At 52.6% G+C, this 140,702-nt stretch overlaps 3 protein-coding genes across 12 annotated transcripts; all 3 read right to left on the bottom strand.

The window, feature by feature from the left end:
* Nucleotides 1–140: 140 nt before the first annotated feature.
* On the bottom strand, nt 141–18,481 carry ATP13A2 (ATPase cation transporting 13A2). 10 transcript variants are annotated; one of them, XM_046662708.1, is made up of 29 exons: nt 18,232–18,481; nt 12,828–12,922; nt 12,528–12,710; nt 12,151–12,209; nt 11,918–12,032; nt 11,571–11,650; nt 10,271–10,348; nt 10,006–10,075; nt 9,020–9,154; nt 8,864–8,930; nt 8,658–8,789; nt 7,910–8,065; nt 7,285–7,395; nt 7,154–7,200; nt 6,879–7,067; nt 5,460–5,683; nt 4,902–5,064; nt 4,658–4,817; nt 4,430–4,550; nt 4,165–4,289; nt 3,305–3,465; nt 3,064–3,180; nt 2,871–2,950; nt 2,399–2,551; nt 2,214–2,310; nt 1,165–1,388; nt 929–1,080; nt 648–817; nt 141–556 (listed from the first exon to the last, which is right to left on the bottom strand). In XM_046662708.1, exons 1-29 carry the CDS (start codon nt 18,239–18,241, stop codon nt 425–427), a joined length of 3,606 nt encoding a protein of 1,201 aa, XP_046518664.1. In that variant the 5' UTR covers nt 18,242–18,481; the 3' UTR covers nt 141–424. The 10 variants fall into 10 exon arrangements, with proteins under 10 accessions (XP_046518664.1, XP_046518670.1, XP_046518666.1 ...); XM_046662714.1 differs by having other exon boundaries at nt 4,902–4,997; nt 5,477–5,683; XM_046662710.1 differs by having other exon boundaries at nt 9,020–9,127.
* Nucleotides 18,482–24,483: 6,002 nt separating this feature from the next.
* SDHB (succinate dehydrogenase complex iron sulfur subunit B) lies at nt 24,484–58,571 on the bottom strand. Its single transcript, XM_046661735.1, has 8 exons — nt 58,415–58,571; nt 47,384–47,511; nt 35,734–35,819; nt 33,662–33,798; nt 32,952–33,068; nt 30,074–30,175; nt 28,685–28,807; nt 24,484–24,714 (listed from the first exon to the last, which is right to left on the bottom strand). The coding sequence occupies exons 1-8, from the start codon at nt 58,484–58,486 to the stop codon at nt 24,637–24,639; spliced, it is 843 nt and encodes a 280-aa protein (XP_046517691.1). The 5' UTR covers nt 58,487–58,571; the 3' UTR covers nt 24,484–24,636.
* Nucleotides 58,572–70,462: 11,891 nt separating this feature from the next.
* PADI2 (peptidyl arginine deiminase 2) lies at nt 70,463–113,667 on the bottom strand. Its single transcript, XM_046660042.1, has 16 exons — nt 113,503–113,667; nt 101,043–101,226; nt 99,998–100,070; nt 93,573–93,634; nt 91,272–91,389; nt 90,722–90,847; nt 85,488–85,666; nt 84,491–84,594; nt 83,613–83,724; nt 82,956–83,063; nt 80,060–80,211; nt 78,060–78,204; nt 77,213–77,306; nt 75,406–75,491; nt 73,556–73,684; nt 70,463–72,941 (listed from the first exon to the last, which is right to left on the bottom strand). The coding sequence occupies exons 1-16, from the start codon at nt 113,592–113,594 to the stop codon at nt 72,708–72,710; spliced, it is 1,998 nt and encodes a 665-aa protein (XP_046515998.1). The 5' UTR covers nt 113,595–113,667; the 3' UTR covers nt 70,463–72,707.
* Nucleotides 113,668–140,702: the final 27,035 nt, after the last annotated feature.

Genomic DNA, 140,702 nt, shown 5'->3' with positions numbered 1-140,702 from the left:
GTCGGATGAGGAAACGGAGGCCGGGGGGAGTTGTGCAGCGTGATCTGAGAAGTCAGGGGGTGCCGGGAGCAGACACATGCCAGGGGCTGCCAGCCAGGCACCCGGGTCCGTGGTGCCAGGTAGGAGACAGGCGCGTTGGAGCCAGGAAAATATCATGACTTTATTAGCTACACTGACAGCAGCGCTGAGGGGGTTGGTGGCTGCCGTCGCTGTGTGGGATGGTCCGAGGTGGGGGACCACACTAGTTAGCATTTCCCCAGGTGGGGGCAGGGAAGGCTGGGCCGGGCAGATGTGGGACAGGAGTGTGACAACCGCCAACCTCGGGGCTGCAGGAGTGACGGCGGTGGTGTCTCTGGAGACGGGTCCCAGTCGGTGGCTCAGAGGCAGGGAGATCCAGCATCCAGCATGCCGGATGGGGCCTGCATTACCTCCCGGGCCCGGGCGGCGGCCACGGCTGCTCAGCCAGCTCCCGCTCCAGCTGCTTGAAGCGCTTCTTGGAGGCCCGTTTGGGCCGGAGCCGCAGCAGGCAGCCCGGGAGGCACTGGTCCAGCACGCTCTGCAGAGGACAGGGAGGGTGCGAAGGGACAGCTGTGGCCGAGGCCCACCCCCAGAGCCCCCCTCCAGTCCCGACCTGGGGCGAGCCCCACCTCCAGCATGAAGGCCCCCACGAAGTTGAAGGCGACCAGGGCCAGCAGCAGCAGCTTGAAGCAGGTGTCGGCAATGTCCCTCAGTGCCAGCGGCCCCTGCAGGAGGCCGGGGACCAGGAGGAGGCCCACCAGGATGGAGCTCAAGAGCGCCAGGGCCACCAGGAAGGGCACTGGGGGCGGAGGACTCCGTCAGGCCAGGGAGCCCCTGAACACACACACACACGTGCCGCACCAGCCCCCAGCCTCCCTCCACCCGCACCAGCCCCACTACGCGGCAGCACCGTTGGTGTAGATCGGCCGGCGGAAGGGCGCCCCCTTGGACACGGCCGCGGCCAGGATGAGGTACTGGAAGCTGGACAGAGAGAAGACCACTGTGTTCTCATAGTTGGGCAGGTTGTCCGGCGCGGGCACTGTCCTGTTCAGTGGCACGAACCTGGGGGCACGGGGATCGGGGGTCAGGGAACGAGCGTGGAGAGGACGGGGCGGGCTGGGATTTGGGGGTGTGCTTCCTCCTCACCAGGGCTGGGCTACGGTCAGGAAGTAGCCCCCCAGCTGCACACTGGCCACCAGGGCCACCTGCAGCAGCAGGCTGCCCAGCACGGGCACGCTGAGAAGTGCCCCCGGCGGCCGCGCCCGCCCCAGCTCCAGCGCTGGCCCTGTACGGCTCATGAGCACTGCCACCGTGGTGGTGATGACCAGGTCGATGGTCAGGAACTGCAGGTCGCCCAGGTTGGTGTTGATCTGCAGGCAGGGGGCAGAGGGCAGAGGGGAACCTGAGATGTGGCTTAGCCCAGCCCCAGCCCCAGGGCAGCCCCTCGTCTGACAGGGGAGGTACCAGTCCTGCCTGTTAGGGTCCGATGGGGAAGGTATCCTTGCCCTCCAAGCTGATGGTGGGGGCAGCAGCCTCCTGCCCCTGGGGAAGCCCCAGTCTGAGGGAAGAGACACTGCACTGCCTTCAGGGAGCCCCTCTCCCACTCTGAGCTGACCCTGGGAGCCCAAAATCTGCTGGGGCAGCTTCCCTGTACCCGCAGGGCACCCCCAGCCTGAAGGGGAGGCATAGGTTCTGCCGTGTGGAGCCCTCAGTTACAGGGGACACACAGCTCCTGCCCTCAGGAAACACCTGGATTCACAGGGACAAGATCTGCACTGCCCCACAGCGTTGTCTGCGTTCAGCAGGGGCGAGAAGCACATGCTCAGAGCAGGCAGGGGAGACGCCCTCTGAGTAGGATGTGGGAGGCCAGCCAAGGCCCGGGAAGGCAAGTGGGGAAGTGGGTGGACCCGTGGGAGCGGGGCACAGGCCTGGGCTCTATCCCACTCATGCCACCACCTCCTTCACCCCCACCCAGGCTCTGCCTCAGTCTCCCCTGCAGACAGGGAGCTCCCGAAGGACAGCTGCTCCCGTTTCTGAGGACCTACTGTGCACCAGGCTCTGTGCTCAGCACGTGGCAGAGCAGGCTTTGAGGCCGCACCAGCTATTCCTGAACCTGCCGGGTCCCTAGCCACACTGCTGGATGCCCTTGCCCTGGCCGGGCACGGGGCCTGCTCTCCGCCCCTGCAGACACTCACCGTGTAGAGAAGCAGGACGGAGATGAACTGGGTCAGGCTGTACAGGGCCATGTACTTGAAGACGCTGAAGGACGTGTCGAGCGAACAGCGGCCCTCCCTGGAGAGCAGGCTTGGGGTGTCAGGGGGCCCAGACTGGCTGACGGGCCCTGCTGAATCCCTGCCCGCCAGCCCGCTGCCCATCTCACCTGATGACCATGGGCACACACTCGATGCTGGCCACACTGGAGGTGAAGGACGAGACCACGGAGGCCTCGGCCTGGGAGAGTGAGATGCCCACGTCGGCCGCCTTCAGGGCCCCACAGTCGTTGGCACCATCCCCACACATGCCCACGCAGTACCTGACAGAGAGGGATGGGCGGGCGTGGCCTGTGCTCACACGCTGGCGCTGAGCCTGCGAGGCACCTCCCCATCTGTGAAATGACCCCGCCTGCCTCACGGGCCTGCTGGCAGAACCAGGGATGGCCAGATCCCCACTGCCCACAGAGTGCCTGGTACGCATGGTGGCTGAGTGGGTGCAATGACTACTTTGAGCCTGACAGATCTAGAGAGGCTGCTGGGGTTCCCTGTGAGGCTGACAGCTCTCTAATACCTGAGGTGGGAGGCAGGGCCTTAGGGACCAGCTTGTCCCCCACAGGCCGCTCACCCACATGCACTTACTGAAGCTTCTGCAGCTCGCACACCAGCTCTGTCTTCTGCTCAGGGGCCATTCGGGCAAAGACGGTGCCCTGGACCAGGACCTGGGAGCACAGGGGAGGAGCTGAGGCGGCCACAGGGTGGGGCTGGGAGAGCCAAGAGGGAGCAGAGCAGGCGGAGGCAGGGGCTGACCAGGGAGGCTTGGGGACAGCCCTACCTTGGGCAGCAGCCTGGGGAAGTGCTTCATAAGGACACCAAAGGTGGACCCGCTGAGGGCCAGGTGGCTGGATCGGGGGTCTGGCTCCACGATGTAGCTTGCGGCCTGGTCAGGATCCTGGGGGCCCGGGAAGCTCGGCTCAGCTCCCCCTGCCCACCCTGGAAAGCTGGGGCCTGGGTCAGGGGACATGGGGGTGGGGTCACCAGTGGGGTGTGTGGCTGGAACTCTGGGTCAGCCTCACCTTAGCCCCATTCTCGGCTGTGGAGGGTTCCACTGGTAGGAGCTCGAGGGAGGCGGGCTGGCCTCGCTCAGGGGGGTTGGCGTGGACAATGACCAGACGCTCCTGGGGGCCCACCATGCCACAGCCCCGGGCCACAGTGACCGCTGTCTGCAGGTTGTCCCCTGGGGAGGTTGGGGCAAGGTCAGGGTCCAGCTGCTATCCAAGGGGGCCATCCTCCCCTGACACTTATAGACGGGAAACTGAGGCTGGACAGAATCCACCCGCCATGACTGGCTAAGTGAGCTCAGGCAGGTTATCAACATCTCTGAACCTCGGCTTTCCTGTTCACAAAATTAGGCATTGAAGGTCTTAGGAGAAACGGGCCTGGGTTTGAGTTCCACACGTGCTGCTCAGTGCTGTGAGACATCAATGCAAAGCATGTGGGGGGGAGGGCCGGGAGGACAAGGACACCTCCTGACCTCCTCCATGTCACCCTGGCTAGAATCTTTCTTTTCTTGCTCCATGAAATTGTCACAACTTTTGAGGCTGACATAATTGCCCCTATTCCTCAAAGGTGGAAACTGGAACTTAGGGAGGTCACCCAGCAGGTGAGTCGCTGAGCTGGTACCCAGGCTGTCCGATGCCACTGAGGGCTCTTTGGAAGTGACTGTACGCCTCCGAGTCTCGCCTTCCTCATCTGTCAAACGAGGCGACCAGTACCACTTGGGAGGCATGGTGTGGAGATCCGTGAATGTCTGAAGAGGACCTGGCCTGAAGCAGGGGCCCAAGGAGAGGCCCCAGGAAGGGCTGCTGGGTATCCTTCTCTCTGCCCTGGACGGTTTGCCCAGATTCTGCCCTCCCAACCCAGGCCCTGCTGGCACCTGTCACCATGACGGTGCGGATGCGGGTCCTCCGCAGAGCCTGGATAACAGGTGTCGTCTGTGGCTTGAGCAGGTTCCTCATGACCAGCAGCCCCAGAAGGCTCAGATCCTGCTCCACGGTATCCCTGGCGGGTGGGCAGAACGAGGTCAGAGGTCAGGCAGTGGCCAGGGCATCTTCCCCGGGCTCTGCCTGCATGAGGGCCTCCGTCTGCCCATGCCTGGGCCTGCGGCTCAGCCTCTGGGTGGGGACAGTGGACGGGCCCACCTCGTCAGTTGCTGAGCTGCTTCCAGGCTGGGTGCGATGGGCAGTGGCTTGCTAGCGAGGGCCACCACGCGGTAGCCGGCAGCTGTGTAGCTCTGCAGCATCTGGGCGAAGTCGGTGGGCACTGCCAGGGAGAGGCAGGTGTCAGTGGGATGAGGTGGGGGCAGGGGCTGGGTTCCCACCCCATTCTGTGCCAGTGCTGACCAGCAGACTCTGGGGCCCCCCCTTCACCTGTGGCGGGGTTGCAGAGGCCCGCCACCAGCTCCGGGGAGCCTTTGACGTAGGCCTCGGGCTGAGCGGCCCCCGGCCAGGCCACTACCACGTTCATGCGCTGCAGGGCTGACGAGAAGGGAAAGCGGCCGAGGATGCTGAGCGGCACTGGGGGCTCCTCCTGCAGGTTAGAGGGGCAGCTGAGGGGCTGGCCTGTGAAGCCCACTCCTCCCACCCCACACCCCCAGGCACACCTTAAGCTCACCGTGCCCTGCAGCTGGGGCTCCCGAAGCGGGGGTCTCATTACCGCCAAGACCTGGGTCCCAGACACCGAGTCTGCAGCTGGCCCCTCCTCCAGGACCTGGGAGGCAGGCAAAGAAGGTTGGCCTCCGAGGGGCTGGTGCCGGCTGGGCCTGGGGCAGCCAATCCTTGGCCCATGGAGAGAGGCAGCAGGAGAGACTCAAGTGAGACTCATGGAAGACTTCGTTCCTGGGAGACCAGATCGAACAAAAGGCCAGAACACGGGCTTTGGAGTCGGGTGGACCCAAGATCAAACTCTGGCTTTGCCACTTACAAGCTGCGTGGGCAAGTTAGTCCACCTCCCGCAGCCTGTTTCCTCCCTGTGAAGCAGGTTTTAAGCTTCCTTCCTGGGCTATGGGGAGGAGAACGTGAGGCCAGGGATGTGCAGCCGAGTGCTGGCACACAGTAGATGCTCAGCACGTGGCCCTGGCCAACGTTATTGCTGACGGTGGGCATGACAGAAACCACCCTGGACATCCTAGGATGAAGTCAGGGCCCTGCTGCCCAGAGGCAGGCGGCTGACCTGCTCGGCCTCCTCACCCAGCCAGTAGATTCCACCATCTTGAGGTCCATGGGGTCGCCCACTGGGGTGTCCTGGAGCCGGCTGAGGGCATGGCAGGTGGCCAGTGCTCGGAGCAGGGGGCCCGTGGGCAGGCGGTGGGGCTCTGGGACCAGGGGCAGGAACGCCTGCCCCTTCAGGGGCACCACCCCCATCACATCCAAGCTGTCCTCAGTGAGGGTGCCTGTCTGCAGGGGACAAGGGGGCGGGCCAGGGATGAGTCCGGGGTGAGCCGCGCCCTGCTGAGTTGGGTGCACACACGTCAGGCCAGGCGGGTCCCCTGGGAACCCCAGGAGCCAGAGCTGGAGTCAGAAGAGGCCCTCTCTTGCCTCCAGACCCTCGCACATGTGGGTCCCCCTGCCAGGGTCGCCCTCCCCAACCCCCACTCTTCCTTTGGCTGGCATCACTTTCGCCAGGAAGTGTTCTCCTTTAACCCTACAGCTGGGCCAGGTGGTCCTGGCTTTGGGCTCCCACCCTCGGCCTCTTTGCTTCCCCTCCATTTGTTCACTGTGGCACCAGGAAGACGGCCTGGCCACGCACAGTGCTCAGTGTACTTACTGAATGACTGAGTGAATGAATGCAGGAGTGAACGAACGCCTGCATTTCCCACACTGTATCCCAACCGCCCAGTTACACACCCGGCTCCTTTGCTGGCCTGGGAGCTCTCTGAATCTGATCACGCCCCACCCTTTCAGTTAAAAAACTCTCCGTGGCCCCCAGTGCCCTCAGAGTAATGTCCACACTCCTCACCAGAGCCCGCCAGCCTCTGCCCGATCAGGGCCCTGTGCGGCTCGTCCTGCCCCTCCTCCCCACTGCTCCCCAGGCCCCAGGCACACAGTCTGCTCCTCCAAGGAGCCACAAGCCACGCTGCTTGTTCCCCTCCACCCCGCTGGCCCTCCCCACGTCTCAGTGTGGCCCACCGCTCCCTGACGTCACCCAGGGACCTGCTCAGAGGGGCCTTCCAGGACTGCCCTCCCTCTAAGAGGGGACCCCCACGAACCATCTGTCATGTATCCCACTAGCTTCCTTCCTAAAACCCATCGCCACCTGTGGCTCTCTGTGCTCCCCAGGTCTTACATTCTGGTCAGGGGACATCTCTGTGTGGGGCACTACTGTGTTAAGAGCAGCACTGGGCACACAGTAGGCCCTCAGTGGTTCTCAAACAAATGAATAAATGATTTAAGACATCTCATCTCCCAGACCATGAACTTGACACGGACGGGAGCTGGTGGGGGGTTCCTCTGACTCTTTCCACTCCAGGACGGGACCTGGCACCCAGCAGGCCCTCGATCAACACTGCTGAATCAAGAATGCAGGTGTGGAGGCCTGGCCATGGTGCCCCTGCCCCCCAGCCCTGAGCCAGCCACACCCTGTGGTCCCCACCTTGTCGAAACACACCAGCCGGAGCTTGCCACCCAGGTTGATGCGCAGCGGGTGGATGCAGAAGATGCCCTGGCTCCGTAGCCGGCTCTGGGCGTACAGCGTGCACACAGTCATGGCGGCCGGCAGGGCGGGCGGCACCACCACTGTCACCAGGTCCAGAGCCCGGATCACAATCTCATGCAGAGGCACCTGGCAGGAGGCCCCATGAATGCCAAGGCCAGGCTGGGTGGGCCCTGGACCTCCCTGGCGGCCTCCACCCGGCCCCCAAGGCTTACCTGGTTGCGGTGTAGGATGAAGATGCTGTAGATGGTGCCGAAGAAAGCTGAGGGGACAGCAAGGGACTCAGCGGGATTTGGCATGGGGCCCCAGGAGCCACTGGCAGAGTGGAGTGCAGGGCGACACTCACCCAGGACAGAGAGGGCAGCCAGAAACTTCATGCTGTGTTTGTAGAACTTGAAGTTGATGGGCCGGGGATGCAAGATGGAGCTCACCAGGCCCCCCTTAGCCGTGCAGAACCCTGGGAGGAGATGGGGAAACTGAGGCAGGGGAAGCCAAGGGTCAGGATGGTCTCCCCAAGCCCTACCCCACCCGCACCTCTGGAGTTGTAAGACATCATGCTCCCGGGGTTAGCAATCGCCAGTTTGGGGTCATGCAAGATGGCCTCTAGGCCTTGCCCAGCCCTCATTGGGTTTGGTAAAAACTGAATTAGTGGATAGCATCTGCAAATTGGGTGCTTTCACTTAAAATCCAGATATGTGGCTTTTGCTGAAAAAGTCAGATCTGGTGACCCTGGGTCCCATTCCCATGTGGCAAGAACCTGCTGGAGTTGTGCAGTGCTGCTCCCTCCCAAGGGGTGGGCTCCTTCCTGCTCGCCCCATCCCTGCCCCCTCCAGCCTACCCCGGTCTGGGGTGGGACTCGCCCAAAGTCTCACAGCGGGGCAAGGCAGAGATGGCCCCGCCCGGCCCCACCCCGCATCCCCTTTCCTCTAGGTGCTGGGCACAGCACCCCTCCCCGCTTCCCCGACTCCCACCTGTCCGGGTCACCACCGCCAGGACTTGGGGTCCTACAAAGGCGCGGGCCTGCAAGACGAGGGTCCCGCAGAAGAGTGTGTGCCGCCGGTGGGTCTCTGGGCAGTAGGGCCCCGGCCCCTCCGGCAGGGCCGTCTTCAGCACTGGAACGCTCTCCCCTGGGAGGGACGCGGTGTGAGGCCCACAGGGGCCTCCGTGCCACTCCCTCCCACCAACAAAACCAAGCGTTCTGCACAGACTTGTTTCATAAGGTCTCATTTAATTCTTGTAACCATATGTGAGAGCTCAGTGCCCGCGTTTGACAGAGAGGGACACCGAGGCTCAGAGGGAGCAGAAGACACAAAGACACAGTGAGACAATCCTGGAGGGACGTGTGCCAGCCAGCTACCAGGAACCGTCTCTCAGGGGAGCCAGACAGAGTGTGTGTGTGCACGCATGCGCACAGTAGGGGGCACTGGGGAAGACCTCCTCCTTCGGAATTATCTTCTAACAAGCTCTGTTACTTTTACAATTCAAAGCAATGAAGGTACTGACACCAGGGGGCTTAACCTCCGCGCAGCCCTGAGCAGGCCGCCTGGCAGAGGAGCATCTCCTACTGAGTCTGAGGGGTGGAGGATTAGCAAGCGCTGAAGCCAGGAGTGTTACCTGAGAGAAAGGAAAAGAAAACTCCAACTCAAAGTGCTGGTGCAAGCCAGGCAGAGCGGGTGGGCGGCAGGGAGGCAAGCGCAGGGGGCTGCGGGCGGGGCTGACCTGTCAGGGAGCTCTCGTTGACCATGCACTCGCCAGCCACCAGGGCGGCATCGCAGGGCACCAGCCCGCCCTCCCGGGGCAGCACCAGGCAGTCTCCAGGCACCAGCTCGCTGGAGTCGACCCACTCCTCCTCTGCGGGCAAGGGGAGCCTCAGCATGGCCCGGCCTGGCCACCGCCCCCCGCCTCCCTCCCTTCGCGGCTCTCACCTCCCCCAGGCCGGCACACGCACACCCGCACGGACAGCTTGACCATGTCCCTCAGGGTCTGGCTTTGCTGTGGGCAGGGGGACAAGCGGGCAGTGGGTGGACGGAGGCCCCCTCGGGGACTTCCCTGCCCTGCCCCGTCCACTTCCCACCACCTACCTTTCTGGTCTTGTACAGCGACAGACAGATGGAGACGGTGGAGATGAGGAGGATGCACAGGGCGTACCAGTAGTAGTGGTCGGCCAGCCACAGCCCGATGCTGAAGGCCTGGAAGCCATAGTAGGGGGTCAGTGCCTGCGGGGGAGGGGCGGGAGGCAGCATCAGGGCCGTGTGCCCAGGGCAGCCCAGCCACAGGCCAGGCCTCCCGTGCCCACAGGAGCAGAGGGCCCGGCAGCCGCCAAAGGACTAAAGCCAGGCCTTTCTCCTGGTCATCCCATCCAGACGTCCCTTGAGCCGCCAGCCTCTTGGCTCTGAAGAGACAGGGGCACGTCAGGGCCTCCTAAGCTCTTCACCTGAGTGTCAGACAATGATGATGACGATCCACAAGGTGGATGCTACCATCAGCTCCATTTTACAGGCGAAGAAACTGAGGCACAGAAGCGTTAAGTCACTTGCCTAAAACCACACAGCTCCCAAGAGGCGGACTGGCCTCCAAGACCTCTCCCTTCATGGGCGTCTGCCCCGGCTCAGAGGCCTGGGGTGTGGGCCATGTGCTCTAGATGTCACTGCCCCGGTCACTGGCTTCACCTCGTCCCTGTGTGACCTTGGGCGTGCCACGTCCCCCCTCTGAAGCTCGGGTTCCTCGTGCGTGAACAGTATCCCTACTCACGGGGCTATCTGCAGAATGAAAGTATGTAATGCACAGAAAGGACCCGGCCTCTGGAGCTTGGCTCCAGGCCCGCAGTGGGAGCCCAGGCCGCGTGGGTGTGCCACTTGGCCTCCAATCCCCAGCCCAGCCTGGACCAGAACCTTCAACTCCACCCCCTCAGATGACTGGGCTGGGTCTGAGATGACGCTCCACTACGGAGAACAGGACAGCTGGTCCAGTCTGCCACTGTAGAGTGGCCCAGAAAAGGCAAGCCCCTGGCCAAGGTCACACAGCCCACCCAGGCCAGAGCTGGGGTGAGGCCCAGGGACAGCCCTACCTCATCCACCAGCAGCTGCGGATAGGACTTGACTGGTACGCTGATCACGTTGGGGCCGTAGATGGTCTTCCTGTAAGAGGAGTGACAGAGCCATCAGGGGGAGGGGGTTGTGACAGCTGGACTCTCAGGGGTGACAGAGCTCCCCACTTTACAGCTGGGGAAACTGAGGCCCAGAGAAGGCAGGTGACTGGAAGAAGGCCACTCCTGGAGGGGCAAGATGGGGGTCCCCAGCTCCCAGGACATCTCGGTCCAGGGCGGCACCCACCTCACGGTTTGGTCATGGGGGCCGAGGCCGGAGCGGGAGTGGTGGATGTCATCACAGGTGCGGCCGTGGTCCAGCAGGCTGGGGAGGGCGGGGCCGCATGTGGGTGACGAGGCCTGAGCTCTGGTTCCCTCACCCCTTCTGGGCCACTTCCGCTACTGAGCTCCCGGGAGAAAGCAGGACCCTCACTGACTCTGGGCTTAACTTTCTCCTTTTGTTCCTCTGACTGGGCTCCAAACCAGTTATTTTACGGAGGAAGGAGAACAATGAGTGATGATAATATTCACAGTGACAACAGCAGCTATTATCTAGTGACTCCGAGTGCTGTTTACAATGGTGATGCCTCAGGGAAGTCACCTAACCTGTCTGTGCCCGTTTCCTCATCTGCAGAATCGGGGTGGGGACAGCCCCTGCCTTGCAGGACTCAGTGGATGGAAGGAGACAGGCCCACAAAGTGCATGGCGGTGCCCAGCACCCACTAAGCCACAAACAAGTCAGCGACTTTTTGCCCTTCTTACGCAGCCGAGGCTGCTGGTGCCACCCCCACGGCCCCTTGGCACTCATCTGTGCACGATGCCACAGCTTACGGCCAACACCTGGCTCTAGCAGGGGGCTTCTCCTGGCTGGGTGAGCGCGCTCTGCCCAAGAGCCAGGAAGGCCGGCAGCGCGGAAGCTCGAGTCCCCGGGAGCAGCCCGCAACCAACAGTGGTAGGCAGGTATGGACAGGTGCCCTGGCCTCCGCACTCCCTGGTGAGGGCGCCCCAAGGTGCGGGCTCTACAATTGCTCAGGGAGATCCCCAAGGGGGCTGAGCGCCAGGTGCCCTGACACCCCCACTGGCTGCCTTCCTCTCCCTGCCTCACTTCCCCAGTGTTTCCTGGGACCACCTTCCACACCATCTCCCCTTGAATCCTTGTCTTGGGGTCTGCTTCTTGGGGCTCAAACTAAAATGTGTCATGAGCTCATATTTATGAAACGCTTAGCAGGTGGCAGGGCAGGGACAGGACCCCAAAAAGATGGTCCGAGGCCAGAGCCTATGGTCTGATTCACAGCGGCGTTACCACTCGGCCAGAGCTGTGCTGAGCCTGACACGAAGCTTGGACACTTCACCCTCAAAATAAGCCGGGGAGGCAGGGATTCCCTTCCTATTTACAGAGACCCCGCGGCCCGGAGAGGCTCAGTGGCTTGCCCACAGGCACAGGGGGCTGAGGCACAGAGCTGAGAGGGGAGCCCGGTGGGGCCACCCCTTCCGCCCGCCCCAGCACCGGCGGGAGGTGGGGTGACGGCGCCGGCCCGGACCCCTACCTGACTTGGCAGAAGGCCTGCTGGGTCTCGATCCAGACGTAGCGGCGGCCCTGAAACAGGTAGTAACGCAGCATCCGCTGCTGGGGGAGAGGAGAGGCTGGGCTGGAGGCCGCCCGGCAGGGGCAGGGACGGCAGGGGAGGGTGGGGCAGGCAGGGCCAGGGCCGGGGCCCAGGGATGGAGGCGGGAGAGGCTGGGAAGTGTAAAGGTCACCCAGCACCCCGGACGGTGGGGACAAGAGAACCAAATGTGCCTGGAGCATATGGGGTCCACCCCCTCGTGGTACAGAGTGTGAAACTGAGGCCCAGAGAGGGGCAAGGACCTGTCCAGAACCCAGCCGTCCACTCACCGCCTCTTCGTTCCTGTGGAGCTGGGCGGTGTCCTTCCATGCGCCCTCTGGTACTGCCCCCACAGCCGCCTGGCTCCGGCTGTCCTCTGCCTGGGCCTGGGGGGGCAGCTCCAGGCTGGGGAGGGTGTGGGGGTTACTGTGGAGCTCTGGGAGCTGCCCCAGTATCAGAGCCTTCGTGGGAGGGGGTCCGGGGGAGCAGGGGCTTCTGGGAAGGGACGATGGGGCTGCCTCACCTGTCTTCACTGATGGCCTCCGTCTGCACCTGGACAGTGTAGAGCTGCCAAGAACTATCCTGGAAGACAGAGGTGTGGACTCAGTCCTGGAAGAGACCCTGCCCCTCCCCGGCCCCTCCCCACAGCCAGGTAGCCCCTGCTGGAGGAGGCAGGGATCCAGGAAACAAGTGACTGCCCTCAGGAAGCACCTCGCCTGCCCCTTTGGCCCACTGCTCAGATGGGAAAGCTGAGGTCCAGAGAGGAGAACGACCCGCGTAAGGTTCCACAGAAGGTCAGCGGCCAGGCCAGGCTGAGCACCCAGGCGTCCTCCACCCCGAACCCTGGCCCACCGCACCCCTGTCCAGCTCCAGGCTGCCCCGGCTGGGCCCGGCCCTCACCTCTTTGTCTCTTATTTCGATGACGAGTGTTTCCGCGCGGGCCAGGTTGCATGGCTGGAGCCGCAGCCGCACCCCCCACACGGGCTTCCAGCGGAACAGCAGCAAAGGGATCCCCGCCATCATCCAGACCACGGCGTGATAGCCAATGACCCTCCACGGACTGCCACAGTAGCCGCTGAGCCTCTGTGGACGCAGGCAAGGGGCCGGGTGGGCGAGGGGCAGGGAGGGAGGAGGGACCGAGGGCGGGGCGGCCGGGTACCAGTCCCACCTGGAGTGTCCCCGCCCCTCCCTGCCACGCACCACGGATGAAACTGAGGAGCTGAGGGGATCGACAGACGTCTCTATCGTCAGGGTCCCATAGCCGGCCGGCGTGTTGCCCACGAGAGGGCTGCTGTCTGCAGACAAGGGGAGAAAGCCCATTCGCGGGGCTCCTCCTTCTCCCCTTTCTTTGAGTGTAACAAGCATCGCCATTCACAAGCTGGTCTGACAAACCCGGTAAGGCGAGTCCTCCCGGCTCTGTGACCCGGTGGTCCTGTCGCCTCTCACTCAGGGTCTTGTTTCCTTGTGCATCTGGCCATTTCTGGCTGGGTCTGGGCCCAGAATTGGGGGACAGCCCGGTGAGCACCCGAAGCTTCTAAAACACCCACACATCCAGCCAGTGGATTCCTGTGTCCCACATCTCCATCCGGGCCCCACCTGAGGGCAGGGGTCCCGGCTGCTCCTTCTCGTTCAATGCCCCTGCCCAGCACAGGCCTGGCAGTGAGGAGATGCTGAGAAGCCGAGTCTGGACTCAGAGAGGTTGGGCCCGTCCTGAGGGCAGCCAGCAAAGGGGCAGCCCCCCTCCAAAGGTGAAATGGGGGGGACCCAGCCACTGAGAGTGGGCCGGAGAGGAGGGGTGAGCCGAGCACACCCCCAGGCCTGAAGAGCGAGGTGGCTCCTGTCTGGGCCTGGCTGAACAGTTCACAGGCTTCCTTATTTAACCCTCTGTGAGGAAGGGCCTGCTATCACCCCCATTTTACAGATAGGTAAACTGAGGCTCAGGGAATAGCTCCGGGCAGCCCCGCTGTAGCAGTTCTTTATTCTCTTGCCTCCCCCACTAGAGGGCCGTGGCCCAGCGGGGCAGGCAGGCAGAGGCGTGCTGGGGCCCTGGAGGGTCGGGGCTCCCTGCTCCCGCCCTGCGCAGCCTCTGTTGGGCTTCCTCTAACTGTGGTCCTGGGCTTCTTGGAGCATCTGTCAGACATGAAGATGCGGCCCTTCCCCAGACCTGCCGGAGCAATGGCGGCTGGGCATCTGCATGCTTCACAAGAGCCTCTGGAAAATGTGATTAAGGGGACGGGACAGCCGGGCAGGTGTGGGGCGGGCTGCTGACGTTCTGGGCCCGCTCCCCTTCCCTGAGCAGAGCCCCAGAGCCCGGCAGAGGTCTGACCTAAAAGCTTCCACCCAAAAAGCCCAGGGTGTCCCAGGCAGCGGCCACTGTCACAACATCCCCAGCCCCTTGGCTGCTCTGTCCCCAAACACTTGGGCTTCTAGAGCTTCCCGAGCCCAAGAGCAACCATAATAGTCAACGCTTCCCGAGGGCTCACTATGTGTGGGCTCTGCTCCTGGCCCTTTTTACATGGCCAACACAATAACTCTGCCACGTAAGCACAATCATTATCCCCTTTTTATAGGAGCAAATGAGGCTCAGAGAGGTTAAGTAACTTGCCCAAGATCACACAGCAAGTACATGGCAATGCCAGGATGCAGGCCCAGGCAGGCTGACTCCAGGGTGGATTTTAATCCCTCTGCTACACCACCTGGGAACACCTTGAGGACAGCCATGTGTCCCCATCAGACCAGGCAGAGTCTGTCCTCTCCTATACCAGCGCCTCCATCTCCTCTCATGACGATGGGGATAATAATCACTATGGTAATGATCACAATAAGAGCAGCCAGCATCCATTAAGCACTTCCCAGTGACGAGAGTCACTGGAAGCCTCTCCCCGAATCAGCTCACTTAACCTTCTAGCAACATGAGGAGAGCACTCTCAGGAAGGAACTGAGGATGAGAGGCGCAAAGACGCCCCAGGAAATGGGGAGCCAGGACGTCGGAGGCCAGATCCTGTGCTTCGGGGGCTCTTGTGGGCCCTTGCAGAGAACAGGGCGCTTGCCCTGCACCTCCAGAGGCCTCCTCAGCTGGGTGACTGAGCCCCACCCACAGCCAATCCCTCCGGCCACACCACCAGCCACTCGCCACTTGGCTGACTCAGAAAACAAACAGAAGAGGCACGAGCTCCAGGAAGAGCCCCCAACCATTGGGGACCGGCTCACAGCCAGAGGGGCAGGAGGCTGGGGGGCCTTCTTCCCTGGGGCTCAGGAGACCCCAGCTCTCTGGGGCAGCCCCGGGCAACTCCTCTGGCTCCTGGCCTGGGGGGCAGAGGAGCAGGCACTCATGACTTCGCAGGTCCTCGGCCACCTACAAGCCATAGCCCTTGCTCGTCCCTCTTGAAAAGGCTGCAGCCCCAGTTGCTACTGGAGTCCCACCTGTCTTTTTTGCCAGAGGCCCTTGCCTGCCGCGAGACAGGGTCCAGGGCGGCTAGTTTCTCCTGCCATGCGGCTGTTCTCGGGACGTCTCGGAGGCGGAAGTTTATAGGGCATTTTATAAGGCAGACAGAGGCCAGGCGCCCTTCAAAGGCTTTACATCCACCAAGGCACTGCCTCCTCACAACAACCCTATGAAGCAGGTACTTTTATCTCTATTTTACAGATTAGGAAACTGAGGCCCAGAGAAGTGAAGGCAGTTGCCCAAAGGCCACAGAGCCAGCAAGCGGTGGGATGTGGACCCAGGCAGTCTGGCTCCAGGGTCCACGCTCTAACCATGGCCACACCACCACCACCATCGTCATTGTCGTCTCCATCAGTAATTGTGCTCCCGGCTCTCTTACAACCACGCCGGGTTTTATAAGCCGAGTGCCTTGGCCTCTCTGGGCTTCCATGTCCATCTTAGGATCATAACACTGAAGCAGCTGGCACATGGGGTGTTTGAAGTGTCTGAAGCGTGGGTAGGGCCTGGCTCCCCAGCCAAGGAGGTATGGCTCTGCTCTGAGCCATTCCTCAGGCTCCCTTCTCTTTTCCCATCACCCAGTCTGAAAACCCACAGCTGTGTCACTGTCCCGTGTGCTCTCAAGGGCTTCTCCCCGCACCTTAGACCCTCAGGCCAACAGCTCGGCCGGGGATGCAAAGACGCCTGCAGCGTGCCGGGCAGCCCTGAGACCCCCAAGTGGCTCACTTTTGCTGGTGCTGATCTGATTTCACCCTGCGACAATCTTGCAACTTCTCTACTTCACAAATGAGAAAACAGCCTCGGAGCGGCAGTCTGCCCACCAACTTGTCTCGAAGCTAGAGGGGGCCTGTCTTGCTCCAAAGTCCTCTCTGCCACCTCACCCATATCCAGTGATACCCATCATGACATCGGGCCCGCATGAGGCATCGCCCATCCTGCTCACGGTTCGTGGCACGTGGCTGCAGCTCAGGAACTACTTATGGAATGAATGAACGCCCGCACATCTCGCGGACATAACAGGGCCTGGAAGCCACGGTGCTAGGAGTCTCAGTGTCCATCGCCTGCCTCTGGGTTAGTCAGCTGGCAGGTGCAGAGGAGCGAGCCTCTTCTTGAAGGGCCCTGCCAGAGCACCTTGTGCCACCCTCGCTTTCTCGCTTCCCCCAGGATCTCACACTGTTCCCTCTGGGAGGTTCTTCCTTGTGCCTCTCACACACCTGTCATTTCACACATCAACCTTGGGAAGAAAGAAGGGAGAGGAGCAGGAGGAGGAAGTCGCAGCTGCGGAAAAGTCTAGTCTCCTGGCAGGATCAAGCCCAGGGCCCCTCCTGCAGGACACCTGTCAAAACGCTGCGATCTGCTGGTTTCGCTCTCTGCACATCTCGGCCTTCTCAGGGACGGCACAGGAAGGCCAGGCAGTGTCTCATCTCTCTGGGTACCACCGCTCAGGCCAGCCCAGCGCAGGCACACGCGGGCCGTGTGGCATGAGAATACTTCCACGATGAGTGTACTCCTCTTCTGAATGGAAGCGACTGCTCTTCACGCACAACCCTCTGAGGGAGTGACTACTATTATCCCCATTCTACAGTCAGGGAAACTGAGGAACAAAGCTCTGAAGTGCCCCACCCAGGACACTTCATACAGCTTGAAAGGGAGAAGCTGGACATGAGTGGGTCTGAAGGAACACATTCCTCTTGGTTCATCTTCATGGCCACCCCATGATAAGTATGAACTAGGATCCCCATTTAAAAGAAGGCGCAGGGGCTGGCCCCGTGGCCGAGTGGTTAAGTTCACACGCTCCGCTGCAGGCGGCCCAGGGTTTCGTTGGTTCGAATCCTGGGCGCGGACATGGCACTGCTCATCAAACCATGCTGAGGCAGCATCCCACATGCCACAACTAGAAGGACCCACAATGATGAATATACAAGTATGTACTGGGGGGCTTTGGGGAGAAAAAGGAAGAAAATAAAATCTTTAAAAAAAAAAAAGGAGGGGCCAACAGGTTAACGTGTCCGAAATCACACAGCTATCAGTGGCCGAGACTACGAGACTAGACCTGAACCCAGCCTGACTCCTGCCCCGGGGGCAATGCTGCCAGCCGTGCAGAGCAGGGGGCTGGAGTCAAAGCCATCTGAGAACGTCTCGTTTCCTGCGGAAGCCCCGGTTTCCTGCTGGTGGCCGGGCAGCAGCCCAGGGCAGTGTGTCCTCCTCCTTCGCAGTGGTTCCCTGTGGCCAGGGGCTCTTCTCCTCTGCCCGGCTAGCAGGGTCAGGGGCAATCTTCCAGCAGCACCCCGCTCTTTGGCTCTTTGGAGAGTCTGGGGCCATCTTTCCTCAGCCTTTCCCCTCCCTCACCCTGAGTGCATTCCAGACTTTGGGGGGTGGGGAGCGAGGGGGCAGCTGGGGAAGGAGAGACCTGAACTGAGGGGTCTGCAGCTGAGAGAGGATGCTCAAGCCATGGTGGGCCCTTTGCTAAAGCCTGGGGTGTGAGTGACCTGCACAGAGATGAGATCCTTCTGGAGAGGCATGGTCTATTGGCCCCACTGGCATGGGTAGGATTTAGATCTCTAAGAAGGATGAGCCTGGGACCCTGGGGTGGGCAACATGGAGTGTGTGGTCCTTGGACCTGGGTGCTGACAGGCTTCCTCGGGGGGCTGAGGCAGGGGATTGGGAGTGGCGTGTTGTCCCCAGGACACTCTGACCCAGGGACTCAGGAGCCCTGGCTTCTCCCACCGCATTCATTCATTCGGCCAAGACGAATACTGCCCAGAGGCCCCGGATGCGGTGGCCTCCAAGCCTCTTCCCCGACCTGGGCATCCGTCCCTGCGCAAGGGAGTCCAGCGGGAGTGGGGCATCTCCCCAGCGCCCCGCCACCGCGGGCCCCCAATTACCCTCTTGCACAAGCGCCGGTGGTTCCTCTCCCAGGGCTGCAGGAAGGCGGGGTGGGGACGGCTCTGCGCGGCGCCAGCCCCGGGCTCCGGGCCTCTCTGGGACGGGCCCGGGGGCCGACTCCTCGTGACGGGGGAGGGGGCAGGGGCGGGGATCCCCCCGGGGGCCACTCCTCTGGCCCGCGACCCCGCGGTGAGGGCGTCGCTCCCACGGCAGGTGCGACGACGGGCGGCCCGGGGTCCGCACCTGGTTCCCGGTCGGCCCGGGCTGCGCACTCACCTGCGCTCATGCCGGCTCCTCGCGCTCATCGCCGGCCCCGGCGCTGCGGCCCGTGGCCCGGGCCCGGGCGTCGCGATGCCCCGCGGCGGGGGCGCGAGGCGGGAGGCCGGGGGCGCGGGACGCGGGGCGCGGGGCGCGAGGCGGGGACGCGGGGCGGGAGACCGGGGGCACCTGCAGGACCCGGCAGCTGGCGCGCCGGGGAAGGTGCCGCAGTCGGGCTCTGAGCGCCGCCAAGCCCCGCCCGACCACTGCGGCCCCACGTCCGCCCGCCGCGCCGCGCCGCGCCGCGCAGGCTGCTGGGACTTGTAGTCCGAGCCCGCGTCCGCTCCGCACGCGCAGGGCCGGGGCGCTCAGAGACGGACCGCAGGGTCCCCAGACAGACACGCTGACACAAAGGGGGACGCTCAGGGAATCCGACAGGATGACCCTCAGACACGTGAACACACAGACACACACTCAAAGACAGTAACCCTCAGACACACAAACACGAGTACACAGCACCCCTCGCACCCCAGACGGATTCACACAGAGAGGTGACACTTAGAGATACAGGCACAACAGCCACAGACACACACGTAGATACACCTGCAGCGAGGCCAGAGTCCTAAGACACAGTCACAACACAGAGTCACGCACAGAGGTGACACTTAGAGACAACACACACATACACAGTGGTGCGACACTCAGAAACATAGATATAACAACTCCCCACTACACGCTCCACACGTGGAGTCAGCCCCAGCTGCATACCATAGTGGTTAAGGACTATGCATACTAGTTTAAGCTGGCCTCCATCTGTTCCAGCCTATGTGACCTCGGACGAGTCACTTAACCTCTCTGGGCCTCGTTTCCTAACCTATAGGATAGTGATGACATTAGCTTCATAGAGTTCTTGTGAGGCTCACATGAGAAAAAGCATGTAAAGCACTTGGGACAGTGCCTGACACTTTTCCATAAATGCCCAAGAAGGAAGACACACCTGCCCAGAGACCCACATGGTCAGAGAAGCCGCACAGAGATACGTGTGGACACGGGGAGTCTCTGTGGTGATGCACAGGAGGCCTCCCAAATGCCAGAGAAATAGCAGAGGTGTAACCCAGACCCCAGAAGCCTCACAGCATGACTGCAGACACAGCTGGGACGCATGCAGGCCCCTGGGAAGGCACTGGAGACCTCATGCTTGTATGCAGCATCATCACACTGCCCCATAGTGACAGGCACAGACACGGTGTCCCCTGACCCTGGGGTTGGTGGCCTCTGGACTACGGACCTCCAAAGGTGGCGGGTGAATTAGAGACCCCAGGCTCCAGGGCAAACCAGGAAAGGATCATGTTAGGGCCGAGGATAGGGCTGGGCCCGGGCATCGTCACTTATCCAGTATGAATTTATGGAGTGTCGGGCACTGCAACACTGCTCGGCATTGAAGAGGCTGCATCCTCTGAGCCATCTGGGAGGGAGCACCTGCCCCCCGGCCCATCGCCTTGGTGGGGCAGGAGGCCAGGGGAAGCTTCCTTCCAAACCACAGAGGATGTGGGAGGCCCTGCCATCTGCCTGGGGTTACCTTTGGGGAAGTGGATGTCGAGTGTGGTCATCTGGGTGGTCTGTGGGCTGGGCTGCAGTCACCTGTGGGCCAGCACAGATGGAAGAGCTTCCGTTCCGGGGCTGCCGCTCCTTTGGGGGCCCACGGGAAGGACATAATACTCCTGGCAAAAGGCTTGAGAAGTCACTAGTTTGGACTGGTTTATTCTAGAGCACAGCTTCACTTCTCAATTTCTCTAGTTTCCCCAGATTTTTGAAACAAAAGGGGATTTTCTTATCTAGTGACAAACCGCATGACAAGATTATGGCTGGCTAGACACATAAAGTCAAGTTTCAGCAATTTGTCTCCTGGTTTCCCGGGCAAGGAGGAGGAGGGGCGGGAAGAGACTGTGAGTGACGGGAGCCAGTCCACGGTACTTCCTCCCTGCACCGAGCAGTCAGCGTGATGTGAGAGAGGAGAAATGAGCACGACTGGCCCTGTGCAGAAAGATCATCCTCTGAACAGGAGGCCTCTAACTCTGGCCAGTCATGTCAGAAATATGCCAAGTTGTCGAGTCCAGAGGGCTGGGAAGTAATCACCTTTGTAGTCCACACAGCATCCTTTTCACAGAGTAGGTATTTGAGACAAATCAGTTAAATTGAATTTATGCCCTACTGCAAATGCCCTACTGCAGGCTAGATGTTCACATTTATTGAAAATTAATATACGTTTTTATTTATTTAGAAAAATTTTTCAGCTTTATTGAGGTATAATTGACAAATAAAATTGTAAGACATTTAAAGTATGTGACGTGATAATTTGATATACTATACATCGTGAAAGGATTCCTGCCATTGAGTTAACTCATCCATCACCTCATATATTTACTTTTCGTGTGTGTGTGTGTGAACTCACATTTCTTCTTCTTTTTTTTTTTTTTCTTTTTGAGGAAGATTAGCCCTGAGCTAACTACTGCCAGTCAGTCCTCCTCTTTTTGCTGAGGAAGACTGGCCCTGAGCTAACATCGTGCCCATCTTCCTCTACTTTATATGTGGGATGCCTACCACAGCATGGCTTGCCAAGCGGTGCCATGCCCACACCCAGGATCCGAACTCGCGAACCCTGGGCCGCTGAAGCGGAATGTGCGCACTTAACCGCTGTGCCACCGGGCCGGCCTCCATATTTATTCTTATTTAGACTTCAACCACCATTCTAAGAGGTGAATGCTGTTAATTCCCATTTTACAGATAGGAAAACAGAGGCACAGAGGTTCAACAACCTGTCCAAAGACAAGGTAAGAAGAAATGGCTGGCTTTAGTGCTAGAGAAACTCGGAGCGTTCCGTAGCATTATTTTTGTGAATGAAGGCGCATCGTCTGGACACCATCAGGGCATAGAAATAGCATAAAGGACAAAATCCTGTCTTTTCTTTGGCCGAATCTGCCGTTTTATTAGAAAAATCTTTGTGCCTGTTGTAATAGAACATTTGCCTGCAATCCAATGAAAGATGAAATAAGCAGTAAATTAAACTACCACTTGATAACATATTCCAATTTAGCTCGAGTTAAATGGAGTAAGTGGCCTGCAGTTGCAAACTTGATGTCTGATGAAGCTGATCCGTGGTGGCCCCTCCCCAGCGCATCCTGCCTCTTATCAGTGGCTGGGGTGGCAGAACTCATCTTCACAAGCCATTGAGCTACTCATGAGAAAAACCCACCTCTCCCTACAGGTCTAGAGATTAGGAGCAAGGTCGAATTGCCCATGAATCCAAGGAACGTGCCCTCCGCTGGGCTGGCAGAAATCTGTTCGGTGTGAACAGGCAGGGAAGGCAGCTTCTGCCTTACTGCCCTCCAAATACATGGTGTGGGATCTGCCTGAGGTTTTTCAGTTCTCACTTCCAAATTGCAGGCTTTAACGCCCGAGGACTGGGAACTGTGTGGTCTTACCGAGGTGGTCAAGAATTCTGTGCTGCCTTACTTAAGGGCAAATGCCTTGCTCTCTAAATTTCTAATAATTCAATATTTATTCCCTTTTTCTTGGTGACCTTGCTCCTAGGTGGCAGGGAACAAATCTTGTTCATCTTCACCCCCAGCACCTCACTTCCCACTGTGCTGGAGATGAATGCTTTTGTTTTTGTTTTTAAAGATTGGCACCTGAGGGGTTGGCCCCGTGGCGCAGCAGTTAACTGTGCACATTCCGCTTCAGCGGCCCAGGGTTCGCCGGTTCGGATCCTGGGTGCAGACATGGCAGCACTTGGCAAGCCATGCTGTGGTAGGCGTCCCACATATAAAAAAAAAGTAGAGGAAGATGGGCATGGATGTTAGCTCAGGGTCAGTCTTACTCAGCAAAAAGAGGAGGATTGGCAGCAGAGGTTAACTCAGGGCTAATCTTCCAAAAAAAAAAAAAAAAGATTGGCACCTGAGCTAACAACTGTTGCCAACTGTTGTCCTTCTTTTTTTTTTTCTGCTTTTTCTCCCCAAATGCCCCCAGTACATAGTTGTATATTTTAGTTGTGGGTCCTTCTAGTTGTGAAATGAGTGTTTTTGAATCGCCCCTTTTAAAGCCAGAAAGGTTCATTAAGGTTCTTTCCCGGTGAGTCAGACATTTTCCTTAGCTGCCTGCCTCCAGATGTAAGACGCCTTTGTTTTCTGGATAATCTCACGACTACAACTTAAAAAGCATCCTTGGAATATTCCTAAGAGTGAAACGCGTCCATCCGAATGTGAATTAGCAGGGGAAATGGTGAAGTAAGCCACAGAGCATCTACCCTGCAGAGCACTTAACCAGTGATTAAAAAGCTAAGCTAGAAAACGAATTTCACACACGTATCTATTATTCACGATAGCTAAAACGTGGAAGCAACCCAACTGTCCATCAATGGGTGAATGGATAAGCCAAATGTGGTAGATGCATACAATGGAATATTACTCAGTCTTTAAAAAGAGAATTTTGACACATGCTACAACATGGATGAGACTTGAGCACTTTATGCTAAGTGGAAATGTGTCACAAAAAGACAAATACTGTATGATTCCACTTATGTGAGGTGGAGTAATCAGTGTCACAGAAACAGAAAGTAGAATTGTGGTTGCCAGGGATTGAGGGAGGGGGAATGGGAAGTTAGTGTTCAATGGGGACAGAGTTTCAGTTTTGCAAGATGAAGAGTTCCCTTTTTCCTCCCCAAAGCCCCAGTACACAGTTGCATATTCTAGCCGTAGGTCCTTCTTGTTCTTCTATGTGAACCACTGCAACATGGCTACTGACAGACGGACGGGTGTTGTGGTTCTGCACCTGGGAACCAAAGCCCGGCCATTGAAGCGGAGTGTGCCAAACTTTAACCACTAGGCCACCAGGGCTGTCTCAAGATGAAGAATTCTGGAAATGGATGGTGGTGATGGGTGCACAACGATGGGAATGTACTTAATATCACTGAACTGTACATTTAAAAATAGCTAAGATGGTAAATTTTACGTATTGTATCACAATTAAAAAATGGAAAATAGCTGATAACAATTATATCATACGCAAATTGATACTGAACGTCTTAATCTCAAATTTGTGTGCCCGAGTGCAGTAAACCAAACAGTGAGACATCGGTGCTGGGAGATGGAAAAAGGTTTATTCATTTTGGTCAAGATGAGAAGGTGGGAGCATGGGTTCTCTCAAATTCGCCTTAACAAGAGAAGGAAGCAGGGGCTTCTACAGAGCTAAGGGGTGTGGAGGAGTTTTGGAGAAACAAAGGGGTAATTCATGTTTCTTTCACTCTCAATAGGCCCGGGGCAGTCTGACTTCTGGGTCAACAGCAGCTGGGGGCTGGTTATCTGGTGATTCCTGAAGGCATTCTCTTTCTTCTGTAAAACAAGCTCATAAATCCTCGTGACACTTGAGTTACCCCTCAGGTTAAACAGGAAAACAGCAAACTGACCAGATTAAGCTCTTTTGGTAACAAGGTCAAAAGGTAATCTTACTGAATGTTTACAGTAACCCTCAGGTATCCAGCTTCATATTTTTGAAGGGAAAGTTTCATGTATGCCAGACATTTGTAATGACATAAAGTTCTGGAAGGAGATGTGTACACTGGCAACAGGGGATGTAGGCCTTGCGGAGTTGGGGGGGGGGTTCCACGTTTTACTGGACATGCTTTGCTCTGTTCGTTTTTGCAATGGGAGTCACTACTTTTGTGATAAGCGTCAGAGCCAAGGCTGCAGTGGTGGGAACGCATGCTTGCCATGGGAGGTCTCTTGAGGTCATTTGGGGAACGAACTAGAGTTCACAGCTGACCCAGGTCACTGTTCTGTCCTGAAGGAATCTCAAACCTTGCCTAAATGAGATAGAAAAAGACTTACCAAGATTTGGTTTTAAATAATTCTAAACTGAAAGCTGGGGAAACTGGGGTGCTATATGATACTAGGGGCTGGTGTTTAGTGGGCATTCTCACACCACATGGGTGAGGTAGGCACAATCACGACTCCCCCTCTACAGATGGGCAGATGGAGCAGAAAGAGGAAAAGAGCTTGCCCGAGGTCCAAAAGGTGGTGGATGGCAAAGCTGGGAACAAGCCCCAGCCAGGTCCCACATGACACCAATTGCATGCCTGTACCCACTGTACCTGCCCCCCCCCCCCCCCCCCCCCCCCGGGGCTCAGTTCTGGAGCCCTGGCCCCCTTCAAGGACAAGGACTCCTCCTTTCGGCACCTTCACATTCCTCTGCAGCAAATAAAAGGCACAGGCTTGCTTTTTTGATAAAGTAGAATAACATTTATTTACTTCTTAAAATTTTTATTATACATGCTGTGTTCATGGAAAATCAAGACCTTTGAAGGAACTCAAATTAGATACAAATTATGTTCAGCTGAGCGGGTTGCAGTCGTGTTTAGCATGGAAGCAGTTAAGCTGAAGCTTTCTTCTCCTTATAGGTTGCCATCATTTTCTTGATTTCAGCAATAGCTTTCCCCGGATTCAGCCCCTTGAAAAAAGAGAAGAGAAGCAATTCCAAATGGTAAGTGAAACTGAAGAGAAGAACCCATGACCTCGGGTGACACTCCTCCCCCAGCTTGTACAGTGTCAAAGCAAGGTGAACGCGGATCAAATCCCTTAAATCCCAGGGGCTGGGGCTAAGAGCTCTCTTCTGTCTCCACTTTAGGCGTTTTAAAACCGGCCAGCTCTCTCTGGCAAGAGCCCTGCAGCACTGACTTCCTGCCGGTGCGGCTCCCTGGAGCAGGCTAACGAGCCCAGGGCAGAGGCGCGAGTGCCTGCTGTCTACACGCCCACAGACAGCAGGGAAGAGCATCTCTTCTCTGACCTCAGCCAGCGTCAAAACAGCCAGACATCCCTCGTCCTTTACACACGACCGTCAACGCACACAAGCCCTCGAGGTAAGCGGAAGAAATGACCTCTCTGCTCACCTGCATAAGCACCATGAGCCCGACCGGCCAGTGACATGGGGGGCGGCTGCAGGTGGGCCCTACAGCTGTAACATCTGTTCTGCAGGAGGCACAATAACTACTCAGTGAACACCAGCCTCACAGAAGTAGGGACACAGGCAAGTATTTGGGAAAATTAGACAAGGACTCATCTGAGGTTAGTGAAGGGTCCCCCCATTTTAGCAGGACAACTCTAACCCTGAAATTAAAGTGTGTGGAAAGAAAAGGAGATCTTCAGAGAGAGACAAAGAGAGAGAGAAGACACTCTTTAAAGACTGACATGGAACGATCTCCACAATGTATTACGTGAAAAAAGACAGACGACGTGGCATGAAAAAGGTAGAAGATGGGGCCAGCCCAGTGGTGCAGTGGTTAAGTGCGCACATTCCGCTTCTCGGCGGCCCGGGGTTCGCTGGTTCGGATCCCGGGTGCGGACATGGCACCGCTTGCCAAAAGCCATGCTGTGGTAGGCATCCCACATATAAAGTAGAGGAAGATGGGCATGGATGTTAGCTCGGGGCCAGTCTTCCTCAGCAAAAAGAGGAGGATTGGCAGTAGTTAGCTCAGGGCTAATCTTCCTCAAAAAAAAAAAAAATAAGTAAAAGAAAAAGGTAGAAGAGCCCACGTACGCATAAAACATCTCTGGGGGCACACCAAAATAAACTCAAAATGGATCAAAGACCTAAAGATTAGGCCTGAGACAATAAGTCTTTTGGAAGAGAATATAGGCAGTACACTCTTTGACATCAGTTTCAAAAGAATCTTTTCGGACACTGTAACTCCTCAGTTGAGGGAAACAATAGAAAGAATAAACAAATGGGACTTCATCAGACTAAAGAGCTTCTTCAAGGCAAGGGAAAACAGAATTGAAACAAAAAAACAGCTCACTAATTGGGAAAAAATATTTACAAGCCACTTATCCGACAAAGGGTTAATCTCCATAATATACAAAGAACTCACACTGCTTAACAACAAAAAAACAAACAACCCGATCAAAAAATGGGCAGAGGACATGAACAGACATTTCTCAAAAGAAGATATGAATATGGCCAATAGACACATGAAAAGATGTTCATCATCGCTAATCATCAGGGAAATGCAAATCAAAACTACACTAAGATATCACCTTACCCCCGTTAGATTGGCAAAAACATCCAAAACCAAGAACGACAAATGTTGGAGAGGTTGTGGAGAAAGAGGAACCCTCATACACTGTTGGTGGGAATGCAAACTGGTACAGCCACTATGGAAAACAGTATGGAGATTTCTCAAAAAGTTAAAAATAGAAATACCCTATGACCCAGCCATCCCATTACTGGGTATCTATCCTAAGAACCTGATATCAGATATCTCAAGAGTCCGTTGCACCCCTATGTTCATCGCAGCATTATTTACAATAGCCAAGACGTGGAACCAGCCTACATGCCCAGAAACTGATGATTGGATAAAGAAGATGTGGTATATATACACAATGGAATACTACTCAGCCATAAAAAAAGACGAAATTGGCCCATTCACAACAATGTGGATGGACCTCGAGGGCATTATGTTAAGCGAAATAAGTCAGTCAGAGAAAGACGAACTCTATATGACTCCACTCATAGGTGGAAATTAGTATATTGAGAAGGAGATCTGATCGGTGGTTACCAGGGAAAAGGGGGGGTGGGGGGAGGGTACGGAGGGGGAAGTGGTGTACCCACAACATGACTAACAAAAATGTACAACTGAAATTTCACAAGCTTGTAATCCATCATAACATTAATAAAAAAAAAAAAAAAACATCTCTGGGGGGCACACAAGAAACCGGTAACACCACTGCTTCCAGGGAGGCAGCTGGAGATGGGGGAGGAGGAAGACCCTTCTCAGTACATCCTTCTGAATATGGAACCATGGATCACCCACCCACCCTGGTTTATTAAAAGGGGTTTAGACTTACATGGTCTGTACGCAGGAGTGAACCTAATTGAGGTGCAGGAGGAGCACTGGACTGGGAGGCAGGTGGCCTGCCTCTAGCCCTGCCCCTGGCCTGAGAGTGACCTTGGCAAGTTGCCCCCCCCACCCCGGGCTCAGCTTCCCCATCCATAAAACGGGTGGCACTTGATGATTTTCAAGGCCCCTTCCAGCTCAAACGATCTTGGCCTATGTCTAGTCTCACAGCTCACGTCCCTCCCTGCTTTACCAAAGGGGAGGGCGGGACACAGAGAACCTCCGTTCTTGGTGGTCTTGCCTGTGTGCTGCCCTCTGCACACCTCAGAATGTGCTGTGGAGCTTCTGAACACACAAGCCAGGCCCCGGCCTTGGAGAGGCTCTCTCTGACAGCCTCCAATAGGCCCTGCACCGTTTGCTTTTCTAATAATGGAATTTAATAATTTCTAATAGAGGGTGCCATTTACTGAGTGCCTACTGTGTGCCAGGCACTGTTCTAAGCCTGTTAGCTGCATAACTTGGCTCAGAAGTCGCAGAGGTCACTGGGGCTGAGCCTGGGGGGAAACTGAGCAGTGGGAGGCAGGAGCATGTGCTCTCCCTGCCCTGGTGGGGACACCCACCAGGCCCGACAGCAGATCCTGATGCTGATACCACATGAGAAGCACTGTGGCAGAGGGTGGGGCCCCTGGAAACAGCAGGTTTCTAGGCAAGAAATAAGGCCATTACCCAGCCTGGGCTTCACAGTTTTTAAGATCTGCTGCCTTTTCTTTTTTTTTTGATTACCAACTGGGTATCCTAGAGTTTTCATCTTGCCGCCTGCTTACTCACTGCACCTTTAAAGTGAAATTGCTCTGCCCACAGTTCTCTGCTCAAAGGGCAGCCATGTTCGGAACCACGCAGCGCCGGCTGCTCCCTGCCCGCTGACTGGGCCAGGGGTGGCGCCTGAGCAGAGGGCAGCCAAGCCGCAGCTGGCCATCCACCTCTGACGTGGGCTGCCATGGAAAGCTGAGCTGGGCCAGTGAGATTCCCTCTGAGGAAGTGGAGCAAAGAAATGCGGAGAGAAGACAGGCAGCCGGCTGAAGCCGAAGGCCAGGGTGAGCCCGGGAGGCAGGCAGTCCGAGTGGGAAGAGGGAGTGAAAGCTAGGGAGGCTGGGGCTCTGAGGCGGACAACAGACGCACAGAGAGAAAGAGGAGGCTGGGCGCTGGAGAACAGAGCAGACTGGCAGCACAATGTGACATGGAGACACTGTGACACTGCGACAGAATCTGCCAGAATTCTGACGGTTTTCTTCTTGTGGTTCCTAGGAAGTCAGCCGGAACCCAGGTTCCTGTTCCTGGATTCCTGTGGCATCCTCGACTCGCAATGCCCGTGTGTACCCTACAAGTAAACTTCCCCTGAGGGGCGTGAGTGAGTCTGTTCATTGCAATTAAGCACAAACGAGCCCTGAGGCTCACACTGAGATGGCAGGCACATTCTGGGCTCTATTTCGAATGACCAGGTTTGCTCTCCGCCAGCTGCCTCTTATGGGCACACACCACTTCTGACATGTAGGTTGAGGCAGAGCTGAGGCCGCCAGCCCTGCGTACCTTGGGACAGGTCTTCGTGCAGTTCATGATGGTGTGGCAGCGGTAGAGAGAGAAGGGGTCCTGCAGCTTGGCCAGGCGCTCCTCTGTGAAGTCGTCCCTGGAGTCGATCATCCAGCGATAGGCCTGGGAGACAGGGACTGATTAGCTGGGCTGTCGACTTAGTCGCCCGAGCAGCGCTCCGGCTCAAGTCAAGCCCCCAGGAGCGCAGAGGGGAGCGCTCTCCGCCTCGAGGCCTGTCTGCCGCGTTATTTCCTGCCATCTTTCGAGGGAGGAGTCTCACCTCGGATCCCCACAAACCTTTGAGCCACACCGCACCTGGTACTCTGGGACTTCATTATATACCATCAGGCATCATCTTCTAAGTATTTCAAGTTGCTCATCAGCTTCCTACTCAGATTATGAATTAGTGAAGGCAGGGACTGTATCATAAGACTCTGTCTATCTATCTTCACAGCACCTACCCACTGCCTGTGAGTAATCCGATGACTTAACACACCTGTCTAGAGAGAGCATTTGTTCCACTTACTGATTCTTGTAACAGCACACCCACCCCAGAAGCCTCAGGTCAGCCCGCTGCACACTGATGAGGCTCCCATCACTGGGCCTGCTCTGGCAGTGCTACCAGAGGACTTCTAGGTTCCCAACAGCTCAGATCATTGGCACAAGAGCCAACTAGGAACGTATCTTATTATTCAGTCATGAATGTGGCTACGAATCAATACTGCTAAATGGCCACACAACCACGTAACTTCTCTTTTTGTGGGAAACTGAGAAATGCGAAGTAGTTTTTTCAGTTGGTCAGTCTGTGAAAAGCACTGACCACAAATCTAAGAAGTGCAAGCTTCCTGGGAACGACGATGGAGACGGTCTTTGCTGTGAACCGGACACGGGGTGAGAGGCGATGCAAAGCAATGCTGCTTTCTTGTTAAGCAGCTCCTAAAGCCAGTCCTCCAGGCTTCCGTTAGCCTGGAGACAACTTCCAGCCCTACAGCTGTGTGGCTGCCCCTCAACGAAACTTCCCTCTCCCCTGCCTGCACATTAAGAATCCTGTGGAGGGCCTCCTGACAAATGCGGCGTGGGGAGAGGGGGCGAGTGGTAAGAGCCAGCTGCACAGGGGACAGTCTGGAGCATCTGCAAGGCCTGGTCTGCCAAAAAGCATGGCCCGCTCCTGGTGCCCTCACCACACTGAAACGAAGGCATTCTGCAGATGAAGCCCCAGATTTATCGAAAGCCAAGTGAAGACAATACAACCAATTACCCTGTTAGTGATGGATGCCCACAAAGAAAAACATCGCCCTCAGAATGTCTGGTTTCTGACAACGCACTGTCTGCTCGGATTCCTGGAGGCTGGAGTTCCAGCTCCCCTTAAAGCAGCCGCAGAGCCCTTACCTGCATCAGAACCGCAGGGCCCAAATACTTGTCCCCGTTCCACCAGTAGCTAGGGCAGCTGGTGCTGCAGCAGGCACAGAGGATGCACTCGTAGAGCCCGTCCTGGGGGGAAAGGGCAGTCAGGGCGCGGGATGGAAGGGACTGTCGTGGCCTTAGCCGATCAAATGTGATGTTTGGGGTCGGTATGTGAACAAAGCACCTACTTGTATGTGAGTTTTTTGGGCAAAATCCTAGGGGTGGTTTGGAGAGATTTATCAGATTCACAAAAACTATCTTGGAATTGACATGTAAACATCTGCTGGATTAGAGCCCAGAGTTCTTGAGTTCAAGTACAACGCACTTATCCTTTAATAAACAACAGCCTCTCACGTATCCAAAACAAAAACAGTAACATGAGGAAACCTTACCACCCAGAATGCTGCCTGGGAGAGATTAAAAAGGCCCTGGGTGTCTGGGCCTCTTGGCGTGCACCCCAGCTTCTGCCCTGGCTCAGCAGAGCTCTCAGGTTTTCGACAGGAACATCGATATCATCCTAAGTAACAGCCACCCTGCACTGAGCACTGCGTGCTTTACCAGCTTTACCTCATGGGAGCACCGGAGTGATCGACAATCCTATGGGCTGAGTACTATTAGGTTCCTTTTTATAGGGAAGGAACTGAGGCTCAGAGAGTGTGGGTCGTTTGTCCAGGGTCACAGAGCTGCAAGTAGCAGAGCTGGGACGGGCCCAGCCTGACTCTGGAATCCCTGCTCTTTAACACTTGCCACACTGACTCAGTCTGCTCACCCAGTTCTAACAAACGGGACTTTCTCATTTTGGGAGCAGAAACTCATAAAAAGCAGCAAAACAGAGGGGCACACTGACATCTGAAGTGACAGCTGATAACAGATGACACAGAGTTGATGGGCATGATCGAAACCATGAGTCTTCAACAAAATCTCTATTCTGTTCAGGCGGCTGGTGGGAGGGTAAACTGGCCCCACTGGTCTAGAAAGCACAAGGCCACGGGATTAAGAGCCTCAATGGGTCATATTCTTTAGTCCACTTACAGAAAAATCTGTAACAAGAAATTAAGTAGAATTTTTTGGATACAACTTGAACAATAAAGATGTTTATCTAGCCTTATTTGTAATAGTAGAAAACCGGAAACAATCTCATTGTTCAACAATAATGGAATGGTTAAATAATACACAGTGCGAACACCTGCAGGAGGAGAAAGCAAAGCGTAAGATACTTATAAAGAATTTTTAAGAACATTGGAAAATGCTCACAATAACATAAGTGAAAAAAGCAGGATACAAAAGCATATTTACATTTTGATCCCAGCTACACAAAAACGTCCTGTCACATATAAAAGAAAAACAAAGGTAGTTGTCAACAGAGGTTATTTTAGGGTGGTGGAATTACAGATTATTTAAAAAATAGTTCTCTGCCTTTTCCAATTTCCTACAATGAGCATTATGGCCTTAAAATCATGAAAAAAAGTTATAAATTAAAAGTTTTAAATTAAAATTTAAGGAGGTGAAAAATGCTAACCAAATGTTTGGCATTTAAATGAGCAAATTTTGATTATCTAGAAAACACACTCAGGGGACCCTTCACTCCCTGAGAAGCCCACATCAAGGAGACCTCTACTGGCTGCAAGCGCCCCTCCTGCCCGAGGAAGGTGAGATGACGGCTTGGGCCAGTGTGGCCATTCCAGTCTGGACCCTAGCATGCGTCAGACTCCCTGGGAGTTAGAAATGGGGGCAGAGCTATGTCCTGAGAAACTCCTGAAAGAGAAGTCAGCTGCTCACTCTGACTTAGAAGTCGCTGCATTGACCCTCATGGTCTCCGTGATGACAGAGCTGGGCATTCTGACTAGACTCTCCTTTCTTAACATTTCATGGGGAAAAGGAGACAGGCTAAATATTCCCTAAGACCTAAAAGGTCGAATTCATTTAGTCATTCACATGACTACTATTTATGGATAAAGTAACAATGCCAGGGTCTAGGGACCCAGAAAGGAGGAAGCCGCAGCCCCTGCCCTTGAGGTGTGCTCGGTCTGCTAAGGGACGGGCACGTAAATGATGCTCTGAGGATAAGTGCTGTCCTGGAGGAACACAGGAGGTGGTGACCATGAGACAGCACGTCCTTGACCTCGTGCAGGCACGCTGTTGGGCCGCATATCTATTTGGTCCCCATCCCACCTCATTCTTCCTCTCTACAAGGACACTGAGTGTGCAGGGAGGGAGCATTCAAATCAGAGACTTCTTAGAAGAGGTAAAAACAGTGCAAAAGAAGGAGACTAAAACCTGGTAACTCCTTCACTTTCAAAGACTTTATAGCTGGCGCACAGGAATAGCAACTCTGACAGTGAGAAGGCCCGTGGCAACCCACAGCGATCACCAGACACACGGTGCTGGGAAACAGCAAGGTCCTAGTCCCAGCTTTGCCTTTTACTACTTCGTCCCCATCTGTAGAAGAGGCTGGTGGTAGCAGGATTGCAAATGGCCAGCATGGGTTTTATTTGCCCACAGTATTAAACAGCAAATCTGACTGAGCTGTCAACTTTTAAAGACTGGGCTATGTGCATACTGGTTTCCTTTGGAAAAGAGAAACATCTGGCAATACCACACAATCTGCCCCTCCAGGCAGGGCAGGGCACTCCAGCTCCTCCGTCCACTCTGCGCCCTTCATGAGTTCACGCGGCCCACCCGGCCCTGAGAGGAGGAGTGTCCGGGCCTCAGACAGATGCTTTTGAAGTTCCTTTCCAGAGTACACTAGACGGTCTGCGTGATCTCACCCTGCTACCCACCCCCACCCCCCAAGCCACACTTCCCAGCAAACATCTTTGCAACGAAATTCCTCAAATCAAGACAACAAATGAGAACTAATGACCAGTTTCTCACGCTCCTCTATGGACTGTAGATACTGCTGCTTGCCTCCCTGGGATTCATCCTTCTTCTTCAAATAAGGCTCGATGGATTTGTATTGAGCATAGAAGTTGCTCAAATCCTGAGATTAAGAGGAAGAAGAAAAAGAAGAAAAGGGTCAGATTCCACCATCATCCCTTGACTTTCTTCTTTACTCCGTCTCTTAGACACTGCCACTCTGGGACAGACAGACATCAGACTCTCTTCCTTTGGCACAGATATGTGCAAAGCTTACGAAAGGAGAAACAGTCACAGTGTTAAGCGTGGTTAGGAAATCTCTCCTCCGCTCACTTGGTTAACTTTCCAATCCCACTCACCCTTGAAAACACTGTCGGTGAAGGTGGTCAAATACAGCGGGACAGAAATTAAAGTAAAATGCCTAACTGTTGCCTTGCCATTGGTATTTTCCACATGAATTCTTTCTAGTTATGGCCAAATTCTTCACTGCTGGGACTGTTCCAACCCTGAAGCTCTGTGCCCTGTTATTCCCAAACAATCTTCACCAAATGAGCTGCTGGAGGATCTTCCAGGCGTGTTTATCTTCTGCCATTCAAACTGCTTAATTAAACTCACACAGGAGAAAAGCCTGCCCTAAAGAACTCAGAGCGTCACACGCACACACCTTCCCCTCCCTGGGAAAAAAAATTAAGGGGAGACAGAGACGCACAAACTCACAGGAACCAGGTCCTTGATCACATACATATGCGGGAGAGGGTAGATTTTTGAGACTTTGCTGAGGTTGGTGTCAATCCGCCGGGTGCACGCTAGAGTGTTGCCTCCATTGATATTCATTGCACAGGAGCCGCAGATGCCTGAGGGAGACACGGGCAACACTTCCTCACCCGGATGCAGGCGGTCCAGCTTCACGTTCCTCTCCTGGGCTGTCGTCACTCTCCCACCAGGGGCCGCACTGCCGTGAACACACCTGTGGCAGAGCTGCCCGTCGCCCCTTTGCCTTTTCCTCCTGCTTTCTGCCTAGAACGCAGATCTGACAGCTGTAGTTCCAAAAACCATTGTGTGACCAGGAGGCAACCTGAGGTTGGAAGCTCCATGCTAAGGATGGCAGTGGAGCCTGGGGTGCTGTTGGCCTCAGGGGTTCCCACAGCAGTCCGAGCTCCACACTTCAAGTATTTTGAGAGAAAAATCAGCCTCTGTTTTTTTTAAAGCCACTGTTATTTGAACTCAAACTCTAACAGATACATCACCCAAAAACAAATCAGCATTGTCTCGGTCACCTTCAGGCTGAGGCCTGGCTACAGATCATGTTCTACCATCTCCAGGAAACAAGCAGCACAATGGCTGCCCTGGTGACAAGAAACCCACAGAAGCTGCCTGAGGACTGACTTTCCAAGGAGAAAAACGAACTACTGTGAAACCAAATCAAGCAAAAATAAGGTGCTGATCAAGGACCTGAATCGAGAACTTTCTTAGCCTGGAGTCACTTCCTGTGTATGGAAATTTCCTAGGTATTTCAGAGTTTAAAAATGACTATGCACTCTAGACCCCTGGTACCACTCCGATGAAGCTGGTTTTTTTTTGAAGATTATCAGGTCAGCGAAATGTGATTACTTGTGAAACTTGCACTGGGTAATCACTTTTATAAGACTATGCTCTCTTCCTTTCCTGTAGATCTTTGAGTTTAAGAAAACACAAAGATCTGTCTTCAGCAAATACTCCTAAAGTTCCCCAGGAGATTAAATATTATCAATATATTTATGTATGCCTGACATCCAACCAGAGCAGTACTCTTTTATAAGAAATGGTATACAATTAAAAATAAAAATAAGTCTAATGAATCTTCTCTTAAAAAGGCTCCCCTGGAAATTCTCTTATCAAACAGTAAGGGAATAAAAATGAGTGTCAGTATCATTCTGCTTCATTTTTTCAGTCCAGATGGGCCACACCTTATGTTCCTAGCTCTGAAAGAGTTTTACGGGGAAAGGTTACCGAAAAGCACGCCTATTTCCTGTGAGGCCACGACCTGTGTGGGGAAGGCTGGTGTTTAATTACAGCACAACATTCCCTGAAGAGCAGGACTCAGCCACACTATCCTATCACCTGTCAGCATTTGCTGCATCAAATCCAATCCTGTAAGATTAGCTGAATCAACCAGATGTCTTAGAAGGAGGACTTCAAATGCTTGAAGTGTACAGCAGAACAAAGATGAAAGGCAATGGGCCAGTATCTCGCTGAAGCAGAGCATGTGAACTTAACCACTATGTCACCGGGCCAGCCCTAAAGTAAAAAATATTGCTCTGCACACACACTGCCTGCAATCAGCTCATGTGGCACCAGCACCACACTGGGAAACTGTTCCCATCCAGAACCTTCCTACTGGGCGCCTCCTCTGTGCACATGTAATACTGGGAGCTGGAGGGAGCACATCCCCCGTGTTGGACAAGTGTTAAGTGTGCACAAGCACCAGCTAGAAACTCTCTAGTGCCTCCCTAATAAACGAGCTCAGCATCCGCAGAGGTGGCCGGCGAGCACATCCGTGCGAGTCCTTGAAGGCTGCAGCACCAGACGCAGCAAGCACGTAACAGAAGCAAACTCAGAAACCAGAACTCGTGCCACAGTTCGAATTTCTGACACATTTACCCAAGAAAAGGAAGTGTGTGCAAAGCAAGGTCACCTGGCAGAGGGCTGCCACTGTCCTCCAGGTATCTCTACCAGTTTTGGCCAAACCAGGCTTCTTCTGGGAAATGGAACATGAGTGTCCAGGACGCAAAAGGGAAGGAAATGCTTACCTTCTCTGCATGATCTTCGGAAGGTCAAGGTAGAATCAATTTCATTCTTAATCTTGATTAAAGCATCCAACACCATAGGACCACATCTGACCAAAAAAACCACAAAACTCAGCTGTATTTACATGACACTCAATCTCCCTGCACTTCATCACACGATCTGAGACATCTGCACGTATCAGCCAGAGGCTCTTGCCTCCATTTGGCCTTCTCAGGCCACATTCAGAATTCTTCCCTATTTTTATTTTCACACACACTTACACATTTCAAGTACCACACAGTGCTATTTTTTTTTTTTAATTTTATTTTTCCTTTTTCTCCCCAAAGCCCCCCAGTACATAGTTGTGTATTTTTAGTTGTGGGTCCTTTCCCTTGCGGCATGTGGGATGCCGCCTCAGCGTGGCTTGATGAGCGGTGCCATGTCCGCGCCCAGGATCCGAACTGGCAAAACCCTGGGCCACCAAAGCGGAGCAAGTGAACTTAACCACCCGGCCATGGGGCCAGCCGCGCACAGTGCTATTTTGATGATCATAGTGCACACGGATTTCTAGGGAACTGAGAGCTAAAGAAGCAGAGAAGCACTTAGGGTAGGAAACAACTTTCACATACTGGGCGTGTCTGTTTTTTTCTTCTTAAAGCTCCCTGCAAAGTTTTCCTAAATAATTTATTTCAAATTTTAGTTTCATTTTTAGGATCTACACAACAAGTAGCTTTAAATGGATAATTAATAATAATAAAACATAACCATAACAGAAAATGTTGTACAGAGAATAAAAGAAAATAAACGACCCATAGTCCAAAGCCCCGAGAGCTCTGGGCCCATGGGGGAAGGGCAGCAGCTCTGGGCTTGGAGCCTGGACTGCAGGCCTGGCGTCCGAGAGCCTGGTCGGAAGCCTCGCTCGGACACTTACCAGCTTATAGGCAATTCATGTAACCAGCTACCCATATATAAAGCACAGAGCAACAACTACATCTCACAGGACTGCTGCAGTGAACAAACAGACTGGAAAATGAAACTCAGAGCAGCGTCTGCCAAAGACACTTTGTTTAAACTTTATCATCATGCAGAGACCATGATGCTAAGGAAATGGCTTACTCTCTCTGAGTCTCAGTTTCTTTATCTGTAAAATGGAATTAATATTTATATCACAGGATTATTACAAAGATTAAATAAAGGGGCCAGCCTGGAGGCATACTGGTTAAGTTCATGCACTCTGCTTTGGCAATCTGGGGTTCATAGGGTCAGATCCCAGGTGTGGACATAGCACTGCTCGTCAAGCCATGCTGTGGTAGCATCTCACATAAAATAAAGTAAGACTGGCAACAGATGTTAGCTCAGGGACAATACCCCCCCACAAACAAATAGATAAAAAAGAGATTAAACAAAAACTTGTGATTTTCATAGTACCTGGACATAGATAAATGCTCAACAAATCTATTTCCTGGTTGCCACCCCACTCTCATTCCTCTCGGTATTTTTCTATGCACAGCATCTAAAAAATATGCCCCACCATTTCCTTTAGCATTATCTGTATTTCTTTTGTTTCCAGCTTTATTGAGATATAATTGATAAATAACATTGTGTAAATTTAAGGTGTATGATGTGACACTTTGATATATGTATGTACTGTGAAACGATCACCACAATAAGGTCAGTTAACACATCTGCATTACTTGTATTTCTTTCTTTCTTTCTTTTTTTTTCGCTGAGGAAGATTGGCCCTGAGCTATCATTCGATGCCAATCTTCCTCTTTTTTCTTTTTCTTTTTTTTGTGATGAAGATTCGCCCTGAGCTAACATCTGTGCTAATCTTCCTCTATTCTGTATGTGGGATGCCTCCACAGCATGGCTGAGTGGCATAGATCTGCACCTGGGATCTGAACCCATGAACCTGGGCTGCCGAAGCAGAGCACATAGAACTTTAACCACCTGGCCATGGGGCCAGCTCCCTCTTTTTTCCTTTCTGTATGTGAGAGGCTGCCACAGGATGGCTGCTAACAGACAAGTGGAGTATGTTGGTGCTTGGGATCCAAACCTGGGCCATCGAAGCAGAGTGTGCCAAACTTAACCACTAGGCCACTGGGGCTGGCATTACCTGTATTTTCATTCAGCAACATGCAAACACCCTTTTCACTGTACCTTTGCAAACACTGGGAACTTTAACCTTAAAGATCTCTTCTATTCTGAGAATGGAGACGTGTTATTATTGTTAGTGTTTTACTTTGAGATCTTTGAATACTACAGTGATTGAGTATTTGGCATAAATTCTCCGGTTTTTCTTCACCCATCAATCATTTATTGAAAGTGTGCTCTCCGCCAGGTTCCCTTCTAGGTGCTGGAGATGCACCAGAGAAGAAAACAGAAGAAAACTCCTGCCTGCCTGGAGCCCTCATTCTGGTGGACCAATTCTATCGTCTCAGTCTGTCTATGTTCTTTGTCTCTTTTACTCAAGTCTTGGGAATTTTTTTTTTAAAGATCTGACTCTATCTTGTAAAGGAAAAACAACTGCTTTTCTCTACTCTATTACTACTCACTGCTAATACTCCATTTCTGATACTTCTCCTCACCAAGCGTGTGGGGTTTTTCCCACACCAAGCAATTCTGCAACACCAGCTGGGTGTCCCACAAGGTAACAACTCTGACATTAGCTACCTGGAGGCAGCGCCAGATCCCACAGGTTAAGGGCTCAGTCCACAAGACTGCCCTCCTTCCCTCTGATGGCAACTGCAAGTTCAGGTTGTCACCTGTGCTTCTGTCTAACTATACATCAGAGGTTCTCGTGACTCCCTTCTTGGGTTCGATAATTTGCTACTGTGGCTCACAGAACTCAGAAAACAGTTTACTTCCTAGATGACTGGTTTACTATAAAAGGAGACAACTCTGGAACAGCCAAACGGAAGAGATGCACAGGGGAAGGTGTGTGGGAGGGGAGCAGAGCTTCCACGCCCTCTCCAGGTGGGCCGCCCTCCCAGCACCTCCACGACTTTACCAACAGGACTCAACACTAACCCAACTCTTAATCCAGTGCTTCAGGGATTTTGATGGAGGCTTCATTACCTAGGCGCAACTGGTTACATCTGTGGCCAGTGGTAAGTGATTCAACCTCCAGCCCCCCTCCCCTCCCAGGGGGTCCGGGGCTGGGGCTGAAAGTTTCCCCTAGCAACCAGCCCCCATCCAGTGGTTATCCAGGGGCGTTCCCCAAACCACCTCATTAACATAAACTCAGGTGTGGTTGACAGGGGCTTGTTATGAATCACAAAAGACAATCATTTCACCTTTATTATTTATCCTGAGCTATTCCAGGAACTGGGAACAAAATCAAAATATTATAACAAAAGATGACCCAATAGCTCTTATAATTTAGGATTACAGGGGTTTCAGAGAGCCAGAAACCCTGGACAAGACCAAAATATTTATCACAATTATCACAGTGTGAACAAATAATTGGGACCCATCTCCCCGGTCCAGCAGGCGAAACTAGCAAGCCGGCTGCAAAGGCTGAGTCTGTACAAAACCCATGCTGTACTGTGAAGCGGCCTTGCAGGGCATCTCAAGCCTGTATCAGAACGACCCTGCAACCCCTCACCTCGGCACCAAAGATGCCGGCGGGAAAGGATCTGCAACAAGACGAGATAAAGGGGCCCTGGCTCTCATATCCTCTAGCTACATTTTTAGGCTGAAGGGATAGTTAGCAACCCTGGTACTTGCCTCCCTCCACCCACAGATAACACCGACATTCCAGGAGATATAACCAAGAAATTCTTATTGTACAATCGAGAGAAAAACCAGATGTCCCCTGTCACAGACGAACAGAACCCCTTTGTCGTATACAACTGCTGATGAGTAAGCCCCTTCCAGCATGCACACTGCTTTGTAAAAAGGTCAATAAACTGTACTCTTATCTGCAGACGTCAGAGCAGTTCCTTCAGGACATTCTGGTGAACTGTTTCTGAGGCTCGAGTCCTCACTCTTGATTCTGTTTTTTTTGAGGAAGATTAGCCCTGAGCTAACATCTGCTGCCAATCCTCCTCTTTTTGCTGAGGAAGACTGGCCCTGAGCTAACATCCGTGCCCATCTTCCTCTACTTTATATGTGGGGCGCCTACCACAGCATGGCTTCATGAGCAGTGCCATGTCCACACCTGGGATCCAAACCGGTGGACCCTGGGCTGCTGCAGCGGAACGTGTGCACTTAACCGCTGCACCACTGGGCCAGCCCCACTGGTGGTTCTTGAATAAACTCTTTCAGTTAACTTTTATCAAGATTCTTTACTTCAGTTGACAACAGTATCACACATCTATCATATCTGTTGCTAATCCTGCTCTGGCCCCCACCTCCCGTGCTCAACCAGCAGTTGGCTATGTGACCTCTAATTCTGAAGTCACATATTTTAAGACACACGTAAAATTGAAGTGTTTACATTGTTACAGCTGACCCCTATTTCCTTATGATGCTATCACTTTTAAGTCTAAAAGGACCATTGCCCTTCCTGAGGTTTGATGTTTTAAATTTTCTCCTAGTTGTTACATTTTCAATTCCCCCCAAATTGCAAAAATTGCTAATCAATTGCCCCAAATCACTGACTGACTAAACCTTCTTTTGCTTCTTTTTTATGATACTTCCCTCCCCTTCCCCTTCTACTATTTATGATACTAGAATTTTATACAGAATGAAGTCTATTTTAGAACGATTTTTTTATTCTAATGATCTGTCCATTCTTGTCCTGGTATGTTTTAAATTACAATTCTCTTTATTCATTTTTCAAGTTACAAAAGCTAATATTTGCATCTTATCAAAATTTCAAACATAAAGTTAAAAAGCCAAAGCCCTCCCTTTTAACTCTCATGCTAAATTTCATAATAGGTAGTACTATTAAGAGTTTGGTATAAATTTAAAAAAATTAAAAAAAAAAGGAATATACTAAAACTTATGGGATGCAGCCAAAGCAGTTCTAAAAGGGAAGTTCATAGCAATAAACACATCAAGAAGAAAGAAAGATCCCAAATAATCTACCCCCATGCCTTAAGGAACTAGAAAAAGATGAACAAATTGAGCCCAAAGTTAGCAGATGGAAGGAAATAATAACCATTAGAGGAGAAATAAATGAAATAGAGACCAGGAAAACAACAGAAAAGATTAACCAAACTAGGAGTTGGTTCTTTGAAAAGATAAACAAAATTGACAAATCTTTAGCTGGACCAACCAAGAAAAAAAGAGAGGACCAAAATCAACAAAATTATAAATGAAAAAGGAGACATTACAACTGATGCCACACAAATACAAAGGATCATAAGAGAGTACTATGAACAACTATACGCCAACAAACTGTACAACGTAAAAAAAAAAAAGGGAAAAATTCTTAGAAAGATACAAACTACCAAAACTGAAACAGGAAGAAAAAGAAAGTCTGAATAGAACAATTACTATTAAGGAGATTAAATCAGCAATCAAAAAATCTGCCAACAAAGAAAAGCCCAGGACAAGAGGGCTAAACTGATGAATATTATCCAACATTTAAAAAAAAATTAATGCCAATCCTTCTCAAACTCTTCCAAAAAATCAAAGAGGACGAGACATTCCCAAACTCATTTTACGAGGCAGCATTACCCTGATAACAAAGCCAGAAAAGGACACTAGCAGAAAAGAAAACCATATACCAATATCCCTGATGAATACAGACGTAAAAATTCTCAATAAAATGCTAAGTAAACCAAATTCAGCAGCACATTAAAAGGATCATTCACCATGATCAAGTGGGATTTATACCTGGGATGCCAGGATGTTTCAATATATGCAAACCAATCAATGTGATACATCACATTAACAGAATGGAAGAAAAATCATATGATCATCTCAATAGAGAAAAAGCATCTGAGAAAATTCAACATCTGTTCATGATAAAAATTCTATTTTTTTTTTTTTTTTTGAGGAAGATTAGCCCTGAGCTAACATCTTTTGCCAATCCTCCTCTTTTTGCTGAGGAAGACTGGCCCTGAGCTAACATCCATGCCCATCTTCCTCCACTTTATATGTGGGACGCCTACCACAGCGTGGCTTGCCATGTGCTGCCATGTCTGCACCCGGGCTCTGAACCGGCAAACCCTGGGCTGCTGAGAAGCGGAACATGAGAATTTAACCGCTGTGCCACCAGGCCAGCCCATTGATAAAAATTCTTAACAAATTAGGTATAGAAGGAACATACCTCAACAAAATAAAAGCCATATATGACAAGTGCACAGCTAACATTACACTCAATGGTGAAAGGCTGAAAGCTTCTCCTTAAGATTAGGAATAAGACAAGGGTGTCCACTCTCACCACTCCTAATCAACATAATACTGCAAGTCCTAGCCAGAGTAATCAGGCAAGAAAAAGAAACAAAAGGCATCAGAATTAGAAAGGAAGTAAAATGGTCTTTATTTGCAGATGATATGATTTTATATATAGAAAATCCTCAAGACTCCACCAAAAAACTGTTAGATTTAATTAAATTGTACAGCTGCAAGATACAAAATTAATATGCAAAAATCAGTAGTGTTTCTATACACTAACAACAAATTACCTGAAAAAGAAATAAAGAAAATGATTTCATGTACAACAGCATCAAAAATAATAAAATACTTAGGAATAAACTTAAGCAAGGAGGCAAAAGATCTCTAGTCTGACAACTAAGACACTGATAAAAGAAAATGAAGAAGACACAAATAAATGGAAATATATCCCTTGTTCATGGATTAGAAGAATTAATATTGTTAAAATGTCAATACTACCCAAAGTCATCTATAGATTCAATGTAATCCCTATCAAGATTCCAAAGGCATTTTTACAGAAGTAGAAAAAACAATCCTAAAATTTACATGGAACTATAAATGATCCTGAACAGCCAAAGGAATCCTGAGAAAGAAGACCAAACTGAGAGGCATCACATTTCCTGATTTCAAGCTATACTATACTATACTACACAAGCTATGCTATAGAGCCATCCTACACACTACATACTACATAGTATGGCTCTATACAAGCTATACTATAAAGCTGTAGTCATCAAAACAGTATGGCACTGGCACAAAAACAGACAAGTAGATAATGGAACAGAATTGAGAACCCAGAAACAAAACCAAGCATATACAGTCAACTAATATTTGACCAGAATATTCAATGGAGAAAAGACAGTCTCTTTAATAAACAGTGCTGGGAAAACTAGATATTCACATGTAAAAGAATGAAATAGACTCATATCTTACACCACTCACAGAAATTAACTCAAAATGGATTAAAGACTTAAATATAAGACCTGAAACGAAACTCCTAGAAGGAAAAATAGGAAAAAAGCTCCTTGACACAGGTCTTGGCAATGATTCTTTGGATATGACACCTAAAGCACAAGCAACAAAATAAAAAATAAACAAGCGGGGCTGTGTCAAATTAAAAAGATTCTGCACAGCAAAAGAAACAATCAATAAAGTGAAAAGACAACCTAGGGAATGGGAAAAAATATTTGTAGACCATATATCTGATAAGGGGTTAATATCCAAAATATATAAAGAACTTGTACAACTCAACAGCAAAAAAACAAATAATCCAATTAAAAAATGGGCAAAAGACCTGAATAGACATTTTGTTACGAATGGCCAATAGGTACATGAAAAGACGCTCAACATCACTAATCATCAGGGAAATGTAAATCAAAACCACAACATCAGCTTACGCTTGTTAGAATGGCCATCACCAAAATGACAAGAGAGAACAAAAGCCAGCAAGGATGTGGAGAAGAGGCAACCCTTAAGCATTGCTGGTGGGATAGTAAGCTGGTACAGCCACTATGGAAAATAGTACGGAGGATCCTCAAAAAATTGAAAATAGAACATATGATCCAGCAATTTCACTTCTGGGAATGTAGCCAAAGGAAATGAAAACACTATCTGGAAAAGATATCTGCATCCCCATGTTCATCGCAGCATAATTCACAATAGCCAAGACACGGAAACAACCTGAGCGCCTGTCAGTGGATAAATGGATAATGAAATTGTGGTACATAGATGTGATATATACATACAATGGAATATTATTCAGCCATTAAAAAATGAGGAAATCCTGCCATTTAAGGCAACACGGATGGACCTTGAGGGCATTATGCTAAGAGAAATGTCAGACAGAGAAAGACAAATACTGTATGATCTCACTTATATGTGGATTCTAAAAAAACCACAGTCATAGAAAAAGAGATCAGATTTGTGGTTACCAGAGGCAGCAGGTGGGGGAAGAGGGAATTGGAGGAAGGTAGTCAAAGGGATGAACTTCCAGTTATAAGCTAAATAAGATCAATAAGTACTAGGGATGTAACGCATGGCATGATGGCTACTGTTAACACTGCTGTATGGCACACATGAAAGCTGTTAAGAGAGCAAATCCTAAGAGTCCTCATCACAAGGAAAAAAAATTGTTTCTTCTTTTGTTTTTCTTTTTATTGTGTCTATATGAGATGATGGATGCTTAACTAAACTGATTTCAGTAATCATTTCACAATATACCTAAGTCAAACCACTATGCTGTACACCTTAAATTTACAGAATCTACTTTGTAGTGAGCAAGAGAGAAATGAAATACTCACAATCAAGTGTAGAGCGATACTCCCCGGAAGAACACATACAGCAGACGCCTACACGAGCGTCAGAGGTCAGGGAAGGCCCCATTGATGATATTTAAGCCGAGGCTTGATGAACAGGGACGAAGGGGAACGAGAAGGGGTGTTATAAGCTGAGAGCACATGTGCAGAGGCCTGGATGGGGGAGGTGCGTGTGTGAGGACCTGAGAGGGTCCAGGACGAGGCGGGGTGGCCTGAGTAAGGAAGGAGGAGTGGCAGATGTGAGGAAGTTGAGAAAGATTTCTAAGTTTGATTTTACCCCAAGATCAATGAGAAGCTAACAAATTCTTTTTGCTCAGACATCCTATCTCATTATGAGCATATTTTTCTTTATCTACGAGCAGAGTTATACCAACTGTTTAAAATGATCGTCTGCTAATTCCAACAACTGGTTTGCTTCAAGGCCAGCCTCCACTGATGGTCTTTTCACTTGAGCAGGGGCCACGCGTCGTCGTTTCTTTGTATGATTAGTGATTTCGGATTGCATGCTGGACCACAGGAATTAACATGTTGTAGAAGTTTCGGATTGTATGATGTTTCTCTGAAGAGTGTTGACTTTCGCTTTTTTTTTAAAGCAACAACTAGTATGGCTAAACTCAAAACATGGGTAGGGTTCATTAACAGAATTTGGGGCTCTCCCTCTGTACTTGTTTCCAGGATTTCCCCCTTATTTTCTGGTTTCTGTGGTAGCCCTCAAATGCATCCTCTTGTTACTCAAGCTAATACGACTAGAGTTTTTTATCAAGTTTTAGCCGCTATACTCCGAAATCAATTGAGGCCTGCTCTCAGGCAAAAACTTGCAAAAACAGTTCATTCACCCAGTAACATTGCATTCTTCCAAGTGCCGGCTCCCTTCCAGGGTCTGCCTGGTTTGGTCACTCTCCTGTGCCTTCAGGTCTTTCCTTCTCATGTTTTGTCCAGTTTTATAGCTGTTATTTGTGGGACGTTTAGTCTGATGAAAGTCACTCTGCCAGTACTGGAAGTGAACGCAATCACTGTTTAATTTTTTTTATCATTAAAAAATAGATGAATTTAACTTTTCCAGTTTTAGTCATATTCTGTAAGTTTTTTTTTTAAGTCCAGTCCACGTTCCGTCAGAGGAACATCAAGCTCTACTTCCTTTTTCGTTTTTTAGATTGGCACTGAGCTAACGTGTTGCCAATCTTTTTTTTTTTTGTCCTTCTTCTTCTTCTTCTCCCCAAAGCCGCCCAGTGCATAGTTGTACATTCCAGTCACAAGTCCTTCTGGTTGTGCCGTGTGGGACGCTGCCTCAGCATGGCCTGATGAGCCGTGCCATGTCCACGTCCAGGATCTGAACCAGCGAAACCCTGGGCTGCCAAAGCGAAGTGCCTGAACCACTCGGCTACGGGGCCAGCCCTGCATTCTGTAAGTTTTGATTTGCAATGTTTTTATTTTCTAAGTATCTGACAATATTTTTATTTACTCCTTGATCAAATAGTTATTTATCTTTTTTTTTTCAAGGAAGATTAGCCCTGTGCTAACATCTGCTGCCAATCCTCCTCTTTTTGCTGAGGAAGACTGGCCCTGAGCTAAGATCCATGCCCACCTTCCTCTACTTTACATCTGAGACGCCTGCCACAGGATGGCTTGCCAAGCAGTGCCATGTCTGCACCCAGGATCCAAACCGGTGAACTCTGGGCCGCCAAAGCAGAACGTGCACACTTAACTGCTGTGCCACAGGGCCGGCCCCTCAAATAGTTATTTAAAAGAGTGTTTTTAAATTTCCAAGTAGTTAGGGTTTTTTGTTTTTAATATGAATGTTTAGTTTTATTGTTATGGTCAGAAAATGTAGCCTGTACAATTTCCTTTTCTTTGAATTTTATTAATAATTTTTGGTTGCTGAGTATTTGACAGTTTTGTCTATTTGAGAACAAGGTAATATATTAACTAAGTTTATTCCATTAATAGACTTTATGTGTTGATAGAGTCAAAAAAAATTTAGAGTATTAATAGTTTTCAAACTTCTTTTTGGTGCCATGGAAGTTTTTGTTCAAAAGAAATAAAATACTCATTCATTTACAAATAATACAAATTGGACAACAGAACAGTTCTGCTCACACTGAGGAGGGCAGGTGTGGAGCAGTGAGAAGGCAGAGCCGAGCTGACTAGGTTCTTCTTTCCCCCGACCACGCGTGGGGAGCCCTGAGAGTGGAAGCTGACGAAAGAAGAGCGGTTCAGAGCTGTGATGGGAGGCACTCAACCTGCCGGTGGCTGGCTTTGAAGATGGGGACTAGAAAGCAAGGAATGCAGCAGCCTCTAGGGGCTGGGAATGGCTCTCAGGTTATAGTCGGCAAGAAAATCGGGACCTCAGTCTTAGAACCACAAGGAACAGAATTCTGCTATCAGCCCAAAGGAAGAGAAAATGGATTCTCTCTTAGTCTCCAGAAAGGAACCCAGCCTGCTGATACCTTGATTTTCGTCTGGTAAGACCTTTACCAGACTTCTAACCTACAGAACTATAAGATGACAAATCTATGTTGTTTTAAGCCACTAAGTTTGTGGCAATTTTTTACGACAGAAATAGAAAACTAACACATCTGTACAGATTATTGTCAATATTTTCACTATATCCCTATGTTGTACTACCACCATTCCAGCCCAGTTTATGGGATTTACCATTGTTACAGAACACGTAGGTCCAGATACATAAAATGAACATAAAAACACTCAGTACTTTAAACTGTGCTCATGATAAATAACTTCAAATACCACGCATAAAGCCAACTCTACCAGTATTCCTGGAAATCTGTTATACTTTGATTTGGGGGAAGGAAAGGAATTTAACAAAAGTTATTTTTCTTGGTATTATCTTTTTGAACCAGGTACCTGTCTCATTCTTGTTTCTTGTGTTAAAAAGAGATGATAAATTCCAGAGCCATTGGATGATCTCAGGTTTTAAACCTTCCAAGGACGTGAAAAGCATGTCCCTGGATCCTATCAAGAGCTCACCTTCACTTACCAAATACCCAGCTTTCACAGAGATACTCACTTATTCAAATCAATTTCATAAGTTTGCATATGAGGTTTATCTCCAGTCTTGTCTGGATCCCATCGGTAGATGGCGAATTTCTTGATTCGGGGAGCTGTGGCCGCAGCTGTCTGGGCCCCTCGGCAGGCCTGAAATGTAAGTTCACAAGAAGGAAAAACATTATTAAAAATGCAAGATAAATCCTTGTATTTAGCTGGCACTATGAACTACAGTACTGGATAGAAACCCACGCATTACTGACACACAGTCTTCTTGGGAAAGGCAGCCATCCGCTATCCAACAAACACCAAGCACTTATGCCAGACATGGTGCTGGGGGCTGGAGAAAGGCCACTTAAAACAGACAGAGTGGGCCGGCCCCGTGGCCGAGTGGTTAAGTTCACGCGCTCTGCTTTGGCGGCCCAGGGTTTCACGGGTTCAGATCCTGGGTGCAGACATGGCACTGCTCATCAGGCCATGCTGAGGCGGCGTCCCACATAGCACAACCAGAGGCACTCAACTAGAATATTCAGCTATGTACTGGGGGGCTTTGAGGGAAGAAGAAGAAAAAAAGAAGACTGACAACAGATGTTACCTCAGGTGCCAATCTTTAAAAAAACAAAACAAAATAGAGCCTTTGCCCTCATAGAACCTACTTTGTAGTGAGCAAGAGAGAAGTTAAATATTCACAATCAAGTATAAAGAGTGATACTCCCGGGAAGAACACATACAGCAGAGGCCTACACGAGCGTCAGAGCTCAGGGAAGGCCCCATTGATGATATTTAAGCCGAGGCTTGATGAACAGGGACGAAGGGGAACGAGAAGGGGTGTTATAAGCTGAGAGCACATGTGCAGAGGCCTGGATGGGGGAGGTGCGTGTGTGAGGACCTGAGAGGGTCCAGGATGAGGCGGGGTGGCCTGAGTAAGGAAGGAGGAGTGGCAGATGTGAGGAAGTTGAGAAAGATTTCTAAGTTTGATTTTACCCCAAGATCAATGAGAAGCTAACAAATTTTTTTATCGTGTGGATGACAATCATTTTTATTCCTGAGAAGCGTATCACTGGTTATGCCAGGAAAATTGTCAGATGACCTCTGGGGACACCGGGGAGAAAGCCAGCGCAGTTGTCAAAACGAGATGCTGTTGTTTTTAGATGAGGCGTCTTAGTCAGTTTGGGCCTCTATAACAAAATACCAAAGACTGGGCGATTTGAACAAACACCTATTCCTCACAGTTCTGGAGGCTGGGAAGTCCAAGATGAAGGTGGCGGCAGATTCGGCGTCTCGTGAGGACCCTCTTCCTGGTTTCAGACGGCTGCCTTCTTGCTGTGTCCTCACGTGGCTGAGAGATCTCAGGCCTCTTCCTCTTTTGGTGAGGGCATTGATCCCACCACAAGGGCCCTGCTCTCACACCTCATCTAACCCTGATCTCCTCGCAAAGGTCCCATCTTCAAAGACCACCCCACTGGGGATCAGAGTCTCCACCTATGAATTCGGGGGACACGAACATTCAGTCCACTACAGCAGGACACATGACAAAGAACGCTCTATCTTAAAACAAACCAGTTTGGGGAACTAACAAACAGCTGAGTCCTGCTCTCCACAATCCTATTATATCTCTCGGGCACTTACAGTCTCTGCCAGTGGGTTTCACAGTCAGCCGAGGGACCCCGGAGTGCCGCCTCAAGAGCTGCTGGGAGAGGGTCAAGTTAAGGGGCTGGGCCTCTGATTTCCCTCCCTCCTTCAACCAGAACAGCTTCCCCAAAAGTATTTGTATTTGCAAAAAGGGTGCTGTTGTCAAAAAAAAAAAGTTTTATATTAAAATTCATACTCATTGTAAAGCCACTGCTTATTGTTGCTGGGCACTGTATTAAATGCTTTATATTAATTACCCCACTGAATCTTCATTTTAAAGATGAGAAAAACAAGGCTCAGAGATCAAGTGATGGGCTCACCAGCACAGGGCTGATGAGTGGAGCCAGGCTCGGAACCCAGGGCTGGCTGTCTGACTCCAGACCCATGTTCCTAAACACTGTACATTCCCATTTACTTGTGAATACTCTCACGTCTCTTCTTGGTGCTGTCTTCTCCTCATGTCTAAACTCCTTGAGGATGTGTGTATTACTAGTCAGGGTTCACAGAGAACAGAGCCAACTGTGTACATACATATACATACATACACAAACATAAACGGATATGCATATACATAGATATAAAAAGAGACTTATTATGTGATTATGCAAGATAACAAATCCCAGGACCTGTAGTCAGCAAGCTGGAGCCCCAGGAGAGCCAATGATGTAAATCAAGCCCAAGCCCAGAGGCCTGTGAACCAGGAGAGCCAATAACGTCGTTCCAGTCCAAAGGCCAACAGGCTCAAGACCCAAGAAGAGCTGATGTTTCAGATCAAGTCCAAACGGAGGAAAAAACCAATGTCCCAGTTCGAATGCAATCAGGCAGAAGGAACTGCCTCATCTGGAAGAGGGTTAGCCTTTTCTTCTTCTTTCTTTTTTTGAGGAAGATTAGCCCTGAGCTAACATCTGCTGCCAATCCTCCTCTTTTTGCTGAGGAAGACTGGCTCTGAGCTGACATCCGCACCCATCTTCCTCTACTTTATATGTGGGATGCCTACCACAGCATGGCTTGCCAAGCAGTGCCATGTCCGCACCCAGGACCCGAACCAGCGAACCCTGGGCTGCCAAAGCAGAATGTGTGCACTTAACCACTGTGCCACCGGCCCGGCCCCAGTCTTTGCTTCTATTCAGGTCTTCAACTGATTGGATAAGGCTCACCCACATCAGGGAGGGCTATCTGCATTACTCAGTCTATTAATTTAAATGTTGAACTCATCCAAAAACACCCTCACAGAAACACCCAGAATAATGTTTGACTAACTATCTGGGCAACCTGTGGCCCAGACAAGTTGACACAGAAAATTAACCATCATGGTGTAGAAGAGGTTTATTTTACATCTCCCAGCATACCTGGTCCAGGCCTCTGCACACAGCAGTTTAATCCCGGGTTAGGAAAGATTGAAGAAAAGAGCAAAAACTGAGTAGTAGACGAATGTAAAAATGTGGTTTATTTTAAATGTACCTTAAAAGGCTGAATAGTACGATCTATGTCAAGCCATTAACAAATAAAACAACAACACCCCTCCGTATATGACATGTACTTATAATGTTAAGTCAATAGCTAAGTGTCTCCATTCCATAGTCCTTGAGGCCCTTTTCCACTGGGCGGATGAAACAAGGTGGAGACCACAGCAAGTCCTGCTGAGCTTCTACGACGGTGATGGGGAGGGGAGGGCCTTGTCAGTCCAAACAGCAATTCTAAGTTGAACCCTTAATTTGTATATAGAAAAATTCAGACTATATTCCAGGCCAGCTAATTAAACTGGTAAGGAAAGTAAAAACTCTGAAGATTAGTTGAGTAATTACAAGAAATGCAATGGTGTTTGCTACTTGCAGCAAAAAATGCCCAAAACAGAGTGAAGCTGGAAATATAAATATCAGCTCTCAGTATTAAAGAAGAAAATATATGAAGAAAATGAGGGGCTGGCTGTGAGGCCGAGTGGTTAAGTCAGCGCGCTGCACTTCGGCGGCCTAGGGTTTCGCTGGTTTGGATCCCGGGCACGGCCCTAGCACTGCTCATCAGGCCACGCTGAGGCGGCGTCCCACATGGCACACCTAGAGGGACTCACAGCTAGAATATACAACTATGTCCTGGGGGCTTTGGGAGGAAGAAGAAGGAAAAAAAGAAGACTGGCAACAGATGTTAGCTCAGGAGCTGATCTTAAAAAAAAAAAAAAAAATGAAAGTGAAGGTGAAGATGAAAGTGGTATTTTCTTATCACCAGGCTGGCTAAGATCATCAATAAAAGGAAGGCCACTTCTGCAAGTGAACATTTTCCACTAGGGGCTCCATTTTGTAAAACGACAGGAACATTTGGCTAACGCCAGCCACCTTGTGGTAACCGGGAGGAAGTGAAAAGAAACGGTCCCTGAAGACACCAGCTCCGGCAGCTTTTGCTGGCTTAGTGCCCCCACTCACCTTTTTTTGTTTCTGTCAGATTTAATGAGGTGTAATTCATTACAATAAAATCCACCAATGTTAAGTGTATAATTTGATGAGTTTTGATGAAGCGGTATAACTACTGCCACAATTATGACAGGAGACATCCATCCAGAAAGTTCTCTAGTGTTCCTTTACAACCAGTGCCCTCTCCCTACCCCTTGCACCTGATCTATCACACGGATTTGCCTTTTATAGAATCTCATATAAATGCAACCAGATAGTACATCCTGTGTCTAGCTTCTTTCATTCAATATCATGCTTCTGAGATTCATTCATGTTCTTGCGCATATCCAGAATTGTTGCTTTTTAAAAAAAATTAACTTTTCATTTTGAAATAATTGTAGAATCCCATGCATTTTTAGAAACAGTACTGAGATTCCATGTACCGTTTACTCAGTTTCCTCCAATGGTACCATCACACAAAACCATAGTGCGACATCACAACCAGAGCACTAACGCTGACGTCAGTCAGGGTACAGAACATTCCCACCACCAGATCCCGGGTTGCTCTTGTACAGCCACACCCACATCCCTCACGCCCCCTCCCCCATCTCTTGACCCTAAGCAACCACTAGTCTATTTCTAGGATTTTGTCACTTCAAGAATGTTACATAAGTGTAATCGTCTTGTGTGTAACTTTTGGGATTGGCCTTTCTCACGCGGCACGCTGCTCTGGAGATTCAGCCAAGATGCCGTGAGCCTCAACAGTCGTCTCTTTCGTCACTGAGGAGCGGTCCACGGTACGATGCACCAGTTTGGTCAGCCATCACCCACCAAAGGATGTCTGGGTTGTATAAAGTTGTAATGAACACGTGTGGGCAGGTTTCTGTGCGAACGCAAGTCTCCATGTTCCGGTATAAAGGCCCAGGAGTGTACTGTTGGGCTGTATGGCAGATGCATGTTTAGTTTCTTTAAGAAGCTGTCAAACTGTTTTCAGAGCGGGCGGTCACCATGCCCGAAGCAGACGGTAAGGGGAGAGGGGCAAAACGCCTTTTAAAAAAGGTAACTCCTGCCAATTTTAAAAATCAAAACATTAGTAACATTTGGACTTTAAACAGAACCCGGGACTTTGGGGCTGTCAGCTATAACTCCATGGTTCTAAAGCTTCATTTAATAACACCGTCAGTGGGCAACAGGCATCCAGCTCGATCACGCTCGGTCTCGCTCCTGCAAAGGCCTGTCGAAGATGACCACGGTCACCCGCAGCGGGTCCTCCCTTCAACGCCTCTTCCTCATACTTAACATCTGCTTCACAGCCACTCTACCAAGATACAAAGGTCTAGACCTGACCACGCGGATCTTCCCAAAGGCGTTAGGTTTATCTAGAAATCATTAGGCGAGTCTGATATGAGAGATGTGAGACAAATGCAAGGCAAGGACGCACCACAAGAGTACCATAAGGCAATAACACCCCAACATTAGTTTTGGGGTACCCCAAAGTGTCATCGAATTTTTTTTTCAAAACAGCTAATTTAAATTCATTTTGAGCTAAAAATATATTTTATGTAACACTTGGTGGGGTAATGGGAGCTAACAGGAATGAAGAGAGAAGATAGTGAGATCAAAACAAGCAGAGGGTGTGGTTCTAAAAGTGATGGAGATTTGCTCATCTTGAGGACTGTTTAGAGTTGACCCATAGGATTATGGTAGCTGTGATATAAAAAAAAATCCCCTGAATAGAGAAATCTAAAAAGGTGTCATGTAGGTGTTCATAGAAGTAATAACATAACAGCTTTCATGGAGACAGGAACTAGCCTAAGGAGACAGGGCCATCTGCAAGGCCCCTGGCCTAACCAGATGGGGCCCCTAACCAATCGGCAACCTTGGAGAATCAGATAGAGCCCAACAAGTTCCACACTCCACAGCCTGTGGACTCTCCTGGGCTCACGCATGCACCATAGCACCTAGGAGTCCACTGAAGGTGACCCTAGCCCCATTAGCATAGTAAAAATCACACCCGGGGTGGAGAGCTAGCACGCTAATGATCCATGCACTGCATGTAGTAGCATGCTACACGACAGCGCAGGCGCAAGCACCACCCCACCTCTACATGCCCTGAGAAGGCCCTCCTCCCCAGCCTTTGCCTAATAAAAGCCCCACAATCCTGCTCCCTAAGGAGCTGGTCACCTGCCCCTTTCCTTTCCACACCGACTCCCTTGTGCCTCTCCTGTGCACAAGTGAACAAACTTTTACTTTTCTACTGTCATTTGTTGTCTCTCTTGATTGCTATCCTAGGGGACAATAAGAACACAACATACTGGTAACACATTCACTGAGCCCTTACGCGTGCCAGATGTTGCGCTAAATTACCGTTAACCTTTACAAGATCTCTCGTAAAGATTCTCGTAAAGAAAGTTTTATTATTCTCAGTTAAAAAATAAGAATAAGATCATATAACAAAAAAGCCGGGATTCAAACACAGGTCATTTGACTCCAAAGCCCAACCTTTCAGCCACTATAGCAGTGGTGAAATTGCAAATCCAAAATGGAACAGCACACAAGAATAATTTCTTTTCCCAAACAGATCCAAGGAAAAACAGGAGTTATTCCTCTACTCATCCAATCAGCACGCTCTTAGGTGGTAGTTGGCCCAGATGTGCTCATTCACTCGTCTGTTCAATAAATAACTATGGAGTGCCTTACTATGTTCCAGGGACTGTTCTAGGCCTTGGGGATCAAGGCCAAACAGACATACGTTCCAGTCCTCGTGGAGCTTACACAGTGACTGGAGGGGACACACCTAAATAAAATCTACAGGGCTGGCCCAATGGCGCAGTGGTTAAGTTCACACGTTCTGCTTTGGCAGCCCGGGGTTTGCAGGTTCAGATCCCAGGTGCAGACCCAGGCACGGCTTGTCAAGCCATGCTGTGGCAGGTGTACCACATATGAAGTATAGGAAGATGGGCATGGGTGTCAGCTCAGGGCCCATCTTCCTCAGCAAAAACAGGAGGATTGGCGGCAGATGTTAGCTCAGGGCTAATCTTCCTCAAAATAAATAAATAAGTAAATGAAATAAAATCTATGGTATGTCAGGTGGTGATAAGTCCGGGGGTGGGCGGGTCCTGGCCACAATTCTACAATTCTAACTGGGTTGGCCAGGGAAGACTTCACTGAAAAGCTGACAGCTGAGCAAAGACCTGAAGGAGGTGAGTGAGCAAGCCATACAATATCTAGGGGAAGAGCAAATCAGCAGAGGCGACACTGAGCACAAAGATCCTGAGGTGGGAACGTGTGTGGGGAACAATGAGGTGGCCAGTGCAGTTGAGAATGGAGTAAACGAGGACAGGAACAGAGAGGAAATCAGGAAGTTAACGGGAGACCAGATCACATAGGGCCTTGCAAGGATTTTTGCTTTTACCCTGAGCATGATGGGAAACTATCAGAAGGTCTTGAGCAGAGGAGTGTCAGTCAGACAAGTTTTGCAAGGATCATTTTGGCTCCTGTTGTGAGAATCACCTGTCGAGGTGCAAAGATGAACGCAAGAAAACCAGCTAAGAAGTAACTGCAATGATCAGCTAAGAGATGATGGCCTGAACTGGCTGGTGGCTGGAGAAGTGGTTGGTTTCCGAATATATTTTCAGCGGGAACTGACAGGATGTGCTCACAAACTGGATGTGAGAGTGAGCCAAAGAACAAGGATGACTCCAAAGTTTTTGGCCCAAGCCACATAAAGGATGGAGTTGCCATCAACTGACACGGGAGGAGTTGAGTGTGTGGCGGGAGGAGCGTCAGGATTTTGGTTCTGGGGAAGCAAAGTTTATGACATATTATTAGACACCCACGTGGAGATTTTGAGACTGTAACTGGGTGGCCATCTGAACCTGGAGATCTGGAGCAAGGTCGAGGCTGGAGACATAAATTTAGGAGTTATCAGCATATACCGGTAAGTGGTGTCTAAAGCCCAAGGGAGTGTCTATAAAAAAGAGGCCTAAGGACTGAGCCCCAGTGTTTAGAGCTTGGGGCAAAGAGGTGAAGTCAGCAGAGGAGACAGAAAGAACACCCAACGTGTGAGGAGGAAGATCCGAAGACTGGATGTCCTGGAAGCCAGATGCAAAACGTATCTTGAGGGGGGAGTGAACAACAGTGACAAATGCTTCAGAGAGAAAAGCACATATCATGAGAACTGAGAAATGACTGCTGGGTTTAACAAAGCTAAGGTCACCGTGACCTCGAGCAGTTTCAGTGAAGTGGTGAGGGAGAAAAGCCTGACTGTAGGAGGTTCAAGAGAAAATGGCAGGAGATGAATTTTGGACAGTGAGTTTAGACATCTCTTGAGAAGTTTTTCCATAAAGATGAGCAGCAAAACGGAGTGGTAGCGGGACATGGCTTTTTTTTTTAAGATGGGAGAAATTATAGCCTGCTTGTGTGCTGCCGCTGCTGCTGGTGTAACAGAGAAGGAAAAACTGACACCTCGGGGGACAGGAGAGAACTACTGGAGAGCTCTCTCTGAATAAGCGATGGGATGGATGTAGGGCATGAATGAAGGGGCAGCCGCAGGAGTGTCACCAATTCCCCCTCAGGAACAGGAAGAAAAGGAGAATATACAGGCAGAAGCAGGCAGGTGGGCAAAAACTTGAGGTTTTTTCTTGTTGCCTGTCCATCAATCTATACTACAAACCCAGGATGGAAGAGGGTCCTTCAAAAGCATTTCTGCCTCCATGAGTCAAGGCTGGGCGTACCTTTCTAGGAAATCTTGGAAAAGATTACCTTCATAGTTTGTAATTTAAGGAAAGGAGCCAGATAATCGACAACTGGACTGAACTGGACTGAGGAGGATGAGAAGGGAGAATTCTGGATCATGCTAAAGGCTGCTTGTTATTCTTCTAGGAAAGCTTCCTTAAAGAGGCTTGTAGCTAGATAGAGCAGCTATAGATCTGGAGGCAGGAGAGAAAGGTGTCGAAACGGAGAGAAGGAAGACAAGGAGGTCTGTAGAAACCTGGGTAAAATGGAAGGTGAAGGCTTGTTTCTGAAATGTGAGCGGCACTGTTTCAAATCTAAGCACTACCTCTTAGTGGCTGTGTGTTCTTAGGCAAATTACTTAACTTCTCTGATTCTATTTCTTCTTTTGTAAAGTGGTAGGGAGTATTAAAAACTACCTCATAAGATTACCTGGAGGGTCAAGTTTCTAGAACAGCCCAGAAAATAATTTCTGCTTTTCAATACTGGCAACATTATCAGTTCTTGTATTATTCTGATTGGCTCCTGCAATCAGATACACAATTGAAAGTAGGCGGAACTTGCCCTAAAGGAGGTCATAGTCTAGATGAAGAAATAAGGTAACACAAACAACAGTTAATATCTTATATTAAATACTTAGAGGCGGAACTGTGGTTCAGTGGTGCAAACTAATGCACAAAAGGAATTCAGAAGAGACATGGCACCGTGTCCCAGGGTCCTTGGCTCCTGAATGTCACCCACAGGTACTTCCCCAAGCTTGTGCCCTGACTCTCTGGAGGCAGCTTTTGTGGGTGTGACTCTACAAGGGGGGTGGGTGGGAGGGCCTCTCCAATGTCTCTGTCCTCAGGAGGCCGTGCAGTGGCCTCACATGGACTTACAACACTGACCTATGGAACCAGCGTCCTCTATGATTCACTCCTGGAAACGGGACCGAGCTTTGGAACTCACTCTCACTGCTGGGGCTCTCACAACTTCACTGCCTGCTCAGCAACTATAAAAGGAAGTGGCAAACGAGGTCATTAACGATCGTCGTCATTAACGATCGTCGTCGATGGAATGCTCAGAGGCCGCCAGCCCGAGGCAGTCTTCCCCCCATTCCCCTTTCAGAAAGACTACAGAGAACAGGCCATGTGTACTGTGTTACGCAGCCAGAGCAGGTACTGAAAAGGAGAGAGATTCTCACCTAAGTGCAAGAAGGGGAGAGGAACTAATATTTCTTCTACACCTACCATGGGCCCAGACGTGCGCTAGGAAGTTTTCACACATTATGTTAAAAAGGGTTTAGGTCCTGGATCTACCAGTTCTCACCTACGACATCTTGAGCAAGTAAAAAATTTTCTTTCTGGGGCCTCAGTTTTCAAATCTCTGAAAAGGAGATAAGAATTCCTGTTCGCCCACCTTGCAGGGGTTGGTGAGGAGTCCCGAGGAAACACTGGAAAGAGATTTGTAAATCCTTAGTCCCTTACGTATGCAATGGCAATTTCCCTTCCCCTTTTAGACGTTCCCACTTAGAATGCACATCAGAAGTGTGTACTCTCCTGACAACACAGGGCATGTGCGGAAACCCAGCAGTGCACCCTGAATAACGCAAACAAGCGCGGCGCCGGGCTCTGGCCCTCTGTGATTCATGACAACACTCTGTGGGGTCGGTATTAGTACACGCCCTTTACAGACGGGGACACTGAGGGGACGACGCTGCTTTAAGGAGTCCAGGCTTTCCCGCAGCCCCCGAGCAGGGGAAGGGTCCCGATCCTTCGGGGCCGAGAGGATTTCCCTCCATCCCTCCCGTCCCCTGCCCTGTCCCCAACAATTCACTTGCGCTTTCCTTACTGATCTCGGTCCAGCCCCTCTTACGGAGTCTCACCCTTGCACCCCGGAGGAGGGACCCCGCTTCCCAGTTCCCACCCTTCAGACTCCTGCACGCCTGTCTTTTCCACAGAAGTGACAGTTTAGTGGTGGCAGAAAAAGGGCTTGCAGTCCAGACGTTTGGATTAGAATTCTGCTTCCACCTGTCAGGCACTAGCTTGCCACGTGACCTTGGGCAATTCAAGTCCCCTCTGTTTTTTTTTCTTATCTCTAAAATATCGCCTCCACCCTGACCAATTCCCAGGCTGCGGAAAGGCGCAGAAGGATAACGGACAGGGACGCTCCAGACCAATCCAGAGCACTGCGCAGGCGGGAGCGGGCGCTCCCCTCGCAGAGGCCTTGCCTCAGGTTCCCTCAGCCCCCTCCACGGCCCCCTCGGCTCCGGGCCGTCTCCGTGACTTCCACGCCTGCCCTCTCCCTCCGGCGCCGGAGATCACCTGCAGGCACGCTCCGCCAAGGGCTGTGGCCGGGAACCTGCGCCTCAAGGAGACTCCGACCGCCGCCGCCATCTTGGCTCTTGACGTCGAGCCCCACCCCTTAACCCCGAGGTCGCTCTCCGCCGGCGTCCCACCGAGCACCGCGGCGGCGAGCCCGCGTCCACCGCGGCCGCGCTAGCCGCGCAGGAGCCACCGAGTGTCTTCCGGCTTCCCGAGTGGGCGGAGGAAGGCGGAGCGAGCCAACACGAGCGTGCGCAGTTGCGAGGGATCGGCGCATGCCCAGTTGGCCACCCGCGGTCCTAAGGTGACCTTCCCAGAAGGGGGCGGAGTCCGAGAGGAAAGGGGGTGGGACTAAGTACACGGGGGGCGGAGCCACCCTATTTGAATCCCGGGCCAATTTTAACCCCTTTCTTCCTGAAAATTTGTCAATCATATCCCTGAACTCTGTCGCTTATGGCTTTAATCAGACATTTCTGTCAGTCACAGTGAGATTTGCTCGAGACAGTTCAGGTTCAAGCACTGAGAGCCCCGCGTCCCGAGAAACCCCTCAGTCCCGGGCAAATCGGAGGGGATTTGAAAGCAAATGTGTCATTCATCCATTCATCCATTCATTCATTCAAAATATGTATGGAGCACCCACTATGTGCCCGGCGCGGGGAGGCTACAGCAAGCGAGCGGCGCGGGGTTACTGCCCTCACTGGACTTCCTCTAGTGGGCAGTAACGGGACAGTAGCAGGAAGGTAGGCTCTGTCCTGTAAGTGGGGGTAACAGGGGAACCCAGCCCTAGGGGCCTTAGTTAGCCAGTTAACCTCAAAACCATTTCCTGAACACCTACTATGTGCCAAACATTATGATCCATCATCTTACTTAATCCCCAGGACAGTCTTGTGAGAGAGAATTGTGTGTGTGTGTGTGTCTGTGTTTAAGCTTCCATTTTACTCATCTCAGCTGCTTTTTTCAGACCCCTCCTCGGGTCATCTCAGAGCCTGGCTCCCTTGGTGGGTGGGGGAGGCTGGATTATCTTGGGCAGGCCATGGCCCCCATCCTCCACGTCCCTTGGTCTCTTCAACCACCTCAGGCGTTTAGGAAGGTGGTTAACTTTGCAGGTACCTGTGTTTCTCAGGAACGATGCATCTGCTTCTCTGCCCACTTGTTTTTGAGATGGGAAGGGCCCTTTTTCATAGTCTTTGGTTTCCACACTCACAGCTCGTTTAGATGCTACTGGGGAAATTAAGGTGGCCAGATGAGTTGGTTGGATGGGGCTAAGTTGCTGGAGTCCTGGGCTGGAACCCGGCTGCACTGCTGTGTGGCCGCATTAAAGGAGGCGTAGCCAGGCCGCGGGAAACAACCTGGACCCCTGGGTCTGACCTTGAATCTTCTCCTCCAGGCTGTGCGACCTCGGACAGGTCCTCCCCCATCTCCAGCCTATAGTTTCCTGGCCTGTATCATAGGGCATTGGGCCAGCTGATTTGATCCTGTGATTCAAGTGGCTGCCTTGGGGGGGTCTGTTTTGGGGGTAACTGGTGACAGGGCTGAGGTCACCTTGACTTTCCACTGGAGCTGAGCCAGCACTGCAAGAGGGCTCCTCCGAGTCTGCTCCAAGGGCCTCCTGGGCCAAATTGGATGAAATCATGGGAAGACAATTGCTCCCCTCTCACTCCTCCTGGCCGAATTGTCTTCTGACATAAGGAAGACTGTGCTCTCCCCACAAACAACATGTTTCAAGAGAACCGGTCCTCTTGGCGTTTTCAGGGTTCTTTCATCTCCAAGGCAGGTGCCCCTCCTGGATCAGTGACTCCCCTTTTACTGCACCCTGGTCACCTTGGAAAAAGCAGTCTGAGGCCAGCAGAAGTGAGACCTTGATTTATGAAGGGCTCTCAGTGCCAATGGGGCCACGTGCCCTGCAGTCACATCATTCCTGAGCTTCATGGGGATTTGAGGAGCTCAAAGTTATGGAGGAATAAATTCCTGGGCGGCTGCACCTCCGCCGTGAACTTTGGGATTCCAGAAAGGCACAGCTGCAGAAGGACTCGGAGATTTTCGGGTCCTGCTCCTGACGTATCTTCCCAAGGTGTCCTGGTGATAAGGCCCGAGGTTTGTTTGTTTGTTTCCATTTGTCTAGTGTGAAGTGTTGCTTTCCACCAGACGGTCTGCTGGACGCTTTATATTTGTGCTGAGTCTCATCACTTACAAATGTGTTTATGTAAACACCTTGTTTGGTCTTCGTAACGACTCTTTTGAGTTGCAATAATGATTCCCATTTTATGGACTTTCTTAGTCTTTGGATAATGAGAAAGCTGAGCAATCTTGAATGAGAATCTTGCTCTAGAATCTTGCTCTTTCGTCCCCAAGGGTTGGAAATCAAGCCTAGAATTAAAAATTAAATCCAAAAAGCACTGTATTGTACCAACTATCATTTGTACAATCAACTATATTACTGGTATCTTGTGCCTGGTGCCCGCCCCCCTCCCCCTTGGCATCCCCCACCCCCACCAGCCAGAGAGCTAAGGGGGGTTGGAGTTAGGGGGAAATATCAGATGATTTTATTGCCTGGGAAATTTATTTGCCTCTGAGAAAACCCCTGCCTCACCCCAATTGATCCCTGCAGTGGGACTCAGGGGCCTTCTTATCCCAAATTCAGAAGTTCATTTGCCTTTGTCCAGTGGGCCATTGCTCTCTTCATCTCTCTGGCTGACTCTCTCCTAGTCCAGCTGTCTCCTGAGCATCTCCATCTGGGTGTCCCAGTGGCCTCTAAAACTCATCCTGCCCCGATTGTACATCTCACGGGAGGAGTTTACAGCTCTCCTCTTTTAGGCGCCACCGTCTACCCAATCTCCCAGCCAGAAACCTGGTGTACTCCTTGACTTTCCTCCTGCACCACAGCCAGTCATCCACCAGCTCCCAGCACAGCCTCCAAGGCCTCCAGGGCCGGCCCCCCCACCGGCCCCTCCCGTCTCACCTCTGTCTGTGAGAAAACCTGCTCTGTTCCTCGCCTCTCTGCCTTCACTCTCTTCCATGTCTTGGATCCGGAGTATCCTTTCCTCCTTTCTCACATGGCCAATTCCTCAGCATTTAAGATTCAGCTCCTCCTTTCTCCTCCCTTAGGAGGTCACCCCTTGACCACCCCCATCGAAACATGCTCTGCGTCTGCCCTCAATGCACACAACACCTGGCTTAACAATAACCCATTTATATGTTTGTCTTTCCAGACTGTGGGCATTTTCAGGGCATGGCCCATTCATTTTATTTTCTTTGTCGAAATTATTGCTACCTGCGAGTTTCTTTTTAAATTCTTTACAAATATGTTTATTTTCTGAACCTCCCACACCAGAGGTCAAGAACTATGTCTGTTTTGTTTGCTGTTGTGTGCCCCAGAGCCTGGCACAGTGACCAGCACACAGTAGGTGGCCAACACATGCTTAAAGAATGAACACATTCATTTTTGTTTCCAAGGTGCATGGCTTGGGACCCAGCACATAGTAGAGATGTAGTCACTGTTGTTAATGTAGTTAAAAATGAAGGATGAGCGGTCCCTGTTCCTTGTAGAAGGTGAAAAGAGAGACTGGGGGTGGGGGTGGGTTAGGGCAGGAGGGAGCCCAGTGCAGACGCAGGCAGCTTCCATGTCCAGGTCATGACCAGGGCAAGGTGAGTGCACAGAACTGAAGAGGGGCAAAAAACTCAGTCATTAAGAGAAAGAATATTTTAATGCTATATTTTTTAAAAAAGCAAAAAAATCCATTGCCGGAGTCCAGCTCCAGCAGAGTCCAGGTTCCTGAGGGAGAGACGGAGTCGGCGCAGTGAGGGAGGGGGCGTGAGACTCGAGTCGGTGCAATCAAGTCTGTCTTTACTGTGCACAAGTGTCGTTTTTATATTTTTCAGGATTAGTACAGAAATAGCTCTACAAATATTCTCAGAGAGATAAGGAAGTACAAAGCAAGTCTGTCTTTACTGGTTTTTACAGCGTTTTTATATCGTTTTTAGCAGGGGATAAATACGGCAGTACAGATGTTCTTGCAGAGTAAACCACAAAGCATTCATTGATAAGTCTAATCTTACAGGGAACAGAGTTAACTTTTAGGGGGGCAGAAGTTAACTATCTTTTCCTGCACAAAAGCGACTTCAGCAATTAAGAAAAGACTTCTATAATGTTTTGCCAAACACATGCAGGGGAATAATATATTTTTCAATAACTAATATATGGGGGAAAATTCTAATTAACTACAGAGGAAGAAGTATGTCTATGCTTATCAGGGAAACTGGAGGAAAAGCAAAACATCAACCAGAAGGAGGCAGCTGCTTTGATCCAGATATTCTCTTTAGTACGAACCCCTCATTAGGGAGGAAAGTTCTCCCACTGTCTATGTGCGTCAGGGGGAACTAGCCCCTTGCGATATCCTGGGTGCAGGTGGTCCATATATTTTTCTCAGTACCAACCCCGCGGGGGGAGCACGCTCTTTTCTCTAAAGCGGCCATCTTGAAAAATTACAGCCTGAGTAGGAAAATGGGGTATAAGACAAAGGGAAGAAAAACAAGTTTTTAAAGTTCAGCATAGCTTGGGAGAAGGCCGGCTTTTCATTTTCTTGCGGAGGGGCGCCCTGCACCCCTCGGCTCTTCTTGATCGGCTGGACCCTGTCAAACAGCCGATCAAATGCTGCCTCGGCCCCCGGCAATCCATGATGAATCAAATATCAAAATCTTGAGTAAAGACAGTATTCTCCAAGAAAAGCCAGAGGACTGAGTCAGTCAAGGGAACTGAAAGCGAGTCCCCTGGTTCCTTTTTGTCCTGGCGAAGACCAGAAACTATGCTTCCTTGTTTATTTTTTGATTCTCCATCTTATCTTCATCTTGCCAACCCCTGTTTGTTTCCCCAGCGTTATTAGCATTAAAGAACTTTTGGGATACACCCAGGGGGTTGGCCGCTTTTTCAGGGAGCAGAGTGAAGGAAGGAGGGAGCCTGGGTGGGCAGGAATGGAGGAGGAAGGGCTGGTGGTGATCACAGTGCAGAGCTCCACGTGGTCCAGCTCTCCAACCTACAGAGAGTGGGTGGCAGGAGGGGGAAAGCAGGAGACCCTCCGTGAGGCTGGGGCTGAGTCGGGGCAGGAGACAAAGCCGCCTTCCCTCCCTTCAGCTGCAGGAGTCCCTTCTGTGGATGGATGCAAGCAGGCCCGCCACCCCCCCACCACTGCGAGATTTGCAAATAGCTGGGCTTGAGATTTGCAAATAGCTGGGCTCCTCCAAGTATATCCCGGCTCTCTGGCTGGGGGCGTTTTCCTCTAGGGAGCAGCGCAATTCAGCACTTCGGGGCTCTCGGGAGAAGAGGAGGTGAAAACAGTTTCTCAGAATTGGAACAGACATGGTTGGCAAATCACATTGCTGTCCAGCCACCTGGCCCAGATGTCCTCCGGCCCCTGCCCCGCCCGACCCTGCGTGTGCTTGCTCTCAGAGAAGCCCTCCTCCCTCTGCTAGGGCACTCGGTGGGTGGTCATCTTCACTATTGTTCAAGATGCTGATGACAGTGATGACGGGGCTGTTGCTGCTGCTGCTGATTGCAGCTGCCACCTCTGGAGGACTTCCTGCAGACCAGGCCCTCCGCAGGGCATTGGGGGTACGTTCTCTCTATCTAACGATTACAGCAATCCACAAGGCAGGGATTTTTGTGTTTCATTTATAGTTGAGGCAACTGAGCCTCAGAGAGGGTCAACAACTCACCCTAAGTCGCACAGCTAGGAGGTCAGCGTCTTAGGGAGATGGCTGGGCTGTGGGCATGCCCCCAAGGCTCACGGGAAGGCAGCGCTTGCAGCCACTCTGGTCTACCTGCAGAGGGTGCTCCTGCCTCACGGAACTGCCCAGGGCTCCCAACAGCCCTTTTCAGCCAGCTCTTAGACAGGGCTTATCTAAACCCTCTTCCCCCCAAACCCCACCATATAATTAGACTTCTCAAAATACTCTCTCTGAGTGGGATGGAGACAATCATATGCTACAGGCTTCTCCAGTTTCATGAGCAGCCCCTATGGAACTCCCGGAGCAAAAGTCACGAGCCACCCACACTCCAGACGGGGTGCATTTCACACAGCTGAAGTCAGCTCAGCTGCTGGGACTTAGCAAGGGCCCCAAGGCCCTCTGGGGACTGTCACGTTGCTGGGCTCTATAGCACCACACACGCACACAAAATTAGAACTCACCCACCCTGCTAACTGCTCTCTCACTCCCATCTGCCTGCCACATCACCAGCATACCCTCAAATTAGCAGTTACTTTGGCCCACTGGCTGTGTGTGGGTGTGTGCTTTGTAAACACGTACGTGATAAAACTCCCTTTCCAGCTGAATCTGAATTTTGAGCACCCCTTTCTATCAGAGACAGCCATGTCCATGAAATGTAAAAAAGGGATAGTGGTAAATTTTCCTTTGTCGTGGCTAAGTATCAGCTCACTGGAAACGAAACTAGTCAGAGGGATGCAGGACGTTAAAAGCAAGTCGACCTAGAGAGGCATGGAGGTGGAGTGGTTAAGTGTGCAGGCCTTTGGGCATTCAAATCCTGTTATATCAGCCATTTACTGTGTGACCTTGAACAAGTTACTTAACTTCTCTGTGCGTTAATTTCCTATTATGTAAAATGGAGAGAGAGAATCATAGGCACCTGCAGAGAGGACGAGAAAATGTCTTAGTATCTGTGAGGAGCTATAAACCTCAAACTGGTGGCAGGAAGCCCAGCTGGGGGAAGAAACGAGGTAAAAGAGAGCTGTGAATTATAAAGGGGAAGAGATTACGCTAACCAGAATGGGAAGACTTCAGCATAAGATGCCAAGAGTTTTAGGCAGCTTAAAAAAATTATTTAAAAATGTATGTGTAATTAAATTCTCACTATGTAAAAATTTCGAGCAACATAGACAAAGATTAAATCCCCTTGGTCACACTTTCTTTCCCAGAAGTGATTACTATTGTTGGTTTCACGGGATGGCTTCCAGGTCTTTTTCTTTGCATGTATTTACATATGTATGTTACTTCGGAAATCCGTGACTTCACTTGACGCTCTTTTTTTTTTTTAAATACCAACATCAAGTGCTGTATCTTGGCGCTCTTTCCATGTCAGGACACGTAGATCTATTTCATCTTATATACTGGAAAATATTTCAATGTAGGGATGTACCGTGGTCTGATTATTACTCAGGCAGTTTCTTAAAAATGTTTTTCCTATTAGCTTAATAGCAAGAAAGAAATAGAAGTTCCTGTCCTCTTTCTAAGATGCAGGAGGTGACTGCAGCTGCCCCCAACCTTCAGGGCGCTCCCATCGCTCAAGCCCTGGTGTTTCGCTCAAAGCTTGGTGTTTCAGTCTCTATCTTGGCCTCTTTCTCTGATCACCACTTCTCAAACACGCCACACACGCTTATATCCCTTCGCATCTCCATTCAGCCTGGCAGCCCTTCTCTGCTCAGTCTTTCGATCCTACAGTCATTCAACGGTTACTCCTCCCAGCCCAAATGCACACCAAGGCCCCCCTTGGTCACCCTCCCGGCTGGAAATAACTGTGTGTGTGTCTGTATGCATGCACGATTCCACAGCTTTTTGTACCTTATTCCTTCCCCCGTTCAGCAGATATTTATCCAGTGCCTCCTGCCTCAGTCTGCCCCTGTGCTCGCCTGTCTGTCCCCCTGTCTCAGTGTCAGTTCCTTGAAGGATGAGGCCGGGTCTCAGGCATAGGGTTTTCCAGGGAGGACAGACATCCTGGTTTGTCCAGCATGGTTCCAATTTTCACCCGTTATCCTGGTGCAATTGTCGGTAATGCCCTCTTTCACTCTGGTTTAGATGAAAAATTGTCTGATCACTTTAGTTTTACACACAGTAGAAGCCAATCATAAATGTTAATGGAAAAAAAGAATGAATGGGTGGATGAATGAATATAATGTGCTTTTCATGATTTAGAGATGCCCTCTAACTCTGAGCTGAAGTCTAGAGAGCACATGCTGTGTTATGTAGAGGTCATTTCATTCTGGGCTGTGCTGCCTTTGAAGGGCTTATATAGGAATCCTAGAATCTCCAGACATCTTGCTTGCAGGTAGTGGGGCTTTCTTTTTTCTTTTCTTTTTTGCTGAGGAAGATTTGCCCTGAGCTCACATCTGTACCAACTTCCTCCACTTGGCATGTGGGTCGCTGCCACAGCATGGCTGACCAGTGGTGTAGGTCAGCTCTCGGGATCCGAACTCGTGAACCCAGGCCGCAGAAGTGGAGAGCACCAAAGTCAACCACTACGCCAGAGGGCCAGAGGGGTTTTCTTGTAAGAGTCTAACAGGACATCTAGTATGCTAAAAAATGACTGGCGCAATGGCAACATTTATGAATAAAAGAATGATGACTCATTGAACTTGGGTTGGGAAGTAGTTTCTAGATGAAGTAGTCAAGAGCAGGGCTTCAGCTGGTGGGCTCTGGAGTCAGACCACCCGGCTGTGAATCCCGGTTCTGCTACTTCCTGCTGTGTGACCTTGAGCAAGTTACTTCCTCTCTGAACCTCAGTTTCCTCGTCTATAAAGTGGGGATAATAACCTCGCAGCTTCGTTGAGAGAATAAGAGGATGAATGTAAAATATCAGGTCGAACCATACAAAATCGTGTCTATCTGACCATTTTGATCTTCAGAATGGCATCTCATATAGTTCAACCTGGCAGATGCCAGGCATATAATCAGTGTTTAAGAAAAGGTGGCTATTCTTCCCTCACATCTGGTGGGGCTAATATTTCTGCCTCCACTGCCTAGCTGAACAGAAGAATCATTCTTTCATTCAAAACATATTTGCCGAGCACTGACTGTGTGCCGGGAGCTGCCATCAGGAGGAAGATGAAACATTCCTGTCAAAGGTTGAACATATCTCTTCAACACATCAGTAGTGATGAGCAAATAAGAAGTAATAGGATATATCGGAATATATGAGGAAGCCATTTGGTTTAAAACTAATTCAGACTGAACTCGTTTTTCTAGAAAGTCCTGACGTGGCCTGTTGGGCATGCATTGTACACCTGCTTTAAACATTTACAACATCCCAAAGCAAAGAATGATGTCCTTAAAGATAGGGATGCTATCTCCTCCCATTTCGGCATTTCTTTAAGAATAAGTGTGTCTTCCCAGAAACTAAGGATTAATTACCCAACTGCTGTGTTCCCCTTGTGACCACTGATGTACTGCGCCAGCAAAGCATCTCGTGATTGCAGTAAAGAGATATTCCTGTCATATGTGATGTGTGTTCCTGGTTCCGAGATGGTATAGAACCAGTCTGGACAGCCCGTTTCTTCAGAGAACATCCTTCCTTGGTGAGGGTCACTTCTGGGCTATAGTTCTCAAAGCTGGGTCGCATAGTAAACTCATCCCGCTTTTGATTTTTAGATGGATTATAGATTATTTGCATTGACAGTAGCACGTGAATAGGGCCCTGGAATGCCGGTGAGAGACTGTTCTTAAAGAGTCATCTTGGGTAAACGCATGACTGTGATAAAGTTGGCCTGCGGAGCGTGAGGGGCTGAAACTGGAAGTTTGCTTCGAGACTAGCCCGAGATCAGCCTTTTGCTTTCTCAGTGGTCAGGGCTGGACAGGAGCCCGGCTGGTAGGAGGGCCGGGGTGGGGGGCGGGGGGCCGGTGAGGGATGGGGAGGTGACAAGCACAAATGAAGCAGCAGGTTTCTTAGTCGGTCAGACTTGAGAGCAGGCTGCAGAGCTGAGCTTTCCGCCCGGGCATGTCCTTTTTCTGGGTTGTCCAGCTGGAGAAGAGATTTCACATGCTCTCATTTGGTGTCACTCACTATATTTAGTTACCAATAACATTGCCGTCAGCCCCCTGGACCTGATGCCACGTGGGTGAGGATCCTGGAGAAGTCCTGCTGGGTAGGCAGAATTCATCCCGGCCTGCTCCTGTGTTTGGGGGGAGGACCCCCCTTCCACAGGCTTTTGGCTGTGCCATAAAGATCCCATCTGGAATGAAGGGGCTGGGATACTGAGGGACCTCAGCTCCCCTCCCCTGGGACCCCAAGACAACATCTTACATTAAAATTCAGAATCGAGGTGTCTCCCAGGAACAGTGAAGGGGAGGAGACTGGAGGGGAGGGGGTTATGTTTTCCCTTTCCGAGGGGCTGGTGGGGGTTCCCGTCTTGACAGTCAGCAGAGGGGACCTGGCCAAAGGCACCCCCCTTGCTGAGAGAGAGGCCAGTCCCCGTACCATGGCAGCAGCCACACTCAGGCAAGAGGAGATTCTGGAGGGGCAAGACTCTGCGTCCTAGGGCCAGGGATGGCTGGTGTCTATTTTATGCTTCTCTTTTTGGTATTATAATAATAAACTTTTTTTTTTTTTTGGCTAACGAAGATTTGCCCTGAGCTAACATCTGTTGCCAATCTTCCTCTATTTTTTGTATGTGGGTTGCTGTCACAGCATGGCCACTGAGAGATGAGTGGTGTAGGTCCATACCAGGGAACTGAACCCGGGCTGCTGAAGCAGAGGGCGCTGAACTTAACCACTAGGCCACCGGGGCTGGCCCTTATGATAAACTTCTGTTAGCCACTGCAGTCAGACCAGCTAGGGATTTAAGTAATATGCCTATTTCTATAACTGGGGCTCAGCCTGGCAAAGAAGATTCTAGACATATGCCTTCCAATATGGCAGCCACTTGTGGCTACTGAACACTTAAAATGTGGCTAGTCTGAATAGAGGGGTGATATAAGTATAAAATAGACATCAGCTTCCAAAGACTTACTATAAAAAAAAGAGAATGTAAAATATTTCATTAATATTTAAAAAATTTGATTTCATGTTGAAATGATGACAATTTGGATATATTGGGTTAAAGAAAACATATCATTAAAAATTAACTTCACCTGTTTTTTTACTTTTTAAAAGGTGGCTTCCAGGAAATTTAAAATTACATTTGTGGCTTGGATTATATTTCCGATGGATAGTGCCGTTCTAGATGTCTCAGGGTGACCTTCAGCAATCCCGGGGTGGGTGTGTGGCCAAGATGCGAAACCACCACCAGGATGGATTTAACACACCGGCATCCCTTGGGAAGGCTCAGAAACAGGGGGCTCAGGAAGCCCCATTGAAGACTGGCTTTGCTGTGGCTCTGGCCACGTTAGTAGGGTATAAAAGGGAAGCATGACTCAGCGTGGACCCCCGGATTAGGTCTCAGAGTAAGAGAACTATCGATTTTCGTTTTGCAGTGGCTCCTTAAAATGGTTTCACCAAAACATGAGTCCAGAAGCCCAAGATGGGGTTGAGGGCTGAGAAGCCCTAGGTGCATCTCAAAGAGCTCTGAAGTGGCTTCTCGGCTCAGCCGTCAACCAGGTGGCTCCATTTTAGGGCCTCAAGAGTGTGTTCACAAAGATGCTGTCAGACCATGGCTATAGTGTAAGGAGTTTTAGGTCAAATCACAAGTACCCTCATGTAACAATTCCATATTATAAGAACATGGTGTTACCCGGAACAGTGGCCCTGTTGGCACCCTGCCGGAAGCTCTTCTGGTCCTGTGAGCTCATGCCCCAGCTCCTTTGCTGCTAATAAGGGCAGCTGTGACCCTCTTTAGGCGATTGCCTGTGGGCTACTGGTGCCCCCTCGCCCATTCGGAGAGCCAAGGCCCCCACTGCCAGCGACTCCGCCTCCAGATGAGACAACTCGGAGCTGCCACTTCAGCTCCAGAGCTCCAGGGCCAGGCTGAGGCTACCCCTGAGTCAAATTCCCCTGTGGCTTTTTCCCCTCCCCCGTCCTGATCCTTCCACTCCCTTCCTGGTTTCTCCTGGAGGCACTTCCTTAATAGATCACTTGTTCTCAAATGCTCATTGCAGGTCTGCTTCTGGGACCCCCCCCCCCCCCCAGTAAAACATAGACTTTATTGTGGGTGTTGGTTTTGACCTTGGGTGGTGCCATGTAATACACATCCATTGAGTGTGGGGGATTCCAAACCCTTGAGACACCCCTGCTGAGAGTATGTCTCTCACTCTCTGCAGGGGCTGCAGGACCAAGAGAGGGCCCGTGTGTGGCCTGCTTCCCTCCAGGTCGTGTCTAGGACGCAGCAATGAACATCACACTAACAGTCTGGTGACTGCCCCTCTGACCGTTTATTTTATTGCTGTTTAATCAGGCTCTTCCCCAAACGTCTTTTCATCCCCATCACAGCCTTTTGTCCAGAAAGTTGCAACTGTGCCCCACTTCTTGCCATCTTCGTGACACCCCCTGCCCTCTTACATAAAGTATTTCAAAATAAAGATTGAAACAGGAACTGAGCTGAGTTTTGCAACACAGAAGTGTATTCTAGGCCTATATTTATGGAAAGTCAGGGGTGGGGAGAGCAATGAGTCCACGGGCCGGGGGGAGGGGGCGCGTCCACACCAAGGGTGGTCACACTGGGTGGGCAAGCAAGATAGGAACGGGCGTCTGAATCCTGGGGGAGCATCAGAAATTACCGACATGATGGGGAGAGCCTTAGAAAAATCTATAAACACACACTGTCTCTACACGGGAGGTGCTCACTTCCCCTTAAGGTAGACTAGAACAAACTGAAAGCCACCCCAAACCCACATTAACCAAACACACACTCTAAGTCAAACATGACAAACTCTAAGTCTCCAGATAAACACCCTCAGACAGGCACTTGGTGTCCAGCTCGGGGGCTGGAGAGAAGAGCTGGGGCTTTGGCCCCTAAAGGCAAGGGCCACTGTCCCCAGAGTGGGGACAACAGCTTCTGAAGGCTCTGGGGTCTGATCTGTCCGGTGGTCCTGGCCCAGCTGGATGGGAAGGAGGCCTGTTTAAAGAAGACCCCTCCTCTGATTTCACTGCGACAGTGACCTGCAGAAAGGTCTGTGCCCCGGGCCTTTCTTGAATCTAGTGGACTGGCGTTTCTAAAGAGCAGGTCACTGAGAGGGCAGATGCTGGCCGTATAAGTGGGGGGCTGCATGCTGGGAACTGTCTGGCTCCATGAGGCCGGGACCAGGTCCAATTTGCTACTAACCTTTGTATCCTCAGAGCCTGACACTGTGCCTGGCATTTAGTAGGCACACAACAAATGTTTGTTGAATGAATGAATGAAATAATCCAAGAAGGAAATTTCATTAGTTATAAATTGGCTCTTTTTTAAACTTCAAAGAGGAATTATGATTTACTTATTCTCCTGACATCAGCTGGCCCTAAAGGAACTTTTTTTGGTTGAAACTGAGTCTTTTCAGCTGGAGCCAGAGAATTAATCTGGTTATGTCCAAATGAGAGGGTCTTCAGCAAATGCTGAACTTTAATGGGATAAGTGATCCGTCTCTAAGGCCAGCAGCTGGCGCAGAACCGGCTGTTGGGGCTAGAGGCTGGGCCAGCATCCTTATATGCTGGGTCTGAGGTCTGGGGAAGAGGGGTCTTTGATTATACCCTGGGGAAGGTCTGAGCCTGGCTGGTGGTGAAGCCCTTATCTAGCTGCCTGGAGAGATGGCATGAGGAATAGGGAGTCGAGGCCGTGAGAGGCGGGAGGTCAGGAACTGGCCAGAGCATCGAGAACCAGGCAAGAGAAGATGGACATGGTTGACCCTGGGGCATCTTTACACACTGAACTCTGAGGCCACGAGGATGCTGGTCTGGGGAGAAACTCCCAAGCATGTGGGAGAGGCTGCGTGCAGGAGAAAGAGGAGGCGGGAGGAGCATCTCCAAAATGGAGAAGGCCGCTCTGATAACGTCTGCTTCCAGGCGAAATGATTGGACCCTCAGGGGTGGGGAGGCTAGCCAACGGGGTCTACACGGCAGAGAGAAAGCCAAGGGATTTGAGAGAGGCTGGTAAGGAATGAATAACTGGAGGCGGCCACCTGGATACCCCAAGGGAGGTGAATTTGAAATGGTGATGGCACTTCAAGGTACGTCCGGGGTCTCAGGGTCCCTTTCTACATGCTCTACCTTAACCTTCGGGGCATGGCTGCCGGGAGAACCGGTGATTCCAGGGCTGCCTTCCCTTCTCCCCGCATTTCAGTTTGGACAAGAGACTAAGGATCTCTGGAGAATGGTTTGGGGACACGGCTCTTGGTTTTGTTTCATATCTCATGTCAGGGCTGTACAGACACAGCCAAACGCCCAGCTATCGTCAGGAAGGGCAGAGTTGAGGCTCGCTGGGGGGGGGACTTCAGAGGACACGAGGTCCTTCTGAGGGAGGCAAGGCACAGCTATCTCAGACCCTCCCCACCTCCTGAGGGTTTCCCAGCGGGGCCACCCAGTCCACGGCAGGCAGGGGCAAGCTCTGGGGGCACGAGGGCTCTGGAGAACGCAGGGGAGGAGGGAAGCGCCGGCCCCGGCGGGTCAGGGCACCATGTGCCACCACTTGAAGGCGAAGGGCTTCCTGCGGACGTTGGTGCCGCAGTGGACCTCGCCCAGGAACTTGTGGTAGGCGGAAATGTCGTCGACGAAGGTGCAGCAGAAGCCCAGGGGCTCCAGCAGGGAGCGCACGTGCGTCTCCAGGCAGCACTCCTCCTCCACCTGCGGCCCGAACGGCTTGGGGATGCCCAGGTCCTTGTCGAGCACAATCATGTTCACCTGTGACGGGCCGGGGAGGCGGGAGGGGCAACAGCTCCATTTAGTGAGCACCCACCACATGCCCGGCCCCGGTCCAGGCTCAGCCAGCCCTCCCAACAACCCTAAGAAGCAGGATTGCGATTATCCCCACTTTACAGGTGAGCAAACTGAGGCACGGAGGGGGCAGAGCTGGAGTGGAAAACTAGGCAATTCGCTTCTGTCTGTATGGGTATGTACACGCACGTGTATGCATCAGTGATGCATGTGCATGTGTGTTTGTGTGCACATATATGTGTCTATGTGTGTGTTCTAACCTCCTCTTCCTTCCCAGGAGACTCTCCTCCGTGACAACGAGACTCCCTCCCATCCGAAAGGCCTCTTCCACTCACAAAGCACTTTCCTATCTGTTAAGGTAAAGGACTCCCCAGGACCCCAGTAGGATAAGCATATCACCCCTAGGAGGGAATGAGGCCCAGAGAGGGCAAGTGCCTGGGGTGTGTGGGTGAGGCCACACAGCAGCTCAGCCAGGACTGGGACCTGGGCCTCCCGACTGGACAGCCTCAGCCAAGGGGTCCTTCTGGATCCGGCTGCCCCCTGACTGGCCTTGATGGGGCCTGGGGTCCAGAAGGCCTCACCATGTTCGGGAAGAAGGCTCTGGCCTGGCGGTTCTCATCCATCTTGAACAGAGCGGGCAGATCGATGATGTCCTGCTCTGTCAGCCCGAGCTCCTTCTTGAGGATGTCGCGGTTCCAGTCCAGGCAGCGCTGGGCGAGGGGGAAGGAGGGAGGGCAGGCAAGTGAGGGGACAGCCCTGCCATCTTTGTCAACCCCACTCCCATCTGCAGCACGAGACCCAGGGTCCCAGATTCCAGGGGGACTTCCAGCGCTCACCGAGCTCCTCTTCCCCCCCAGGGCCCCCTCACCAGCGCTCAGTCACAGCAGTAGTAGGACGAGAGAGAAGCCTGCAGAAATAACACTAGCAGTCGTCACCTACTGAGCACGTTCTGTGAGCCAGAACCTGTGCTGAGCATGTGCTGCGCGGTAACTCCCTGAACCCTGGGCAGCCCCGTGAGCTGAGAGTGACGGTGACAAGGATCCCAATAGTAATCATGAGAGCGAAAACGTACAAGGGCCCTAAGTGTGCTGCTCTATGTTACTTATTTGAGCGTCAGCCCCTTGAGGTGGACACCGCTATCATCCCCTCCTTAGAGATGCGGGAGCTGAAGACACAAGTCCATAGTGAGCTGCCCAAGGTCCTACTGGCGAAAGTGGGGGGCCATGATTTGACCTCAGATCTACCTGATGCCAACCAGTGACCATGGAGGGGGACAGTTATGATAAAGTCAATGTTCAAATAGCCACTAAGACGTTCTGTGGACTTCGGGACACCTTGCAGTCGCTCCTCCAGCAGCCACTCCCTGCCGCCCCCTGCAAGGTAGCAGTGCGTTGTTGGGCTGGGTCGCCCACATCTCCACCTCCCAGAGAGAGCTAATGAGTGGACTTCTGCCCCCACCTCCTTGCCCCAGTGCTTGGTTCAGGGATGGGCAGCAACCTGGGATTAGGCTAATCAGTGTATGGAACTCCCCTGGCCAGAGTGATTGGTTTAGGTTGGCCCAATCAGAGTGAAATGCAAGGCTTCTGTTCAATTGTTGGGGCATATAAATCCTCTCTCAGTGGATTGCATTCTGGGGGGGATATGAGGCCTTGAACTGCTGCAGCTATGCTCCTACTCTGAGGGCACCTGCAAAGGCCAAGAAGTATAGAGCAATGGAGCTAGAGCCTTGATCAACCTGTGCCTGAAATCCACACCACTGCTGGACTTTCCACTTATATGAGCCAATCATGCCTTTTTGTGTAAATCGGTTTACTTTGAGTTTTCTGGGTTCTTTTTTTTAAACTTGATCCTTTTATATATGTCCATGCAAATAAAGAGAGATTTAATTAAAATAAATATGATCCTGTTGACTAGTTTCTACTTGTGGATACAACCTTTGAGATTTAGAGACTCAGAAGGTGGGAATCCATCCACAGATAGAAAACTCCAGAGATCTCTGATCCCCCAAAACTAGTAAAAATTCAGGACATATCTTCACATATGCGTTTTTCTGGAGAACAGGTCTGTAGCATTTGTCTTATTTGAAAGGGGTGTGTCTCCCCCAAACTTTATGGCCTCTAGCCTTACAGAGCTGTTGGCACTTTAGCATTGCCTGATACGCCTCCCTTCCCAGGTCCCCTGTCTGCTTCTACCCTCTGCTGACCCGCACATCCCCTGCCATCGTCATCTCTTCTACCCTCCAGCGTTAGCACATGAGTAACACGGGGAGGCTGGACCAAATGCTCATTGAGACCCTTCCCTCTGTCATGCACCCTGAACCCCTGGCCATTCCCCACGGAAGCCCAGAGGATGTGAGAGGTGCCGTCGAGCCCACCCTCCCAGGGGCCCTCTGCCCCAGCCCCCAGCACTGGCGGGCCCCGCCCGCCCTCACCTGGAAGTACTGGTTCTCCTGCACGAGGCTCTCACTGGACAAAATCTTGTTGATGGTGATGCGCTTGCTGCTCATCCCGCCCAAGCCTGTTGGGGTCAGAGGACAGGGGACCGTCCAGCTCTAGGTACCAGCCTGGGTGTTCCCTTTTGCCAAGGCCCCCCAGCTTCTGGGCTAACTGCTGGAATGAGGGAGATGGAGCTGGCGAAAGGCTGGGACACAGGAGGACGACCCCGGAGGAAACCAGGCCCCCTCCGCCTGGGGAAGGCAGCACACACTCCTTACTCCAGAGTTGGCCACATCGCCCGGGCCAGGCAAGGGGTGGTAACTGCCTTGCTCTCTCTCTGGCCGCGGGGTGGGGGTGGCACAAGGAGCCACCTGGGTCTCCCACCTGGAGCCTGCTTCTAAGGACGAGCAGCTGACCAGTGTGAGCGTGGCAGAAGCAGGATGCCCGGAGGTGTCATCCTTCCGGTTTTCCAGACCTGCCTCATGCTGGGCCCTGCCCTGTCCGCGTCTGCATCTGCCTCCTAGTCCATCGTGACGGCCCACGTGGCTTCTGGGCTGGTCAGTAAGACCTAAGGCTCCTCGAGCACCCACCACGTGGCAGGCACTCTTCCAGATGTCTTGCATGGCTTACCTCAGCAATCTTCCCCACATTTCTATGAGGCAGCTGCTAGCACCGAAGATGAGGAAACTGAGGCACAGAGAAGTTACATGACTTGCCCAGGGTCTCACAGCTAGTGGCGGAGCCTATATGCAGACCAGGCAGTCTGATTCCAGAGTCTACACTATTAAGCGTTCTTTTTTGCCTGATCTGGGAAGAGCCTGCTCCTGGTCCATTGTGCTTCCCAGTCTCGTAGCTTGTCAGCGGTAAAGAGATTGGGGCTGCCACACCCTGGACCCGAGCTGTCCCCACACCACCACTTGGACCTATGGGTACAAAGATAATGGCTCCTATATCCTAGGGGCAGCTTTGGGGGTATCTTTAATATAGAAAGAAGCCTCCAGAAGGCAAGACTCAGGCCTGCCAATCCAAGAAAAATTTTCCCATCAGTGGGGAACTAAAAAAGGACGGTGGTCTTCAGTTGGTCCTGTCTGTCCCAGACACCAGTCACTATAGAGGATGCCACCTTTGGGGACAGAGGGCGGTAACGTATGCATCAATCAGCCTGAGGGAATGCAGGCTTTGGGAGGGAGCTAGACTGGAGATACTAATCTGAAAAGTGACAAAAAACAATGTGAGAAAAACATAAGAAATTGTCACGGCCTCTCCAACCGGGCTCACTGTCTCCACCTGATTGGCTGTCCCTCTTTCCATGATTAATTGACGAGCAAACCTCAGCCCAGTCCACATCAGCCCTGATTACATGGGCATCTAAATTAGCAGATGATTTCTCACGGTGGGACCGGGAGTGACGTTGTCTGACTGTATATCGTGTCTGTCGACTCCCCCTTTTCTTCCTGTCCCTAAATGGCATTATGTGTATTTTCCTCTATCTCCTTTCTAAATCACAAGTTCCTTGAAGGCAGATCACCCATCAGTTTTGAACCATTAACTCTCCTCTGGGACTGGTGCCATTTATAGGATGTGTGAGGTCCTGAAAAAGTACCTGGCACTGTTGACAACAATAAGAAGCAGTGGGCAGCTTGATGGTCCAGCTGACCATTGCGAGGGTCACGAGAGGCCAGGGCTGCTTCCCACCCGGAGCGGGCCAGACACCCAGGGAAGAGGAGCTGGGTGCCCCATCCTCCTGAGAGTCTCTCTGGGGGCTCAGGTCCCCACTCCTGCCAAGGCCCGGTGGGCACTCACCTTTGAACATGATGGACTCCCCATAGCCCTCTCTCTGCTTCTCTCGGAAGAGCTTGTAGCAGGCCGAGGTGCTGGCCATGAGCATCAGGAATTGCTGCAAGAGACCATCCAGAGGGACAATGTCAGCAGAGGGGAGCTGGCCAAGGAGCAGGAGGGACCCCTGCCCTGAGGACCCAATGCCCTGTCTGCAAACCGTCTCAAGTCTCCCCACACCGAGTGGCAAAGGCTACCTGGCAGGACCTCTTTGTTTCAGAGAATATTTCTCACCCCTCCAGCTACAGAAATTCCTCCCCCTCAGCAATGCCGCCCAAAGCCGAGGCCAAGGTGCCCATGGACAGAGCGGAAGAGCTTCTCCAAGTTGCCAAGGGGCCAGGCCATTTGCACAAAATTTCCAGGGTATGAAGTTGCGACCATCCCTCTCATTTCAGAAAACGAAAGAACCTCTTTCCAGAGCCCTCAGCCCACGTCCAGTTCTCTCCAGAGTGTTATGGCCAATACAGTAGCCACCAGCCCCATGTGACCATCCGACCCTTGAATTGTGGCTAGTCTGAATTGAGGTGTGCTGTAAGAGTCAAATACACACCAGATTTTGAAGACATAGTATGAAAAAAAGAATGTAAAATCTCTCGGTAATAATTTTTATATTGATTACATGTCGAAATGCTAATATTTTGGATGTATTAGGTTAAAAGTTTTCGTGCCACAGCGACCACATACCAACCAGCTTCAGCCTACTTCCTTCTTCCTCGATGTGGTCTACTTCCTCTAGATCTACCTTCTGCTGGAAAAGCTGGCAGTACCTGGGTTCTTCACTACCCTACTCACTCCAGTGTCTGGGTCCGCTCACCTTTGTCTCCGGGATGGGGACGAAGGTCATGAACTCGTCCACGTGGCCCACGGTCAGCCAGTCAGAGTAGAGCTCCACGGGCGCCTGCACCTGCTGGGCCTGCAGGAAGTCCCGCACCACCTTGGTCATCCTCCGACCGCCGGACCTGCGCCAGGATTGGGGAGGAGGCAGCTTTTCAGAAGGCTGTCCACCACGCCCGCCTCTCCAGAGGGCCTGCGGCCTCTGCAGTGCAGCCTGAACCCAGGTGGCTTCGGCGGAGAAGTCACAGAAAGAGCTGCAGCGCCCAGAGACCCTGGCACAGGCAGGAAGGCGTCTGAGCCCAAGGGCAAAGAGCAAGGTGTTAGCTGCAGCCACGGCCTGTGTGCAGGGCACAGAGCCCAGATCCAGCCCCTAAGGGTGCCAGCAGGTGTGAGGAGGCCAGCTTCTGTGCTCAGGGGTCCTGCCTGGACGGCTGGAGGGGGCTAAGGCACAAGCGTGGTTCCAAAATCTGCCCTTGGCCATGTGCTTCTTTGCTGTGTTAACTTCTACTCAACTAATCTTTAATCGGTTCAAGTGACACCTCCTCCAGGAAGCCCTTCCTAACTTCTAGACCCCCTGAGGTCATCAATTTCATTACCCTTAGAATAGAACCCAAGGTCCTTACAGTGGCCAACAAATTCCTCTCTGGTCTGACCACTGCCTGGCCTTCCTCCCTCACCTCCTCCTTTCTTCCCTGTTCTGTTTGCACCAGCCACGGACTAAACCTGTTACCACCCCAAGGCTCTGCCCTTGCTGTTCCCTCTATTTGGAATGCTCTTCCCCTCTGATCTTCCCATGGCTGCCTCCTCGTCGTCATCCAAGCCTCAATTCCACAGTCACTTCCTCAGAGCCACCGAAGCGAACGTGCCCCGGCCCCTCGCTCCCCATCAGGGAACACTATTCATCCTCTCCATTGCACTCGACACCCGGAAGTACTGTATTTACTTGCTCGCTTCCATGTTTACTTTCTGTACTCGCCCTACCCCTAACTGGAAACTCCCCGAGAGCCGGGACCTTGTGTCCCCAGAGCCTAGAACAATGCCTGACTCAGAGAAGGCCCCCCATAAAGATTCATCTCTAAGAAGCCCTCCCGAACTCCCAAGGGGGTTCCCTCCTTGGGATCCCCTGGCCCCTGTCACTCTTTCTATTGCCGTATGCCCCCATGTTTCATGTCTGTGATCTCCACCACCTCCTTGAAGGCAGGGGCTGGACTTCATGTCAGGAACCCTATGCCCGACATGGGGTTTGGCACTTGGCTGGTGCCTGGGAAGTACCTGCTGAATGGATGGGCGACCGTTGAGTGGAGGGAGAAGGCGGGAGGGTGAGAAAACGGTCACACTACCTGTGCCAATGGCCTCCTCCTAGAAGGCAGAGCATCTCATGTGGCTCACAGGGACTTGGGGCCCAAATCCTGGCTGATCCCATACATGCAGGTTCCTGGCAGCCCTTTTGTGAAGTGAGGACCCACAGTACTCACTCTCTCTCCAGGACTGCCCTAACTAAGGAAGAATCTACCTTTCCATTGATTGGTGGGTCACCTGGGGAGAGAGTGAGGGTGTTGTGGACAGGCCAGGGAGCAGGGACGTATGCCTCTGGGGCAGGGCCATGTCTTCTCAGGCCTCTTCATGTATGGGCACCGTGAGGATTTGTCAGTGTGCTCCCGCTCATCTTCTTTCAGTATTTCTTCTCTGGACTCCTTCATCCCTTCCCAACCTGCTGTATAATCTCATTATATAACACCCCTCCCCCCCCCATTTTGGGAAGACAGTTATTTACTTAGTTTTATATTAGACCCTAATTCATACTAAGATGTAAAGACTAACTTGGTTTGCTTTCCAAGAGTGTCTGTATCTTATCAGAGAGTTGTGGGAGCGGTTACCTTTCCCAGCTAATCGTTCCGTGTATGAGTAACCCAGGCCACTCCAAGATAAACAGTAACCTCCCTGCCCCACCGTCCCCAGCCACACCCGGGCTTCTCTTACAGAGGAAAGCTGCTCCCGATGAGGATCCGGCCCAGGGGGTATCTCTTGCCGTTCACGGTCACTGGGGGACTGACCTCCAGGTTCCCAAAAGAATCAAGGCTGGTGACAGTCTCAAAGAGGGGCTCCCGGGTCACATAGCCGAAATCTGGGCCCTGGGCAGGGGGCACACACCCGTCATTAGTCTCCTGCGGCCAGGAGTCCTCAGCACCAACCCAGCCACCCTCTGATGCCCACTCTTTCACCACCTCCGGTCTGGTACTGCAGGCACTTAGCCCCTGGGGGGGTCCTCCATGGTCGTCTTATTCCCACCGAAGACCAGGGGTCTGGCACAGGGGGGCCAAGTTCATGAGCACCTTGGTGGGAGGGTGGGCGTGAATAGAATATGAGCGTGTATGAGTGTGTGTGTGCACCCCTGGGTCTCTGCCTGTGCCTCAAACACAGAGTGATATTGGTGATCTCAGGATTAGTCCTCACTTTGTGCCATGTCCCTGCTCATCTCTTAATTTCTCGGACCCTCAGTTTCCCCATCTGTAAAAGAGGTGTTGGATTAGGTGACGTGAGGCAAGCAGCAGACTGTATCATTGTTCCCGGAGACTTGTCACCCCCCCTTCCCAGTAAGAGGATTTTGCACCCGGAGCCATTGCTGTGTGACTTCCGGCATCTCCCTGTGGAAGGAATATACGCCCCCACCCGTGTCAGACTTGGTCATGTGACTTGCTTTGGCCAATGAAACGTGAGCAGAAGTGACACATGCCAGTTCAGAGCAAAAGCCACAGGAGCCACTGTGTGTGCCTGCCCCCTCTCTGTCTCTTCCCCTGGGCGAGGAGAATGGCATTTCCCAGCCGGGGTTGCCCCTGCAGCCTGGGCGCTAGAATGAAGGCATGAGAAAGTAGAGCTGCAGAAAACCAACCAGCAGTCAACAGAGAGCGCAAGCGAGAAATAGACCTTTGCTGTTGTCAGCCATTGACATCCGGGGGCTGTCTGTTACCACAGCCTTACCTAGAGGAAGCTGACCAGTACAGGCAGATAGGGACAAAATGCCACCCCAACCCATTCTCAACCAGCCGTATTGTTCACTGATCCCAGATGTAGCTCCAGAACCTTTCTTAGCACAGAGCTCCAACAGACTGGAGTTGGCACATGATAAAACCCCAGTGACCCCCTGAATTTTAAGATTCTTTCTTTCACGATCTTTTGGCAAAAAAGTGGGGGCTGGCGTGGGAGCTTGCCTTGGGGCTGGAACTAAGCTTGCCTGACAAAAATCCTTGTTAACAAAGCCGTGGAGTGGGAAGACGTGGTTTGTCCTGGCCTAGCTGTGAGGCTCAGGGGACACCCGTGCCTGGTGGGGTGGACTCTGCAGCTTACTGCTTTCTTGCCTGGGAACCCCAGATGGCAAGGTGCGATTTGCTGGAGGCTGGGGCAGCTAGGGCTTTACGGCATCCCCCAGGCAAGCAGGCACAGCACCCAGACGGGCTTGGCCCCGGCCTCCAGGGACAACGCAGCTCGGTGCCTTGAAACCAGGCCAGCCCGGAACTCTGCAGGCGGACGGTGGTCCGGGCAGAGAGCGAGCAGAGTCTGGGAGGCCTCGGGTCTCATGCCTCTGGCAACTGCTGCTGGTGGCCGGTCACAGTGTTGGAGGAAGGGGACAGTCCTCCCTGAGGGTAGTGTCCAGGGCTGGGGACGGAAAACCGCAACAACAGCTGGTGGTGGTCATGGCATCAGCGCAGCACAGGTGCCTTATATCAGGCCCTCCATCCTCACAAGAGTCCTGGGAGGTGGGTACCGTTTCTATGCCCGTTTTACAGATGAGCAAACTGAGGCTTGAGGAGGTAAGTTGCTTGCCCAAGGTCACACTGCTGCTAAGGGGTGGAACCGGGACTCAGGGCCAGGTCAGTGGAACATTCCAGAGCTTTGCGCTCACATTGCTGGCTCTACCATCTCCCTGTGATGAGGGGACTAGGTTCTCGAATGTTCTCAGGAAGCAGGTCTGAACCTGGCAGGGAGCCTCCGGGCGGCCCTGACGTCTTATGAGAGGCTGCCCTGCGTGTGACCTGGGGAAAGCCCAAACTACCCCCGTCTCTGCTTCTCGCTCTGTCCGAGCCTCGCTGGCCAGTTCAAGGTGGAAGGTGAGGGCAAGAGATTAATTTCCCTTCTGCCCTCACTCAGCCGGCTGTTGAGGGCATGAAAGGGGAGTGGTAATGGCCTCTAGGATTGGCATGGGGTTCCGATTGCGTTAAGAAAATCCCACAAGGCCAGCCCAGTGGTACAGCGGTTAAGTGCGCACGTTCCGCTTCAGTGGCCTGGGGTTCGCTGGTTTGGATCCCGGGTGCAGACATGGCACCGCTTGGCAAGCCATGCTGTGGCAGGTGTCCCACGTATAAAGTAGAGGAAGATGGGCACGGATGTTAGCTCAGGGCCAGTCTTCCTCAGCAAAAAGAGGAGGATTGGCAGCCGATGTTAGCTCAGGGCTAATCTTCCTCAAAAAAGAAAAGAAAAAGAAAACCCCATGAACTGAAACTCAGCTTTAATGACCCTTGAAGCTGGAACCCAGATTTTTGACAATTGCTTAACTATAATTTCCTCTTTGAAACTTACTTTGCTGCAAGTTGGAGGTGGAGCAGCAGCAGGAACCAGGCCCCCGCCCTGCCTCTGTCTCCCACAGTTCCATTTCCCACGAGAAAACTATCCATGTTTTGGAAAAACGTCCGTTATCAGAGCAGAAAAGGACCTTAGAGGCCGCCATCCCACCTGACCCACTGGGCAGATGAGAAGACGGAGGCCCCGGCAGCAGACTTATTTGTCGAGGGGGCCCAAGGTCTCCAGACCACTCTGGCGCGTTGGGAGTCCCCAGCATCATGCCCCCAGCCCCGCCCCAGGGTGGCCCTCAGCATCTCACCAGGAGCTGCTTCACTGGGAAGTCCTTCAGGTTTCCGTCTCGGGGGGAGTCCAGCACCACGGGGAAGCCTTTGTGGGGGGCCTCGATGTAGCCAAACTCAATTTCATCCTGTGAGGACACCAAGGACAGCCAGCCATCAGAGGAGCCCAGGGGCCCCAGGGGATACCAGCCGGCCTCCTCAATTCCCCTTCCCATGAGCAAGCAACGGCCGTGGTTTCTCACACATCCTTCCACACAGAGTCTCTGCACATCCCAAGCGCAGCTGCGCTCACATCCACCCCATTTTTAAAAACCTAATGGGTAACATCCCGTGTGCATTTCCTGCAGGTAACACCTTAACTTGAAGCGCATTCTGTATTTATAGGTTGGCTTCATTCTTTTTAGCTGCTGTATAGTACTCCACGGTGGGGCTGAGCCCTCAACATGGTTACCTAGTCCCCCACGGATGGACAGCTAGGTTGTTTTACAGTCTTTTGTCCTACAAGAAGTAATCCTGCAGGAACGGCTTGCTACAGCCGTGCCTCTGTGCCCAAGAGCACAGGTGATGCGACAGCAGGATTCCCATCCGCGGAGCTGCTGGCGGCCAGGATACTGACGTCAAGCCAGCTCTTCCTGCCTGCCCCCCGGCCGCGTCCTGCCCAGCCCCGGGGTCCTCACCTGGATCCAGCGGTCGCCTCGGTTCATGTACTGGAAGCAGACCTTCAGTTCACAGTTGGTTTTCTCAACCAGGTTCTTCACCTCTTTGAGGAACAGGTAATTGTCCTTCATGCTGAGAAGTTTGGGGAAGAGGGGATGGCCAGGAGGAAGGGTGAGGAGGGACGAGGGCCAGCCCACTGAGGTGGTGACAGCAGCTGGCTGTGCTGGGCAGAGGAGGCCACATCTGTGCTCACAGACACCTTTGCAAAGGCCACTGGAGTCAAGGGCCAAGCAAACTCAGCCACCCACGTGGTGTTTGCCAAGGTCATGAACAAATAGAACGAGGAGGGGAACTCTCACCCCCACTTTCCCCCCAATATTACATCTCTGACTCCCCAGATTTCCAAAGAGGAGTCCTGCCTAGCATGGAGGCAGGGGACGGGCCCGGGACCTCAAGGATCCCTTCCGGTGCGGCCAGCATCCACCTGCAGGCACTTCTTCTCGTCTCGCTGTGGCTGTCTAGCACATAACAGGTGCTCGATAAAAAACTGCTGAATGAATGAGATGAGCTGACTATGCGTTGCTTAGGAGGCCCATACCAGCTACACGGTATGGGCCAAGAATGAGAACAGAAACGGTAGCTATTATTTTCAGAGCCCACACTTGGTGCCAGGACTTTGGATTAATACTTTGCCTGTTTCATCTCATTTGGTCCTCACAGTGACTCCGTGATGTCAGCATTTCAGAGAAACGGAGGCACAGAGAGGCCAAGTGAGTTGCTCAAAGTCACACAGCTGGTGAGTGACAGAGCCAGGATCCGAACTCAGGTCTGTTTGCCCCTGAAGCCCCAGCTCTTGGCCATTCTGCCACACTGCCTCTGCACCACGGCCGCCGCTTACCAGCACACAAACACTGACACGGGAGGCAGGATGTTGGGGGTCATGATCCACGGAGCAATCCGGAACAGCACGGTGTCCGTGAAGATGGGTGTCAGGGGAATCCCCTGGGCATGGGAGAGAAGGACAGGGGATCAGAAAGTCTTGTCAGGGTGTTTTTCACTCCTGTCTCCCAAAGTGCATGAAACTGACAACAACGGGACACTTATTGAGCACTGACTGTATGCCAGGCCCCGAGGTAACTATTTTTTTGACATGCATCAATTCATTTCCACCTCACAACAACCCCGGGGGGTAGATGCTATTATAATCCTTGTTTTACAGATGGGGAAATTTTGTCACAGACCTCTGAGTCACAGAACTGTTATGGAGCCATCCAAGGGCACCTGGTTAGTAAGTGGCAGGGCCGGGATTAAACCCAGGTGGTCTGGCCTCTGAGCCCCCACTCTTCACCACTGTCTGGTCCTGCCCCGTCCAAGCTCTCTTCTTAAAATCGGCCCATGATGGCTGGGCCTTTTGAGTCTCTGTGGTGCCAGCTGGAGGGGCCGGTCTGAGAGCCCCTGATGGCCAGGCTGCTCCAGGCACCGGCAGGAGCAGGAGAGACCCCTCCCCACCCTGGCCTGTTAGCTCCGCCCCTCCTGCCTGGTCCTCTTCCCAGGGACCTGAAGGTGCTTTGTGAATGTCTTGATGTTCACAGCCACCCTGGGAAGCAGGAGCTTTGTCATTTCTGTTTACAGGTGGAGAAACAGGGCACAGGGAGTAAACCCACTTGCCCAGTCTCATGTGCTTGAACCTGCGCCGTCCGACACCAGAGCCCATTCTCGGAAATCTCAGCCAGGCCCAGCCTCACCCTTCTCGGTGTGGGTGGTGGGGGGCATCTAGGTCTCCAAGCCTGGGCCCCCCTCGGTGCTGTGAGGGGGGGTCCTGGAGTTGCCCTCCGGAAGGAGCCCCGCCTCGGCTCCTGGGGCAGCCCCCCGTGGTGGAGGCCTGGGGCTCTCACCTCGGCCATATACTCCAGCAGGCTGACGTGGATGTTGACCAGGCCGGAGAAGCCCTCGTCGGGGAATCGCAGGCCTTCCACGAAGAATAGCAGCTCCGCGGAGCCGCCCGTGTATTTGACCACGTGGTAGAGCTTCCGCCGGCCCAGGATGTGGATGTAACGCTGGCCGAAAAATGGGTCTGGTGGGAGAAGGACCAGCGTGAGGGCCCCACCCCCACCAGGAGGAGGTCAGTGGGGCCGGGTCACTGATGGGGACGAGACAGCAGAGTAAGCTGGCCTCCAGACACAGAAAAGCAGAAGCAGAAAATGCCCCCAGCAGGGCCGTGGCTTGGTCATGGTCCCAGTACCGCTGTGCACTAGCCGTGGGACCCTGAACCAGACCACCTCTTGGGCTTCTGGCTTCCTCATCGATAAGAGGAGCTAACTCGCCTGGGAACCACAGACAGGAAATGATAGCAGGTGGTGCTGACTGAGCAGCTAGTGATGTCGGGGGACGATATTGTTCCAGTTTTATGCATGAGGAAACCGAGTCTCGGAAGGGAGAAATGCTTTGTCCCCGGTCAAACAGCCAGTAAGTGGCCGAACTGGGACTCAAATTCGTGTCTAATCTGAACCCCAAGCCCCCTCCGCTTTATATAGATAAAATATCAATATGCCCACTTGTACCAAAAATTCCCCTCCGTCTGATGGAAGCCATGTTGGCGTGAGACCCACACTTGGATCTCTGGCTGGATGTTTTCGAGCTGGAAGGAAAGGCGGGTCTCCAGCGCTCCTGCCCCACTGAAACCTCCCAGCTCTTCACAGAGCTGTTCCCTCTGCTGGGGACAGTCGTCTCCCTTCTTCTTTCAGGCGTTGGTTTTGTCACTTCTGGGCATCGTTCCCGGATGCCTCAGAGACCAAGCCAGGGGCCCGCCCTCCCCCATCACAGCCTTTGTAAACGGTGTGATCTCAGTGTTTAGCTGTTGGCCCCAAGAACCTGTCACCTGCGTGGGGGCAGAGACAGGCCCAGATGGGCCCAGTGCTGGCCCGGCACGTGGTCGTGTTTAATGAATCTACTGGATGGACCAATGGCTCCCACGCCACTCCCTATAAGAGAATTTTCAGGCCAATTCAGAGCACACGTATTGAATTACTACTCTGTGGCCAGCAGGGGCGAAGACCTTTGGGGGAGACAGAGATGGTCAAGAGGCAGCATCTCTGTCTGTCCGGGAGCAGTGCTCGGCCGATGGTAAGACAGCGCAGATGTGGGAAGTGTCATAACAGAGCCACAAGGTGAGGTTACTGGGGTGAGGGAGGGGCTGCAGGGCGGGAAGCATTTGAGCGGAGGAGGGTGGCCATGGAGAGGCCCCTGGGCAGGGAGGCGGGCTGCAGTGAGCAGCAAGATGCTTGCATTGGCAAAGCCATCGATCGAGGTAGGACCCTATGCAGTCCAGAAGGAGTTGCTTTACGCCCTGCCGAGCGGGAAGGGCAGAGTCAGGCTCAGCGCAGAACTATTGTCTACAACAACGGTGATGGTTAGTGACCAGTTGCTCAGGGTTAGAACATACGACCAGAACAGTCCTGGCACAAATAGGGGGCTTGATTAAAACTTGCAAAATGAATGGAGGAACCACGGAAGCCCAGGCTCAGGATGGCTCCTCATGTAGGACAATGAACTCAACTAGACTCTGGTTATATATCTCAGTGAGGGGGGTTACCTTTGTCGTTATGACTTCCAGAGTCAGAGAGACCTGGGTTCAAACACTGCTCTGACTTTATAAACTATGAAATGTCAGGAAATTCACTTAACCTCGCTGAGCCTCAGTTTACTCATCTGTTAAATGGGGGATAACAACATTATGTCACAGTGTCATTGCGAGATAAAACGGCAGCATCCATAACTTAGTATAAACTCGGTAACCATGGGTAACCATCAGGAACAGCTGGGACCTGTTGGTATTACTCTTACGAGAGCCCTTGAATGAGTCAGGACCCCTTACTGGAAAACTCATGACCTTTTCATTGAATGGCTTATGAACAGAAGGCAAAGAAATAACACCTCACCCTACCTTCCCTGGGATGGGCCCAAGAAATGGGGCGCACAGACTCAGACGCTGGATGTCCCAAGGAACTCATCACAGCCCGATGAGCAAGGTGAGGTCCTTCTCACTCAGAAACGACAGCGTGCTCCCTGTGTCCCCATCACTGAGTACCTCCAAATGGACCTGTGTAATTAAAAATTCTGCCCCCGGCGCTCAGGGCCTCCCACGCCCACACGCCCCAGGCTGCACTTGAACTGATGCTCAGGACCTAGACGCCCACCTGTCTTTGCAGAACGCTCCAAAGCTTTCCCAGGGCTCTGGGCAGCCGGGAGGGCCCACCAGGGCCTGGGAGGGAGAGGGCTCTGGCCAGGGGAGCTGATCAGGTAGAAGGACACGTTCTTATCCACCTGCCTGCAGTTTCCTCCCTCTGTGGCCCGCAGTTTACATGTGTCTCTCTTCCTAGGGGCTTGAGCCAGCTCCAGGCAGATTGACTCCTTGGTGGGAACAATCCTGCCACTGTCCGGAGGAGCCTCCTCCCTCTGTCCCCGTCCCCAGTTCGGTGCAGGCCTGCCGGCTCTCCTCGTGGGAACCAACAATGCCCCTCTATTGGGCGGCTCACGTGCCTCAGGCTGGGCCCGGCAGCCACCCTGCCCTCTCCTTAGACCCAGGCATTGGCCCTGCCGGCCGGCGCGTGGTCTGGTTTGGCATAACCCTTCTGGTCACTGTGTTGCCATTCCATCTCCCAAGGAGACTCCACGAAAGGGTGACCAACCGTCCTGTTTTGCTGGGGACCGAGGGGTTTCCTGGGATGAGGGATTTTCAGTGCTAAAGCCGGGAAAGCCATGGGAAAACTGGGACAAGCTGGTCACTGTATCCTTGTAGGAAGAGGTCAGGCCTCAACTTTGTGGTCCTGAGGCAGAATCTGAGGCTGGAGCACAGACACCTGGATCTTCCTAATAGCACTGGGGACTTCCGTCACTTCAATGATTGTAATTAAGAATCATCATAATCATCCCAACAAAAGCAACAAGTGCCATCCATGGTGAGCGTTCCACAGGCTGGCTACTGTGCTGAGTGCCCGGCACGTGTTCCTCATTTAATCCCCATCACCGAGGGGACAGTCAGGCATCCCGTTGTCCCCACGTCACATCACAGGTGAGGAACCCAAGGAACGGGCTGGTGGGTGGACCTGTCCAGATCCAGGATTTGAACCTCCTGGGCTCCAGAGCTCCTTCTCGGGGTCCCTTGGCCCACAGCCCAGTCCCCTGCCCTTGGGGGACACAGGTGACATATGACATTCGTGTAACATGACACATTCTTATCCACAGGTGTACTTGGATTTTGACAAAACCTCAAAATATTTGCATAGAAGAAAAGGAAGAAAAGGAAACTGTGCCCCAGGTCGATTATTTTTCATGCTGTTCTGTTGTGTTGTGCAGAACGTTCACCCAGGATGCCATATTTGCTGGGAAACTGGCTACTCTGGGGTCATCGCTGTGTCAGTGACATGCCACCCTCCCCCGACCCGGCAGGATGCAGCCCAGATAACCCAGCCTGGGGACCGCTTTCAAAGCGCTTGCAGTGTGGTTCCTCTGTTTCTTATCTGCTCAGGACCCACAGCAAGTGATGGGGAGGGATGCGATTACGGGGCCAGATCTCAATCCACTCCCAGCAACCAAAGAACCCTCTAGATAATGTCCAGGCATCACTATTGGCCACACATTGTGTGTCACAATTTGCTGCCATGGTCGGGAAGCCCAGGTGGAGGGCCTGCCTCGCAGCCCTGTCCTCTGGGGCACCCCTGGCCTGGCTGGGGTAAATATCACACCTCTGGCCCCCTGGGGCAGCGGAACCAGCCCAACTCTGGGGACATTCCAACCTGCCTGAGGTCACCGCCCAAGTCCAGGGTGGATCAGAAGGAGGACAGGCTTCGAGTGGCAGTGGTCCACTGCTGTCCTGGCTAAACAGCTCCCTAGGTGAGGGTCTGGGGCCCCTGTGGCTGGCTCCTCAGGGCGACTGGCCTGGTTTTCGTGGGCTGTCCAGAGGTGGCCCTGGAGCTCGGCCAGAGATGGGCCCCCCAGACAGCTGGGCATTTGGGGGGAGCCCTGCCCTGCTCCACAGCAAATTGCAAAGCTAACAGTTCTGCTGAGAGAGCTGTTACTCCTAATACATAAATCAGACCTTGACAGTCCCTTGCTTAAAACCCTCTAGTGGCTTTCCACCGCACTGGGAGTAAAATCCAAGCCGTCTCTGCACGCCCTGGCCCCGGCCCCCTTCGCTGACCTTGACTCCAACTCGTCTCCCTGCTCTTGTCTTCCTTCTGCTCCTCCAATACTCCAAGCTGGGTCCCTCCTCCGTGCTTTGTACGTGCTGTTCCCTCTGCTTAGAACACTCTTCCCTGAGCTCATGCATGCCTGGTTCCTTCTCATTGTTGGTTTGGGTCTCAGCTCAGACGTCACCTGCTCAGAGAGGCCTTTGGGGACAGCCAGGCAGTGGTGTGTCGCCTCTACCCCTGCCATTGTCCAGTACTCGGCCTGTGTCATTTCCTCTAATTGTGCTTCTTACTAGGTCTTCCTCCCGAGACCGTTGCCCCCCTGGGGGGCAGGGTGTGAGAGCTCACTGTGGGGACCCCAGTGCTGGGGACAGCACGGGGCACTGGGGGCTCAGCATGCATTGACGGGAAGAATGAGACAGAGCAGGTGGCTGCGAGGACTAGCGCCCTGGTGGAAGCACTTTTCATGCAGTGGGGCCAGGATGCCCCGTCACATCGAGAGGAACAAGGCGTCACCTCCTCGAGGGTGCCCACAGCACCGCCAGGGCGCAGCTCTCAGCTCCAGAATGTCTGAGACAGGCAGAAAACACCTGGGGCGGGGGCTACCTGCCTCAGGGATCAGGAAGGCGACATGACTCCAGAAAGACGGACCTCAAAAGCCCTCCTGCCCTGGTTCATGGGGAAGAAGGGCCTCCGGGTTCTACAGAAACCCACATCACTACCCACTCCTTTGAGGGAGGAGAGATCTATGCTGGGGCCTCTTGACGTCCCAGGACAACGGCGGTCCGGTTACTAAGAGGCCAGTCCTGGCCCCGTGCAGGCACCTACGCCTGCACCTGCCAAGGGAGCGTTAGCGGGAGAGCCGGGCCCAGCGGGGAAGCCCAGTGAGTGCTGGTTGGGTCGGAGCCGCGAGAAGGAAGGGCTGGGCTGGGCTCACTCACTCTCCACGTAGAACACGCCCACTTTGTCCGAGTCCGACATGGAAATGTAGAGAACTATCTCGTATCCGGCGGGGAGGTGCTCCGGGCCTTTGGTCCTCAGGATCATCTGGGACATGTCCTTGAGGTCTGCGGGGCGGAGGCATGAGGAGGTTAGAATTAAGAGACTCGTGGCTGGCATGTGGACTTACAAATGCCTGTGACTTTTATAATCAAGGCAAAGAAAACCCCACACACGTGTATTATGGAAACCTTAGAAAAGCATAAAAACCGCCGGTTGTCAATTCCGACACCAAAACTGACGTCCTATAACCTTTTGGGAATTTCCTTCCAGTCCTTTTTCCATGTACGTGTCACTTCTGAAAAAACATGGCTCCAACTGAACCATATTAATAGTTTCGTCTTCTGTTTTTAGCAAGAGTGGATATTTGAGTCCACCATTCCCAGGAGACCCAGGGTCACTCCTGCCGCCCCCTCAGCCCGGCCCAGGACTTAGCCGGAGTATTTCCATTGCTCCTCCCCGCCCCCAGCCCCGGTGCGGTCCTGCTGGCACCTTCCTTGCTGTAGGCCTTCTGGTCGTGGCAGTCCTCCTTGGGCAACCAGGGCGTGTCTCGGTCACAGTTCACCAGCAGGATGGCCCCCTGGCCCTCAGGGCCCCAGGTCCAGGATGCCTGCGTTGGCAAGGAGAGAGGTCAAAGCGCTCTTCCCCACATTTTGGCAGTTACTCCCAGCCACAGTGCAGACGCCACAGGCCACCAGAGAGACAGCCCCAGGACGAGAATAAAGAGCAGCCACCAGCCATAGTGGCAGCTGTGACCTGGCAAACATGAGTCCCACGTCTGATGCCTGCAGAGGGTCAGTGGAAGCACCCAAGGCAAGCTCAGGAGGGGGACAGTGGCAGAGAGACAGACAGGAGGGCTGACCGGGCATTCTCTTGCTCGGCGTGCCTGCGCCTGGAGGCGGGTGGGGGCAGGGGGATGGAGGGTGGCCAGAGCCACGAGCAGGCAGTCATTCTCCGACAGGCTCTCAAGTCCCCAGAGGGGTGCGGGGTGGGACGCCCGATGGACAGACACCCAGCTGTTATCAGACATGCTCTGAGTGCTCCAAATGGATCTGCAAGGGATCCGTTTTCTACATTGCAGCCAGAGCAACGTTAGAATGACTCCAACCAGATCACGTTGCTTTCCTGTTTTAAGCCCCGTCAGGGGCTCCAGTTGACTTAGGATAAAGCCCAAGTCCTCACTGTGGCCTGCAAGGCCCCATGCGACCTGCCCACCTCTCCACCTGCCCCTCCCATCCCCCTCGCTCACTCTTCTCCCCCCACACTGGCCACCTTTCTGCTCCCCAGAGACTCCGAGCTCTCAGGCCCTCGCCTGTGCTGGTCCCACTGCCTGAAGGCTTCCTGCCTCCCTTTACCTGGCCGACTCCCCTCCTCCTTCCGGCCCCTTCTTCCCCGAGGCCTCTCTGATTCTTCAGACCAGAGCAGCTTCCCTAGGCTTACACTTACAGCACTGTGCATGTTCTTTTTGGGGCAGACTTAGGATAATTGTAATGAAACAGCCACCCACGTCATCCTTTATGTAACACGCGTCCCCCCACAGGACTGTGGGCTCCCTGAGGGCAGGAGCTGCATTTTTCTGGTTCTTTCTGCATCCCCAGGGCCTGTATCCCCAGGAGATGCTCAACAAATATTTATGGGATGAAGGAAGAGAATATGCAACTTCACTGGCCCAGATGGAGAAAGTCTGGGCAAGTTCAGGCCCACAGGGACTGTGTGACTTTGCCAAGGCTGCAGAGCTCCTCAGGGGAGGGCGGACGTCTCAGAGGCCTCCATGGAGGCTATTGTTACGTGGCTTGGCCAGGAACACAGAGAACATATGTGCGGGGCTGACTCAGCTTCTGCTTGCAGCCAGCTGCCTAGGGGAAGCAGGGCTGGGGCAGAGCCCCACTGAGGAGCCTGAGAAGGGGCTCCCAAATAGGCCTGAGGCCCCCCCCCCCCGGTGACGCGGAGAGAGGCTGGGGCCGGCTGCTAGGCTCCAGGCTTCTCACTGGGCTGTGTCTAACTTTTTAAAGTATCCATCAACATGTAATTTAAACCAGGCTTTAGATTGTTATTATAAAAGTAACATATGCCCACAGCAAAGATTGAAGTGATATAGAAGGGCGGGAAATGGAAAATAGAAGCAACAGCCTGGACGTACACAGAGCAAAACCAATGGAGCTTAAAAACCAGGTCGAGGGAAAAGTATGAAACAGAATGAGAGGGAGAACGCAATGCTCTCTGCACAGTGAAAAAGCCATGCGTACCGGCCACACCGCGTGTTTGGCAAGAATCGCAAGACCAGAAAGAGACACATTAAACCATTTGAATGGTCCATTGTGGGGGAGCAGAACCGGAGTGGGGAATGCAGGATAACAGAGAATGCATGAACCGTGCACGCACCATTAAAGATAACACGCCTTGAACCGAGAGGGTTACTGCAACCTTCTACTTCTGATGGTCTCCCTGACTCGGTTTTAAAATTAAAAAAAAAAAAGGGCAAAATAATAAGAGCAAATGCTTTGGCAGCACTTCCTCCGTGGCAGGATGTTTGTTCTTCCCAAGAACTCTACGAACGGGGGTGGATGGGGAGACCCCGAGGCTGCGCCACGGCTGTTCCCGCAAGGAGCGTGGCTCCTCTGCTCTGTCCTCCATGTGCTGTGTGTCTGGGGGCCTGTCTCTGGCCTCAGCCTCCTATCTGTAGATGAGAGTGGTCTCTGCTTGCTGGGAGCACCATGGCTGCTTGCAGATCCAGCCTGGGGCTCTGCCCCCGCAGCCCCCTGCTCGGGGCTGTCTGCCCTGGTAGCTAGGTACCTTATTCGGGTTGTTCTTCTCCACCACACCGTCCCGGTCCGCATCCACATCCAGGGAGATCTCTGGGGACAGACACACGGGTGAGTCGCTGAACCTGCCTGCTGGGGTGGGGCAGGGACAGGAGGACGACATGACCTGTGCGATTCGGGTGCAGCTCACCCATTCGCTTGGTCCCTCGAGGGGGAGGGCCTTGCTGAGGTCATCTTGTCCAGCCCCCCGCCTCAGCACCCCAGTGGAGGACACGAGCAGGCATGTGCAGATGGGAGAGGAGCTGTCAGGGAGGTCAGGGGTCTCCTGCCTCCTCACTGTTCCTCAGTCAATTCTGGGCGGGATGAGGCTCACTATACCGATCCGGGAGCCTCAGTTCAGAGAGGCCAAGTCACGTGCCCAGGGCCACACAGCTGGTGTCAGCAGAACTGGGGCGCACACTGCCCAGGGTCTGATTCGAAGTCCATAGTGGGAAAACTTTCATAGGATTCCCTAAGCGCCTTTCCCAGTCTGTGCTGGGCGTGCGTGCCGGGTACATTTGTGTGTATCTCTCTTCCAGAACTCCTAGCGGTCCAGATCCCAACTCCAAGGACTGAGGGTTTACTTAGGGCAGGAAACTGAGTCTCCAAACCTTCTCGATCCGAGGGTACTGAGGGGCCAGGACACCACACAGAGGATCCAGGGCAGGGTCCCTGCTTATCCTCTTGGGGAAGGGACCTTCAGGACCCCTAGGCCTGCTGTGGGGACAGCCTTCATGGCAACCGTGTGGGGCAGTGAAATGAAGCCAAGATTTAGCATCAGCCAGTTTTGGTTCTCTGCTTACAAGCTGTGTGACTTTGGGCAGGTTAGACAGCCTCTCTGAGCCCCAGTTTCTTTACCTGCAAACTGGGGCCCTTTCCAGTTAGAGGAGTTGTACTAATTGCACAAATAGGCACTACTGACATTTGAGCCGGATACTTGTTTGTTGTGAGGCCATCCTGTACACTGTAGGATATTTAGCAGCATCCCTGGCCTCAACCCCCTGGATGCCAGTAACATCCCTGAGAGCAAAACTGCCCCTGAGTTAGAAACTAACAGGGTGGGGCAGGGGAATTGTTGGGAAGGTGACGGGAGTGTCCCATAGAATGAGGTGAGCTGGGCCCAGGCCCCTGAACGGCCGGGTGGGCTCCGCCTCACGCTGAGCATGACTTGGACCAAGGTGGGAGCTGGGTGGGAACGAAGGCATTCCTGGTCAGTCCCCTGGGTAGGCACGGCTCTCCCTGGACCAGGTAGGGAGGAGGGTCCTGGCACAGGAAGGGCCCTGGTGTCACCCTTCCCTGGGCAGCTCACTCTGAGACTGGGGATTACATTCAAGTCTTCCCTCTGCCCACAGCCCAGTTCCCTCCCAACCCTGAATGAGGTTTTTCTGGGTCTAGAAGGAGGCAGGAGGAAGAAGCTGTAAGGGCGCCTGGCCTTGGAAGAGGCAGCACTCCAGCGTCCCAGCCCTTGCAGCCCTGCTGTCAGCTAGGTGCTGTAGCGCGTAATGATGGAAACGCCTCCCACTGATCCCATTCACCCAGCCAATCTCTGTCGAGCATTTACTGGGTTCCAGGCACCGTGCTGGGCACAGGGACCTCGTGGCGGGCCACTGGGGACAGTGCCTGCTTGCAAGGAGTACCCAGTCCTATGAGATCAACATTGTTGTTCCCATTTTATAGGTAAGCAAACCCAGACTCAGAGATGCCACCTGTCAGGAAATTGGGCTGAAAACCTGGGAGGCTGGTGCAGGATAAGGATTCTAGGGAAAAGTGGCGAAGGCGGAACCACCAGCTGCTGTTAAGGAGGCTGAAGGCTCAGACAGAGGAACAATATTGGTTTTGGCCTCCAGATCTTCACGAAGTTTCCAGCTTCCTGAAGCTCCTCCCTGGGAACCAGCTGCAGACCCAGCCTCCTTAGGAGCCACTCTCTTTGCTTTTCAAGATAACAATCTCTCCTGGTTCTGGTCCACTTTGCCAGCTGCAGAGCATGCATGTTCTCCCTCCAATCATGCCAGGAGGGAGGAGTCACCACCCACCCAGCCGGCCCCACCGACAGATGGGGAAACCAAGGCGCTTAGCAGGGAAGTGACCATGAAGTCCCCAGAGAGTGCAGAGCTGGACGTGGGCGTCACCCTCCCTCTGACTCCAGACCCCTGCCCTTGACTGACCCAGGCTGACCTCCCTCTTGGGCTGTTTCCAAAAGCCAAACCCGCCTTCCAAGACCCACACTTGCTACCCTGAAAGTCATTCTCAGAGGAGCTGGCCACATGCCCATCCTGGCAGCCCTGTGGCCTTTGTCTCTAGGCTGCAAGGTGGCACCACGTCACGGCTCCCGTGGCGTGTCCAGGGAAGCAGGGGGTCACAGGAGAGGGATTAGGAAGCACTTTATTGTGCTTTACTTCGTTATGAATTTCTTAAATTTAAAAATTTTATCAATGTGATATTTGCACATAGCACACACAAAAAATCAAATAGGATCAAAAACAGTTTTTAAGGAAAAACACGGCTCCCCTTCAAGCCCTTGCCCTCACCTGCCAGAAGCAATCTCCCTAATCCTAAATAACATGCCTATTGCTCTTTCTTGATGTGTAAAATTCAGGTAAGTTTCACTGACCTCCCGTCATGCAATTGGGCCTTACTTCACTGGGCTCCCTGATCACCCACCTCCCAACCTTCCATGCGTTTCACGCTCCTCTCTTATGACCATCACTCATCGTCACAGTCAACTCAAACGACCTCCTCTCCTCGCCACCCTCCCTCGGAAACCCCCTCAAGCTACAAGCCATCCCTGGAGGACTTCTCCCCTTCAAAGCTTCCCCCAGTGTCTCATCTGACTAGATCCCAACAGGATGATCCTGTAGGGATGGAGAACAGGGCTGGCGTGACCTGCCCCAAGCTTCGCCCTCCTGGGAGGCCCTGCCTTCCTGGGGAGGAGCAGGAGGACATCTGTTTCAGGGCCTCTGGGCTCCAGACGACATTTTCCCAGAGGCTCTGCTCTTACTTAGCTCCCGGAATAGCCCCAAGGTGTCAGGTGGCGCCTTGGGTGTGGGGCAGGTTAACGGGAAATGTCACTGGGATTGGGTTCAAAGCAGTCTGCCTGAGACTCTAGACACTGAAGGCTCAGCTTTGACACAGAGGCACAAGGAGTTTGGCTGGCTATGGACAAGGGCAGGGGGCCTGGCCTTCTTGCCCAACCGGGCAGCTTAGGGTGCGGTGGGGAGGAAGGACTCTCCCCCCACAGCCACCTAGGGCAATTATCCTAGGCTCTGGGGAGGGGGTTCAAGGAATGAGGTCCTTAGGTTGATTCAAGAAATTCTCAAAGCTCTGTGTGTGTACTGCTCCCGTTGCCAGGCCCACAGCAGAGGGTGAAACTATTCCTTCCTCCCACTTTCCCCCTTAACGGGAGGGCTTTGCAAATCAGCCCTAATTAGAGTCTTGAAGGCCCCAGGGATCCATGAGCTCAAAACTCTCATTTTATAGCTAGGAAAAAGTGAGGTCCAGGGGCTGGCCCGGTGGCGTAGTTGTTAAGTTCGCACATTCCGCTTCGGTGGCCCGGGGCTTGCTGGTTTGGATCCCAGGTGTGGACCTACACACCACTTGGCAAGCCATGCTGTGACAGGCATCCCACATATAAAGTAGAGGAAGATGGAGACAGATGTTAGCTCAGGGCCAGTCTTCCTCAGCAAAAAGAGGAAGATTGGCCGCAGATGTTAGCTCAGGGCTAATCTCCCTCAAAAAAGAAAGCAAGGTCTAGACAGGGTGGGCTACTTGTCAAGGTCACATGGCAAGTCCTTGGCAGGACTGGGATGAAGATCCAGGGCCTGATCTGGGCAAGGGCACCGTGGGTGTGTTCCCAAATCCCAGGAGGAAGACAATAAGGTTCTTCAACTTCACCCAGGCAGAGAGAAAATGAGACTCTCCAAGAGGAAGGGAGGAAAGAAAGGAGAGCACCCACCCCACACCAGGCTCTTTGCATGCCCCGTCCTGTGAAATCCATGTCAGCACGTGCAAGACTGCACTGTGAACTCCATTTTGCAGATGAGGAAACTGAGGCTCAGAAGGTCAATGGTCACAACGTGGCTGGAGGGGACAGAGCCAGAACTTCGCCTTATTTCTGTTTGTTCTGAAGCCAGGGCTCTGTCTGCTCGGCGGGGGCTCAGGACAGAACCAGGGCCAGATGGACTCGGACATGTCCTTGGGGGTAGCCCTGCCGTGTCGGGATGTTGATGGTCTGCCTGCCTCAGAGGTGCTGCCCCTCACTGATCCCTCAGGACTTGGGGCTCCAGGCCTCCTAGGTTAGATGCCTAAGGGAAGGTAAGACCTGGAGGGGTCAGACGGACCCATGGGTCCCGAGGGAAACCAGATTTTCACCAGGGTCCCTGATGGAACAGGAAACATAAGTTCACTGGGGTGAGTTTTTATAAAGCTTTACTTCTGCAGTATGGTTGACTGTCCTTTATTGAGATTATGCCCTGCCTACTTTTCAGATGTTAAAATGATGGTGATAATTGATGGCAAATTATTTTATTAATGTCTTTTCTTTTTGACCAAGCATCAGAATTGTCAGGCTTATTATTATTATTTTTTCAGCAGGGGACATTTTGCTGGCCCACGGAACCTAAATGGCTGGGCCTCTTGGCAGTTAAATAAATAATCGTTCAGCGAAAGCACAGCCTCAGAACCGCCGAAGGATGAGCCTGGTCCTTCACGATGGGCGTACGGGGTCCTTCTGGGGTCTCGGACCTGCAGCTCCTCTGAGGCTTCCGCTGAGCCAGCTTTATGGTCTTGTGGCGGAGAGGAGCGGTCTGGTCCTGCCTCCTCGTGTGCACTATTTTGCCGTCTATCCTAAGTCTGCCTAGCCTTGGTGGACGCCTCAGCAACGGTGTGGTCAGCCCTCTGAGATCACCCTCATCTGACAGGCTGCTGGCACTGCCGTTCCTGCTTATGTCCTCAGGTGTCCCGGTCCCTGTGGGATTAGGTTTCCTCAGGGATGGTCATCTGAGACAACTTGGAGACTCTGTGCGCATGTGAGGGTCACACACGTGCCAGCTCCCAGCTGCAACTCTGGGGCTTTGGTTTCCATCTCCCAAGGCCCCCCGAGGTTGTCTGAGGACCCCACCCCAGGCTGGGCCTCCCCTCAGCGCAGAGAGACGGACAGGGTGACCAGCAACCGAGCCCACTGGGGAGATAGCTATGAGGCAAAGAGCGCTGCTGTCGAGCCTATTTTGGGGCTAAAAGCACAGAGCTGGAGAAGGAGGTGCTGACTTGGGAACTGGTTGTTTTTTGGGGGGAGATCTGAGACCCCTGGAGAATGAGATAACTGAAGTGACTTGGGGTCCCACAGACCACTTCTGGGAGTGTGGTCTCAAGTTTTCATTTGTTTTACTTTTTATGAGCTTTGGTTTTCTCATCTGTAAAATGGAGCCATTCATAGTATCTATCCTCAGCGTAGTTTGCAGGAGTAGATTGAGGTCATGACAGTAAACATCCAGTATTGGAGCCAGGTACACCGTAGGCGCTCAGTAATTGTCAGGTGTTCCTCCTCCTCGAAGCACGCAGCACAGTCCTGGACGCGGACGAGGTGCTGAACACGTGGGAGAAACCACTGTCGTTCCTAAAGCATCAGCCCATCACTGACCCTCAATAACTGGTACTTCTCTCCCCCGCCATGTGGCAACTCTGCCAACGCGAAATTAAGGCTGGATGGACAAAAGGGCCCTCTGACATGTCCTCCTCGCTTAAATAGTATATGATTAAAGATTTAAAAAACGTGTAAAAGTAATACCTCAATTGCAGAAGAGTGGAGTCACGGAAGGTTCAAAACACTGCATCCCACGTGCCCTGGTACCCAGGACAGGGGAATGTGGTGCAGATGGAAAGAACCTGGGAGGGGTTCTTTCCTGAGTTCTGAACTCACTGCCACTGAGTGGCTGTGTGACTCTGAACGAGTTCCCTAACCTCTCTGGGCCTCACTGTCCTCATGAGTCAAATGAAGAGCTTGGACCAGGCACATTAAGGATCCAGGCTGCATCTCTGTGCCCCCACGGCTGGGTCTAGGGAGGGCAAGCAGGCTTTGTAGACAGACCCTTTCTCTCACTAGGAGAGGCAGACTCTTCTCCAGGCTGCAGGGGAGAAACAGACTTTGCCCTTTCTTGTCTGTGGCCCACAGAGCCTAGGATGGGGATGCTGATGCTGGGCTGGGTTGCTGGCAGAACGGGGCACGTCTCCTCCTGCAGGACATCCCTCCCCAGGACAGAAGGGCCTGGGCACGTGTGACCTCCCTCCCCAAGCCTGCATTATTTAGAGGTAGCTCGAGTGCCAGGGCTGCAGCATTGAAAACAGCCCAAGTGCCACCGAGAAGGGCAGCAATGCCAGGCCCTGGGGAACAGAGGCACCCAGGCCACTGGCACGCCAACTCACCAATGGCCGTGAGGAAGAGCCCGGCCTGGTCGACGGGGGTATTCTCCTCCTCGTCATAGTAGTTGACGGTGACCTTGGTGGTGAGGCGCATTGGGAGGGAGAGAAGAGCAGAGAACACAGATCACGGGCAGGGAAATCTGAGGGGACCACCCTCCCTGCCTCATACCTCAGGCTGTAAGCCAACTCTCTCCAAACATCCAAACCCTCTCCTCCAGGAAGCACTGCTGGGTTGGCAGGCTGCTTCTCCCAGATTATTCAACTAGATAGGGGACTCCCCTCTTCTCAGACTGCATCCAGGGTGCCGACCACCTACGTGTGCCCCACCCCGTGCATTCTGCTGCCTGCGGGGGGCCCCCACATCTGCCATGGTGTATGCCGAGACCCGCTAAGGAGCCAGGGGGCAGGTCTGAAGTAGTTTTCTTTGGATAATGCTCAGTGCCGTCACTGCCATGGGGCACATGGGGAAATTCCTAGTCAGAGAACCCAGAGAAGTAAGTCTGGTCTCGGCCACCCCACTCGGGCAAATCACTGTGTTGCTTGGGTGCCCAGCACCCCATCTATACACAGTGAGACCAAGGACATTTGTGGCTGTAACTTCGATCATTTGAATACTCCATCATTCAGCAGCCCACAGTTTTAAGCTTCCATGAAGCCATTATTTCATGGGCTAATGCTGAGCTGACTGATACAATAGCCACCGGCCACAGGTGGCCTTTGAGCACTTGAAATGTGGCAAGTCCAAACTGAGATGCGCTGTAACTGTGAAATGGACACCAGATTTAGACTCGGTATGAAATAAGAACGTACGCTATCTTGTTAACATTTTTTTATATTGATATGTCGAAATGATAATAAGTAAAATAAATTATTGAAGTTAAATCCACCTGCTTCTTTTTGCTCTTTTAATGTGACTCCTACACAATTGACGATGACACGTGTGGCCCGCATTCTCTTTCTATCAGACAGCACTGCTCTAGCCTGGCTGGATTCCAGCGTGACCCTGGTTCCCGCGGCCCTCGGAGGCGGACGTCCCCGGCCAGGGTACCTTGTCGCTGCTGGCCTCGGTGCTCGCCTGGTTCATGGTGAGCCGCAGCGTGGTGGTGGGTGAGAGAGGCCAGCGCTGTTTACCGTTGGTGACCACTTCCTCGGCCTGCCCGTCACGCACCACCTCCACCCGCACGCGCGCCGAGTGCTTCAGGCTGAAGGTCTGGGCCCCGGCTGGGGCTGCGCTGTAGGGAGAGAGGAGAGCCTGTCATGGAGGTCCCTGGGGCGGGTGAGGAGATCCTGGAAGGGCAAGGCTGTCAGGGCCCTCCCAGGTCGTCTGGGGGACTCTGAAGGACCCAGCTATACTGCAATCACCTCGTAGCACAGAGGTACTTGTTAAAAATACAGATTGCTTGGGCAATCGTGTACCAACTGAGTTAGAATGTTCAAGGGTGGGGCCTGGGGATCTGAATTCTTAACACGTTTCCTCGTACTTCTGATGGGCGGCCAGCCTTGGGAGCCCCGGGGGTACTGGACGGGTGGGTGACTGAGGCCCAGATGGAGCAATGAATTTGCTCCAAAGGTGGCACTAGGCCTGGAACCCTGTCTCTCAGGCCCGTCCAGTATCAGAGCTGGAGGCCAGCGGCAGGGCCCAAGCGCTGGGTGTCACAGGGATGGAGGCTGGAACCTGGGTCCTCAAGGAGAAGGGGTGGGTTGGCTTTGTCGTAAAGACACCTCCTTCCTGCCACAACATTCAGGGTTTGGAATTCCTCCCTCTGAGGGTCATTCCTGGGGTTCCGGAGTGGTTTTCTATTGAAAGGGAAATACTTTTGGAATTCTTGAGAAACCATCAAGATCTCAGGGCAGGAAATGAACTGGTTTGATCGCGTTGCTCTGGATTGAGTGCCTGTGTCCCCCAAATTCACCTATTGGAGCCCTAACGCCCGCTGGGACGGTATTTGAAGATGAGGCTTTGAGGAGATAATTAAGGAAGTCATGAGAGCGAGGTCCTAATCTGATAGGAATGGTCACCTTCCAAGGAGAGGAAGAGAGAGGGAAATCTCTCTCCATGCAGGGAGGGAGGCCACATGCGCACACGGCGACAGGGCGGCTGGCTGCAGGCCGGGAAGAGACTCTCCCCAGAACCCAAGCATCCGGCTCCCTGACCTCAGACTTCCAGCCTCCAGAACTGAGAGAAAGAAATGTCTGCTTTTAAACCACCCAGCCTATGGTATTCTGTTACAGCAGCTGGAGCTGCCTAAGACACCGGCTTCAGGCGGCTAACAGGAAGGACAGAGAGACGGGGGGCAAGGAGCCCAGGCCTGACAGCTTTTACAAGTCCAGCCCCTGGTCTGAAGGTTCCCAAAGGCCAAAGACGGCTCAGAGGATCCAGGATGGATTCTCATGGGATTTGAGACTAAGACATAGCTACAAGTGTCGGGTGCTCCTGGGTTCCAGAAGCTTCTCCACTACAGTGGGTATCGGAATCATCAGGGAGTGTGTTTAAATCTTCAGATTTCTTTTTTAAGGGTACAGATTTGTGATTCGCATCCCTGGAGAGGCTGGCAGGACTGAGGCGCAGCGGGGGCAGCTGGAGATGCAAACAGTGGCCAGGGTTGAAGGAGAGCAGCGGCTCCCAAAGGTCAGCAGCAGCAGCAGCAACACCTGGAAGACTCGTCCACACAGATGGCCGGGCCCCTCCTCGGAGTACAGATTCAGGAGGGCTGGAGTGGGGCCTCAGAATGCGCATTTCTACCACGGTTCCAGGAGCTGCTGCTGCTGCTGGTCCAGGGGTTACATTTTGGGAAGTACCAGTCTAAGATGTTCAGCAGTGCAGTCTGGGAGTCAGAGCCCTGGGGTGGCCAAGGCCATGAGTGCGAGTCTGTAGAGGCCGCCAGGCACGGTCTCTCTGACCCAGGCCACAGACTACGGGGGCTGCTGGCAAACAACACCGGTCTCGGGCACTGGCGGGAGAGAGTGGACACAGGTCTGGCAGCCCATGCCTGGTGCTGGGAAAGGAGCTTGAAAAAGAACTCCAGGGCCACTGTGTTTCTTATCTGTCTGTTGCCTTCTAAAGTCCTCAGCCTATCATGGGGACACGGCACTGATCTGTGCCTGGACACTTGTTGGTCACAGCCTGCTGCCACTGTCCACATCCATCATTAGAAGTGCATCTAAAAAAACCCCAGGATTGGGGGTACATGTGCAAAAGATGGGGATTCCAGCTCAATTTTGCCACTGACTCGCTGAGGGGGTCTTAAGTGTGCCCCCTGTACCTTCTGAGTGCCCATGTGCTGACCTACAAAGACACAGGATGACCGCCCACCGCTCCTGTCCCACAGACCCCCTCTCTCATCCTTCATGGGGCAGGGGCTCATTTTGTCTCGTGGTGCTGCTTGTGGTGCCCAGACTCCTCTGGACCTTAAGCCCCGGAGGGCAGGGTCTTGCCTCTTCCACCCCTCCTCCTGCAGAGCCGAGCACAGGGCTGGGCACTCCCAGCCTCGAGGGTGGAGCTGAGCAGGACAAAAGGGAGCCTTTTAGAAGCGCCAGGCAGCATTTCCCAAAGGGAGGTCTGGGTACGCCTGTAAGATGCTTTTAGGTGGCAAGTGGATGAACAATTTAAAAGAAGATTTATGTATTTATTCACGTGTTCTCTTTTTATGGCAATTGAAAAGGGCTTGCCGTTTATGGTAATGATATAAGATCTCCAGTTAAAATAAAGTTATAAGAAAAATGTGAGTTGATTTAAAGAAAAACGTTAATAGTATTACAGGTCGAATACAGTTTTGGTAAAAATCACGTGAGTCTGGGCAATCGTGGGTTCAGGTCTGGGAAACATCCTGCTAGTGAAAGTCTCAGCTTTGACCATCTGCCTGCTGGGTGACCTTGAGCAAGGCGCTTCTCTCCCAGCTTTATCAAGTGCCAAATGAGAGGATGAGACCACGTCAGAGTGGAGTCCAGAGAGTGCAGAGGGGGCAGACCCCGGGCCGAGGGGTGGGGAGGAGGCACTGAAAAGCTGGGGATCTCTCTGCTGGGTCCCTGCTCCCCTTTGTAGCCAGAAATCAGATGAAACTGTCATTTCATCTGATTTTATATATTGGGTTTCTGCACACAATTCTATTTAGAAAAAAATGCTTTACAATTTCAAAGGGTGCGTCGGGTTTAGGACCTGACTCTGACAATTGATGCTGTAAGCGATGCTTCCCGCCACCTTCATTCCTCTGGACCAGTGAGAAACTGGAGGAGGCCCCAGAGGCTTGGGGGGGTTAACACTCAGCCGACATCAGAGCTACAGAGCCCCGCACCCTCCCACCACCCGAGCACCAGCCCTGCTCTGAGCTGAGCAAACAGCTATTCTTGGAGTGGCCCTGGCAGAAGCAACAAAGGCGTCCATTGTCCCCTGCAGATCCTGCTGGCTGCCTCCCTCCCCAGGACGAAGCTCTCAGAATCTCCCTAAGAAACCCGAGAGCCTCTGCTAGTACCTCTGTCATCCCCGGAGGCTGCGGGGAGGGGCCCAGGACGGTATTGAGGGAAAGAGAGCGGGGGTGTTGGTGGTGGTCATGAGCTCCTGCTTATGAGAAAGAGGCCAGAGATAGTGTGGGCGGAAGGACGGGCTGCCAGCTCCCGGGACCACGTCTGCTCTGCCCACCACTGTATCCCAGCACTCAGGACATGGCCATACTCAATACACACTTGGGGAATAAATGAATGAGGGAACCCACCCTTCTTGGTTTCCCAAACTGTATTGCCAGAGTGATGTTTTCATTTTTTTAAAGAAGTCAGATCACTTGTCCGCTTGAAAACCTTCAGGGGCTCCTCAGTGGCGATCCATATGGTGAAACCCAAACGGCTTAGCCTGGAGTCCACCCAGAGGCACTTAGCCACTGCATCTCAACTTGACTTTCCAGCCTCTCAACTCCTGCATCGTTCCATCTCACCATGCATTTTGCACATGCTGTTCCTTCTACCTCTCATACTTTTCCCTGACTTCTCTGCCTGGCAACTGTCCATCCCTACTAAGACCCAACTCAGTCGATTTGTCCCTGTGCTGACTTTCCCTTGTGGCAGTTTTCTCCTTGAAGGTAGGGAATGTCTCCTCTCTTCGTTTCGGCACCTGGCCCGTATAGGCACACGGTAAATATAAATGTTTGCTGCAGGAAGGGCTGGAAGAGGAGGGCTTGCTTATGGGCTTATTCATTCACTCAACACGTATTTATGGAGCACTCTCTACGAGCCAGGCACAGTTCTAGGGGATGGGGTAGATTGGCAAAAAAGACACCATGTTCCCTAGGCCCCTGGAGATGTATTCCAGTGGAAGAGATTGCACAGTCAATCGTGAGACTACAGCTGTGATCATTGCTAGAAAGAAGGGGTATGGGGTGCCATGGGGCCCTGATCTGGGAGTCAAGGAAGGCTTCCTGAAGGAAGCGGCATTTGAGCTAAGGTCTAAACTTTACACTCTAAAGGACAGACGTGAATTAATCTGACTGTGGTTCTTAAATTTGAGTGTGCACCAGCATCCCCTGGAGGACCCATCAAAACTCAGGTGGTTGGTCCACCCCCGAGCTTCTCGTTCAGCTGGGCCCGGGCCTGAGAAACTGAATTTCTTTCTTTTCCCTCCAACTTTATTGAGGAAAAATTGACAAAAATAATTGCATACATTCAAAGTGCACAGCATGAGGATTTGACACACATCGTGGAATGAAAATCTGCGTTGCTAACAGGCTCCCAGGCAGTGCAGCTGCTGCCGGTCCAGGGGCCACAGTTTGGGAAGCACTGAATTGGGCAGAGCGAGGAGGGGAGGAGGAGCAGGCGTTTCCAAGCAGCCAGGACGGTTTGCGTGGTGGCCCGAGGTGGACGTTAGCCCAGCATGCTCAAGAAACTGGAGGAGGTCAGTGTGGCTGCAGTTTGCGAGCAAGGGGGAGGGAGAGTGTCGGGAGGAGAGGATCTAGACGTTGGTGAGGGGCTGGCCTTTCTCCTGAGAGCAGTGGAGGCTTCCAAGCAGGGGATGGCATGGTCATTTTTGCGCTGTGACATATCACCCAGGGTGCAGGGTGGGGAACAGATTTCAGGACAGCAATAATGGGAGTGGGGACCTGCAAGAAGGTGACTGCAGCTGTCCAGGATGACGGCGGTCTGGGACCAGGTGCTGGCCGTGGAAACGGAGAGAAATGGCTGGTCGGTGGGTGCCACACAAAGGAACTTAGAGCAAGACTGGGAAGCAGTGTCAGATACAGAAGACGGATGTTTACTGAGCCCAACCCAAGGGAATTCTGCGTTTTGCCACTTAACATCACAAAATTGTGCCCAGCCCCACAAATGCTGGATGGCCTCTGGGGAGCCACTCAGCATTTCTGGTCTTCACTCATTCGGTGGGCAGTGTCACCAGCTTGGCCTCTCAGGGCTGGGGCGACTCACTCAGCCCCAGACTCAAGGGCGTGGTGTGCCTGCTCCCAGCTGGCACCTGGCTCTCTGAACTAATCCACCAGCCCTGAGCCTTGTTAACACCAGCCGGGGCTCACTCCCACAGTGACCCCGGCTCCTGGCAGCCTGGGCGCGACATCCTGCCCTCGGGTCTTTGCAGAAGTCTGAGGTGGGGGGGGGGACGTGGGTGCCAGCCTGGCATGCACCCCATGGTGAGCACCCGCAAGGAGAGAGACCAGGGCAGGCAGGCAAGGCCTCACACCTGGCATGGTGGTGGCTGGAGCCCTGAGCGGGTAGCTGCCCTGGACAGGGATCGAGCGAAGGCAAATCGTGACGTCTGTCTTCAGCCAGACTCCTCCACCTGGTACCTCAGCAGTCTCTCTCACTAGGCACTGGTGCCTCCAGCTGCCTCAGGGCCTCTCCCTAGAGAAAAAACAACCTAATCTATGGTCACTCCCTCCCCAGACACCCTCAGTGACTCCCCACTGCCTACAGAAGCAAGTGCATCATCTGAGCCTGGCATTCAAAGCCCTCATTTGAGCTCATCAACTCTCTAGCCTTACACATCAGGCCACGGAAACTATGCCCTTTCTGCCCCCCGTGTGTCCCAACTTTCCTGCCAGGTACCTTTGCCCCTGTGTGGCATGTCGTGGTCACACTGTGAACTCTTATCCACCCTTCAGGATCCAGCTTGGTTGCCACCTCCTCCAGGAAGTCCTCCCTAATCTCATCAGCCAGGACTCATCTCTCCCTCCCTTTGCTGGTGCCTCAAACAACACTTAATGTTGTTCAACGTTTCTCTCCCATGAGCATTATCGTCTCTTTGAGGCTGTGTCTCCTTATTATTTGTTTTAACAATATTATAGTAAACCCAATACCTATTCATGATAACTACTAACTGAGTATTTATTATATGCCGGGCCTTGTTCCAAGCCCTTGGCCCACATGATCTCAGTCCATCCTTTCGACAGCCCCAGGAAGCCTGTATTAATGTCATCCCATTTTACAGACAAGCACGCTGAGGCCCATGGAGGGAGCACTTGCTCTGTCTCAGGGACGGTGATGGCAGAGTGTGAGCTAAGCCCTCCGAGCTCTGGGCCTGGCTGCTCCCTTCCTGGGAGAGGATCCATAAGTCATAGTCCCCCATGAAGGTCTTCCAGGTTGGGACGGCTGGTGGGGGCGGGGCAGTGTCAGGCCCAGCTTAGGAGAGCACCACATGAGAAGCCCTTAGGAACCTTTTGAGCCCCCTACTTATTTTTCAGGTTGGGGTCAGAGGCCCAGAGAGGAGACACAAAGGCTGGCTTCCCGCCCTGGACTCCTGGGTGAGAGACAGAGATAAGCAGGCTTAAGCTATCAAAGCGCCTGGGCACGGGGTCGGGCACAGCTGGGCAGGACAGAGCTGCCTCCGAAAACTGCCTCCCCCAGAGCTGAGTAGGTGTGCCTGTCCTGTGGGCCGGGCACCGGGGCGAGCCTGCTACTGTGCTCCCCTCCCGACTCATGGCCAGAGAGCAGGAAGGGGAGGCCCCAGGGACCCCAGCTGTGCAGGGGGCAGCGGGCTCGACACACGGGGGCCAGGTCCCTTCCAGAACCCTCCCATCCCCCAGGAACCAGCTTGAAACCAGAGCCCTGGAGCAGCTCCTGGCAGGGTCTCCCTTTTAGGGTTGAGGGCGTTGGATGCTGTTCTGGTTTATGGGTCCACCTGACGCAGCCTGAATTCCTCCTCCCTTCATTCTCTCAGGAGCAAATGCTGCTCTGGCCAAGCTTGGCCACAAGCCCTTGACCTTCCACCAGCCCATCCAACAGTGCCTGCTCCTTGAGGCTGGGGTGGAGAGCTCAGCCCAACGATACACCAGTCCACATGCATCACTGGCCACTCCATTCATTCACTCACTCAACCAAGGAGCCCTTCAGTGACTGGAGGGTGGGAGGGCATGGAAACAAGGAAAGCCGGGAGCGTGGAGCAGGACACACCGAAAACAAGATCCCAGAAGGAGAGTGCGGGTAGGGGCCTGCGCTCTGCCCCTCGCCATTTCCCAGCTGTGTCATCCGGGACAAACATCCCTTACCTCAGTTTCCCCAACTGTAAAAGGGGGTCAATAACAGTACCCAACTCATAAAATTGTTATGAAGTTTAGACACACGTAAACTATTAAATACACGTGAGATGAGCATGCAAGGGGCTAAGAAGCCTGTCTGGTACGGAAAAGTGTTCAGTAAATGGTAGACAGTAATGTTCGGTAAATAACAAGATTTGCAAAGAACGAAAAACAGTAACGAGGTAGAGAGGGCTTGGGGCTCAGGGCAGGGCACCACGAAATGAGCGTGGTCAAGAAAGCTGCCTGGAGGAGGTGACATTTGAGCTGAGACTTAAGGGATGAAATGTCAGGCTTGCAGAGGCCTGCAGTGGGAATGAGCTAGGTGCCTTCAGGGGCTAACAGCATCCACAAAGCCAATGCACCAGGGGGAGTGCGTGTGGGGGAGTCGGCAGGAGATGGGACGTGGGAGGCGGCGCCCGGCACTCTATGAGAAGGGGAGATCATGGCGCCCCAAGTCCCCATCACTTCAAACTGGATCACCGACCCTCCCTGGCCTTTGTGCTAAGGATACTTTCTAAAACCCTCACACCAACCAAGAGAAGAGAATGGAGGGCGTGAGATGGGGATGAATTCAGATTCTCCAGGCTCTTCCCAGGGCAGGATGCACATCTGCAGTCTTCTCTGTTTTCCTAGCATTTCACTGTGCTGACGTCTAGGAACCCCTGCACTGGTCGCCCCCCCCCCCCCCCCCGCCATCTTCTGCCAGAGGGTGATGGGCAAGGGCCTGCCGGGAAAATGGCTGGTCAGCTTCTGCCTTGGTGTACCCCGGGGAAGGGGGCAGGGGATCACCCCCACCTCCCACCTCATGGTTCATCATGAGGTCGGATGTAACCAGGAGACTGCTCAGCAGAGGCAAGAGACAACTGTTAACATCACCTCTGCCCCGAAGCTCCTGCAGACCTCAGGATACGGATCCTAACCTCTCGCCACCAGGGAGAAGCAGACACCTGCCCAGTCGAGAACTCCCAGCTGTCTGGACAGAGGCGTAAAGTGAGGAGGGACGGGAGAAGCTGACTCCAGGGCCTGGTTTATGGGTCAGTGGGAGAGCTGGGCATACGATCCCTCTATTACTTTACTCCAAGGCTCCTTCTCCACCCCCTCCAGACTCGGGGCGTCCCTGGCTCCAGTGCAGGGAGAACATCCCTCACCACAGGTGGGTGGGGAGCGTGAGAGTGACCTGGGCATGCCACTCACTCCAGCCCTCTCTCCAACTTCAAGCCACAATCGGATGGGGCCCCAAGCCAGCCCCAGCGAAGAAGTGGCTGCCAGCTAAAGGGACCATGGGGGAGATTGTGTGGACAAGGCAGACGTGTGCCACACCTAAGACAAGTGCATTTGGGAGTCGTTGAAGGAAACAGCGAGTATCTTGACCAACTACTAGAAAATAAATCTCCAGAAAAAAATCCTACTTCCTTCCTCCTGTGCATCTACTCAGCCTGCTGGAGATGAGCACTCAGAACACGGCTGGGCCAGGCCATCCATCCCCACAGGGCCGGTTGTGCTGCGAGAGGGGGGGTGGACCACAGGGTCTGCTGAGGAACGGGGCAGGCAAGACCCCCGCTGTGTGTTTGGAGGAGAAGGAAGCTGTGTGTGTGTATCTCAGGAAAGGGGGCCCAGAGCCCTTGGGAAGGAGGCTGGCCGGGTGTTGAGGCCTGTTCACTCACCTCACCTCATGGCTTAGGAATGAGGGGTCAAGACACCCTTCCCTAACTGACTGGGCACAGAGTCCACCAGGCCTTGTCCCTTGGGGTCTCCTCAAGGAGGAGCTCGAGGGGCTTGAGTCAGGACCCGTGTCAGGGTTTGGAAGGACTCAGTGGGAAGTGGAAGGTCGAATGTGGGTGAGTGAAGTCTCCAGGGGCAGTGGGCTCGTGGCCCGGATGGAGGGTGGAAGGGACACAGGCTGAGAGGGTCATCCATTTCAACCTCATCATTTTAGGGTCACACAGGATGGAGTGAAGGTTAAGAGCATGAGGTCTGAGTCAGACAGACCTGCACCTGAGTCCTGTGTGACATCGGGCAAATGGCTTTACCTCTCTGAGCCTCACTTCTCTCATCGACAAAACAGGATGACCCCAGCATGATCTCCAAGGTCTGTGGGGAGGAGAGACGAGATAATGCACTTGGTCCATAAGAGCTCACCAATATCTCCGGCTATTGTTCATACTGACCGCAGCTCTTACCACTACAGATATCAGGAGTGACAAGAGCAGCAACAGCCCAGCCTCCTTAGTTCCAGAAGAGGCTTCCTTCCACTAGAGCAGTGGTTCTCAACTGGAGGTGATTTTGTCTTCCTGCCAGGGGACTGCTGGCATTGTCCAGAGATATTTCTGGTTGTCACAATTGGGGGGTTGCTATTGGCATCCAGGGGTTAGAAGCCACAGATGCTGCTAAATACCCTACAATGTACGGGACAGCCCCTATAACAATTATCTGGCCCCAAACGCGACAGTGCCAGGTTAAGACCCTCTGCTCTAGACCTGTGCTGTTCAGGACAGTGGCCAGCAGCTACCTGTGGCGATTGAGCACCTGAAATGCACTTGGCCGCACTGAGATGTGCCGTAAGCATAAAATACACATTGAATTTCAAGGGGTATGAACAAGAAAACATAAATTGTCTCATTAATAACTTTTATACTGGGGCTGGCCCCATGGCTGAGTGGTTAAGTTCGCATGCTCGGCTTTGGCGGCCCAGGGTTTCGCCGGTTCGGATCCCAGGCACGGACCTAGCTCTGCTCATCAGGCCACACTGAGGTGGGGTCCCACATGGCACAACCAGAAGGACCTACAACTAGAATATACAACTATGTCCCGGGGGGCTTTGGGGAGAAGAAGAAGAAGGGGAAAAAAAAGAAGACTGGCAACAGATGTTAGCTCAGGTGCCAATCTTTAAAAAAAAGTAATTTTTAGATTGATTACATATTGAAATAATATTTTGGATAGATTGGGTTAAATGAAATATATCATTAAAATTAATTTCACCTGTTTAACTTAAAAAAAAATGTGGCTACTAGGAAATGAAAGGTTCCACGTGAGGCTCTCTCTGCGGCTTGCATTCTCCCTCTGTTGCACAGTGCCAGTCTAGACTGGGCTGCCTCTCTTGTCGGGGGAGAGTCTTAAGTGAAGTGCAGGTGGGGGCTGTGGGTCGTTGTGGCTGTGGCTGGTTTCTTGAGAGAGGACCAAGGGGACTGTCACATCTCCGGTCCCTGCCAGAGGGAGGAAGAGTCCCCACTCCCTGCCCCCGCTCTTGCAGGGCCTCTCTCTGCCAGGACAGAGGGAAGGCAGGGGGCCTGAGCATGGCCCCCTTCCTTACTCCCCCCCACCAGCTGGAGCCACCGTGCCAGCCTTTCAGGCTGTGCCCATGTGAACAAACAGGCGGCTATGGTGACAGCTGAAGCCTGGAGACCTGAGTGCCCTGGCTCCCAGCCCACTTCTTGGCCCAGTTTAGGACTGGGGGTGGGGAAGGGAGGGGCGCCCTCCCAGGTCACTGAGGCCTGGACCACACTCCACTGCTGTGATCCTCAGAAATCACCCCTGGGGTTTCCATGTGGACAACTGAGGCCAGGGGCAGATGAGAGGAGAGGGGCCCTGGTCTGCACGGGCCCTTTGCCCTCGGGGGAAGGAGGCTGGGGCTTGATGGCATCAGCACAGCCAGGGCCTGCTGAGGATGTGGCAGGAGACTGGCTGGACGGGATTGCCAGGGCCACTGGAGGTGGCAGAGAGACTAGGCTGGGGACTGTGTGTAGGAAGGTGGGCTGGGGAGGGTGTGTAGGAAGACAGAGGGATGGGATTTGGTGGGGGCCTGGGGGAGGCAGGGCCCTTCAGATGACAGAATGATTTGGGAGCACTAAGCCACATTGGCACCTCCAGCTCAGCTCAAGGCACAGAGAGGTTAGGGGACCCACTGGAGGTTATCAGCACAGGGTCCCACCTAAGAGTTCTGCATGCTCCCTCCTCTCAGCACTGACCCTCCCACCCCAGCCATGGGGACATTTCGAATGCTGGGAAGAGAGGGCGCTCATCCTGCCCTGCACCCTCCATGCCTTCATTCACACCAGCTGCACCTTCACGTGGCCGCCACACACACCACAGGGAGATGGGTCACCAGACTCGGCTGCTTCCTGGGGGCTGGGGGTAGTGGTGGGGCCCTCACCTCAATTTCCCCACGCCACATCCTGCTGTCATAGAAATCCTGCACCCCACCAAAGTTTGTGGACGGGAGAAGAGGAGGAGGGGACAGGGTCCTGGATCCGGGGCACCCTTCTGACAAAGACCCCACCTCCGCACACTCAGCTGGCTGGAACAAGGTCCCTTCCTGACGCCAGGGTGAAGTCAGGGGAAAGCATTTGGGGACGTGGAGCTCATGGCCAGTGCCTGGGGACAGGCAACCACCAGCAGCCCCCACAGGGTGAAATCCGAGCCTGAGCAACCCCTAGGGCCAGGTTCTGCTCGGGCCAGCTCCCCTCTGGCCCTGCCCCAGCCCCCAGCACATCCTGGAGGAAGCTCAGCTGATCTGGGAGTGGGGCAAGGGGCTGGGCTGAGGTGGGTGCTGAGCCAGGAGGCTTTGAGGGGAGGGCAAGAGGGAGGAGAAGGGAGGTGCTGAGGGGAAAGCGGAGAAGTGAAAGCGGAGCGGATAGCGGGGAAGCTGGGGCGGTGCTGAGGCGCCCTGGGAGAGGGGCTGGCGAGGCTCAGGCGGTGGGAAGAGGGAGGCGCAGGGGAGGGAAGCTGGAAAGGGGTAGTGATGGAGCCGGGGCTGTGTCAGGGTGTGTGGGAGGGCGTCAGGATTTCGGGGAGGCTGGCACAAGCTCTGGGGGCTGTCAGGTTTCTGGGTGAGGTTCTTAAGACTTCTGGGCGCGGCGGGCTCGGGATGAGGGGCAACCCGAGCTGGAGGAAGGCTGTCCGCGTTCCCGAGTCCCGAGAGGGTCTCGGGATTTCTGGGGCCGAGATCTCGGGCTGAGCAGGGGTGGGAGGGGGGAGTCGGCCCGGCGCGGTGGCCCCGCTCACCTGTAGACATCGGTCCAGAGGTAGGTGCCCAGCACGTACACGGCCTCCACGCGGCTTCCGTACTGCAGCCGCACCGTCCGCTCGTGCAGCATCTTCCCCGCAGCGCCCGGCCCCGCGCCCGTCCGCGCTCGTCGAGGTCCGCCCGGAGCACCTGTCGCAGGTGAGTCTGCTCCAGCAGCCCCTGACCGCCGGGGCCGGGGCTCTGACTTATCCTGCAGTCAGTGGGCGGGGACTGCCCGCCCGTCTCCTCTCGCAGTGGGCTGCGGGCCCGTCCGTCAAGCGTGGCCACGCCCCCCACACTCTTCCCCGCCCCACTGTGGTCCGGGTGAGGTCGGCAGTTGCCAATTTCTCCCTTGCAAGCTTGGTTTGCTCCATTCATTCAACATACTTTCAGTGGGCTCCTAGCTGCCAGGCGCCAGGACACAGGGCCAGTCTCCCCTCCAGGCGCCCCCGGTCTTGCGGGGCAAATAATGCACACGTGGAGCTGCCATAGGGCCGACGACAGGAGGTGGTTGGAGCCCAGAGGAAGTGGGTGCCCTAACCCAGCCTTTGGTCCGGGACCTGAGCCTTCTTAAAGGAGGTTTTTGCAAACTTAGGGGAAGGGAGGAGAGGGAGCCGCTTGAGCAAAGCCAGGAAGCCAGATACAGCCTGACATCCCCCTCCGCCCGCCAACAATCAGATCAGTATCACTAGAAGGAAAATGGGGAGAGGGGTGGCAGGGGGAGCCCAGCAGCCTACTGGGCCAGAATGCTAAGCCAAGGCATGGGTGGATGGGCAATGGGAACCTTGGCATGGCTTCCTCAGCGAGGAGTGGTCAGGTGTGGAAGCAAAATGGGCCCTTCTGGCTGCCCCAGATGGAGGTGTCCCTGGGGAGGGTCGATGAAGACCCAGCTGGGACTGCCTGAGAGAGCTGGAGAGGAGAGGATTGGTCTGACCAGTGTTTGTGGACTCAAATATTGATGTTCCAGTGGAGAGACAAGGAGGGGGCCCCGTTCTGGCCTGGGCGGCTGGGCAAAGGAGGCTCTCACTGCAGAGGTCAGCTTGTGTGTGTGGAGGCTGAGGTGTAGGACGACATCCAGTGAGGGCCCGCACCAGCCCCCACCCCACCCCAGACCCTGCCAGCTCTGAAACCAAGGCAGGGCCTGTTCAGATAATCCAGCCTGGTAGGAGTAAGTGGTCCTTGGTAGACAGGACAGGAAGTGGCGGGTGAGTGGGTGGAGGTTATAGGAAGGCCGGGGCAGGCTGGAGGGGTGCATGTTTGAGAGGGGATAGGGCTTCTGGGGGATGGGAGCCCTGGCAGGGTTTGCACCTGAATAAGAGGGTCAAGGCTGACAAGTGCCCAGAGCTGAGACACACCCCGCCCGCTGGCCCCAGTGGCCTCCTCGAGGGGCCCAAATTAGGAGAGAGTGAAGAACCCAGCCGCCCCTGGGTAACCGGGATCTTCGAGGAATGTAGGGTGGAAGGGGAAAGGCCTGAGTCGCTCAGGGGTCATCTGCCTCCAGGGGTGCACCGACCCAGGGAGATGCTGGTAACTTGTGATGGGCCCCTGGTGGCCGCTGAGTGCATCATGCAATCGGGAGACAGCTTGAGGGTGGCCACCTGCCAAAGAAGAAAAAAACTTGTCCAGCTTGGAGCTGACTGTGAGACCCCCGTGGTGGGCTCTGGGTGGCCCCTGCTGGAGTGAATTTTGAGCCCCTACTATGTGGCAGATACCGGGCATACACCACAGTTCCCACTTTCCTGGGGATCCGAGAGCACGACACCCTCATTTCACCCCCGGGGAAACTGGGGCCCAGAGTGGGGGGAGGAAGCCTGCGCCCCCACTGAGGCCGGCCGGGGCAGATCACAGCAGGAGCAGGGCAGGGGTGACGTCAGGCAGAAGGCAGTGACTGTCAGGACAGAAGGACTAACCGCAGGCCCTTCCTGCCTTCTCTCTGCGTGCCAGGTGCTGCTCCAGCGGCCCTTTCATGTATTAGAATGAGGTCACTACACCCTCCCAGTAACCCCACCACTTCACAGATGACGAAAGTGAGCTGCAGAAAGGTTGAAGAATTTGCCCCCCGTCTCATAGCTCCCAAGAGTGGCAGAGCCAGGATAGAAACTGGTACGGCCGTGGGGGGACATGGTCAAGTGCGTAAGAGCAGAGGAGGAATGTGGTCTCTTAACTGGGAGACGAGGAAACCTGACTTCATGGAGCCTTGGACAATTTACCCTGCCATTCGGAGCCTCACCGTCCTTGTCCGTCAACGCGCTGACCTCTCAGCATAGATGGGAGGATGACATTAAGTGAGACCATGTGTGCAAAGCACTAGCACGAGTGTCTGGCACAAGGCGAGCACTCAAGAAATTGAAACTCGTCTCCTTAAAAAATCCCACCCAGACCCGCTGACCCATGCTCGGGGCTCCTGCCCCTGGCTCGGGGCCTGTGATGCTGGGCCACAGCGCCAGGTTGGTGTGACAGGGCCTCCGGGTGCCCGAGGGTTTAAAATAGCTGAAGTGGTCACAGCTGTTGGTGGATTCCGGGCCGGAGGTCTCACGCACCACGGCTGCTCCCACGGTTCCCCTGGGGCCCGGAAGAGCCATCTCATTGTGTCTTTTAGGGAATGCCAGCCAAGGGCAGGATCAGCTCAGGCCAGTTCCAGGCACTGATGGCACCTCACAGCCCAACTCTGGCTCCTGCTAGGCATGTGGCCAGAGAACCTGGGCTGGGAGGGGCTCCTCGGAGCTGTTCCCCGCGATGATCATTTACTGGGGGTCTCTGTGCTAGGCCTTGGGGGAGCCCAGTGAGTGACTCAGACATCTCATGGGCCTGCCTTGAGGAGACTGACAGCTTGCTGAGGGCATCATACAGGCAAGAATTTAAAAGGAAAGAAATGCATAAGTAATACCTGATCATTGTAAAAAAGATTAAAAAAACATGATCACCCCGTGAGCCTGGGACCAGAGAAGACCACTGTTAACATTTCTGAGTGTGCTCTTGCAGGGCCCGCCCAGAGGCTGTCCCCTGCAGCTGTGGGTGACAGTGCTTACTGGCCCCGGAGGCTGTGCCAGGAGACGTTTTAAGGGCTTCGCAGCTCTTAGCTCATGTAATCCTCCCAACAACCCCATGAGATGGGAGCTATTATTATCCTCCACTAGACAGAGGCACCAACCGGCCTGGTGGGGAAGCCTGCATGGCCTTTGGACTTGGCAAACCTGGGGTGGAGTCCCGCTCTGCCCCTCACTAGCTGGGTGCCTCTCTGGGCCTCAGCCTCTTCCTCTGTATGGGAGATCCAGGGGTACCCAGCCCATGGGGTTGTAAGGAGGAATGCAATGACGCACAGTAAAATGCTTGGCATACCAGGGCCCGGCACAGATGCCAGTCCCGGTAGATGGTAGTTATTTCCTACACAGGTACACAGTCATGCGCTGCATAATGACATTTCAGTCAACAAGGGACCGCAAATACAATGGTGGTCCCATGAGATCAGTACCACAAATCCCAGGTGTGTAGTTGGCGAGAGCATCTAGAATTGTGTAAAAACACTCTGTGATGTTCGCGACAAAAATCACCGAATGACGCACGTCTCAGAACATATCCATATTGTGAAGAGGTGCATGACTGTAGTTATTTTGAGTTTTTGTAAAAACAAGTTTCTGACTGTACCTGCTATTTCATAACACACTTTGAAAACCCTCTACGATGTGTCGTAAGTGTGCCTTCCTAGGGGGCATAATCATCCCCTTCCTTGTCCAGAACTTCAGAGCTTGCAAATCAAAATAAGGTTCCAATTAGCCAAGGAGGCTCAGAGAGGGGAAGCGGTTGGTACAAGGTGACCCAGTCAGACAGCAAAGGGAAGAACCCAGGGCGGGGAGTGGCCGGTCTTTAGTGAGCGCCACTGTGTGCCAGGCTGTACCACACACCAGGCGGTCTGAGCCGTGGAAACAAGCAGCCACAGCACAATTGTGGCCATTCTTGGGAGGGGGAGGGCAGGAGCACCATGAGGTCGCCTAGAGCCACCCAAGCAGATGGCTGTGTCTGAGGACATCCTGCACAGAAGTTCTAGAGGGGCCGCTGAGCCAGGGCCTGGGGGCTCAGAGGAGGGGAGCAGGGCTGCCATGTAGAAGGAAGGGAGGGAGCCGGGTGTCTGAGGTGTGACCCAAGGGTGAGCTGGGCATGGGGAAGGGGATGGGAGAAGGGTGTTCTGGCAGAGGGAAGTGCATATATGGGGGCCTGGTGAGTCCATCGGCCAGGGATGAAGAGAAGTGGGAGGAGCTGGCCCAGCCATGGCCATGTCACATAGGGCCTTGTAAGTCGTGCGAAGGACTTTTGGCTTTATCCTAAGGTCACAGGAAAGCCTCGGAAGGACCTCGAAAGGTGGCAATGACCGAGACGTGCTTTAGGAAAATCACATGGCTGCCATGGGGAGCCGAATTCAACGGGTATTCTGACAGGAGGCCAGGGTGCGGAGGTGATGGGGGCCCAGGCCATCCGTTCCCAAGGCAGCTGCTCTGTGCCGGGACCTCCCCACCCTCTGACTCTGCAACCCCGGCCCCCCAGCAGCCGCCCTCGAGAGCAGCTGCCTACACCCTGGCCTTTCCTTGCTCCCTCCCATTCCCTTTCCTCCTGCCAAGCCCGCCCTCTGATCCCACCCCCTCAGAGGGGTCTCTGGTCAGCTGGTGATGGAGGGGCTCTGGGGCGGGGGCATTAATTCCACCTCCACCTCAGCCCTCAGTCCCGCAAGACGTTTCACTTCATGGCGGGAAAGTGTGGGACGTTACATTCATGTGGTGGCTTGAGCAAAGTTATCCAACCTTTAACCACAGGTATTCAGAACGAGGATGCTGTGTCCTGCTGTCTGCTCACCTTCCAAAGCCCTCCAGGGCTTCCATCACCTCTGGAAATGGATAGAGAGAGAGAGGGAGATTTCAAGGAATTGCTTCATGTGATTGTGTGGGCCAACTAGAAAGTCGGAAAGAGTTGACGTTGCAATCTTGAGTCTGAAATCTGCAGGATGGAAGCTCAGGCAGAGTTTCCATGTTGTAATCTTGAAGCCAAATTGCTTCTTCTTCAGGAAATCTCAGTCTTTGCTCTTAAGGCCTTCAACTGATTGGATGAGGCCCACCCACAGTCTGGAGGGCGATCCGCTTTACTCAAAGTTTGCTAATTTAAATGCTAGTCACATCTAAAAAGGATGTTCATGGCAACACTAGTTTGGTGTTTGACTAAACAACCGGGTGCCATAGCCTGGACAAGTTGACACATAAAATTAACCATCACAGTGCCAAAAAGTGGACTAAGCCTTCGATTCATTAAGTCACTATCTACGGAGCCTTTACTTCCTGCGAGGCCTCCTTGCCACAACCCCAGAGGTAAGTGCTTTTATTACCCTCCTTTTACACGTCAAAGGGTAAAATGAGTTGCCTGGGGCGTCCTATCCCTGGTCACTGAGATTCAAATCCAGCTCTGCCGGAGGGCACAACTTCGATTCTTAGCCCATCCACGCCCCTAAGGCAAAGCAACAAAGTGAATCCTGGAGATGTAACGGGCCAAATGCGCCTCTGAAGGGCTGCCAGGGGGTCAGAGCGAGCTGACCGTCTGTCTGTCCTGCCGTCCAACAGGCTAGGCAGCCAGGGTCACAGGAGCCACTGAGCACTTGCTCGTCTAAATTAAGATGCACTGTAAGTGTAAAATACACACAGATTTTGAAGACTGAGTATGCAAAAAAGAAGGTAATTTTAAAAATTGCAGGGCCAACTCCATGGCTGAGTGGTTAAGTTCACATGCTCTGATTTGGTGGCCCAGGGTTTGGGGGTTCGGATCCCAGGGGTGGACCTACACTACTTGTCAAGCCACGCTGTGGCGGTGACCCACATACAAAATAGAGGAAGACTGGCATGGATATTAGCTCAGGGCAAATCTTCCTCACTAAAAAAATTGACTAAAGGTTGAAACGATGATATTTTGGATACATTGGGTTCAATTAAAATATATTATTAAAATTAGCTTCACCTGTCTATTTTAATTAAAAAATATGTGGCTACTTGAAAATTTAAAATTGCGTATGAGGAGTGCCTTTGCGGCTTGCCTTATATTTCTTTTGGAAGTGCTGGTCCAGAGTGTTCTTAACTGTTAGGTAGGCACTGTGGCCACCTTGTGTGTGGTTGTCTCTCCTGGGTTGAGCCTCGGTGCCTGGGCATAGCAGGTAAATATTTGGTGCAGAGAGTGGAATTGCTCTGGAGTTCCCGGAGGGCATCGGTGGGGTCAACGGCCAGAAGATAAACGAGGAGGAGACAACGTGGTGGACGATGGAAGAGGTGGTGACCACAAGGTGGCGCCAGATCCCCATTTTAGAAGCTGAGAAAGGGTTTTCTCGCTGGAGAGGTACTGGCGGGCAGATCCTGAGAGAGCAAGGGTGCCTCCCGTCTCGTCCAACCTCTCTCAGCACCTTCCTTTAGCTTTTGGGACCTCTTCTCCCCAAGATGGTACAGGTCAGGGTTCAGGGACTCCATTTGCGTGAGGTCAGGTCCCTTAGAGTGGGACCCTCTCTCTGGACTGAGAGGTGACTGAGGCCCCAAGAAGGGGGAGTGAGGCCCAGAGAGGGGCAGTGCCTGCCCAAGGACACACAGCCTGCAGGTAGCAGAGCCAGGTCCTTTGGGCCTCATCCTCTGTGCTGTCCTGTTGCTTTGGTGCCTTGGTCCTGGGAGGCTGGGTTGTTGCTTCATCCTAACGAGTGCTTAATAAATAATCACCAAGCATGTGCCAGGCATTGGGCTGGGCAGGAGGAGGGGCGCAGGTCCATCAGACACAGTCCATCCTTACGAGCGATCTAGGTGGGCGACACGCATGTGCAGGTGTGCGCACACACACACACACACACAGCCTTTTGTAAGAACACTTCTGAGTCGTTTACAGTACCCGGGAGGCAGGTGCTATGATTAGTCCTGCTACATCCCGCGAGGTGGTGATATCCTCTGTCTCTAGAATCAGTCCCATTGGATCTAAACCCCGGCCCTGACACTTGCAGGCTTATGAGACCTTGGACAAGTCATTTGACTTGAGCGTCGGTTTTCTCATCTGGGAAATGGGGTGACCACAGCACTGACTTCCCACGTTGTCGTGCGGTTTAAAGAGATAATACATAAAAAGGGCCGGGCATGTAGAAGGCGCTCCGTTCATCTTACCTGGGGTTTTAATGGTCATCCCCCAAGGCCTCTGCTGACCAGCGCACCACCGGAGTACCGTGGAGGGAACGCACAGGCTTATGTGGGCTCCCCTGGGAGCAGCCCCTGCGACAAGAATTCAGCGAGAGGCTGTCCCCGGAAACACCAGTAGGGGACTGAGGAATGGAGCCGACAAAGCTTAGGGAGTCAGTGAGGAGAGTGGTATCAAGTTATTTACTGCAGCTTGACCCCAGGGGTCTCTGGGAGGCAGTGTGGAGCATGAGCATGCACTCAGTTATCCCAGCAAGGGGCGAGGGAGCCGGGGCATTCGTCCTCCACCCTCCAGCTGAATCATGGGGGAGGGCTGCACCTGGGTGGGGGCTGGGGTAAGTCTCCAGCACTCCTGGTCCGTGGCATGTGGCAGAGAGCCTTCACGAAGAGACACAGATGCTGTTGGAAGTCTGACTGGTATGCACAGCCTCTGCTTCAACAGAGGAGGGAAAAGTTAATTCAAGCTAAGGAAAGAAGGGAAGGCTTCATGGAAGAGGTGGACTTTGGGCTCCCCTTTGAAGAACGGGTAGGAGTTGGCCGAGCAGAGGTCGGGGAGGGGCATTCCTGGCAAGAGGCAGAGCTCAGCCAAGGGAGGGGAATGTGGAGGCTCACGGAGTGCTTGGGGTAAATGGTGGGGGGATATTTCTGGGACTGGGCAAAGCAAACAGTCAGGGGCTAAGCCGTGGAGGCCTTGAGTGCCAGGCCAGAGAGCCTTCTGGCTGGATTCTTTGGGTGGTAGGAAGCCATATGGAAGTTAGAATCCTGGTTGCCAGTGAGGGTGTTCCTGAGAGCAGGTGGGAGGCTGTGCTCTAGGTGACAGGTGGTGAGGGCCCCGATGGGGCAGTGAGGCTGAACTTGGAGAGAGGCAAAGTGGAGGTTAAAGAACTTTCTGGGGGCGGGTCCCAGGAATCCTGGAGCTTGGAGCCCTTTCTCTCCCTCCCCTGAGGCAGAAACCTCAGGTGGGCTCCTTTCTGAGTGGCTGCGCACGGCTGTGCCACATGCCCAGCTTCCAGCAGGAGGTGCCACTGACGCAAGGAATGCTCAGCTGCTTCGAGCTCAAAGAAGGAAGAAAGAAGGGGCTGGCTCTGCTAACTAGCTGGGTCCCATTTTTTAGGGAGGAGTTGAGATGACACAGCAGGAGAGCCCAGCAGCTGGGTGGGCTTGGATTTGAATCCTAGTATGGATTACCCCCTCTGTGTCTTTACTTTCTGTTTATCCCACCTGTAAAATGCAGGCGATGAAAGTACATTCTTCACATGATTGTTGTAAGAATGAAGTGCGATAAAGCACGTAGAGGCCCTGGCACATAGTAGGTGCTCAGAAAATGGTGGTGGTTGTTACTGGCGGGCAGGATCCGGAGACAGGCAGAACCCATGAGGGTCGAAGTCAAGAGGCTGCCCAACAGGCTGGTCTGTCTGGAGAAGGTCACATGACTGTCCAGAGACCCAGGGCCTTGCCCGAGGATGCCCAGTCCCTCTGGATAGTCCAGCGACCCAGGGGGACCTCAAGTCACTGGGAAAGTGGGCGTGGGTGACCCAATTTTAATTTCCACAGCTATGAGAGTCAATGTGAGTTTAATGCTCTTGAGGGTGGCTTTTCTGCCGAGAAGAGATGATTCAGAGTCTCCTTCAGTTTTCAAAAATTGAGTCAATTTATTATAGTTATAAATTCCACAACCCTACTTCAGCTTTTGGGCTCAGTGTAAAAATCTTCCTTTATGAATATAACACCTTTCAAATAATTTTTAAGTGATGTTAGATAAATGTTTGTTTACAATCTTGGTTCATTCAACATATTTAAACATTTTAAACTGCATTTATAAATTTAATACATTATTTCTTTTGTAAATAATTCACTTGCCGTAATGACAAAGAAAACTTTCTCAAACACTTAAATAGTTCTTAGAAATCCAATAATGTATGTTTATAAATATGGTGAATTTAAATTTCACAACTATTCTAATACTGTTGTGAATGCAAGTAACCAATAATCAATCAACAGATTAAAAAAACCAGGTGAGTGTGTCATATGAGCCAATTCTGAGGACTGTAGCCCTGGAGGGCACCCCCACCAGGGTATGAAGCGCTCCGGAGAAGGGAGCTGTACGGCGTGGTTATTTATCGCTTTGGGACAAGGAACATACATCAAACATGCCAGGAATACTTTTTTTCTTTTTACTACAATCACAAGATGTTTTGCTGTGCACAGCAGGTACGTAGTCACGACATGTACACAGCAGGTCTGTCTGAGCCCGGTTTCTGGGAAGGAATGCTTATCTTTAAGGAAATGCTGGTGTGGTGGGAGGGCGCTCATCCCTCTGCTTGGGGATACTGTACATGTTTAAGGCAGACATCCAATGCATGCATGCTCAACGGGCCATGTCAGGCCTTTCCGGAAAAACAAAGTCAGGCCATATCAGTTTTAAACCAAAATGTCTTCCTAATATACCTCAATATATATTAACTTTCCTTGTTGCTTTTCCTTTATTCCATCACCGTTGATAAACTTAGTAAGATTTCAACTTAAAAATCATGAGTCTAAATTAATCAATGATTTTTTTGTGCATTTTAAATTAGAGCCTTCAGGCTGGTCTGTTATCCCCATAGAGCATATTCTCTTAATACCAATACCTCCCGTCCCAAACATGCACCCATTACTTCTCAACACAAATGTGGAACTACTCTATGTTTCATTCTCTGAGGTCTTTATTAACTCAATTCTCATCAAGCTAAAGAGACGTGGGCTCGCTCAGGCAACGTCTCTGCCCATGACCTTGATGGGACACGAGTCCCGTTTATAATCACTTGACTTCCCAGCCCCCCAAAGGGGCGTGGTCGCGGAGCCTGGCTCCGGTGGGCTCACCCTGTGTGTTCCCTATTTCTCAAGTCAGGTTTCAGACTAAGGGTTTGGGTTTGGGTTTAACTGATGGATTTACTGCTTGACCCTATTCTGAACTCTGTTCAAAGACTTCTTGTGGGGCCCACCCTGTCACAGACATTTAAATGACACCCGACTGAATCTTTGCTTTTGTCTGGCTCCTGGGGGCAAGTCTAAGGTTTTTATAGCAACAATGTGTTGCAGATTAAGAAACTAGGACGCAGCTGAAGAAATCAGGGTGGGGTGGGGGTGGCGGTGGCGGTGGAGGGTAGGGGTGGGTGTTGAGCCTGGGCTGGGGTCTCCCCCTCATTCAGGTCCCGGCTTCTTGGACCACCCTGGCTAAAGTAGGATGCCCTGCCCCCGGCGCCAGCATTCTCTATCACACAAATCATCCCCAGTTTCTTTTCCCCAGATTATTTGTCACTGGCTGGAAACGTCTTATGGAGGCAAATAGAAATACAGGACATCTGGTCACATTTGAATTTCTGATGAACAATGAATAATGATCTCAGGTTGCGAATATTGCTTGAGACATAGAAAATTATTTGTTGTTTATCTAAAATTCAAATTTTAACTGGGTGTCCTGTAGTTTACCTGCCAGCCCTACTTCTTTATGTTGCTAATTGCCTGTCCTGCACCCCGCCCCCGCGAGCCTGTGAGGGTTCAGTCCCCTGTCCTGTTCCCTGCTGTGTTCCTGGTGCCCAGCACAGGGCCCAGCTCACGGTAGGTGTGTGAGGAAGGAAGGAAGGAAGGAACAGAGAGAGGCATCTGTTCAGGTTGGCCGCTGGGCAGAGCCAGGACCAACCGGTGAGTGAGGGCTGCAGGTCCTGGCTTTTCCCAAGAAGGGTTCTCCACCTCGGGGGCGTGACTGAGGAGCCGGCTACCTCTGGTGACTGTGCCCACAGCTCTGGGGCATTTCTGGCTCCGGCTGGTCCTCCCTTTTCTAAGGGATTGCCCCTAGTGATCTCTTAAGAAATCTGAATGAGCCCCCCAGGCTGAGTACAACCCCAAGTTTTCTTCTCGGGGCCGCCTGGGCCACGGCTGGGTTTGACCCCACAGAGAGGCATCCTGGACGAATTTCTTGAGCTGGGTTGTTCCAGCATCTTGTGGTGGAATTTGGGGCTGGGGGCATCGGGGTTTCCTGCTGTTCCTCATGGCTGGGACCTGTGGGGGACTCTGGCCCAGGAGCCCCTGAGGTCCCTGTGAGTCCTGACACTCCATTTGCTCCACCATCGTGAGGCCGTGACATGGCCACCCCGAACAGAGCCGGGCGCACCCCCAGCCCCGAGGAGCAGCTGAGCCACCCTCCAGTCCTGCTTGTAACCTTCCCAGTGCCCACTCTGGGTGCCTGAGAGGAAAACAGGGGTCACACACGTGGCCTGCTGGATGCGCTGTCTCCTGGGCCAGGCGGGGGACCCTCACAGCCCGTCGTGGGCTCTGAGGTGGGGCCCTGGGGTCCCCGGTGGGGCTGGCTGTGTGGAGCTGCCCTCACTCACACACGCACACACACACAATCCCTGTCACTCTTTCACTCCCACACAGAGTTGTCACAACAACCCATCCTGCCTCAAGCCTTTGAACCCGCCTGGGTCAGCTCCCCCGGAGCCTCCCTGTGCCCCCCCCGGGACCCAGCACCCCCTTGGAGGCCGTGCCTTACCCTGAATGGCAGCGAGGGGCTGGGGAGTTGGCCCCCTCCCTGGCAGTGAGCCCCTGGCGTTCAGGGACCTCAATTCATCTGTGTCCCCAGTGCCTGGCTCGGGGCTTGGAAGCACTAACAACTGTTTAAGGAGGGTAAGGTCAGAGGCCTGTCCCCACACGACAGCAAGAGTGACTATCGGGCACCCGCTTCATCCAGGCACCGCTCAGGCTCTTTACAGGTGTGAACTCAGGGAACGCTCTAACCAGCATATGGTGTGGGTATCACTATTCCCCTCACATTACTGAAGAGGAAACTGAGGCACGGAGAGGTTCAGTGATGAGTGTGGTGAATGTGGAGCCCCTATCTGTGGGTTCGGAAAAGGGCTGACTGCACAGTCCCTCCCCCACCCACGTGACTCAGTGAGACCCGAGCATGTCCTCTGGGCCCCCGTGACGAGGCCAGACGCAGACCCTCCAGACTTCCCTGACTTCCCTTCCCTGAACTGCTGGTCCCCACTGATCACTCAGAACAAAATGCTTGTTAACCAATGGGCAGCCTCTCTCCTCCCTCCTGGTCCCTGGGCTTCAGACCCCTCAGCCTGCGCCAGCAGACAGACCCCCGAAACAGGCTGCCTCGGCCAGAGCTCCTCTCATCTGCCCTACATCCTCACCCTTCATCCCCGCTTCCTGTGACCAAAAGTTCGGTCTCTGATCCCGATGTCAATCCAAATATCGAGAACAGAGCCTTGAGTGGAAAACGAAAGGCTTTACTTTGCCAGGCGGAGGGAGCACAGCAAGGGCTGGTGCCTCAAGAACTAGCTCTCTGTTAAGAAACAGGTAGGGGTTTTCATTTAGGGTTTTAGGCAGGGGAGGGGGGCCGTGGCCTTCTTGGTCAGCATTTTCCCCTCGGCCTGTGTCTGGGGCTGCTTCCAGCAGAGGAGACAAAGGCTTTCTCAGATGAGCATCCTTGGCTGTGTGTCTCCACGGAGGAAGGTGGACTCTGATGTCAGGAAGCCGAGGAGTAAGGCCTGAGAAGCTTTGGTTTCCTGATATTCTCTGGATGTTAGTTTGTCTGTAAAGGGACCTCAAGGTGTGGGATCAGCCACGACTTTAGTGGGAGCCCAGCCTGAGCCCACCTGGACTTGAACAATCTGTAACTTCTATTAGGTTGTGAAGCTCAGGGAGTCAGAGGCTAAAGAAACAAATATTTACTAAAGACCCAGGGAACCGGGAGTGTGTGCTTTTAGTTTTAACCTCATACGTGCTGGGGTCACTGTAGGGGAACCGATGTCAGGGCTGATACTAAAACTAAGAGCCGGTCACATTCCCACAGCCGTTCTCCTGGTGTTGACCCCTCTCTGGAAAAGACAACCCCTTTGTGCCCAACTCCCGAGATACTTGCAGAATGTGCGGTCAGAGCGTTCCCCCAGTTCATGGCTCCCACCCCCATTTTGATAGTCCCTTCCCCCCATAATCCTTTTGATTAAAGTCTCTCCTTACGAAGTCTGGATTTGCTGGGTTTTGTTGGACGGTGCCTTGCCCAAGGGCACAGAACTAGCAAGTGGCAGGCTCCGGGCTCAGACCCAGGCCTTCTGCTCCAGAAGCTGCGCTCCAGATGCTCTGCGCATGTGCCCGTTGTAGCCCCGTGCTCCCTACCTACCCGACAGCCACACGCAGACACACACAGGAAACATGCATCTCTCTCACCGTTCTCATGCACATGGCTCACGTATGAGGGCTACACTCATTCGCACACACAAGTGGACACACCCACCACCACCCACCCACGTGCACACACTCGCTCCACCAGTATCCCATGCACAGCAGGTTCATGTTCTTTGCGTCGGGAAAGGAAGCTGAGCATGGAAAGGCTTGTAGCCAGCTCTGACTGTGACCCCACTCTCCCGTCATCCCTTCACTGCTTGCCAGTATCTCCTGTGCCTCCCACCCCCCTCACCCCACACCATGTCCCATGCTCTCCCAGCGCATCTGCCAGGCTGCGGTCTGATGGTGATTCAGGCCTCTGCAGGGAGGGACCCGAGAGGTTGGAGAATCCAATAGATGGTTAGTGGAACATAGTAGCATCGGTCCTGGCCCCCAGGAGCCAGCTGGCAGATGTAGAAAGAAGGTCTGAGCTGCACAGACTTGGGCATTGCTCCCTGTCCCACCCACTCCAGAGGGAGCGTGTTTGAGTCTTTGCTCTGCTGCCTGCCAGCTGGGTGGGCTTGGACAACTTACTTAACCTCTCTGCGCCTCAGTGTTTTCATCTGTTACATGAGGACAAGGAGGACAATCAAATAAGACAAGCCACTGTTTGTTGAGCACTTACTATATGCCAGACACTGGGCCAAGAAAATCAGGTGGATTAATTTATTTAATTCTCCCAGTAACCTTCCAGGTTAGATTTTAGGTGGTACCGTGTGAAACCGTCATCTTTATAGGTCTAAAATAGTCCAATGTTGACAAATTTATGTGGCTTAGCCTAATACTATTGTCCCTGTGTTAGAGATGAGGAGATGGGGCTCAGAGAGGGGACGTGACCCAATGTCACACAGCCATGGAGCAGCAGAGATGGGATGTGGACCCAGGTCCACCTGGCTTTCTGTTATACTTTCAGTCTCAATGCTGGGCCTTGGTGAGCACCCAACCAGCCCAAGTCAAGTGTCTGGCACAGCACCAGGTACACACTCAGTGCCCAATAAATGCACCATTCCTTTCCCTGTCTGCTGGGGTGGCTTCTCTCGGAGCCAAAATCTTAACCTCCCCCCAGTGAGATGACTGACTCCCTCATTCCTACCCCAGCCCCTCCCTCTAACCTGTCATTCACTTCGCGGCTGGGGTGGAATTGGTGCCAGCCTCACCCAACACTTGACCCTCATCTTCCACCATCATCTAAGTGGTTCCTGGCACGGGCAATCCATCTTCTTTCAGGGAGTCTTCCGGGATGGCACCTCCCTGCCAGGCGCACACTCCCCTTCTCCCTGGGCTCAGGTTCAGCCCCGTGTTCAGTTGGTCCTGGGTTTGCCCTCGGAGGCCATGTGCGCAGTGCACTCAGCCAAGGCCCTGGAGCCAGAGAACCAACCCTCCAACCAGGATCTGCAGGTCATGTCTTGTGACCGGCACTGGGCTAATGTTTTCCGGCTTCTCTCGTTTCATTCCCACAACAACCCTTCCAGAGGGGCTACTTTTATTCTTCCCATTTTGCAGATGTTGAGACTGAGGCTCTGAGAATTAGTGACTTCTAGGCTTGAGGGGAACCTGAGGAGAGAGTGGGGCTGTGACCTCTGCCCAGGGAATTAAAGGGGTACATCCTGGAGGAGGTGGCATTTGGGGAGACCCTTGATGTGTGGTTAGCCTGTCAACAGGGAGAGGTGAGGAGGTGAGAAGAGACGGGAAGGATGAACGGGGCGGAGGAGACCATGTGATCGCGGCTTGAAGACACGAACAGCTCTGGGGGTCTTCAGGGAGCCGGGGAGGGGTGGGTGGAAGCGCACAGCGTGACCGGGCAATGAGACCGTGGGACTGAAGTCAGGCAGGGAGAGGAAGGCTGCTGGGGGTCCAGAAGGATTCACGTCCCGGGTAAGAAGTGGATTCCTGACCGTCTGGAAGGTCCCTTCCACCCAGAACACTCTGATATTCCATTGTCCTAAGAATCTGAGGTTTTAACGTACCCAGGTTACACGAGTCCACCATTTTCTCATTTTAATGTTTTTATTTTTAATAGTTTAGCACCCTAATTTTCCCTAATCTTAACATTTTAATGGGCTAAGCTCTTACATTTCCGTCATTCGAAACTTCTGGTAGCCCAAGAGCTTAAAAGCTTGGAGGAGGTGCTAAGTTCACAGGTGCTGAGGAGCCTTTGTAATTTTCGGATTCTATGATTAATTTCAAGAAGACGCTAAGCATGTGGGCGGGGAAGGCAGGGGTGGGTCTGGTGGATACATGGCCCTCTCCTCCAGTGTCCCCTTCCTAGGGCTGGGTAGCAAGAGGAATCAGGAAATATTTGCAGAATGACTGAATGTTTGGGCAAGAAAGGACAGGGCTGGCTGAGGGTGGTCCTGGCCAGGTGCAGGGCTGGAGTTGGCACAGCTCAGAGGAAAGGATCAAGTGCATGTGTGGGAAGCCTGCACAAAGCTGCCAATAAAAAGTGGAACATTTGAGCTCATATTTGGAACGGGAACCATGCCAACATTGGCATGCAATGAAGTCAGACTTGCAATCCAGCCCACAGCTGCTGCGAAGCCAGGATAAACGAAAAGTGGGGGTCAGCCAACCTTTTCCATAGATGGCCAGATAGTAAATATTTTAGATACTGTGGACCAGGATGTATACTGTACTATATAGCGTGGATATAGTGTCATTGCATAATAAGCACAATGCTTTACCATCTAATTTGATAACAAAATAATACACACTCCACTGTACCTTAAAAGTGTGACATTTGACCATCAACGAATGAATGGATAAACAAAATGTGGTATATACATACAATGGAATATTATTCAGGTTGAAAAGGAGGGAAATTCTGACACATGCTACAACAAGGGTGAACCTCGAGGATATTAAGTGAAATAAGCCAGTCACAAAAAAACAAATATTGTATGATTCCACCTATATGAGGTACGTAGACCAGTCAAATTCAAAGAGACAGAAAGTGGAGTGGTGTGGCCAGGGGCTGGGCAAGGGGAATGGGGAGTTGGTGTTTAACGGGGGCAGAGTTTCAGTTTTGCAAAATGAAGAGTTCTGGAGACGACAGGGGTGATTGTTGCACAAAAATGTGAATGTGTTTAATGCCACTAAACGTTCACTTTAAAAACGGTTAAGGGGCCAGCCCTGCGGCCAAGTGGTTAAGTTAGCGTGCTCTGCTTCAGCGGCCCAGGGTTCACTGGTTCGGATCCTGGGTGCGGACCTATGCACCGCTCATCAAGCCCTGCTGTGGTGCTGTCCCACAGACAACAACTGGAAGGACTCACAACTACGATACACAAGTCTTTGCTGGGGCTTTGGGGAGAAAAAAGAAAAAAAAAAGAGGAAGATTGGTACCAGATGTTCGCTCAGGGCCAATCTTCCTCACCAAAAAGCATTAAAAAAAGAAGAAGAAAAGAATGTCAGAGCTATTTCAAAAGAAAAAATGGTTAAGATGGTAAATCTTACGTTTTGTGTATTTTACCACAATAGAAAAAAGTGCAGCATTTGGAGGCCACTTTTCTGGTTTCAACATGATGGATACGCACGAATAATAATAAAAAAAAGACCACACTATGGTGATATGCATGCGGTCACCTTACAGCTGTGCCACCATGACTTGTCGTGCGCTGAGCAGCCACGCGAAGTGATGAGAGCAATGAGGCTCTGTTGTAACTACACGACCCTGCCGTGTAGCGTGAAAGTGCCATGGACCGCACCTCGAGAGTGCGTGTGGTTCTGTTCCGGTGGAATTTTATTGACAGGGAAACTCAATTTCATTGAATTTTCACGGGTCCTGGAATATTCTTCTTCCAATTCTCCCCCAGCCATTTAAAAATGTTACAACTATTTGCAGCCTGTGAGCTGTAGAAAAAGAAGCGGTGGGCTGGATTTGGTGGTGAGCTGTAGTTTGCCCACCCCTGGTCTAAAATATCAAATTTCTCCATGATTTGGTTAATGGCTCCCTTGGAGAATTGATCGTTTGGTGAGTTGGTTTTCAGTCTGTCTGTTCTAGGTGCGTTGTCTGCATCCACGTGAGCAGGGGAGAATTCAGGCCCTTGGATGCCACATTGTCTGACATCTCTCCTGGAGGAGAGGACCTCCTGGCGCTCTAAACAGCTGGCTGGATGGCTGTGGCCCAGGTCGGCTCCCTGGGGGAGGAACTCAGGGGCGGGACAGGGTTTCAGGGCTGTGTCCCAAAGAGGAGCCCCGCCACCACTGACACTCTCGGCTGTGGGGGCCAGAGGCTCACAGACGCCCCTCATCGGAGCCAGTCACTTCCAAGGCCAGTTGCCTCACGGTGAAACAGGGTCCGAGAGGATGTTCACGGTGGCGGCCCGGTCTTCATTGTTCAAGCCGAGAACCTCATTCATGGAGGTGAAGATGGACACTCAGAGACCAGCAGGTACCAGGTGGGTCTGAATACGCTTAAGGGCTGGGGTGGGACAGACTGGAGGGGGCTGGAGGGGCCACTGCCCAAAGAGCTCCTTCCACATCGCCGTGGACCTGAAATTCCGCCACGCTCGCCAGCGGTCCGACTTTCGCCATGTCCGTGTTTCCTTGAATTATTATTTGCTTCATAATTTGTCTTTAAGTGAACTCACTTTTTAGACTTCAGGTTGTTTAAGAAGGAAAGTTTATATCACTGCTATAAATGGAAACCACACCACCTGCCCTCAGTGGATTCCTGTAAAATACATACAAGGAAAGTGGAATCATTTTTAGGAAAGTCAAGCCAGGGACATTAGCCCAGCAGGGGCTCCGAGAGCCAAGGCCTGATCTGTCTTCTTCAGAGAGGGAGATAGATCTGCGTGTGTTGAAGACCAGACTAACACCAACCTGAGGCTTCCTCTTTGAGGTCATCACAAGGAATGACAGAGAACTCTAAAAGGAATAATTTGCTCCAGGGGGATTCAACGCTATTTCATGCTGTACTACCTAAAAGCATCCGGGGTGCCACTAGTGGCATTTTTGACAGCTTGGGGGACAGTGGATTAAGTGGGTTGGCTTGCCTTTGCTGTGTCAACAACTCCAGGGCTAGGTTACTCTGAAAGTGTTATCAGAGCTGGATACCTAAGAGTGAATGATTTTCTTGGATCCTTCCCAATGAGAGCTGGTGGATGAAGGGAGGGGAGAGATGGGTCGTGGGACGAGCAGTTCAGGTGGAGACGCACTGGGCGGGAGGGCTGCAAGAAGGGGCCCAAGAGGAAGTGCGAGAGGCACACCTGTCAGCGGAGAAACACTGAATTTGAAGGGTCCCCTGCTTTCATAGCAGGCGGAAGCGAACTGCTCTTTGTCCCAAGGGTGGACGTGACCTCATCCCTCCCGGTTGCTCGCTGCAGCCGCAACCCTGAGAAACGGCCTGGGCGGAGAGCCATCAGGACTCGCACTTTGGGCACATCCAGCAAGAAGGCATGGAGATGCTTAGGGCCCATGGCAAACTGCCTTTCTAAGAGAGACACGGATGAAACGGGGGCAGACCTCCCTGGGAAGGGAGGAGGGGACAGGTTTCCTCCCAAGGGAACTTCGCCTGCTCTTGAGTTGTGGAGGATTTCAAGCCTGCTTTCTCAGCTGACTTCCTCTCCCTTTGAGGATACAGGTATTTATCCTTATCAAAACGCACTTGTTCCTTCAGTTGATAACACTTACTGAGGACCTGCTATCTGCTGGGCGCCGGGCTGAGACCTGGGGAAGCACCTACTGTGTTCTGGGGACCGTGCTGGCTGTTGTGTGGACCCCGTGAAGGACCAGAGATCTTCCCCTCCTTTAAGCTCATCTACCACCTGTTACAGTTTCACGGCCCCTGGCAGAAGACCCCCACATTGTGCTGGACCCTGGGATTCAGAGGTAAATAGGGGCCGGTTCTGGCTTCAAGGAGCTCCCGCAGGGGACACTGACACAGGTTTCAACTCAGTGTCTGCTCGAGCAGGGAAGGGGTGCCAAGGAAGGAGCAACAGCTGGGAGCTCGGGATGGCTTCCCAGAGGGGGTCGTGTTTGAACTGCGTCCTGAAGGGCAAGTAGGAGTTTGCTGGGCAGATGATAGAGAAGGGTGCTGCTGGCAGAGGGATGGTGCGTGCAGTCTGGAGCTCCAGAATGTTCCGAGGAGGGGGTCTGACACGTTGGCCCCAGATCCAGAGTCCTGCTCATTCAGCCACAGTGTCTGCGGAGAGTGGAGCAGAAAAGAGCCCAGGAGCGGGGGTCGGAGCCCCTGGCCTTGAGGATGCACAGCTTGTGCCCAGCACGGCACTGCCTGCTCCCAGGGAGGGGCCGGAGGAGGGAGGACTGGTTGGGGAATGCTTCCCAGAGGGGGTGAGTCCTTTTAGCCTAAGAAACAAAAACTGATTACATTGGACATTTGAAAGATTATTATTACAAAGATAATACATTTGTTGTAAAAAAAAAATCAAACAATTTATACAGAACTACATAAATTAAAAAAATGAAAGCTCACTCTCCCCCAAAATCCTTCCCCCTAGAAATAACCACTTTTAGCCGTTTTATGTGAATCTTTCTAGAGCGTCCCTAATATATGTATAATCATATGGATTTTTCCAAAAAAAATGGGACCACACTGATATATTTTATTCTGCAACTTGCTTTTATTCACTATCACTATTTATTTGGTCAGCAAACATTTATTGAGCACCTACTGTATGCCAGGCCGTGTTAGGCTGTGGGATGAAAGCAAAGAGCAGGTCAGCGAGGTCATTGTTCAGATGGCGCTTGCTTTGTACAGAGAGAGATGATAAACAAGCAAACGAATGTATAAATAAAATAATTACAGGCTCCTAGAAGTGCTGGGAAGGAAATAATCAGGATGCCGTCATACAGAAAATAGAAGAGATCTATTGACATAGGGTGGCCCCCGAGGGCTCCTCGGAGGAGGCGATGTTTGAAATGAAACCTCAAAGTCGGAGGAGAAGGAAGCAGCTGGAAAGCCAGGAAACCAGCCTCCCAGGCAGAGGGAAAAGAAGCAGAAAGTGCTGATGCCAAAACACGGCGCCCGAGTCTAAACCTAAGGGAGCATCAGACAGACCCGAACCAAGGACGTTCTATGAAAAAAACGTCAAAAATGGGAGTGGCAGGAAACACAAAGCAAGTCTGAGGAACTGTTCCGGATTAAAGGAAACGACACAGACACGATGACTAGATGCAACCCGTGATCTTGAATTCTCTTTTGCTGAAACAGACATTACTTTGACAGCTGGTGAAATCCCAAAGACCTGTGGATTAGATCATAGCATTGTGTCCGTGTTAATGTCTTGATTTTGATAATTACACGGTGGTTATTTAAGAGAATTCCACACTTTTAGGAAATACAGACTTAAGTGTTGATGGTAAAAGGACATCATGCCTGCAACTTACTACTAAGTGGTTTGGGGAAAAATATATATAAAATGTATAATATATAAATATATATAAAGTATAAATAAATATATATAAATATATGTAGAGAGAGAGCACTAATGTAGAAAAATTTTGCTATTTGAGGAATCCAGACGGAGGGCATCTGGGGGTTCTTTGTTTTCTTCTTGCAACTTTTCTGTAAGTCTGAAATTATGTCAGTAAAAAACGTTTAGGACAAAGTATAGGAATGATCATTCTATTCTATTTTATGTAGCAATAGATGTTGAGAAACTGCCTTCCAAAAAAGACGGTACCGTTTATCCTTCTCGCCAACAGTGAATGAAAATGCCTTTCTCCATCTCTGCACTAACGCTGAGTGTTATTGATCCTTTGAATCTTTGACATTGTGATACATTAAAAATATATCTCATTTGGGTTTTTTTTTGCATTTCTTTTGTTGTAAATGGGGCCGAGCACATTTTTCTTTGTGGACTGGCAGCTATATCGTTTCTTCTGTGTAAACAGGGAAGCGCAGGGGGCCCGGAACAAGAAGCTGTTCCCTGCAGCATTCGGAGGAGGAGCCGAGCAGCTGAGGATGCCGAGGAAAGGAAGTGCTTTGAGCAAGGAGGCCAATCGTGTCCAAGGCTGCGGAGAGGGCTAGTGGGATGAGGACAGGGGAGTAAGCCCTGGGTTTGGTGGCATGGAGGCCACCGTCTTAGGGGTGTGTTTGGCTGGAGGCCTAATTACAGTGGGTGGAGGGGAGAACGGGAGGTGACTTTCTGAGGAGACAGACCATACTAACTCTTTCAGGAATGTCGTTATGAAAGGGTACCGAGAAATAGGGCAGGAGCTGGAGGGCAAGGTGGGACCAAGGGAGGGCGACACTTCTTGTGTTGGCTTCTGGGTTAATTCAGAAAAGGGAGAGAAACTGGTGATGCAAGAGAGAGCAGCCGTAGCAGGAGGAAGGAAGTCCTCCAAAAGAAGTGACCTTCTCCTTAGGTGACCTCCAGTCCCGCGGCGTGAATCCCATCAAGACACCAACGGCCGCCAATCGCAGGCTCTCTCTTCACCCTAACTGCCCCCCTGAACCCCAGCCACATCCCTGCACCCGTCTGCTCGGTATCTCTCCAGGGCGGGTCAATGGGCACTCAGGCCCAACTTGGCCAAAAAAGAACTCAGGACTTTGGGTAAGTTGCTTAACTACTCTGGGCCTCAGTTTCCTCATCTGTAAAATGGGGATGATAACAGGACCAACTCGCAGGGTGCTGGTGTGGATCAGAGGAGAGAATCCACATAGAGCAGCGTTCTCAACCAGGAGCGATTTTCCACAGGGACCATTTGGCATGTCTGCAGGTGTTTTCGATTGTCCAGCTGATTGTCCATCTTGCGGGTAGAGGCCAGGGATGCTGCTAAACATCCTACCCTGTGCACACGCCCACGTGTCAATAGCGCCGAGACCGAGCCCCTGCTGTAAAGCACGCAGCGCAGAGCAGAAGCTCAGCAAACGTGAGCTGTTACTGTTATTTCAAAGCTTCTGTCCAGAGCAGCTCCTACCCCATCTTCCTTCTGCCGTTGTCCCAGCCAAGAGAAAGAACCACCGTTTACCAGAGTTCAAGGCAAAATACGGCCAGTGTCCTTGACTCCTTTTTCCCTCCTCCCCAAACCCAGTCTGTTATGAGCAAATCTGTCAATTGCTCCCAGAACGTCTGGAGTCCTCACCCCGCCCCCTCCTCGTGCCTCATTCCAAGTCCTCGTCGATTCTCCCTGGACCAACGCAGGTGCCTCCTAACCCGACTCTGCTTCTGCTCTGGCCCCACTTTTGTCCACTCTCCACACAGCAGCCAAAATGATCTTTTAAGAATGCAGCCAGAAAATGTCACTCTCCTGCTTAAAAGTTTCCAATGGCTTCCCGCTGCACTCGCATCTCACCTCTCTCCCGGCTCACAAAGCCCTGAATGTTCCGGCGCATCCTCTGCAGTTTCTCCTTGCCCACTTCTCTCAAGCCTCACTGGCTTTCTTTTGGCTTCTTGAACATTCGAGCTCATTCCCACTGGAGCGCCTTTTGCCCGGACCACCGCATGGCTGGCCTGTTCTTCTCATTCAAATATCAGTACCTTTTCGAGACACTTTCCGTGACCACCCCCCCTAGAGTTGTTCTGTCACCTCTATCCTAGCACCGTAGTTTCACTTCGCTGAGTAGTACTCATCACTGCCTGCCATATGAGATGTGTATGTTTGTTTGCCTGTTTGTTCGTTATCGCCGGCCTCCCTTCGTTAACTCATTTTATGAGAGCAGGGACCTTGTCTTGCTCACCATGCACCGCCCATGTCCAGAACAGTACCTGGCATGCCCTAGTTGCTCAATGAATAATTGTTGAATTGACTTTAAATTATATGGTTTGCCTCTTGATGACTTTTACCTGTTTTTCTACTGAGTTATTACTCTTATTTATTTGCAAGAGCTCTTTGTTTATTAAGGATATTAGCATTTTGTTTTTTGATTTCTTGAAACGCTGAAAAAAATGGTGCCAACTTTTGACTGTAGTAGCATGAGAACCTAGCTCTGACCACTTGGATTAACTGCTCCAGCTTCACAATATAAACAGTGAAAAACCACTAATGGACACTCAGGGTTGGTCAAGTCATATGCAGCATCAAAGGGAGGGACCACTTCCTTTCCTCGGAATGCTGGGGAGCTTGGACACCCAGATCCTGGCCCTGACTTAGCTGGTGGCACAAACAGGTGACTTTCTGGCATGTCTTTCTGTCTAAGCTGAGTCACTTGCAAATTGGGGATAATGATGTTTGTCCCTGGCTCATCAGCTCGGGCTGTTTCAAACGTTTCCAGTGGTACGGTTTGGGGTTGGATCAATAGGTCCACAAACATTTAGTGAGTTCCCTCTCTGTGCCAAGGCCATAATGGAATAAGACACTGTTCTGCCTTCGAGGAGTTTACAGTCCAGGGAGAGAGAGTATGCAAACCAGTATAGTGCCTATGAGAAATGAATGTGTGCACAAAACACAGACATTGTACCCAAGAAGAAGTGAGTGACTGCCTAGAGGGATGGTAAGGAACGCTTCCCAAAGGAGGTGACATCTGAATAGGGTTTGAAGGAATGAATAGGAGTTCGTCAGATAGACAAGAGGGCAGGGCAGTCACAGGAGAGGGAACTGTGTGTGCAAAGGCTTGGAGGTATGCGAAAATACAATGGCTATGGGAAAACCACAATTCTGTGGGATTCTTCTTGGGCTGACCCCAACTCTTCCATCATTTCTTTCCTTTCCCAACTCTGGCCTGAGCCAATGTGGTCATGGTGGGGAGGAGGCTGATGCACGGCTGCACGAGTGCTGAGCCTCCATGCGGACAGCTGGCGGGCAGCCCTTTGAGGAGGCGCTGCCTGGGGGAGGGGGGCTTTGGGGGCTTGCCAAGTCTCCTTCCTCTCACCGCAGAGGCAGAAGGTGGCCCTGCCCTGTGGCTCTCTGCAGTTTCACCCATCACGGGGGAGGACCCCTTCCCGGAGCAGAGAAACCACAGGGCTTCGGACTCTTGGGAACTGGAAGACACTGAGCCGAATGGCAGAGCTGGGTGGAGCCCGAGTACCTCAGTCCAGGGAGGGCCGAATGTGCCACCTGCCCTGGCACCTCTGTCCTCGGTGCTCAGAGTCATGCATGCGAGGCTGAGATGTGTTCCAGCAGGAAAGTGTGCTGTGATCCATTAGCAATGTCTGCCACAAGTGCTGGAAGGGAGAGAAGGGGACTGCGTGCTGCATATTTTGCCATCTCTGACCTAGTCAAATGCTCTCATTTTACAGATGGGGAGATGGAGGAGCAGAGAACAGAAGTGTCTCATTCATTGTTCTAGCCCCAGTCATAGGACGGTATCTGTCAGTGTCAGGAAAAGTCTGTGGAACTGGCTCTCGTGAGACTAATAGCCCAGTTTTCTGGAGTCTCAGTTTCGTGTTCTTTCTTTTTCAATATATTTTTTCTGCTTTTTTCTCCCCAAATCCCCCCAGTACATAGTTGTATATTTTAGTTGTAAGTCCTTCTAGTTGTAGCATGTGGGACGCCACCTCAGCATGGCCTAATGAGCGGTGCCATGTCCACGGCCAGGATCCGAATCCTGGGCTGCCAAAGCGGAGTGCGCGAACTTAACCACTCGGCCATGGGGCGGGCCCCTAAATATCTGTTTTTCTTAAGGGTTTTTGGTGAGGAAGATTGGCCCTGAGCTAACATCTGTTGCCCATCTTTCTCTCTTTGTTTTCCTCCCCAAAGCCCCAGCACATATTTGTACATCCTAGTTGTACGTCCTTCTAGTTCTTCTGTGTGGGATGCTGCCACAGTGTGGCTTGACCAGAGGTGCTAGGTCCACACCCAGGATCCAAACTGGTAAACCTCGGGCCACCCAAGTGGAGTGCGCCAACTACGCCACTGGCCAGCCCCCTGTGTTCTTTCTACTAAAATTTGACAAGTGGCTGTTTGGTGCAGGAACTCTTGCACGTTTCCTGGGAGATTTTCTGCAAAGGAACAGCCCCCAGAGGAGGCTGGGGGCTCAGAGTGCTGCCTCCTCCTGGCAGCTGTGGGCCCACCTGGGCAGAGAGGCTGGGAACAGACGAAGGCGCCAGGCTGCAGGAGAGCTGACTTTGCCCTTTTCAGAAAGATCCATCCAAAAATATTGCATATCACAGCGGAGCTACAAGTCTGAAAGCTCCCGACAGACTTTTAGTTCCGTTCAGCTGGAAAAAAAAGCACAGACCAGGGTTCAAATCTCAGCTCTACCTCTTTCTAGCTGTGTGATCTTGGGCAAGTGACCTAACCTCTCTGATTCCATTTAGTTAAGTCATCTGTAAAGCAAGGGTAACATAATCTCTAACTAAAAGGATTAAATTAAATATGCAAGCAAACTGCCACCCCCAGTGCTTGACACTGAAAAGTTTTCCATTAAAAAAAAGAAAAACAGGCAAATTGTAGTGGTGTCTACATTTCTAGCAAATAGGCACATTTTACTGGTCTATTCTGCACCTTCCGGAATATTCCATCCCCTTACTTCTCCCACTAGGTCTTCAGGCTGCAGTCTTGTCTTTTCAACAGTTCAACGTGGGGTTCTGGGATGACCCCAAAGGCCTAGGGTCACTCCACACCTACCGTGTGCCAGGGCTTGGCCTAGGCGCCAGGGCACCAGTTTAGTCTAGATGGGAAGGTCGATAACAATCGGTGATCAGGGCTTCCACGGGCAAGTCCAGCCCTGCCGGCCCTGGGCAAGTTCCTTCCTGCCGGGCCTCCGTTTTCCCATCTGTGACTCGGGGATGTCGGCCTGGACCGGAAGAACTGCGGGGGCCCTTCCCGCCCCGGCCTGCGGAGAGGGGTTGGCTGTTGCTGGGTCTGGGGTGGGAAATGGTGCACTGCGTGGCGTGAGCGGGGCGAGAGAGCCGCGCCCGGCCGGGCCCTGACCCGCGATGGCCCGGGAGGGACTTCACAGCAAGGGTTTAGCGAGGAATTAGCCCGGGATTAGGGCGGGCGGCGAGCGCGTTAGTGACTAAGCGGCTCTTTCGCAGCCCGAGCCACCGCCCCGGGCGCTCGAGCTCCCAGGACGGCTCCCTCCTCCAATCACAGGCCGGGTCTCACCCCGCCGCGCCGCCGGGGCCCACTGGCCGATGGTGCCGCATCCCCGGGTCTGCAAGTTGGCGCCCGGACGTGCCCCGGCCCTGCAAGAACCGGCTGGGGGTGTGCGGCGGCCCCTCCGCGCAGCCCCCGGGCCCAGCCTTGCGCCACGCGCGCGTCTGTGCTTCCCAAAGCGAATCTTGCGGCCCCAAGGGGAGCCCCTGTTTGCGGGTGGTCCCAGGCTCCCTTCCGTTTCCTGGCAGCTTGGAGTCCTGGCGCGATCATGGGCCCTGGGTTCAAATCCCACATTTGCTGCTTGCCTGCTCCGTGGCCTTGACAAGTTCGGCTCTCCAAGCTCCAGTTTCCTTCCCGGACCGTGGCAAAGCACATTCTTAATCATAACAATAGCGAGCACATATTAAGAGGCCATATACAGCCTGAAGCTCCAAGTGTGGTCCGCGGACCAGCAGCACCGGCGTCTCCAGGGAGCTTGTTAGAAACGCAGCCGCTGCAGCCCCAGCCGGACCTGCTGAGCCAGACTGCGTTTTAACAAGATCCCAGGAGGCTCGCGCGCGCCGGCCCGAGGAGCACCGGGACCTGCCGCGGACCCCGCTCTGCCTCCCCCGCTGCTGAGTTCGGGCAGGTTCCTCCGGGATGCGCTTTTCTCCTCTACAAAATGGGGATAGTAATAGCGTACTGTATGGAGAGCTGTTAACAAGGATTAAACAGCTTAAAAATAAAAAACTGAACTGTGCCTGGTTCGGAGTAAGAGAAGGAGCCTTTGTCGCCTCTTCAGGCCCCCGGAAGACGGCTCTGGCACTAGCCCCCAGCGCCTCTGGGCTGTGAATCCCCTCCCTTCT

This window comes from Equus quagga, chromosome 5 (genome assembly GCF_021613505.1).
Source record: "Equus quagga isolate Etosha38 chromosome 5, UCLA_HA_Equagga_1.0, whole genome shotgun sequence".
In the NCBI taxonomy this organism is placed as follows: Eukaryota; Metazoa; Chordata; class Mammalia; order Perissodactyla; family Equidae; genus Equus; species Equus quagga.
This window is presented reverse-complemented; position numbering and strand designations above follow the sequence as displayed.

Coding starts and splice junctions, on each gene's coding strand:
- ATP13A2 (XM_046662708.1), bottom strand. Junction 12,210..12,527: donor TCGAAATAAGAGACAAAGAG/GTGAGGGCCGGG, acceptor TCTGTCTTCCAG/GATAGTTCTTGGCAGCTCTA. Junction 7,068..7,153: donor TCATCCTACACCGCAACCAG/GTAAGCCTTGGG, acceptor GCCTCCTGCCAG/GTGCCTCTGCATGAGATTGT.
- PADI2 (XM_046660042.1), bottom strand. CDS start 113,594: ATGCTGCACGAGCGGACGGTGCGGCTGCAGTACGGAAGCCGCGTGGAG. Junction 83,064..83,612: donor GAGGCGACCGCTGGATCCAG/GTGAGGACCCCG, acceptor GTGTCCTCACAG/GATGAAATTGAGTTTGGCTA. Junction 72,942..73,555: donor GAGCCTTCTTCCCGAACATG/GTGAGGCCTTCT, acceptor GGCCCGTCACAG/GTGAACATGATTGTGCTCGA.
- SDHB (XM_046661735.1), bottom strand. CDS start 58,486: ATGGCGGCGGCGGTCGGAGTCTCCTTGAGGCGCAGGTTCCCGGCCACA. Junction 47,512..58,414: donor TTGGCGGAGCGTGCCTGCAG/GTGATCTCCGGC, acceptor CTTACATTTCAG/GCCTGCCGAGGGGCCCAGAC. Junction 24,715..28,684: donor GCACGAAGACCTGTCCCAAG/GTACGCAGGGCT, acceptor TCTTTTTTCAAG/GGGCTGAATCCGGGGAAAGC.